The 135,730-nt window shown below is 55.3% G+C and overlaps 3 protein-coding genes and 1 long non-coding RNA gene across 5 annotated transcripts in view; 3 read left to right on the plus strand and 1 right to left on the minus strand.

Annotated features, from left to right (window-relative positions):
- Positions 1 to 9,192: 9,192 nt before the first annotated feature.
- Positions 9,193 to 14,890, minus strand: LOC128826703 (uncharacterized). Its single transcript, XR_008442872.1, has 3 exons — positions 13,576 to 14,890; positions 9,852 to 10,054; positions 9,193 to 9,533 (listed from the first exon to the last, which is right to left on the minus strand). It is a non-coding gene; the product is annotated as an uncharacterized LOC128826703 (long non-coding RNA).
- Positions 14,891 to 19,066: 4,176 nt separating this feature from the next.
- Positions 19,067 to 106,393, plus strand: LOC128826366 (deleted in malignant brain tumors 1 protein-like). The gene is given in 22 exon segments (XM_054009613.1): positions 19,067 to 19,857; positions 21,293 to 21,622; positions 26,508 to 26,837; positions 47,880 to 48,209; positions 52,034 to 52,045; positions 53,587 to 53,895; positions 57,991 to 58,320; positions 63,338 to 63,349; positions 66,774 to 67,082; positions 69,805 to 69,927; positions 70,092 to 70,197; positions 70,420 to 70,431; positions 71,072 to 71,142; positions 71,395 to 71,655; positions 100,503 to 100,811; positions 101,390 to 101,419; positions 102,924 to 103,295; positions 104,583 to 104,836; positions 105,194 to 105,242; positions 105,245 to 105,268; positions 105,505 to 105,830; positions 106,191 to 106,393. Coding segments are annotated over 22 exon segments (4,083 nt in total). The 5' UTR covers positions 19,067 to 19,682; the 3' UTR covers positions 106,200 to 106,393.
- Positions 106,394 to 112,264: 5,871 nt separating this feature from the next.
- CD5L (CD5 molecule like) lies at positions 112,265 to 120,052 on the plus strand. Of its 2 annotated transcripts, none has more exons than XM_054010121.1 (6): positions 112,265 to 112,369; positions 112,820 to 112,852; positions 114,054 to 114,431; positions 118,207 to 118,536; positions 118,874 to 119,199; positions 119,488 to 120,052. In XM_054010121.1, the coding sequence occupies exons 1-6, from the start codon at positions 112,336 to 112,338 to the stop codon at positions 119,494 to 119,496; spliced, it is 1,110 nt and encodes a 369-aa protein (XP_053866096.1). In that variant the 5' UTR covers positions 112,265 to 112,335; the 3' UTR covers positions 119,497 to 120,052. The 2 variants fall into 2 exon arrangements, with proteins under 2 accessions (XP_053866096.1, XP_053866097.1); XM_054010122.1 differs by having other exon boundaries at positions 114,126 to 114,431.
- Positions 120,053 to 134,864: 14,812 nt separating this feature from the next.
- The window catches only part of SBK3 (SH3 domain binding kinase family member 3), a 16,075-nt gene continuing 15,209 nt past the window's right edge, over positions 134,865 to 135,730 (plus strand). The window contains exon 1 of the mRNA XM_054010117.1: positions 134,865 to 135,112. The gene's annotated coding sequence lies outside the window, so the exon portion shown is untranslated. The remainder of the gene's footprint in view (positions 135,113 to 135,730) is intronic.

The raw sequence follows: 135,730 nt of genomic DNA on the forward strand, positions 1-135,730 counted from the left end.
GGGAGGCTTAGATAGGGAGTGGAGCCCTGGGGGGCAGTTAGGGGCAGGGGTCCCAGGAGGGGGCAGTCAGGGGACAAGGAACGGGGGAGGGTTGGGGGTTCTGGGGGGGCGGGAAGTGGGAGGGGCAGGGGCGGGGCTAGGGCGGGGCTCCTCCCGTCCTCTTTTTTGCTTGCTGAAATATGGTAACCCTATTAAAGATGCTGAGTCCTATTCCCTGCAATGACAGCCCGAGCTCTCATGTCCAGCCTCCCTCTGACAGCCCTCACGGATCCCCCTCTGGGAGCTCTCACCCAGCCCTGGGAGATCCCCAAGGGCTCCTCCCACATGGCCGAGGGAAGCAGCACGGCCACTCCTGTGGGCTGTAAACGGAAACTCCAGCTGGAATAATCCTTTTGTGCCACCATTGCACTCTGGGATCTTTACATGGGACAGAGGAGCTGCCGGAGCAGAGCAGAGCAGACCAGGGCCCATCCAGCCCAGGCTCCTCTCTGTTGCTGGGGCAGAACCAGCTGTGTCAGAGGAAGCTGCAGGAAGCCAAGCCAGAGGGAAGAACCTGACCCAGGGAGACTCTAGGGTTGCCAAGTGTCCAGTTTTCAACCAGAACGCACAGTCGAAAAGGGACCCTGGCGGCTCTGTTCAGCTCCCTGCCTGCCACGGTTCTGTGCAGCTCCCAGAAGCAGTGGCATGTCCCCGCTCCAGCTCCTACATGTAGGGGCAGCCAGGGGGCTCTGCATGCTGCCCCCGCCGCAGATGCCGACTCCACAGCTCCCATTGGCAAGGAACCATGGAAATTGGAGCTGCGGGGGTGGCACCTGCAGACAGAGCAGTGCACAGAGCTGCCTGGCTGTGCCTCCACGTAGGAGCTGGAGCGGGGACATGCCGCTGCTTCTGGGAGCTGCATGAGGTAAGTGCTGCCCAGAGCCTGCACCCTGACCCCCTGCGTGCTCCAACCCTCTGCCCCAGCCCAGAGCCCCCTCCTGCACTCTGAACCCCTCAGTCCCAGCCCCATCCCAGAGCCTGCACCCTCAGCCAGAGCCCTCACACCCCCCTGCACCCCAACCTCCTGCCCCAGCCCAGAGCCCCCTCCTGCACTCTGAACCCCTCAGGCCCAGCCCCATCCCAGAGCCTGCACCCTCAGCCAGAGCCCTCACACCCCCCTGCACCCCAACCTCCTGCCCCAGCCCAGAGCCCCCTCCTGCACTCTGAACCCCTCAGACCCAGCCCCACAACAGAGCCTGCACCCCCAGCCAGAGCCATGACCCCCCTGCGCACCCTAACCCCCAGCCTGGTGAAAATGAGCGAGTGAGTGAGGGTGGGGAGAGTGAGCGACAGAGGGAGGGGAGATGGATTGAGTGGGGGCGGGGCATCAGAGAAGGGACTGGGCAGGGGCGGGGCCTCAGAGGAGGGGAGGGCAGGGGGTGGGCCAACGGCGTTTGTTTTTGTGCGAGTAGAAAGTTGGTAACCGTAGGAGAGTCTCCTCCTGCCCCATCAGTAAGAGCTCAGCTCCTGCACTGGAGGGGCGGTATCGGAGCCCCCCAAACTCGGAGTTATTTTTAATGTTCACAGTTGTGACGCTGGGTGTTCTTGTTATTCAGACAAACACCCAGCCCCACTGTGAGCCCTCCCCAGCCCTGGCCCAGCGCTGCCTTGTGGCAATGAGTTCCCCAGGCCCATAGCATTGTGGGGAGGGATTTCCTGGGGTCAGCGTGGATTTTCCCTTCTTTGTCTCATGGCTTGTCCCCTGGTTCCTGCCCCGTGAGAAGCACCTGATCTCCCATTTCTGTCCCAGTCGATGCTGTGGGTCCCTCTGTCCCATCCCCCATATTCCTCCTCACTACAGTAACCAGCCCCAGATGTTCAGTCCCCCCACAGAGAAGCCCCTCCTCCAGCCCAGCTCTAACCATCCTCACCCCCTGGCTCTGACCCCTCAGCTCTGCTGGAGACTTTTGCAGATGAGAGCTCGGCACTGTGGGGAGAGGGGCGCACTGTTCACTGTCTCCAAGGGGCGCCCCACGGCTCTATCCAACGGCAGGGCAGGTTCTCACAGGGCCCCAGCCCGCCCTTGTGCACCCAGCGCTGTGCCAGTGACCCTGCTACTCACTGAGCCCTGGTTTCGCTGCCCGTGGGCCTGTCCCTGTGCTGTGACAGTTCGTGCAGACTCAGGGGATGAGGGTGAGGGGTTCACACGGCTCCCCACAGCCTCAGGGCACCTGACCATTTTCCAGTCTCCTGGCTCCCCGCCATTGTGCTGCCCATCCCCCAGCCGGCTCCCATCCCTGGACTCCCTTGGTAGCACTGTGTCGCCTGCACTGGTCTCCCCCTCCCCCACTCATTCTGCTTCCAGCAGGGGAATAAATGTGTGAAACACCCACCCCAGGACGGGCCCAGGCCAGTATCTCCCTGCTGCCAGGGGGAGAGTCACCTCCGGGGGCTCCTCTTTGGCCCTTTCCACACCAGGCCAGTAGCTGCGGTTGGAGGCTGGGCAGCTAAGACGTTAACTAGCCCGGCTGCAAACCCTCGTACAGGCCAAGCGGAGCCCTTTAAACGTGTGTGAGCTGGGCATGGCCAGGCCCGGGGGCAGCATACGCGGTGCAGGGTGAGTTGTCAGAGCTCTGCCTGCACCAGGCTTTGGAACGGGCTCGGTGTCAGAGCGAACACCTCTGAACAGTCGCACGCCCTGGCAGCCGCACACCTCAGCTACACAGACGGGCACCAGCTCCATTCAGATTGGGGGTAAAGCTCATATTAGGCCTTGTCCCCATGGGAACAGTTCTAGTCACCTTTGTCAGCTGTTCCATATGCAGGGGCAAGACCATATCAGCAGTGAGGACCTCGGTAGCCCAACCCAGCAGCCATCTCCATCAGCTCTTGGTTCAGTTTCGGCAGCTCTCTTGGGACAGGAGACCAGTGAATTACGAAGTGTGTTTACTAACGAAAGCTGCTAGGCAGACGGCGATCACATAGGTAACAAATGCTTCCCCATTCCACTGAGATCGCCAAGGAGGGGCTGTCGCGGAGTATCGGGGGACTCAGGGCCCTGCACCCCCGGCTTCCTGCGATTCACTGCGACTCTCAGCCAGCCAGTAAAGCAGAAGGTTTATTTGGATGACAGGAATGCAGTCCAAGACAGGTCTTGCAGGCACAGACAACAGGACCCCCTCAGTTAGGTCCATCTTGGGGTCCCAGGGCATCCCAGCCCAGCCCCCCTTAGGAGGTCAGAGCCATCTCTGCCTCTCAGCCATCTCTCCAGCCTGCTTCCCCCACTCTCGCTTCAGCGACCCCTCCCACAGCCTTTGTTCAGTTTCCCTGGCCAAGGTATCACCTGGCCTTCAACCTCTTCCTGGGTTCTCATGTTACACACTCAGGTATGCGCCCTCGGGCAGTCTACCATCCCGCAATGCAGACTATTCCAGCCACACTCCCCTGTCAGCATTCACAGACCACAGTGAGAACAGGCCCAGTTCTTCACATCTCTCCCCCTTTCGAGACCGAACTGAGCAGGGTCACTTTAGCCAGTGACCCGGGGAAGTTCGAACCTACCCCCGTTCCCATGGATGCCCCCGCATCCCTCCCATTCCTTGGTGAGAATTACACCAGGCCCCTTCAGTTGCACGCCCCCTCTTAGGTCGGGGGTGCTTGATGGCACTCGCAGTTCGCATGTGGGAAGGTTTATGCGGCCTGTGCCCTTTCCCCACCCCCATACCTCTGGGGCTCCAACTGGGCTGTGGTCTTCTCCCAGCGCTCCAGTTTGGAGGTCTGTGCTTTGGGCTCTCTTGGTTTAGAGCCGCCCTTTTAACCTTGGCCACCCTCCGGAAAGGCTCCTCTATGCTGGGCAAGGGTCCTAAAGCTGTTTTCCCCTTGTCCCAGGCCTTCCTCCCCCTCTGACAGGGGTCACAGGATCCGCAGTACTGTCGGACAGTAACAAAGACCCCAGGCCAGTAAAAGCTCCGTAGCAGCCTCTGCTGGGTACGCCAGGTTCCCTGGTGCCCTGAGAGGGGAATGTCATGGGCCCGGCCCAGCAGCTGGCGGCGATACTTCTGGGGTACCACCAGCTGCCTCCTGATCCCCCCTGACTCCATTTCCCCTGGGGGAGCTCATTCTCGGTACAGGAACCCCTTCTCCCACAGGAACCTTTTCCGGCCACCTCGTCCCATGGTCTGTACCGCATTGAGGTCGGCTAGGTCCCTTATCTTCCGCAAGGAGGGGTCTCTCTGTAACTCGGCCTGGAACTCAGCAGCTGGGACAGGGATGGCCACCTGCTCTTCCTCACCCACTGGGCCTGAAGCTGCAGCCTCCCTGAGCCGTGTCCCTGGGCGTTCCCTCCCCACCAGGTTAGGGTCCTGCGCCTCAGGCAAGGCACCCCCCCCAAGGCCAGGGCGCAGTGCCCCTCGCCGGCTCTGACTGCGGGTCACAACCAGTGCCTTTTGGGGGTTGCTTGGCCAGTTCTCCAGGTCCCCCCCCATCAATACCTCAGTGGGCAAATACGGGTGTACCCCCACATCCTTGGGGCCCTCCTTGGCCCCCCACTTCAGGTGTATCCTTGCCACGGGTACTTTGACTGGTGTTCCGCCCACCCCCGTCAGGGTCAGGTAGGTGTTGGGCACCACCTGATCTGGGGCCACCACCTCGGGCCGGGCCAGCGTCACCTCTGCGCCCGTATCCCAGTATCCATTGACCTTCCTCCCATCCACCTCCAGGGGAACAAGGTACTCTCTCCGGAGGGACAGCCCCGCGCCTACCATATAAACCAAAAACCCTGAGTCTGGAGCATCCAGCCCCCTAGAGGAGCTGGCCTGGAGCTCTCCTCCCTCCTTAGCAGGTGGTACTCTGCCAGCCCCCCTTCCCTGGGAATGTTGCCTTTCGCCGGGCTGGGTCTCTACCCAGTCAACCCTCTGTGGGTTCGGTCTGCTCAGTCTGTCCCTGAGCCTAGGGCACTGGGCCCGTATGTGGCCCTTTTGGCCACAGTGGTAGCAGCCCATGTCCCATGGGTCCCCCCGGGTGGGTCGGATGGTCCTGACGCCAGATGTTCCCCTCTGATGGGGTTTTTCTGTATTTTCCCACGGGGAGGTCCCATGGTGACTCTCTCTCTGCGTTGTGGTGGGACTGTTCCTTTGGGACTCCTCCCTTCTATCTCCTGACCGGCTCTTTACAAACTCATCGGCCAGCTGCCCGGCGTGTCGCGGGTTCTCTGGCTTTCTGTCCACCAACCACAGCCTCAGGTCGGATGGGCACCGCTCATACAGTTGCTCCAGTACCAGCAGTTTAATCAGGTCCTCCTTCGTCTGGGCCCCACCAGCCCACTTGCTGGCGTATCTTTCCATGCGGGCGGCTAGTTGCAGATATGAGATCTCAGGGGTTTTATCTTGACTCCGGAACCTTTCCCGGTACATTTCAGGAGTCAGCCCAAACTCACGTAGCAGGGCCTTTTTGAATAGTTCGTAGTCCCCTTTCTCTGCCTCTCCCAGTTGGCGGTACAATGCCACGGCTTTGGGGTCCAGTAAGGGGGTAAGGACCCGGAGTCTGTCCGCGGGATCAACCCGGTGCAGCTCGCAGGCCGTCTCAAAGGCCTCCAGGAAGTCATCCATGTCCTCCCCCTCCTTGCGTGGGGCCAGGATGCACTTATCAAAGCTCCGTGCAGTCCTGGGTCCCCCCTCACTCACCGCAGCCGGGGGTTCGCTGCCCTTCAATCTCGCCAGTTCCAGTTCATGCTGACGCTGTCTCTCATTCTCCTGTCTCTGTCTCTCATTCTCCTCCCGTTCACGCTGATGCTGTCTCTCTTTCTCCTCCCGTTCACGCTGATGCTGTCTCTCTTTCTCCTCCCGTTCATGCTGACGCTGTCTCTCTTCACGCTGACGCTGTCTCTCTTCATGCTGTCTCTGTTGTTCACGATCCTCCAGCTCTCTCAGTTTTAGCTCTTTCTCCCATTCCAGCCAATTCCGCTCCCCGGATGCCGAACGTCGCCGGGAGGATCCTCTGCTGGCTGGCGAGCTTCGCCGGGAGGGTCCCCTGCTGGCCGGGGGAGCCACGGCGCCTTCGGTATTTGCTGGGCTCCTCCCCACCCTTCCCCTAGGCATAGGAAGGAGGGGTCTCGGGAAGCCCTCAGCAGCCGGCTGACCCCTCCCAGCTGGGACAGACACTGGTGCCTGCGCTGCATTTGCCAGGCTGCTTCCCTGAGACACAGGGATCAGTTCATTCGCGCGATCTTCCGCCTCCAGCCGGGCAATGAGCTGTGCTTTGGTGAACCTCCCAATGCACAGCCCCCTCTGCTTGCACAGCTCCACCAGGTCGCTCTTAAGCCGCTTGGCATACATCTTCCTGCTGGCCACTCACCGGCCTGTGTGCTCACAGCTCCCCACAGTTCCCAGGGGGACCCCTAGTGTGCCAGCCCTTCTCGAGGTCACCACCTCTCTGCCAGGGTCGAGCTGCAGACTCCTCCGCCCCTGGGACCACTCGCTGCGATCCCCCCGGGGGACCCTGTTACTGCAAAAGTCCTTCTCGCTGGTCACACACTCCCAGGGGTAATAACTGTCTCTCTCTCACTCTTCAGCACGCCTGGTCCCCGTCAATCCCCCTTCGTTTTACTGCTCCCCAGTCACTTACTGCAGGAAGCGCCGTCCACGGGGTGCAGTAGATCCTGCCGCTGCCACCAGTTGTCGCGGAGTATCGGGGGACTCAGGGCCCTGCACCCCCGGCTTCCTGCGATTCACTGCGACTCTCAGCCAGCCAGTAAAGCAGAAGGTTTATTTGGATGACAGGAATGCAGTCCAAGACAGGTCTTGCAGGCACAGACAACAGGACCCCCTCAGTTAGGTCCATCTTGGGGTCCCAGGGCATCCCAGCCCAGCCCCCCTTGGGAGGTCAGAGCCATCTCTGCCTCTCAGCCATCTCTCCAGCCTGCTTCCCCCACTCTCGCTTCAGCGACCCCTCCCACAGCCTTTGTTCAGTTTCCCGGGCCAAGGTATCACCTGGCCTTCAACCTCTTCCTGGGTTCTCATGTTACACACTCAGGTATGCGCCCTCGGGCAGTCTACCATCCCGCAATGCAGACTATTCCAGCCACACTCCCCTGTCAGCATTCACAGACCACAGTGAGAACAGGCCCAGTTCTTCACAGGGGCATAGACCAAACATCCACCCCGAGCACCTTCAGGAGCTAGCCAGACACTGAACCGTAATCTGCAATCCTTTCAGGATTTGCCGAGATCACAACATGGGAATGTGGCCTGGGCATAAACTCATGTGTGAATGGACCTGCTCTAGGTACACAGGGGAGTCCCCATGGCATGAGGCCAGGTCAGTGATGCCCCTTCCCTGGGTAGACAAGGGCTGTGTCTACGCCACAAACCCAGTAGTGGCACAGCTCAGCTACACTGCTGTGGTGTTGTGATGCAGACACTACAGCAATGGAAGAGGCTTTGCTGTAGTTAATCCAGCCCTCCAAGCGGCGGTGGCCAGGCCAATGAGAGAATTCTTCGTTCCACCTTCTGGTGTCTACACCAGGGCTTAGATCGGCTTAATCATGTCTCCAGGGGTCTGAATTTTTCATCCCCCTGAGCGATGTAGTTGGGTTGACCGAAGCTTTAGGTGTAGATCAAGCCAAGCCTCATCCTCATTCAACTGGAGTAAGGGCGTTCACACAGCCCTCAGCATCGCTTTAACTGCATGGGCTGATCCTCGCACCTGCAGTCAAACCTGTGCACCTGTCCTGAGTCCACCAGGCCTCCGTGGATCAGTTCTGCTGACTCCCTGTGAACCAACTCCAGGAATAGCCCCTCTGCCCCATGTGTCCCAGAACCAGCTGTGCCAAGAGGGGTTTGTTTGTTCAACATGTTCCAGGAACACATATTTCACAATCCAATAATATCAATAAAGCCACAGCGCAGGGTTCACTTCTCCTCTGTGGGCTCAGTCGCACACACCCACTGGGTCACTGCAGGGGGCATGGCGGGAGGAGTCTCTGAAGTGAGAGGTCTGTCACACCCCCTGACCCCTTGGGTCCCTGCCCCCTTGGGTGCCTGCCCCATCTCCCCAGCCTCCCAGCCTGTGACCGTCACATCGAGCTCAGCCTGCCTCTCTCATAAGGACGACCGCCTGCCCTAACCCCTGGCCACGCTGCCCCACAAGGCGTGTGCTATGAACATGGGGTTTCCCGGGTGCCTCCTGCTCCCAGCTAGGCACCCCCTTGGCAGGAGCTCAGCTGCCTGCGCTGGAACCGGGAAGACAAAGATCCCCATCCTCCTGGTCTGGCTTTGGGGTGAGTGGCCTTTTCCCTTTGCTCTGGCTTTGAATAGCCCTGGGGGCACCCTGAGATTCTCCAGCCCCACCCATCAGACACGGCGTAGCTGTGTCCTCTGAGCCAGGACTCCTGGGGTCTATTCCTGGGAAGTGGAGTGGGGTCTTGTGGTTAGAGCGGGGGGCGGGGAGCCAGGACTTCTGGGGTCTATTGCTGCCTTGGGAAGGGGAGTGTAGTCTGGTAGTTAGAGTAGGCGGTGGTACCAGGATCTATTTAGCTGCACATACAATTTTACAATGCAATTAATTTAACTTTTGTTAAGTGTTAAAAGAGTAAAAAGAAACTGGCATGTCTCTGAATCCTGGAGGTGTTTCCCAGCTGCCCTCGGCTGGTCTGTTTAGGAACACGGGACACAGGGCTGGAAGGGCATGTTATAGAATCCCAGTCACACACTTATCAAGTTCCATCTTCACGTGAGTTAGCGCGTTCTCCCCTCACCCGTTAGGAGGCTGTTCCGGAACCTTCTTCTCATTTCCAGCCTAACGTGACTCCTGGACAGTTTATCCCCATTTCTTCTTGGGCCAACGTTGTCCTTTGGCTTCAGTAGCTCTTCTCCCTCCCCAGCGTTCCCCCGATGGATTCATACAGCGCAATCAGATCCCTGCTCAGCCTGTGCTGTGCCAGCTAAACCAGCCAAGCTCTTCCAGGCTCCTCTCATATGACCAGCCTCCATCCCCCAACCACCCTAGCAGCCCTTCTCTGCACCTGGTCCCATCTGAATCCATCTGCCTTGCACTCAGGTGACCAGAACTTCACATAGGATTCCCCAAATGACCTAACTCCTGTCCTGCTCTTACCATGTTTGTTCAGTGTTTGAGGCTCCATTTCTTAACTATTATTATTAACTATTACATATATTAAATATTATTAAATTATTAAATATTAATTATTATTTATTATGCAAACATAAGAATTCATGTTACGGCAGCACTGTATGCCGAGCTCAAGGCCCTGTGGTGCTGGGCTCTGCACTGGCAGGGTGACAGGCAGTCTCTGCCCCCAAGAGCTCAGGCTAAATGGAGGGGATAGAGAGGGGCAATAGGAACACAGAGAGGGGATGTGATAACAGCTGTTGGGAATGGAGCCCTGGTCTCATCTCTCCCAACCCAGTCCCCTCAGCACTGCCACTGTGCTTGGTGCCATACAACACACAACCAGAGACAGCCACTGGGGTCACAGTCAGCCATGAAATGTGCTGTCCACAGACACGGCCCTTCTCAGACTCAGGCACTGACAGAACCTGGAGAATAAAGACAAGTTAACAGTAAAATCTCAGCTCCCTCTCAGCACCCACCAGCATTTCCAGAGGGCCAGCAATCCACTTTGCAAGCCCCAATATAGAGACGATGGCTCTGTTGCTGGACAGTGAAAGAAGAGCTCATCACTGAGAAAGTTTGCAGATGACACAGTTGGGAGAGTGTAAATAATGAAGAGGACAGGTTGAGCAGGGCCGGCTCCAGCTTTTTTGCAACCCCAAGTGGCAAAAAAAAAAAAAAAGAAAAAAGAAAAACCTGATAGAGCTGCCGCTGAAAAGGACGAGACAGAGTGAAGGACTCACCACTGAATTGCCGCCGAAGACTGAAGCGGAGTTGAGGTGCCGCTGAAGTGCCGCCGAAGAGCCGAATTCCCGCTGCAGACTGGACATGGAAGCCCAATAATGCACGGAGTGCCCCCCCTTTCTATTGGCCGCCCCAGGCACCTGCTTCCTTCGCTGGTGCCTGGAGCTGGTCCTGAAGTTTAGAGATCTGGATGCTTGGTAAACTAGGTGCAATCAAACAATATGCATTTTAATACAACGACTTGCAAATGTATACATCTAGGGACCAAGAACATGGGCCATACTTACATGGTTAACTCTCTCCTGGGAAGTAGTATCTCTCCAACGAGAGACTGCTGAATTGGAATTAATTTGCAAATTGGACACCATTAAATTAGGTTTGAATAAAGACTGGGAGTGGATGGGCCATTACACAAAGTAAAACTATTTCTCCATGCTTATCTTTCCCCCCACCTACAGTTCCTTATATCTCCTTGTCAAGTGCTGGAAATGGGCCATTTTCATTACCACTACAAACAGTTATTTTTCTCTCCTGCTGACAATAGCTCACCTTAACTGATCACTCTCCTTATAATGTGTATGGTAACACCCATTGTTTCATGTTCCCTGTGTATATATATATCTTCCTTCTGTATTTTCCACTACATGCATCTAATGAAGTGAGCTGTAACCCACGAAAGCTTATGCTACAATAAATTTGTTAGCCTCTAAGGTGCCACAAGTATTCCTATTCTTTTTGCAGATACAGACTAACACGGCTACTACTCTGAAACCTGAAAAATTTTTGGGGGTCACGGTGGATCATCAGCTGAACACAAGCTCCCAGTGAGACACTGTGGCCAAAAGAGCTGCTGTGATTCTGCAATGCACAAACAGGGGAATCTCTAGTAGGAGCAGATAGTTTATTTTACTTCTGCATTTGGCACTGGTGTGATCAATGCTGGAATCCTGTGTCCAGTTCTGGTGTCCCCAGTTCAAGAAAGATGTTGATGAGTTGGAGAGGGCTCAGAGAAGAGCCATGAGAGTGAGTAAAGGACTAGAAAACCTACTTAATCTGTTTAGCTTAACAAAGAGAAGGTTAAGGGGTGACTTGGTCACAGTCTGTAAGTATCTACACGGGCCCGGGGAACAAGTATTTCATCATGGGCTCGTCAATCTAGCAGAGAAAGGAGAAACAGGATCCAATGGCTGGTGGATTCAAGGGTCATGGTGGAATCTGCATCATTTTTGACAACTTTTAACTCAAGATTGGATGTTTTTCTAAACACTCTAGGAGTTATTTCAGGGCAGGTCTCTGGCCTGTGCTATACAGGACTCAGACTAGATGATCACAGTGGTCCCTTTTGACCTAGGAATCTATGAATCTGTAAAACCCCCGAGTCAGACAAACTTTCTACCATCCTATCAGACTGTGCTGGGTGTGCAGGGCTGGGGCAGGTTTATGGAGCTCCTGGAATCTCACAAAGCTGCAGAAACACTTGGCATTCAAAGTTTCTACCTTGATCTGAGAGCAGCACTGCTTGGGTCCGGAGTCTGGTGAAGAATTCATTCTCTAGAATGAACATATTACATTGATTCATTGTGTACTTATTAGCCTCAGTGAAATCCAAACCGATTATCAGCTCACCCACAATCTTGGCTTCTTGCTTGAATTCCAGTGCTCCTATTTTCAAACCCAATTTCCCCCATTTTTGGAAGGATGCTCACTCCCCAGTCATGTCTACACTGCTCACAGAGCCAGCTGCGGGGGTGTGAATTGCAGAGTGCACCAAAGAGCTGCATTCGGACTGACCTGTGTGGACACTGCTGGCATGAACTGAAGGTTCCTAATTCGACTTAACGCCCAGTGAAAGAGGACTAGGGTAACTATGGTAACAACCCCCTTGTACACTGGGCAGGCAGGGCGAGTTCACATGTTGTAACTGCCCCCCATACACACACACACTGGGGAGGCGGGGGAGGTTACGCACTGTAACTATCCTGCCCCCCCATACACACTCACACTGGGGAGGTCAGGCACTGTAACTGTCCCCCCTGCCACACTGACACACACACACTCACAAATACACACACAGACACCCCAAGGAGAGTGCTAGTCCTGGCCAGACCTGGGGGGAGTAGGATGTGTCATGCTCCTGTCCCAGGTGTGGTCTGGTCACTAGAGGAGATTTTGGAATTAATTGATAAACTTAACATTAACAAGTCACTGGGACCAGATGGCATTCACCCAAGAGTTCTGAAAGGACTCAAATGTGAAATTGTGGAACTATTAACTATGGTTTGTAACCTGTCCTTTAAATCAGCTTCTGTACCCAATGACTGGAAGATAGCTAATATAATGCCAATATTTAAAAAGGGCTCTAGAGGTGATCCCGGCCATAATGTCAGTACCGGGCAAATTAGTTGAAACAATAGTAAAGAATGAAATTGTCAGACAATAGAACATAACTTGTTGGGCAAAAGTCAACATGGTTTCTGTAAAGGGAAATCACGTCTTACTAATCTATTAGAGTTCTTTGAATGGGGTCAACAAACATGTGGACAAGGGGGATCCATAGTGTACTTAGATTTCCAGAAAGCCTTTGACAAGGTCCCTCACCAAAGGCACTTACAGAAATTAAGTTGTCATGGGATAAGAGGGAAGAGCCTTTCATGGATTGAGAACTGGTTAAAAGACAGGAAACAAAGTGTAGGAATAAATGGTAAATTTTCAGAATGGAGAGGGGTAACTAGTGGTGTTCCCCAAGAGTCAGTCCTAGGACCAATCCTATTCAACTTATTCATAAATGATCTGGAGAAAGGGGTAAAGAGTGAGGTGACAAAGTTTGCAGATGATACTAAACTGCTCAAGATAGTTAAGACCAAAGCAGACTGTGAAGAACTTCAAAAAAATCTCACAAAACTAAGTGATTGGGCAACAAAATGGCAAATGAAATTTAATGTGGATAAATGTAAAGTAATGCACATTGGGAAAAATAACCCCAACTATACATACAATATGATGGGGGCTAATTTGGCTACAACTAATCAGGAAAGAGATCTTGGAATCATTGTGAATAGTTCTCTGAAGACGCTCACGCAGTGTGCAGCCGCAGTCAAAAAAGCAAACAGGATGTTAGGAATCATTTTAAAAGGGATAGAGAATAAGATGGAGAATGTCTTATTGCCCTTATATAAATCCATGGTATGCCCACATCTTGAATACTGCGTACAGATGTGTTCTCCTCATCTCAAGAAAGATATACTGGCATTAGAAAAAGTTCAGAGAAGGGCAACTAAAATGATTAGGGATTTGGAATGGGTCCCATATGAGGAGAGATTAAAGAGGCTAGGACTTTTCATCTTGGAAAAGAGGAGACTAAGGGGGGATATGATAGAGGTACATACAATCATGAGTGGTGTGGAGAAATTGAATAAGGAAAAGTTATTTACTTGTTCCCATAATATAAGAACAAGGGGGGACCAAATGAAATTAATGGGCAGCAGGTTTAAAACAAATAAAAGCAAGTTCTTCACATAGTGCACAGCCAACCAGTGGAACTCCTTGCCTGAGGAGGATGTGAAGGCTAGGACTATAACAGTGTTTAAAAGAGAACTAGATAAATTCATGGAGCTTAAAGTTCACTAATGGCTATTAGCCAGGATGGGTAAGGAATGGTATCCCTAGCCTCTGTTTGTCAGAGGGTGGAGATGGATGGCAGGAGAGAGATCACTTGATAATTACCTGTTAGGTTCATTCCCTCTGGGGCACCTGGCATTGGCCACTGTTGGTAAACAGGATACTGGGCTGGTTGGACCTTTGGTCTGACCCAGTATGGCTGTTCTTATGCTCATCCACCCCAGCTCTGTTCATCATTAGATCCTTTACTGCCCTGCCAGGTACGGCTGAGGTTCGGCTCTCTAAGGAATGTTAGACACAGAACCACCCAGTGGCTGAACAGAGCGTGACAGGTTAACATCCCAGTCCATCTCCCCCATTAAGTTCCATGTTCCTGACATTTGTTCACACTGTTATGCTGGCTGTGAAGTTTAGGATGGATCAGTCTGTCCAGTGTCTCTGAACCACCCTGGGCTCTTAACTGCAAAACGTCAATGTGTAGCAGCTTGCCCATCTGGCTGGCCGCTAGTTGCAATGACTGACTGGGGTTGTTCTGGAATCCTTGAGTCATCATCTTCTCGTTCAGCATCTGCCTTCTGTCGGATTTGCTCTGTGGATGGTTTCTGTTGAACTCCCCCCTGTCAGTCTCGGTCACTGTGATCTGGGCACTGAATTATTTTTCTCGATGACAGCTGGAGCCGTCCGTCCTTTTTGTTCATCCAATTTGAGGTGAACACTGTCACTGGGTTCCAGATCTGGCAGGTCTCAAACTGAGTGATGGTTCTTGTAAATGTGTCTGTTGTGAAGGGGCCGGCTGCCCTCACTGGCATTGGGTGGGTTGTTTGGCTGCCCTCTCCCCATGACAGGAGAGAGGGGAGGGGTCAAGGAGCAGTTGGGACCCTGGGACTGAGAGGGCCTCTAGCCAATCAGAGACCTCCGGACTAAGGCCAATGGATAGTAGCCAGTGCCCCAAGTCAGTCTGATTGACCAGGCAGCCACGCCAATAAGGGAGCCCAGCTCAGGTCCGGTCTGTGCTCTTGTTGGCTTTCCTGCAGCTTCACCAGATGCCTGAGCATGTCCGTTTGCTCCCCCATTAGCCTCAGCATTGCATCCTGCCTCTTCTCATCACGCTCACTTAATGCTTTCCTGAACTCTGCTACTGAATGCCTCCATGCATTCACCTGTGACCTATCAGTGCGGGAGAACTGCATGAGCTTGGAAAACATGTCATCACGAGCGTGTTTTTTTCACCTTCTAGTCTGCGATAACCTCAGGGACAGAGATGATAGGGGGAGCATAGAAACATTTTCACCTGCGGGGGGATAAAAAGGGAGAGTAAAATTTAAGATGATACATTTCTGAGAACAAAAGGGAGACTCTTTCACAGTGAATCAAACAATTCACAGCAGACAGCACATGTGCTTTAGGTACAAGGTCGCATTTTGCCTTTTATATTGAGCGCCTGCCAGTATGGTGACACATCACACACAGCTGGGCAACAGAATTTGGTTTCTAGGCAGCCATGGTAATCCAAAGGGTATGTGGGTTTGGCTTTTAATGCCTTCATAACATGTGGGAATATTTTCAAACTGCAGCGCCCTCCTTTCCCATAGCAAGCAATGCTGGTTGGGTTTGCCATTTAAAAGGAGGGGCTGTGGTTTGCGGGTGGCTGTGCAACACATCCCTCCCCCCACCCCTCCGCATGGCTATTTGGGATGATCCCTTCACCCCTCTCCCCACGGCATGGCTATTCTCAGGGATGATCCCTTTTAGCCAAGCACAAACAGCCCAGCATGAACAGGGTCTTTTTACTGTTCCTTTACAAAAAATCCCCTATTTCAGCTAGGTGACCATGAATGATATCACTCTCCTGAGGCTAACACAGAAAGATATAGACTGAATGTTGCTTGAATGCGAGTAGTATATGGCTCGATAGTATTCATCACCATGCATTTTTGACAGGTTTCCATGCCCCATTTAGGGCTTATGTCCCATCTTCCCACCCCATTTCCGTTGGCACCGACATTTGGCGCAGTCAGCCATTTTGAAAATTTTGTGTGTGTGTGTGTGTGTGTTTGAATAGGGCAAGTGTTGTGTGTGTTTGTGCTTGGATACATTTAGAGAAAAAGGTTGAAAGAATAGAGTGAGAGAGTTTAAAGATGAAAAAGAAAGTTTGGGAAAGGTTTAGAGAAAAAAAGGAAAGAAAGGTTATTTGGGGAGGTTGAGTAAGGAGAGAGGATTGCAACGTTTGAAAATATCACAGACAAGCTGGTTATTGGGTTAACAGGTAAAATCCTTTCACAGCAGCTACAACTGAAGAGAGATTTAACGCTAGCCACAGCTATTCAAATAGCAAACCAGTCTGAATTAGTCAAACAACAGAACAAAAAGCAGGAGCAACTTGAAAAACATGAAACTAGCTTAGGCTATGTCTACACTAGCACTTGCTGCAGTATAACTTATGTTGCTCAGGGATGGGAAAAAGTCACCCCAGAGCTATGTAAGTTACACCGACCTAAGCACCAGTGTGGACAGCACTATGTGGGTGGAAGACGCTCTCCCATGAACATAGCTACTGCCACTCACGGGGAGGGGGGAGAAAGGATGGGGAGGGAGGAGAGAAGGGAGTTGGCTCTTGTTTAAAATCTTGGGACTAGGATTGGTTCAGGAAAATGAATTCTATGATGCTGCTGTAGAACAAACGCTAATTGGGCTGATCCAAAGGTGGTGATAACAAGTCTGAGAGGGTCTGAAACTGGAAAGTTGCCTTGTTCTACCAAAAAGCTGGAAAGGTAAAAAGTCTCTCTCTCTCTGATTCAACCATGTGCTCTCTATCTTTGCTCTTTTCTTAACCTAGCCTGATAGTTAATAGTTTAAATGTGTTCTTCTTAGCCACCCTTTATAGTTTTTACCATGTGATAACTAAACAGGCTTTGCCTTAGCAAATTTACCTTTTAAACCTAGTTTTTAATGTTTTTAAATACTTTTGTCTTAACCTACACTGGTATTGAATAGTTTAAATATGTTTTTCTTAGCCTCCCTTTATAGTTCTTGGCCATGTGCTTACTAAACAGGCTCTGCCTTAGTACATTTTTCTTTGAAATCTAGTTTTTAATATTTTTAAAAGCTTTTTTTCTTGACCTAGCCTGATAGTTAATACACCTTTTACATTTATCTCAAAATTTTCTATTCTTTAATAGCATACCAAACTAGGCCTTTACCATCATCTCTCTTTTCTTTAATAACTTTCCTCTCTTCTTTCAAACTAGCCATTTAAAAACAAAAATCTCTTTCTATTCTTTAATAACCTGCCAAACTAGACCTTTACCATCCAATCTCCTTACTCAACCTCCCCAAATAACCTTTGTTTCCTTTTTTTCTATAAATCTTACCCAAACTTTCTTTTTTCATCTTTAAACTCTCTCATTCTATTCTTTCAACCTTTTCCTCTAAATGTATCCAAGCACAAACACACACAACACTTCCCCTATTTAAACCCACATAAAAAAAAAATTCAAAATGGCTGATGGCACCAAACTTTGGCGCCAACAGAAACGGGGAGGGAAGGTGGGACATAAGCCCTAAATGGGGTGTGGACACCTGTCAAAAATGCATGGTGATGAATACTATCGAGCCGTATACTACTAATGTGACCAAATCCCAGGACCATTTGCTGCCATAGTTTGTGCTGCAGCGATTCCAGACTACTTGCTACTAGCTTGGTGAAGCTAGTAATAAGGCAGTCCTCCCCAGAAACCTTCTGCAAAGGCTTTCAGAGTACCTCCAGAAGAGCTTCATGGAGATGTCCCTGGAGGATTCCCACTCCATCCCCAGACACATTAACAGACTTTTCCAGTAGCTGTACTGGCCACAAATGCATCCCAAGTTTTCAGGGAAAATCAAACATTGAACACTATTGCTTTTAACCCCTGTAATGTAGTTACAAATGTGCACTCACCAGAGGTGCCTTCTCTGCCTTCAGGGTTGGGGATCCCGCCTTGGGAAGGTATTGGCTCCAGGGGAATGAAAAGGTCCTGGCTGCCAGAGAGAACGGATTCACCACTTGCCTGCTGCACATTCTCCTCCTCCTCCTCCTCATTCACAAAATCCTCCTACGTGTTGCATGAGACTTCCTTCTTGCAGGTGTTCATGGACAGTGGTGGGGTAGTGGTAGGGTCCCCCCCTAGAATGCCATGCAGCTGATCATAGAAAAGGTATCTATGGGGCTCTGACCCAGAGTGACTGTTTGCCTCCTCTGTCTTTGGTAGGTTTGCCTGAGCTCCTTGACTTTCATGTGGCACTGCTGTGTGTCCCTGTTGTAGCTTCTGTCCATCATGCCCTGTGCGATTTTGGCATATATATTAGCATTTCTTCTTTATGATCAGAGTTTTGCCTGCATAGATTCTTCTCCCCATACAGCAATCAGATCCAATGTCTCCCGTTCTCTCCATGCTGGAGCTCGTTTGCGATTCTGGGGGGACTGCATGGTCACCTGTGCTGCTGAGCTCACCACTCTGACCAAACAGGAAATGAAATTCAAAAGTTCCCAGGCATTTCCTGTGTACCTGGCTAGTGCATCGGAGTTGAAAGTGCTGTTCACAGCGGTCACATTGGAACACTCTGGGATAGCTCCCGGAGGCCAATAATGTTGATTTGTGTGCTCACTGCCCCAAATTCGACCCAGCAAGGTCAATTTTAGTGCCACTCCCCTCGCTGGGGAGGTGTACAGAAGTCAATTTTAAAAACCCTTTAGGTCGATGGAACGGGGTTGTGTTTGTAGATGCAGTCATTATAAAATCGATCTAACGTGGCTAAATTCGACCCAATTCTGTAGTGTAGACCAGGGCTAAGACTACAGCTACACTGGAGAGTTTACAGTGGCGGAGCTTCAGCGATGCACTAGTGCTGCTGTAAGCTCTGTAATGTAACCAATGTGAGCTGACAGGAGAGCTCTCCAGTTGGCTTAACTACTCCAGCCCTGTGAACGTCAGTAGTTATGTTCATGGGAGAGCTTCGTCCGCCCACATAGTGCTGTCCACACCGGTGCTTAGGTCAGTGTAACTTACATCACTCAGGGGTGGCTTTTTCCAACCCCTGAGCAACATAACTTATACTGCAGCAAGGGCTAGTGTAGACGTTGCCTAAGCTAGTTTCATATTTTTCAAGTTGCTCCTGCCTTTTGTTCTGTTGTTTGACTAATTCAGACTGGTTTGCTATTTGAATACCTGTGGCTAGAGTTAAATCTCTCTTCAGTTGTAGCTGCTGTGAAAGGATTTTATCTGTTAACCCAATAACCAGCTTGTCTGTGATATTTTCAAACTTTGCATTCCCAAAATCACAGTTTTCAGCTTATATATGCGGAGCTCTTATAAAACATTCAAAACTTTCCCCTGGTTATTGAGTTCTCTGGTGAAAACAAGCTCTTCCATAAGCCACATTTCTCTGAGATATAAAGTATGCATCAAACATAGCCAGACCCCTTTCATAGTCACCTCTATGACTCTCTTCAGTAATATGAAAGGATTTAAAGATATGCTCTGCCAGCTTCCCATAGCCTACATTAAAGAAGATACCTGCGTCTCTCCAGTTTCTTTGTGCAGCTTGGCAGCAATGTGAAATCTTGTTTCCAGTGTGTCCATGGTGAAGTTTGTGAAAGCTGAAGTTCTCTGGGGCACTGCAGAGTGGCATGGTGACAAGATCCTGCAACCTTTGTAGCTTTGTTCCTTCTATTTCTGTTCTTAGTTTACTCCAGACACCATCGTGTTCTTCTGTACCAGACATGGACTGGTCACAGATCTTGCTTTTACACACCACGGTCCTTTAATGCTCTGCCAGAAATGGCTGAGGTTAGCTTTTAAAAAGGTATTTTACACACATCGCCACCGGTTGGCTGAGCGATATAATACAGTTTAGCACTCCATTACACAGCGTGTGGGGCTGTCACAAGCCAGGCCTGAGGAGAGCAGGGTGTGGGGGTCCTTCACAGATGCAGGCAGTGTGAAAGAGGTGGCTTGGTTTGGAAGGGCTGGTGCAGTGTCATTGGTTCTGACGTCACTCACCAGGTCTTGTCTTTTGCCGTCTTTAGGGCACTTCTGCACTGGAAACATTACAGTGGCCCAGTGGCAGCTCTGCAGCTACAGCACTTCTGTGTGGATGCGACCAACACTGACAGGAGGGGCAGGAGAGGCAATCCATCTCCTTGAGGGGCAGTAGAGAGGTCACTGAAGTACAACATGCAGCTGAATCTTTTCTTTCACTGCATCAAGAGATGGCAGGGGAGAGCTCACTCAGGCCACTGCTTACATCAGCCAGTGTTTGGAGATTCCCAAGGTGAACAGACATGGAGACAGAGACTTACCTCATTTCTTTGCTTTCTTTCAGCTTCCATGACAGGATTCCCCATGGCAGGTAAATACAAACATAGGGAGAGGGTGCCGAGTCTGTATGTATGTGTGGGGTGCATGCTGGAGTGTTCAGCTATCTCATAAATTGAGGGGAGGAAGGGCAGAGTTAAGGTTATTTAATCTAGTCGTTCAAGTGTAGCACTGCAGACATGGGTTCAAATCCTGCTTTCACCAGACTCACCCCATGGTCTCAGCCCATCACCCCCTCAGTTTCCCCACCAGTGAATTGTTAACAAGGCAGGCTGTTTGGCAGAGTGAGCAGAGCCCAGGGCATCCTGGATGTTGGGTACCTGAGGAAATGCCCCAGTCTTTCAGTGTCTCAAGGGCTTACCCTGGCCCTGTAAGGGTGATTGAAATTTGGGCTCTGACAGCTCCTGGCTGAACTGCGTCAGTCTGGGGTGAGCCCAGATTTACCCTGGGGTATGATCTGCCCCAACAGATACTTTTGCCTTTAGTTATTGTTAGAGCTGTTTCAGCTTAGCCCTAGCTGTGGCTGGTGAGTGGCCCCACCTCTGCAAAGAGCAAGTGGAGGTGCTGTGTACCTACACTGGGGCGCTGTGATGCTAGCTGGGGCCTGTGGGAGGTGGGGGTGGGGTACCAGGAGCTGGGCTGCCGAGGTGCCGTCACCACAGGAGGGTGCTCAGTTAAGCACGGCACCGGCCCTGTCTGTCTGGACGCTGTGGAATTTAGAGGAGCTGAGTCAGCCCCAGTCAGCCCCAGTGGAGGCTTTGGGGAGCAGAACTACAGCCCCGTGAGGCTGCTGCTGTTGTCTCCAGTAAGGCAGGGTCATCGGGACGCAGACGGGGAGGGAGCCCAGGCAGGGGCAAAGGGCAGTTCAGTCTCCTGACTAGTTTTGCCCTTTGCCCCTCGGCTGGGAGCCGCTCAGACTGAGGGCTGGCCTGGCCTGCACACACCTGTCCTGTCACGGAGGGGAATTAACCCCAGCAGCTCATTTCACATTTTGGGCATCAGAGAGCTGCAATGGCTGCGACTTCCACTCACTACCAGCTTGGACCCAGGGCCCCAGACGTGAAAGCCCAGTGCCTGTTCCCCCCACACCAGCCTCTGCCCTGGCCTGAGCTGGGACCAAACTGGCACTGCTGCCCTCTGGGGGAAAAGTCACAGGTCTCCATCCCCCAACGTACTGCATCAGCTCATCCTCCTCACACAGAGTGTACTGGAGCCGGCGTCCCCGGGGGGAAAAGACCCTGCGGCCCAATCTCCATCCCACAAGTCAGCCATTTCCTCATGCCTGGGGCTGGATCAGAGGTAGTGACCTCCAGAGATGAACCCCCCAGTGTCCTATTCTCAGCCCCCCTGAGCCCGCCAGTCTGCCACACTGGGACTGAAAGGGAGCCAGAGCAAACTATAGGGGGAAAGTCCCATATTCCTTTCCTCTAGCCCATCCCTGAGTGTTTATCCCCTTGGGGTATTTGCAGACTCAGACATCCCAGAACTAACTCAGCTCCGACTGGTGAACAGCCTGAATCGCTGCGCTGGGAGGGTCGAGGTGCTTCACAACCAGCAGTGGGGAACCGTGTGTGATGACGGCTGGGACTTAAAGGATGCCGGAGTCGTGTGCAGGCAGCTGGGCTGTGGGACGGCGTTATCAGCCCCACGAGGGGCTCGATTTGGGCGAGGATCTGACCGTATCTGGCTGGATGACGTTCACTGCACAGGGACAGAAGCTGCCCTCTCTGATTGCAAGACTCGGCCTTGGGGAGACAATGACTGTACCCACAAAGAAGATGCCGGTGTTGTGTGCTCAGGTAACTTGCATCCATCACGTCACTGTGGGTGGTGCAAGGATCGGGCTGGGAAGCTTTCAGCACGGAGCCAGCTCTCCTGTCTGAGTCTGCGCTGACCCCAGTGCCCCAGCATGGGGCTAAGGGCCTGTACTGCAGATAACGGGGTGTCAGTAGGGGGCACTCTCCATTTGCAGTTGTGCTGGCCCTAATATCCCAGTGGGAGGGATAACTCATTGGTTGAGCATTGGCCTGCTAAACTTAGGGTTGTGAGTTCAATCCTTGAGGGGCCCACTTAGGGATCTGGGGCAAAAATATCAGTACTTGGTCCTGCTAGTGAAGGCAGGGGGCTGGACTTGATGACCTTTTGGGGTCCCTTCCAGTTCTATGAGAGAGCTATATCTCCATATATTATATTACTATTATATTCGTGCGGTTCCATGGTCCCCAGCATGAGGAAGTCTTGTCCGTGCCCGCTGGGGGGCAGCTCCTCGACTCCCTCGGCCACAGGCCACACAAACCTTGACCTCGAGGCATTGGGTGGGGGGGTGACCTCTCTCCAGGTTGGCAATAGGCACAATTCACCCTTTAGCCCTCCGAGCATCCGTCTAGAGCACCCAGGCCCTGTCTCGCTGGGCATTCACAGTAGTCACAGATCTGCTGCTCCCAAAGGAACAGGTTCCCAAGGTGACCAGCTCCACCTCCCATCTCTGCCCCAATCAACACATAGCTCGAGATTCCTTCATAGTCACACCAAGGACAAGTGATTTCACAGAGTGTAGAGATTTGAAGGGTAACAAGGAGACTGGTTGGAAAGAAATGGTTCCATGGCCAATAAAATCATACCACGCTGACTAGAGCCTAGACTCATTGAACAAGACACTTTTCTGTCTGGTAGAGCAATGCTCACCCCACAGTCCTTCCAGGGTTTTACTCCAGGCTTGGCTGTGATCTCCTGTTCCTGAGACAAACGCTGTCAGCCGCCTCCTGGGTGAAAGGGAGCTCTTGTCCCTTCTCCTCTTTCTTTGTAGGCACAGACCATTGTCTCTTCCCAGAGGAGGTCTCTCTTCTGAGACTTGTGCTGAGGGTCCTTTGTCTTTGTAAATTCTCAGGCCCCCCACGGGGCCCAGACAGTGAATACAGCCTGTCTCCACAGCTGTGCTTTGTTCTATGTGCTGATTGGCTCAGCTGAAGGGATTGCCGTGGCGCAGGTGACAAGCTTCACTTCAGCACTTCTGGAGCCTCATATTCTACATTTTACATCTCTCTTCAGCTATGTCCCATCCAAACATCTTGCCCCGGTTAGGTCGACCAGCAGGATGCTGGCTCACAGAGTCTCAGTGCAGAAAAGAAACTTTTTATAAAAGGAGGGAAGGCCCTGGCATTAACTTTGGAAAACACCACAAACAGGATTTATAAATATAAAACCATGAGCAAAACACTCCCCCAGAGTACGTTGGGCAGTGTCTTTTGCCTCCGATTCTAGAGTCCAGCAATGAAAAGTTTCTTTAAGGTGCCCTTCTCTTCTCCCTCCACTGCACCCCACTCACAGTGGTTGTCCTTGGTTAGTGAAGACCCAGAGTTCAGCTCCCACCATGGGGATGGGGAGGAGAGCGCCTGGCTTGGTCTGCTGTCTGGGTGCTTGCTCTGGTGGCAGCTGCCCTGCCAGCCACTCACCATTCTGCTCACCCTCACCTTCTGCTGTCCCCGGCCACTCTACTGTGACCTCTGCAGGTCGCTCTTTTGAGGCTCCACCCAGTGATGAGCTGCCAAAATGTTAACAACCGGTTCCCTCCTCCTCACCCCATGAGGGGGTCGTGGTCTGCCCCCCGGGACTCCTGCCCCATCCAACCCACCGCGTTCCTTGATGCCCCCTGGACAGCTGCCCCATCCACCCCCCTTCCCTGTCCCCTGACTGACCCCCGCCGCCCCATCCAACCCCTCATCTCATTCCTGATAGCCCCCCGGGACCCCTGCCCCATCCAACCACCCCTTCTCTCTGTCCCCTGACTGCCCCTGGAATCCCTGCCCCTGACTGCCCCCCACTGCCCCATCCAACCTCTGCTCCTTCCTGACTGCCCCTCGGGACTCTTGGAAGCAGGTCGGCCAGGGCTGGGGCCAGGGCTGGGGCCATGCAGTGCCTCCCTGGAACCCTCCCCGCACCCCCCCATCCCAGCTCACCTGCGCGAAGCCGCCGCTTGCTTCATAGCCCTCCCAGGCTTCCCACGTGAACAGCTGATTTGTGGGAAGCAGGGGAGGGGGAGGAGAAGAGGGGTGGAGCGTTCAGGGGAGGAGGCATAAGTGAGCTGGGGCCGGGGGCGGGGCGGAGAGCTGCCGGAGCTTTACCAGTTGTTAAATTTAAAAGCCCTTTTAGAACCAGTTGTCCTGTGCGGTTCTAAAAGGGCTTCCAAATTTCACAACCGGTTCCTGCGAACCGGTGCGAACTGGCTCCAGCTCACCACTGGCTCCACCCAGCTCTCAGTGACTGCCACCTTTTACTTGGGAAACCTCAGTGCTGAAGCAGGCTGGGCAGAAACACTGTCTCACAGCAGGTGATTTCAGCTCTAGTGATCACTTAAACCAAAAAGACTCCTAATGGAGATTTAATTAACTCTATCTTTGAAGAGTGTTGAGGGGCAGATTAAACCATCCCTAGACCTCTTACAGAGAGCCCACACACCCATCTTCACTCCCTCTCACTCTTGATAGGGGTCTGGTGTCTGAGCCCCCTGGTTAGTGAGTTCAGTTCAGTTGTGGGTGACCCCCTCAGTCCGCGCAGGCTAAGCACAGTTCTGCTGCCCTTTACTCAGAGAATCAGGACAACAACATTTCACTACCCCTGCATTCAAGTACTACAGTGATCAGGGCCGGCTTTAGCAAGAGCGGGGCCCGATTCCTGGGGGCGGGGCTTGCAGCAAGCCCCGCCCCCAGGACCTGAGCCGCGCCGCGGGGGGAGGACGGGAGCCGTGCCGCGGGGGGGTGGGAACGGGGGGACCCGAGCCGTGCCGCGGGGGGGGGGCGGGGGGACCCGAGCCGCGCTGCGGGGGGGACGGGGACGGGGACACCCGAGCCGCGGGGGGGGACCCAAGCCCCGCCGCGCCGCGGGGGGGATGGGGACACCTGAGCCGCGCCGCGGGGGGGACGGGGGAGCCGAGCCGCGCCGCGGGGGGGATGGGGACGGGGGGACCCGAGCCGCACCGCGGGGGGGACGGGGGGACCCGAGCCGCGTGGTGGGGGCTGAGCGGGGGGGGGGATCCGAGCCGCGCCGCGGAAGCCGCACCGGGGGGGGGGGGGAGAGGGACCCGAGCTGCGCTGCGCCGCGGGGGGGACGGGGGGACCCGAGCCACGCCGCAGGGGCTGCGCAGGGGGGGAACCCGAGCCGCGCGGTGGGGGGAGAGCCAAGCCGGGCCAGAGCCGCTGGGGCCTGCGGGAACGGAACAGGCCGCGCCTCCCCGGAGCCCTTCTCCCGCCCCCAACGCCCCCACCCCAGCTTACCTCGTGCTGCTGGCCCGCCCCTGCTTCGTCTCAGATACAAGCAGGGGAGGGGGCGGGGCGTGCAGGGGAGGGGAGGAGGGGGAACTGAGCTGGGGGCGGGGCGGACATCTGCAGCGCGGGGCCCTCTTGGCAGCGGGGCCCAATTCAGCCGAATCGGCTGAATCGGCCTAAAGCCGGCCCTGACAGTGATTTGTAACCCAGAACCAGCCAACACAGCTCTGTCTGCTGGATACCTAGGCAGAGTGAGTGTGTTCATGTAAACACAGTCTGGTCCTGAAGCCTTTCCCCCATCCCCAGCTGATCACTAGGTGTCAGGGGAGAGCTCATTCCAACCTTGCTTACCTCTAGCTTGTTCAGCCATCTGACTGTGCGACCTCAAGGTCCAATCTTCTAACGGGGCTCTGCTCCACCACGTGTGACTGTCTGTATTGCTGCCCCACAGGCACACTGAGAAGATCAGGCTAAGCCACGTTTCTGCATTGCAGCAATTCCTCTGGCCTGTCAAATCAGGGGTTTGTTAAACCTAGCCCAGGATCTGTGTCCCAGATTGTAAATGGGCAGATACAAGTTAGGGCTTCTGAAAATCCATCAGCACGCCAGTCTCTCTATCCCAGAGTTGCTGCCCCTCTGTGAGGACACAGCTGTCAGCCCAGCTCTGCCATCATTCATCTGAGACTGGTACTGGGCTGGCAGCACTAGACACGAGTGCAGCAATGGCTGCCATAAAACGATGTTGCCAAGTCAGTCGTGGCAAGTCAGCAGGAACTGCAGGGGCAGGTGTTTGCTTCAGGAGGGGGCCGATCTGCTTGTAGGAAGTGTGCGTTGCCTCTGCCCTGGTCGGAACCATTGTCAGCCTGGTGCGCAGCAGGTTCCTGCCAGGCGTCCCTGCGCTCCAGGCAGTTCTAAGGGGGATGGACTCTGGGTGACGTTTTCAGGAGTGATGGAGCAACACATGTAAATTCGATGCTGATGTCAGGCTAAGGCAACCACTAATGACACGGGTGACTGTGTTCAGCTCCCAATCACCAAGATGTTTATCCCAGTGTCTGCCCCACAGCACTGCACAGTATCTCACTGGAGCGAATACCAGCGCCAGGAGTCAGGCTGTAAATCTGCTCCCCAGGAGGTTCCTGCCAGCAGTGCAGGGGATGATCTTTTTAAGTGCTCTAGTGGGAGCAGTAGGTCAGACTGCCGTCCAGTCTGCCTAATTAGGTGACAGCTGGCTGGGAGGGGAGTGGACAAACTTCAACATTGCCCAAATGATTAGCCTGGTCAGGGTGGGGAGCCCTTCCCAGGCAGTTCCTGTGTGCAGAGACCGGTCAGACCCATTGGCGGGAGGAACTATGTTCCCCAGAGACATGAGATCAGATGCACAGGAATCTCCCTGAGTGTTTATTCCCTTGGGTGTTTGCAGATTCTGGCATCTCAGAAGTGGCTCAGATCCGACTGGTGAATGGTTCGAGTCGCTGCGCTGGGAGAGTCGAGGTACTTCCCAACCAGCAGTGGGGAACCGTGTGTGATGACAACTGGGACTTACGGGATGCCGGAGTCGTATGCAGACAGCTGGGCTGTGGGACGGCGTTATCAGCCCCACGAGGGGCTCAATTTGGGCGAGGGTCAGACCATATCTGGCTGGATGAAGTTCACTGCGCAGGGACAGAAGTTGCCCTCTCCGATTGCAGGGCTGAGCCTTGGGGAGCCAGTAACTGTGATCACGGAGAAGATGCCGGTGTTGTGTGCTCAGGTAACTTATTTCCATCACATGACAGTGGGTGGTGCAGGGATCGAGCTGGGAAGCTTTCAGCACAGACCCAGCTCTCCTGTCTGAGTCAGCGCTGACCCCAGTGCCCCAGCATGGTGCTAAGGGCCTGTACTGCAGGTAGGGGTGTGTGCGTTTGGGGCACTCTCCGTTTGCAGTTGTTCTGGCCCTAATGCCCCAGTGCAGTGCCATGGGCCCCTAGCATGAGGAAGCCTTGTCTGTGCCCGCTGGGGCAGCTCCCCAACTCCCTTGGCCACAGGCTACACAAGCCGTGCCCTCTAGGCCTTGGGGAGGGGGGTGACCTCTCTCCAGGTTGGCAATGGCACACTTCACCCCTCGGCCCTCCGAGCGTTCCCCTGCAGCACCCAGTCCCTGTCCTGCTGGGCATTCACAGCAGTCACAGATCTGCTGCTCCCAAAGGAACAAGGTTCCAAGGTGACCAGCTTCACCTCCCATCTCTGCCCCGATCAACACACAGCTCTAGATCCCTTCATAGTCACACCAACGACAAGTGATATCACAGTGTGTAGAGATTTGAGGGGTACCAAGGAGAAGGGTTGGAAAGAAATGGTTCCATGGCCAATAAAATCATACCATGCTGACTAGAGCCTAGACTCATTGAACGAGATACTTTTCTCTCTGGTAGAGCAACACTCACCCCACAGTCCTTCCAGGGTTTTATTCCAGGCTTGGCTGTGATCTCCTGTTCCTGAGACAAACGCTGTCAGATGCCTCCTGGGTGAAAAGGAGCTCTTGTCCCCGCTCCTCTTTCTTTGTAGGTACAGACCACTGTCTCTTCCCAGAGGAGGTCTCTCTTCGGAGACTTGTGCCAAGGGTCCTTTGTCTTTGTAAATTCTCAGGTCCCCACTAGGCCCAGACAGTGAATACAGCCTGTCTCCACGGCTGTGCTTTGTTCTATGTGCTGATTGGCTCAGCCGAAGGGATTGCCATGGCGCAGGTGACAAGCCTTACTTCAACACTTGTAGATCCTCATATTTTATATTTTACATCTCTCTTCAACTATGTCCCATACAAACATCTTGCCCCCGTTAGGTTGACCAGCGGGCTGCTGGCACTTGGTAGACAGGGGCGGCTCCAGGCACCAGTGCAGGAAGCGCTTGTCTGGGGCACAAAGCCGTGGGGCGGCCTGCCGGTCGCTGTGAGGGTGGCAGTCAGTTTTCCTTCAACGGTATGCCTGCAAGAGGTCCGCCAGTCCCGTGGTTGCATTGGCAATTTGGTGGCAGGGACACGTGACCAGCAGACTGCCGCAGGCATGCCGCCAAAAGCCGCCTGACTGCCGTGCTTGAGGCAGCAAAAAACATAGAGTTGCCCCTGTTGGTAGAGACCTCACATACCACCTTTGGTGAGCTATTGTGCATATATCTGACCCAGGGGATCCCTGTATAACTCTAGGCATCCCTGTGCCCTCTGCCAGTTGGTGTCTACTTATCTCTGGGCCAGACTCCTCTGCGGCACATTGGGGACCTGGGTAACTGCAGCTTCCACTGGTTGGATTTGGTGTCAATGGAGCCTGCAGCCGCTCATTCAAACTAAAAATCCAGGGCCAGTTTCTCAAGAGTCTGGTTCCTAATCACTGTATTCTGGTGGATTTGCATTTCAGGGAATTAGTCCTGAAGTTGTAACTTCCCCAAGAGCTGGACACAGGAGACGCAATTCTTCCTCACCTGCTGCCCTACACAGCCAAAATATTTCCCTGTCCTGTTTCTCAGCTGTCCTACCCCAGAAGTGGCTGCATGTCCGTGCGGGGAGTCTTCTTCTCTTGTGTATGTCACAAGTCAATATCTATGTAATCCTTCTGCATGTGACATTGGAAGTGACCAGGGCCAGGTTCAATATCTCGGGGTTCCTTTCTAGCAATATAACACAGATCTGGCTTGAGCACCCACCCAGTGACCTGGGACAATTACACACCACCCCCCGTGTGCTTCTACGAGGAAAAGTTTCCTCTCTTGAAGCACAGAGTCTCAGTGCAGAAAATAAAATTTTTAATAAAAGGAGGGAAGCCCCCTGGCATTAACTTGGGAAAACACCATCAAACAGGTAAAACCATGAGCAAAACACCTCCCCCAGAGTATGTTGGGCAGTATCTTTTGCCTCAGGTTCTTGAGTCCAGCAACCAAAAGTTCCTTTACGGTACCCCTCTCTTCTCCCTCCACCGCACCCCACTCACAATGGTTGTCCTTGGTTAGTGAAGACCCAGAGTTCAGAGGTGCACCTTTGTGAGTTCAGCTCCCACCATGGGGGCGGGAGGAGAGCGCCTGGCACGCTCTGCTGTCTGGGTGCTTGCTCTGGTGGCAGCTGCCCTGCCAGTCACTCACCACTCTGCTCACCCTCACCTTCTGCTGCTCCCGGCCTCTCTACTGTGACCTCTGCAGGTCGCTCTCTTGAGGCTCCACCCAGCTCTCAGTGACTGTCAGCTCGTAGTGGGGAAACTTCAGTGCTGAAGCAGGCTGGGCAGAAACACTGTCTCACAGCAGGTGATTTCAGCTCTAGTGATCACTGAAACCAAAAAGACTCCTAATGGAACCTTAGTTAACTCTATCTTTGGAGAGTGGTGAGGGGCAGATTTAACCGTGCCTAAACCTCTTACACATAGCCCACACCCCTCAGCAGGAACACCCATCTCCACCCCCTCTCACTCTTGATAGGGGTCTGGTGTCTGAGCCCCCTGGTTAGTGAGTTCAGTTCAGTTGTGGGTGACCCCCTCAGTCAGGGCAGGCTAAGCACAATTCTGCTGCCCTTTACTCGGACAATCGGGACACGGGGAGGCCCTAGACTAGCTGCCAGCAACTGGTGCCCTTGGTGAACCATGTAATCGGCGCCCCCACCCCCAAGGGCAGATCTAGGCTGAGGTTTTTGGTAAACTGGGAAACATTTTGCCCCTTTTTTCCTTTTAATGTTTTTTAAGCATATTTTTAAACAGAGGCTTAATTATTCAGTTTGTCCGTCCGTCCATCTGTCCAACCAATGTTTCTGAGATCAGATAAAATAGAGACATGAAATTTTCAAAATAGATTTGTACACAACAGCTAGATGATATTTCAGTCTGATTTCAAATAAAAATGCATTAAAATGTTAATTATAATTTTTATTATTACAAATCCAAAATCATCCATTATGCTATCCTGCTTTAACTGCTATTACCACCACATCCAATAGAGAAGGAAATAAGTAAACTCTTCAATGAACTTTACCCTGTATTTACAAAACACTCCAAATAAAAAACACTCTGTGCTTGTAAAAGATGACTTTTCTTGCTTTAAGTTTTGAAAATTCAGTCACTAGTTCTTTTAGATCCACTTTTCCAGCTATTTCATGTTCTACTGACATTGTGGCAAGTCCAACAAGTCTCTCTTGAACCATTGTTGAACGCAGATACGTTTTTATCAATTTAACTGAGAAGCTAAGTTCCCCACTAGCTACGGAAACTGGCAAAGTGAAAAGAATGCGCAAAGCTATAAAAGTGTTTGGAAAACTGTCTGAGAGTTTATTTTCACAAACAAACTTCAGTACTGGACTGTTTCTTAAGTTGTCTTGACAAAGCCTGAAGCTCGCTACACAAATCTGTAGCATCAATGTCCTTTGAATTTTCATGAATCATAGAATATCAGGGTTGGAAGGTGTGACAAACTGGGACTGTTCTTGCTGGGGTGTGGGAATGCTGACAGGGGAGTGTGACTAGGATGGTCTGCATCGGAGGATGGGAGTCGGCCCAAGGGAACATACCTGAGCTTGTAACATGAGAACCCAGGAGTGGGTTGGAGGTCAGGTGACTCCGGGGCCCGGGAAACTGAACAAAGGCTGTGGGAGGGGTCGCTGAAAGAGGAGGGCTGGAGGCAGGCTGGAGAGATGGCTGGGAGGCAGAGATGGCTCTGACCCCCCCCCCAAGGGGGGTGGGCTGGCATGCCCTGGGACCCCAAGCTGGACCTAACTGAGGGGGGCCCTGTTGTCTGTGCCTGCAAGACCTGTCTTGGACTGTATTCCTGTCATCCAAATAAACCTTCTGCTTTACTGGCTGGCTGAGAGTCATGGTGAATCGCAGGAAGCCGGGGGTGCAGGGCCCTGAGTCCCCCAATACTCCGTGACAACTGGTGGCAGCGGTGGGATCTACTGCACCCCGTGGACGGCGCTTCCTGCAGTAAGTGACTGGGGAGCAGTAAAACGAAGGGGGATTGACGGGGACCAGGCCGGCTGAAGAGTGGGAGAGAGACGGTTATTACCCCTGGGAGTGTGTGACCAGCGAGAAGGACTTTTGCAGTAACAGGGTCCCCCGGGGGGATCGCAGCGAGTGGTCCCAGGGGCGGAGGAGTCTGCAGCTCGACCCTGGCAGAGAGGCGGTGACCTCGAGAAGGGCTGGCACACTAGGGGTCCCCCTGGGAACTGTGGGGAGCTGTGAGCACACAGGCCGGTGAGTGGCCAGCAGGAAGATGTATGCCAAGCGGCTTAAGAGCGACCTGGTGGAGCTGTGCAAGCAGAGGGGGCTGTGCATTGGGAGGCTCACCAAAGAACAGCTCATTGCCCGGCTGGAGGCGGAAGATCGCGCGAATGAACTGATCCCTGTGTCTCAGGGAAGCAGCCTGGCAAATGCAGCGCAGGCACCAGTGTCTGTCCCAGCTGGGAGTGGTCAGCCGGCTGCTGAGGGCTTCCCGAGACCCCTCCTTCCTATGCCTAGGGGAAGGGTGGGGAGGAGCCCAGCAAATACCGAAGGCGCCGTGACCCCCCCGGCCAGCAGGGGATCCCCCCGGCGAAGCCCGCCAGCCAGCAGAGGATCCTCCCGGCGACGTTCGGCATCCGTGGAGCGGAATTGGCTGGAATGGAAGAAAGAGCTAAAACTGAGAGAGCTGGAGGATCGTGAACGACAGAGACAGCATGAACGGGAGGAGAATGAGAGACAGAGACAGCATGAAGAGAGACAGAGACAGGAGAATGAGAGACAGCGTCAGCATGACCTGGAACTGGCGAGATTGAAGGGCAGCGAACCCCCGGCTGCGGTGAGTGAGGGGGGACCCGGGACTGCACGGAGCTTTGATAAGTGCATCATGGCCCCATACAAGGAGGGGGAGGACATGGATGACTTCCTGGAGGCCTTTGAGACGGCCTGCGAGCTGCACCGGGTTGATCCCGCGGACAGACTCCGGGTCCTTACCCCCTTACTGGACCCCAAAGCCGTGGCATTGTACCGCCAACTGGGAGAGGCAGAGAAAGGGGACTACGAACTATTCAAAAAGGCCCTGCTACGTGAGTTTGGGCTGACTCCTGAGATGTACCGGGAAAGGTTCCGGAGTCAAGATAAAACCCCTGAGATCTCATATCTGCAACTAGCCGTCCGCATGGAAAGATACGCCAGCAAGTGGGCTGGTGCGGCACAGACGAAGGAGGACCTGATTAAACTGCTGGTACTGGAGCAACTGTATGAGCGGTGCCCATCCGACCTGAGGCTGTGGTTGGTGGACAGAAAGCCAGAGAACCCGCGACACGCCGGGCAGCTGGCCGATGAGTTTGTAAAGAGCCGGTCAGGGGGTGGCAGGGAGGAGCCCCAAAGGAACAGGCCCGCCGCGATGCAGAAAGAGAGTCACCCTGGGACCTCCCAAAGGGGGAATATGGGGAATCCCCTCCCACGGGGAATGCCCAGCGTCAGGGACAACCGACCGGCTCGAGGGGACCCACAGGACATGAGCTGCTATTACTGCGGCCGAAGAGGCCACGTTCGGGCCCAGTGCCCCAAGCTCAAGGACAGACTGAGCAGACCGAACCCGCATAGGGTTAACTTGGTAGAGGCCCAGACGGACGAGGGGCAGGCTTCTCACGCAAGAGGGGCTGGCAGCTTATCAACTGCTCAAGAGAGAGAAGGGCCCCAGGCCAGCTCCTCTAGGGGGCTGGATGCCCCAGACTCAGGGTTTTTGGTTTATACGGTGGGCGCGGGGCTGTCCCTCCGGAGAGAGTACCTTGTTCCCCTGGAGGTGGATGGGAGGAAGGTCAATGGATACTGGGATACGGGCGCAGAGGTGACGCTGGCCCGGCCCGAGGTGGTGGCCCCAGATCAGGTGGTGCCCAACTCCTACCTGACCCTGACGGGGGTGGGCGGAACACCAGTCAAAGTGCCCGTGGCAAGGGTACACCTGAAGTGGGGGGCCAAGGAGGGCCCCAAGGATGTGGGGGTACACCCGTATTTGCCCACTGAGGTATTGATGGGGGGGGACCTGGAGAACTGGCCAAGCAACCCCCAAAAGGCACTGGTTGTGACCCGCAGTCAGAGCCGGCGAGGGGCCCTGCGCCCTGGCCTTGGGGGGGGTGCCTTGCCTGAGGCGCAGGACCCTAACCTGGTGGGGAGGGAACGCCCAGGGACATGGCTCAGGGAAGCTGCAGCTTCAGACCCAGCGGGCGAGAAAGAGCAGGTGGCCATCCCTGTCCCAGCTGCTGAGTTCCAGGCCGAGTTGCAGAGAGATCCCTCCTTGCGGAAGATAAGGGACCTGGCCGACCTCAATGCGGTACAGACCATGGGACGAGGTGGCCGGAAAAGGTTCCTGTGGGAGAAGGGGTTCCTGTACCGAGAATGGGCTCCCCCAGGGAAAATGGAGTCAGGGGGGATCAGGAGGCAGCTGGTGGTACCCCAGAAGTATCGCCGCCAGCTGCTGTGCCGGGCCCATGACATTCCCCTCTCAGGGCACCAGGGAACCTGGCGTACCCAGCAGAGGCTGCTACGGAGCTTTTACTGGCCTGGGGTCTTTGTTACTGTCCGACAGTACTGCGGATCCTGTGACCCCTGTCAGAGGGGGAGGAAGGCCTGGGACAAGGGGAAAACAGCTTTAGGACCCTTGCCCAGCAATAAGGATCCTTTCCAGAGCGTGGCCAAGGTTAAAAGGGCGGCTCTAAACCAAGAGAGCCCAAAGCACAGACCTCCAGACTGGAGCGCTGGGAGAAGACCCCAGCCCAGTTGGAACCCCAGAGGTATGGGGGTGGGGAAAGGGCACAGGCCGCATAAACCTTCCCACATGCGAACTGCGAGTGCCATCAAGCACCCCGACCTAAGGGGGGGCGTGAAACTGAAGGGGCCTGGTGTAATTCCCACCAAGGAACTGGAGGGATGCGGGGGCATCCATGGGAACGGGGGTAGGTTCGAACTTCCCCAGGTCACTGGCTAAAGTGACCCCGCTCAGTTCGGTCTCGAAGGGGGGAGAGATGTGACGAACTGGGACTGTTCTTGCTGGGGTGTGGGAATGCTGACAGGGGAGTGTGACTAGGATGGTCTGCATCGGAGGATGGGAGTCGGCCCGAGGGAACATACTTGAGCTTGTAACATGAGAACCCAGGAGTGGGTTGGAGGTCAGGTGACTCCGGGGCCCGGGAAACTGAACAAAGGCTGTGGGAGGGGTCGCTGAAAGAGGAGGGCTGGAGGCAGGCTGGAGAGATGGCTGGGAGGCAGAGATGGCTCTGACCCCCCCCCCAAGGGGGGTGGGCTGGCATGCCCTGGGACCCCAAGCTGGACCTAACTGAGGGGGGCCCTGTTGTCTGTGCCTGCAAGACCTGTCTTGGACTGTATTCCTGTCATCCAAATAAACCTTCTGCTTTACTGGCTGGCTGAGAGTCATGGTGAATCGCAGGAAGCCGGGGGTGCAGGGCCCTGAGTCCCCCAATACTCCGTGACAGAAGGGACCTCAGGAGGTCATCTAGTCCAACCCCCTGCTCAAAGGAGGACTAATCCCCAGACAGATTTTTGCCCCAGATCCCTAAATGGCCTCCTCAAGGATTGAACTCACAATCCTGGGTTTAATAAGCCACTGCTCAAACCACTGAGCTATCCCTTTCCCCGATGTCAAGGCTGACTCCAGTTTTATACAAAATTCTCTTACCTGTTTTGCTGTTTTCTTTTGAAAGCTGTGGATATCTTCTAGAAAGCCAAATACTGACTCTAGCTACTGCATCTGTTGACATCTTTCATCAACCAAGTGAATAGCAGTATCAAGGACTGCAAAGTAGAAAGTCACTTTGAACCTTTGTTTTGGGTTCTGAATGGGTGCATCTCGTCCTTCATATGAAAACTGCTGTTTCTTTTGCCAAATACGAACTGGCTCTGATTCAAATTCTGTTTGAGAGAATTTACCAGTGTTCTTTCGAACCCTTCATCACTTCTGAATTCCTTCAGAATATTTTTAGTTTGCTGCAGTTTTTGAATAGCAGAATGTATGTTCAAGTTCTTTTTCCTGAAGCTGCTTACTAGTGAGGTTAATCTCGAAAAGGATAGCATACCACAAAATGAGTGAAGTCACAAATTTGAACTTGGAAAGGCCATTTGCAAGAGCTTCTGCATCTGAAGCCAGATGTTCCAGTAAAGGTTCTATCATCAGAAATTTCAATTAGAGCATCATAAATGTTTCCAAGTTCATAGCAAAGCGGCTTCAAAGCATCGATGCGACTCTCCCATCTTGTCTGACAAAGTGGTTTCACAGTTAGAGAATTCACATGGTGAGTCAGAATCTCCCAATGGCGTGTTGAGCCTGAGAAAAACACAAACACTTTGCACCAGGTCAAAGAAACTGCTTGCCTCCAAACAGCATCTAGCAGCATCATTGACAACCAAATTCAGAGAATGCGCACTGCAAGGAATGAAAAAGGCTCTAGGATTGATTTCCACATTCTCCTTTGCACATCATTGTCTTTATCCTTCATATTACTCCCATTATCATAGCCTTGGCCACATAAGTTTTCAACAAATGACATTTTTTCAAGCTCTTGTAGAATAGTTTCAGTCATAAATGCTCCAGTCGTCTCCTTCACTGGTACAAAACCGCAAAAAAATTCCTTTATGAGCACTTCAACATTATCTTCATCTGCAGATTCTTCCATATCCACAAAACGAATGATCATCGTCATTTGTTCAACCTGACTCACATCTGGTGTACAGTCCAGTATTATTGAAAAGTATTTTGCAGAATGAGCAGCTTCTCCATCTTTATTTGGATTAAAGAGAAGATATTTCAGGAAGGATCCCTGCTGTTTTGCTTGGTCCTTTTCCTTCTCAGTCTTTCATTTACAATACTCAGCTCCTGAGGGTTTTCTTTTTCCTCTTTCGGCCATGGGGCATTTGAATATTGTTATGTACTGTGCTCCTGACTGCAAGCATTATAGCGTTAAGGATGGCTGACACACCCACCATCATGGTTGGCGATTTAAACCACATTGCAGTCATCCCAGTACGTCTTTTCACTGCTTAAATGTTCAATGATTAGTAACATACACTCACTTACCTATCAAAATGGAAACAAAACGACCATTTTCAATGTTATAACCCTACACTGGTTGTTTAGAAAGTAATCCCCTTCCTCACAGTTACCCGCTTGGAGTGTGATGTCATCACTTTTGTAGTCTATTAAGCATTCACTCTGTTACTTTTCTTTTATGGACCGTATTTATTACATGAGAACCAGTTATAACGAAGAAAAGTTCATAATTATACAGCCCGATAATAAGGCTTAAAGGTTTAAAAATGCGTAAAGATACTCACATTTTGGATTTATAACGTTGAAAGACGTTATTCTTTATTCTTGGGCACCAATAAACACAATTTTCCACAGTATTCGCTCAATTCTTAACCATCTACCTGCGACATGTGTTAAAATGACAATTTGACATATATCAACTCGCGATATCTCTGCTCTACAAAAATTTCGGGCTATGCGACCTTGATGTATATTGGAGTTAGGTGTCACTAGCATTGCCTCTCTTGCCGCTGGTGGATGTGTTTCATTGTGGCTGAGTTATTGCTTATCAAAATTGCGGAGGGGGTCATCTTGACCCTAAGTCGCAAATTGAAAAAAAAAATTGCTAAAATATTATTTATTTTTGCAGTAAATAATAGATTTGACATATTAAATTCTCAGAAATGTAGGGAAATGAATTATAGACTCATAGACTCTAAGGTCAGAAGGGATCATTGTGATCATCTAGTCTGACCTCCTGCACAATGCAGGCCACAGAATCTCACCCACCCACTCCTGTAACAAACCCCTAACCTAGGGTGACCAGATGGGACAGTCCCAATTTTAGGGGACTTGTCCCACGTCCCGACCTTACATTGGACGTCTGGTCACCCTATATGAGGGGGACCTCGGCAAGCCAGCACCGCTGGCGCCACTCACCTTCCCTCCCTGGGCCCTGGGGCAGCGCGCAGCTGAGCTCCTGGTGCGGCGGAGTCAGCCCACGGGGCCACCCCCCGGCCGGCAGGAGCCTGCAGAGCGCAGCCCTGCCCCTGCCCCGGGCACACAGAGAGGCAGCGAGGAGGTCTCGCTCTGCTGTGTGCTGCGGTGGGGCGGGGCCTGCAGACTCTGGCATCAGGCAGCGGTCGCCGGGCAGAGAGCCCCCCCCCCCGTCTCCCTTCCCTCGACCCGACCCTAGGAAAGGGCCAGAGGGACTGGGAGGGACCTGCCTGCTGGCTGCTTCCTGGGAGCCGCTCCAGGTAAGCACTGCTGGGCTCACCTGGCCCCCTGGCAGGTCCCTCTGGGGGAGGGCTCCCCTCAGATCCACTGCCCTGAGCCCCCATCCTGACCCTGTTCCCTCTGCCACCCCCGCAGTGTCCTCCCTGTGCCCCCCACCCTCAATCCACTGCCCTCAGCCCCCACCCCAATCCTGTTCCCTCTGCCTCCCCCACAGTGTCCCTCTGTGCCCCTGTGACGAACTGGGCCTGTTCTCACTGTGGTCTGTGAATGCTGACAGGGGAGTGTGGCTCGGATAGTCTGCATTGGGGGATGGGAGTTTCCCCAGGCGCATACCTGAGTGTGTAACATGAGAACCCAGGAAGGGGTTGGAGGCCAGGTGACTCCTTAGCCCGGGAAACTGGACAAAGGCGGTGAGAGGGGTCGCTGAAGGAGAGTGGGGGGAAGCAGGCTGGAGAGATGGCTGGGAGGCAGAGATGGCTCTGACCTCCCAAGGGGGGCTGGGCTGGGATGCCTGGGGACCCCAAGATGGACCTAACTGAGGGGGTCCCTGTTGTCTGTGCCTGCAAGACCTGTCTTGGACTGTATTCCTGTCATCCAAATAAACCTTCTGCTTTACTGGCTGGCTGAGAGTCGCAGTGAATTGCAGGAAGCCGGGGGTGCAGGGCCCTGAGTCCCCCAATACTCCGCGACAACTGGTGGCAGCGACGGGATCTACTGCACCCCGTGGACGGCGCTTCCTGCAGTAAGTGACTGGGGAGCAGTAAAACGAAGGGGGATTGACGGGGACCAGGCGTGCTGAAGAGTGAGAGAGAGACGGTTATTACCCATGGGAGTGTGTGACCAGCGAGAAGGACTTTTGCAGTAACAGGGTCCCCCGGGGGGATCGCAGCGAGTGGTCCCAGGGGCGGAGGAGTCTGCAGCTCGACCCTGGCAGAGAGGTGGTGACCTCGAGAAGGGCTGGCACACTAGGGGGCCCCCTGGGAACTGTGGGGAGCTGTGAGCACACAGGCCGGTGAGTGGCCAGCAGGAAGATGTATGCCAAGCGGCTTAAGAGCGACCTGGTGGAGCTGTGCAAGCAGAGGGGGCTGTGCATTGGGAGGCTCACCAAAGAACAGCTCATTGCCCGGCTGGAGGCGGAAGATCGCGCGAATGAACTGATCCCTGTGTCTCAGGGAAGCAGCCTGGCAAATGCAGCGCAGGCACCAGTGTCTGTCCCAGCTGGGAGTGGTCAGCCGGCTGCTGAGGGCTTCCCGAGACCCCTCCTTCCTATGCCTAGGGGAAGAGTGGGGAGGAGCCCAGCAAATACCGAAGGCGCCGTGGCCCCCCCGGCCAGCAGGGGACCCTCCCGGCGAAGCTCGCCGGCCAGCAGAGGATCCTCCTCCCGGCGACGTTCGGCATCCGTGGAGCGGAATTGGCTGGAATGGGAGAAAGAGCTAAAACTGAGAGAGCTGGAGGATCGTGAACAACAGAGACAGCGTGAAGAGAGACAGCATCAGCATGAACGGGAGGAGAATGAGAGACAGAGACAGGAGAATGAGAGACAGCGTCAGCATGACCTGGAACTGGCGAGACTGAGGGGCAGCGAACCCCCGGCTGCGGTGAGTGAGGGGGGACCCAGGACTGCACGGAGCTTTGATAAGTGCATCCTGGCCCCACGCAAGGAGGGGGAGGACATGGATGACTTCCTGGAGACCTTTGAGACGGCCTGCGAGCTGCACCGGGTTGATCCCGCGGACAGACTCCGGGTCCTTACCCCCTTACTGGACCCCAAAGCCGTGGCATTGTACCGCCAACTGGGAGAGGCAGAGAAAGGGGACTATGAACTATTCAAAAAGGCCCTGCTACGTGAGTTTGGACTGACTCCTGAGATGTACCGGGAAAGGTTCCGGAGTCAAGATAAAACCCCTGAGATCTCATATCTGCAACTAGCCGTCCGCATGGAAAGATACGCCAGCAAGTGGGCTGGTGGGGCCCAGACGAAGGAGGACCTGATTAAACTGCTGGTAGTGGAGCAACTGTATGAGCGGTGCCCATCCGACCTGAGGCTGTGGTTGGTGGACAGAAAGCCAGAGAACCCGCGACATGCAGGGCAGCTGGCTGATGAGTTTGTAAAGAGCCGGTCAGGGGGTGGCAGGGAGGAGCCCCAAAGGAACAGGCCCGCCGCGATGCAGAGAGAGAGTCACCCTGGGACCTCCCAAAGGGGGAATATGGGGAATCCCCTCCCACGGGGAATGCCCAGCATCAGGGACAACCGACCGGCTCGAGGGGACCCACGGGACATGAGCTGCTATTACTGCGGCCGAAGAGGCCACGTTCGGGCCCAGTGCCCCAAGCTCAAGGACAGACTGAGCAGACCGAACCCACACCGGGTTAACTTGGTAGAGGCCCAGACGGACGAGGGGCAGGCTTCTCACGCAAGAGGGGCTGGCAGCTTATCAACTGCTCAAGAGAGAGAAGGGCCCCAGGCCAGCTTCTCTGGGGGGCCAGATGCTCCGGATTCAAAGTTCTCCGTTTACAGGGTTGGCGCGGGGCTGTCCCTGCGGAGCGAGTGCCTTGTTCCCCTGGAGGTGGATGGGAAGAAAGTTTATGGATACTGGGACACGGGCGCAGAGGTGACACTGGCCCGGCCCGAGGTGGTGGCCCCAGATCGGGTGGTGCCCAACACCTTCCTGACCCTGACCGGGGTGGGTGGGACCCCATTCAAGGTTCCCGTAGCGAGGGTACACCTGAAATGGGGGGCCAAGGAGGGCCCCAAGGACGTGGGAGTGCACCACCATTTGCCCACTGAGGTGTTGATGGGGGGGGACCTAGAGGACTGGCCAAGCAGCCCCCAGACCGCCTTAGTTGTGATCCGCAGTCAGAGCCGGCGAGGGGCACTGCGCCCTGGCCTTGGGGGGGGTGCCTTGCCTGAGGCGCAGGACCCTAACCTGGTGGGGAGGGAACGCCCAGGGACATGGCTCAGGGAGGCTGCAGCTTCGGACCCAGCGGGCGAGAAAGAGCAGGTGGCCATCCCTGTCCCAGCTGCTGAGTTCCAGGCCGAGTTACAGAGAGATCCCTCCTTGCGGAAGATAAGGGACCTGGCCGACCTCAATGCGGTACAGACCATGGGACAAGGTGGCTGGAAAAGGTTCCTGTGGGAGAAGGGGTTCCTGTACCGAGAATGGGCTCCCCCAGGGAAAATGGAGTCAGGGGGGATCAGGAGGCAGCTGGTGGTACCCCAGAAGTATCGCCGCCAGCTGCTGTGCCGGGCCCATGACATTCCCCTCTCAGGGCACCAGGGAACCTGGCGTACCCAGCAGAGGCTGCTACGGAGCTTTTACTGGCCTGGGGTCTTTGTTACTGTCCGACAGTACTGCGGATCCTGTGACCCCTGTCAGAGGGGGAGGAAGGCCTGGGACAAGGGGAAAACAGCCTTAGGACCCTTGCCCAGCATAGAGGAGCCTTTCCGGAGGGTGGCCAAGGTTAAAAGGGCGGCTCTAAACCAAGAGAGCCCAAAGCACAGACCTCCAGACTGGAGCGCTGGGAGAAGACCACAGCCCAGTTGGAGCCCCAGAGGTATGGGGGTGGGAAAAGGGCACAGGCCGCATAAACCTTCCCACATGCGAACTGCGAGTGCCATCAAGCACCCCCAACCTAAGGGGGGGCGTGAAACTGGAGGGGCCTGGTGTAATTCTCACCAAGGAATGGGAGGGATGCGGGGGCATCCATGGGAACGGGGGTAGGTTCGATCTTCCCCGGGTCACTGGCTAAAGTGACCCTGCTCAGTTCGGTCTCGAAGGGGGGAGATGTGACGAACTGGGCCTGTTCTCACTGTGGTCTGTGAATGCTGACAGGGGAGTGTGGCTCGGATAGTCTGCATTGGGGGATGGGAGTTTCCCCAGGCGCATACCTGAGTGTGTAACATGAGAACCCAGGAAGGGGTTGAAGCCCAGGTGACTCCTTAGCCCAGGAAACTGGACAAAGGCGGTGGGAGGGGTCGCTGAAGGAGAGTGGGGGGAAGCAGGCTGGAGAGATGGCTGGGAGGCAGAGATGGCTCTGACCTCCCAAGGGGGGCTGGGCTGGGATGCCCGGGGACCCCAAGATGGACCTAACTGAGGGGGTCCCTGTTGTCTGTGCCTGCAAGACCTGTCTTGGACTGTATTCCTGTCATCCAAATAAACCTTCTGCTTTACTGGCTGGCTGAGAGTCGCAGTGAATCGCAGGAAGCCGGGGGTGCAGGGCCCTGAGTCCCCCAATACTCCGCGACAGCCCCCCACCCTCAATCCACTGCCCTCAGCCCCCACCTCGACCCTGTTCCCTCTGCCTCCCCCGCAGTGTCCCCTGTGCCCTCCACCCTCAATCCACTGCCCTCAGCCCCCACCCTGACCCTGTTCCAACAGCCTCCCCCGCAGTCCCCCCTATACCTCCTACCCTCAATCCACTGCCCTCAATCCCTGCCCCTGTTCCAACAGCCTCCCCCACAGTGTCCCCCCTGTGCCCCGACCCTCAATCCACTGCCCTCAGTCCCTGCCCCTGTTCCCTCTGCCTCCCCCACAGTGTCCCCCCTGTGCCCCGACCCTCAATCCACTGCCCTCAGTCCCTGCCCCTGTTCCCTCTGCCTCCCCCACAGTCCCTCCTCTCCCGCCATCATCTCACCCTGCATGGATGTGGAAATCTGTCCCGGATTCCAGGCTGTCATTAGCCCCTGGGGCAAAAGATCAGCAGAGGTTTCCAAAGGGAAGTTTGCAGCCTTTGCTCAGACCCAAACATTTTCACTTAAATAAATAAATAAATAAATACCCAAACCCATCCTGACACCCATCTGCTCTGTCCAGATTTGCTGATATCCCTGTTAAGGCCAAAGTTGTTTAAAAAATTAAAAATCCTTGACACCATTGTGTTGCTTCCCCCTGTGTTGCTCATTAACCTGATGGACCTGCCGATAATGACTAAAGATGAATGCCCTGGGAGCAATGTGTCAGGCAGACAGTTTGTGAAGTAGGAATGTGAACGCTGAAGCCCTCACAAAATGCAGAGGCTTTTCTTAACCTGAGAACTGAAAAAGAGCCAGATCCCCTGCATGGGTTTGAAAGTGACAAGAGCCTAGCGACTGACCAGAGCAGCATCAGGTTTGAAGTGACGAGGAGGGTCTGTGTCATGAAGTCTGCATTTCCACTGAGGACTCTTCCATTGCCAGGGTAGTGCTGGCGCAGGTCTGCCGCCCGGCACAGCAATGCTGAGAGGTGCCAGTGTAGACCTGACCCACTGCCCTCAGTCCCCACCCTGATCCTGTTCCCTCAGCCTCCCCCACAGTCCCCCCTGTACCTCCCACCCGAACCCACTGCCCTCAGTCCCTGCCCCACCCCAAATCTCTTCTTCAGCCTCTCCCATCATCCCACCCCATCGCTCCCCCTGCTGTCCCACCCCCTCAACTTCCTCCCATTCCAGTCCTGCTCCCCTCTGTCTCATCCCCTCCAGACCCTGTCCCTCTCCCAAATCCCCCGACCCTCCCCAGCCCAGCCCCATTGTCTCCCCTGCCCCGCCCCACTCTACACAGCTCTCTACCCTGTCCCATTCATGCTCCCCTCAGCCCCTACCCTGCTCCCTCCATCCCAGTCCTGTCCCATCCCCCTCAGCCCCCCTGACTCCCCCAGTCCCAGTCCTGTCTCCCCTCAGTTCCTCCACCCTGCTTCCCCTGGTCCATCCCCACACACCCACCGACTTCCTCGACCTCCCTCCCCCCAATCCCACTGCCTGGACTCACCCCCATCCCACTCAGGACATGCAGGAAAAAGAAGCAATGGGCTTAAATTGTAGCAAGGGAGATTTAGCTTAGACATTAGGAAAAACTTCCTAACTGTAAAGGTAGTTAAGCACTGGACAAATTACCTAGAGGGTTATGGAATAGCAGTCATTGGAGTTTTTTAAGAGGTTAGACAAACACCTGTCAAGGATGGTCTAGTGTTCTTATTACTCACTCCTGCCTCAGTGCAGGGGTTTGACTAGATGACCTGTTGATGTCCCTTCCAGTCCTACATTTCTGAGATTCACACTGAATTGCCTTGTGCCACTGTTTAGTAGTAGTGGCACACAGTTCTCTGACATGCCGGTTTATAAAATTGTAGTTAATATACAGTTTAGAGCATAGCAGTTTTAAAGCTCTGCATGTTCAGACCAACTGAGCTGAAAATTGTGATCTATAGTATTCAAAACTATTAAGATGTGGGCTGAAATAAATAAAATCAGCATGAATTGCTCAACAATATCAATGGAATCAGCATTGCGCTGCTATATATGGTAAAACATTAAAGTGAAATCTTGCAAGTATTACATAGCACGCCGCCTTACCCAAGTGGTAACTAAGCATAATATCTTCCTGTTTCAAAGTTCTTAACTTGTATCCCAGAGCTCCTAAAAGTTGTTTTTTTTTCAAACACTGAATACTGCTAAGTTATGAGTTTTAACAGTTTTTTTTCCTTTTAAACCACAGCACTGAATGTTATTCTAAAATTGTTTTCCAAATATTCTTAAACTCCCAGTTTATCCCCCGCTGATGTTCATTGTGAAAAGTATTGCAGGTCTAATAATAATATTTGGCACTTTTGTAATTCACTGTCCAACATGTGTTTTGTGCCCTCCTCTGGTGGATTTTTAGAGGATAACTGTATAGCTACCAGCTAAGGGAGTTATATCTTGAACTCAAGTAGTAGAAGCTCATGCTTCTACGTCTGCATGGCTCGGGTTCAGTCTTTGGTGACTAGCTATGATGGAGGTTGCTACACTTATAATCCCTTTAATCAGAGGTTCTGAATATGCTTTGTTGTAGGCAGAGCTAGCCTATAGTTAAGCAACCGAAAATTTAGAATGGGAAGTGTTGAAATGTTGGGAAGCCGTATAATTTTGCCAGTCTGGAACAAACATCCCATCTGAGGGATGGGGGTGGGGAGAGAGGAGAGTGAGACAGGACCAGGAAACTGGGACAAGGAATCCAGAGTGGTAGTGGGGGGCAGTTGAAATCAGATGAGGAGCTGGGGCAGGTTAGACAGCAATAGGATAGACATAGACTGGAGGGGACGGGGAAGAAGGGTCTTTGACTACTAGAGACCACTCCATTCAGGAGCCTGGAATAGACCCAGGATTCCTGAGTTTCACAGTTCCTCTTCTGTCAGCAGATATCTGTGAAACCCAGTGGCAAAAAAAGTGTCTCATCCCCCTATAGAGCTGATCTATCACATATAGGATGACAACCTACTGCCTCTGCCATCACTTACTCCATTAGCTCAAGTGGCAGAAGTCTGTGCAGTGGATCTAAAGGTTCATCGGCAGGGTTGGAGCCATGCGAGTTTCACGATGATTCCACAGGCCAGAATTTCTGGGGCAGTTCAGTTTTGATTTTTACAAAAAAACCTGGGGAAATGCATACAGAAATAGGGCGACCAGATGCCTAAATATCGGAATCTCAAGCAGGAGTAGAGAGGTTATTTTATCTCTGTATTTGGCACTGGTGCAACCACTGCTGGAATCCTGTGTCCAGTTCTGGTGTGCACAATTTAAGAAGGATATTGATAAATTGGAGAGTGTTCAGAGAAGAGTCACAAGACTGATTAAAGGATTATAAAACATGCCTTATAGTGATCGACTCAAGGACCTCAATCTATTTAGCTTAACAAAAAGAAGGTTAAGAAGTGACTTGGTTATAGACTGTAAGTATCTACATGGGGAACAAATAGTTAATAATGGGCACTTCAGTCTAGCAGAGAAAAGTAGAGCATGAGCCAAGGGTTGGAAGTTGCAGCTAGACAAATTCAGACTGGGTATAAGGCATACCTTTTCAATGGTGAGAGTAATTAACGATTAACAATATACTAAGGGTCATGGTGTTTTTCTAAAAGCTTTTTCTAAAAGCTATCCTCTAGGAATTATTTTGGGAAAGTTCTATGTCTGTGCTATACAGGCGGTGAGACCAGGTGATCACCGGATCCCTTCTGGCTTTATAATCTCAGAACTAGGTACATCAATTCAGATGCAAAATTCTCATTGAATTCAATAGGTGTCCTTGCCCTGTGGCTTGTGGTGTGGGCTGCAGCAGGGGGCCATACAACCCCACTTGCAACTTCCTAGGGCCCCCTCTCACGGCTCTGTGCACCTGTGTCTGTCATTGTCGTCCTCTCCCCTTCCCCCGCCCTGCTCGCCCAATGTGTCCTGATATTTCACTCTTGTGATCTGGTCTCCCTACCCTAACCTATGCCTGAGTTATTGAAGTCCTCAAATCGTGGTTTAAAGACCTCAAGGTGCAGAGAATCCTCCAGCAAGTGACCCATGCCCCACGCTGCAGAGGAAGGCGAAAAACTTCCAGGGTCTCTGCCAATCTGCCCTGGAGGAAAATTCCTTCCCGACCCCAAATATGGCGATCAGCTAAACCCTGAGCATGTAGGCAAGACTCACCAGCCAGCACCCAGGAAAGAATTCTCTGTAGTAACTCAGATCCCACCGCATCTAACATCCCATCACAGACCATTGGGCATATTTACCTGCTAATAATCAAAGATCAGTTAATTGCCCAAATTAGGCTATCCCATCATACCATCCCCTCCATAAACTTATCAAGCTTAGTCTTGAAGCCAGATATGTCTTTTGCCTCCACTATTCCCCTTGGAAGGCTGTTCCAGAACTTCACTCCTCTGATGGTTAGAAACCTTCATCTAATTTCAAGTCTAAGCTTCCTAATGTCCAGTTTATATCCATTTGTTCTTGTGTCCACATTGGTATTAAGCTTAAATAATTCCTCTCCCTCCCTGGTATTTATCCCTCTGGTATATTTATAGAGAGCAATCATATCTCCCCTCAGCCTTCTTTTGGTTAGGCTAAACAAGCTAAGCTCTTTGAGTCTCCTTTCATAAGACAGGTTTTCCATTCCTCGGATCATCCTAGTAGCCCTTCTCTGTACCTGTTCCAGCATGAATTTATCCTAATTAAACATGGGAGACCAGAACTGCACACAATATTCCAGATGAGGTCTCACCAGTGCCTTGTATAACGGTACTAACACCTCCTTATCTTTACTGGAAATACCTCGCCTGATGCATCCCAAGACCGCATTCGCTTTTTTAATGGCCATATCATATTGGCGGCTCATAGTCATCAAGGGAATTGAAATAACGACATCTTTGTTATTATATTTGTATTTTTTCCCATCTTTTTCATTTTTTCTTCATTTCATTTTTTTTTAATTTTGCTTTTTTCCCCTCGAATCTGGCTCCCCATTTAACTTGGCACCCTAGGAGACCACCTAGTTCGCTTATATGTACGGGCTGCCCCTTTCAGGACAACAACATTTCACTACCCGTGCATTCAAGTACTACAATGATTTGTAACCCAGCACCACCCAACACACCTGTCTGCTGGATACCTAGGCAGAGTGGGTGTGTTGTTGTAAATAAAGTCTGGTCCTGAAGCCTTTCACCCTCCGCAGCCCATCACTAGCTGCCAGGGGAGAGCTCATTCCCACCTTGATCACCTCTAGCTTGTTCATTCATCTGACTGTGCATCCTCAAGATCCAGTCTTCTAACGGGGCTCCCCTCCCCCACGTGTGACTGTCTGTATTGCTGCCCCACAGGCACACTGAGAAGATCAGGCTAAGTCACGTTTCTGCATTGCAGCAATTCCTCTGGCCAGTCCAGTCAGGGGTTCGTTAAACCTAGCCCAGGATCTGCGTCCCAGGTTGTCAATGGGCAGATACAAGTTAGGGCTTCTGAAAATCCATCAGCACGCCAGTCTCTCTATCCCAGAGTTGCCGCCCCTCTGTTAGGACACAGCTGTCAGCCCAGCTCTGTCATCATTCATCTGAGACTGGTTCTGGGCTGGCAGCACTAGACACGAGTGCAGCAATGGCTGCCATAAAACGATGTTGCCAAGTCAGTCGTGGCAAGTCAGCAGGAACTGCAGGGGCAGGTGTTTGCTTCAGGAGGGGGCCGATCTGCTTGTAGGAAGTGTGCATTGCCTCTGCACTGGTCGGAGCCATTGTCAGCCTGGTGCGCAGCAGGTTCCTGCCAGGCGTCCCTGCGCTCCAGGCAGTTCTAAGGGGGATGGACTCTGGGTGAGGTTTTCAGGGAGCTATGGAGCCAACACATGTAAATTCGATGCTGATGTCAGGCTAAGGCAACTGCTAATGACACAGGTGACTGTGTTCAGCTCCCAGTCACCAAGATGTTTATCCCAGTGTCTGCCCCGCAGCACTGCACAGTGTCGCACTGGAGCAAATACCAGTGTCAGGAGTGAGGGTGTAAATCTGCTCCCCAGGAGGTTCCTGCCAGCAGTGCGGGGGGTGATCTTTCTAAGTGTTCTAGTGGGAGCAGTAGGTCAGACTGCCGTCCAGTCTGCCTAACTAGGTGACAGCATTCTCCGGGGGGAGTGGACAAACTTCAACATTGCCCACGTGATTAGCCTGGTCAGCGGTGGGGAGCCCTCGACAGGCAGTGGCTGTGTGCAGAGACCGGTCAGATCCATCGGCGGGAGGCGCTATGTTCCCCAGCGACACGAGAGATCAGATGCACAGGAACCTCCCTGAGTGTTTATTCCCTTGGGTGTTTGCAGACGCTGGCATCTCAGAAGTGGCTCAGATCCGACTGGTGAACAGCAGGAGTCGCTGCGCTGGGAGGGTCGAGGTGCTTCACAACCAGCAGTGGGGAACCGTGTGTGATGACAACTGGGACTTACAGGATGCCGGAGTCGTATGCAGGCAGCTGGGCTGTGGGACGGCGTTATCAGCCCCAGGAGGGGCTCGATTTGGGCAAGGATCTGATCGTATCTGGCTGGATGAAGTCAACTGCACAGGGACAGAAGCTGCCCTTTCCGATTGCAGAGCTCGGCCTTGGGGAGAGAGTAACTGTAACCATAGAGAAGATGCCGGTGTTGTGTGCTCAGGTAACTTGCATCCATCACGTCCCTGTGTTTGGTGCAGGGATTGGGCTGGGAAGCTTTCAGCACAGACCCAGCTCTCCTGTTTGAGTCACCGCTGAGAGACAGACACCCCCAGCCTGCACTGCCCCCCCCACCTCCAGTGCAGAGCTCTGTGTGATCCACTCTGAGATCATGCCCGTCTGGCTCGCACCGAGCTCCGGGCTGCAGGCATCAGTCTGAGCCCAGCCCCCAGTAAAAAGGAAGGAGCTGGATCTGCGGCATCTGCTTGTCTGTCTGTTCTGGGGAGGACTGGGCAGTGGCCTGTAACCCCCATAGCCCCAGCACGGGGTGCTCCGCAATGCAGGGCCCCCGGGGTCCGTGCTCTGTGTAACTGACCGGCCCCCTCGGCCTGGCTGCCCAGTTTGCCTGTCTGCCCATTGTGGATCCACAGGGTCTGGTCTAGGTCACCAGTCTCCTGGGAGTGACCCCTGTAATGTGCTGGGCTCCGTGCCCCATCCCCAAGGGCAGGGCCATGCCCTCAGCACCAGCAGCCCCGTCTCTCCCCGCGGCTAACTGCAGTGAGCCCAGCCCAACCTGCGGGAGGCTTGTACTGGGCCCCTCCAGGGCACCTGGCCGAGGGAGCCTTCCTAGCCCCAACAGCAGCCTTGGCATAGAGAGCAGGGCTAATAGTCACCTGGCTGTAGCATCCCGCAGCCCGGGGCTGGCACGGAGAGGCAGGGTTAAGCCATTGTCCAGGCTTGAGCTCTGGTGTCCTTTCCAATCCCAGGTGAGCCCGGACCCTCTCCCCAAAGGCAGCTCTTAGCCACCGCCTACCCCACTCAGCCCTTTGGCGCCAGGCAGGGCCGTGCTGAGTTCACAGCAGGCCAGGGAGACACAAGTGTCCCGTGATCAGTGCTGGGGCTTCCCTTGGCTCTCTGGACCCTCTGCTGATTTGGGTCGGTTTCAGTTCTTTAGCGACCCAGTCACGCCACCCAGCCAGCGAGGGGCCTCGCTTCTGCTGGGCTCCAAGAGCAGCGTTAACCCCTGTGCCCCCGCTGGGTAGTGATACAAACCACAGCGAGAACCTGAGGCACACACAGGAGTCGTAAAAATAATACAGAAAATTCCCACTTCATCATCCCCTTCCCCCAGGGCCGGGTGAGGCTTTGGGTGATGGGCTGCAATATGAAGGGTGAACTGCTGCCCTGGCTCCTCCCACCCAATCCCCTGGGCTCTGTCCCCAACCCCCTGGGCTCTGCACCCCACCCCATCTCCTGGGCTCTGCACCCCACCCGCTGGGTACTGCACCCCATCCCCTGGAGTCTGTGTCCCATCCCCCACCAACCCCTGCGCTTTTGCCCCTCATCTCCTGAGCTCTGCACCCCCCCACCAACCTCTGTCCTCTTCTCCCCAGCCCCTGGGCTCTTTCCCTGATCCCCTGGGCACTGCACCCCCCCTCCCCCCATCCCTACCCCCACCCCAGGCTCTGCCCAGGGACAAAGACATGCAGAAGCCCCACTGGGGCATAGCTCCCAGGGCTAAATGAACTGGAGCCCCGCCCTGCAGCTGGGTGGGGCAGCACCTGTCATGGGCGGGAGGGGAGCTCCCTGCCCCTGCTGCCCTTCCCAGGGGAAGAGCTCACCCTGCTGGGTGGGAGATGCCTAGGTTCTGCATGGCCTGGTTTGGAAGCAGAGGGCCCCTCTCAGGGTGTGTGCTGGGGCTGCAAGGGCCGAGCAGGGGGTGGCTCTGCACCACATGGCAGACACCCTAACGGCCTGACCATGCCAGCAACCTGGCAACAGGGGCTCCAGCATCTCTGCCCTGGGCTGGGCAGCTCTACGCCGGGGAGATCGGTTCATGGCGCGTCCTCCGTGACAGAGCTTGGGAAGCAGTTGGCGACCCCAGCAGGTCACCACCTGCTCAAAACCTCGTTACTCCTGGGCATTAACACCAGCTCCCCTGAGCGCAAAGGCCCCGGGAACCGCAGTCAGGAGGGGGCTGGTGAGCCAGGCAGGGCACCTGGGAACTGTGAGCAGGAGGGGGCTGGCGAGCCAGGCAGGGCACCTGGGAAGCGCGGGCAGGAGGGGGCTGGTGAGCCAGGCAGGGCACCTGGGAAGCGCGGGCAGGAGGGGGCTGGTGAGCCAGGCAGGGCGCCTGGGAGCTGCATGAGGAGAGATCCACACACCAGAAGATGCAGCGCGGGCTGGCCCAGCCAGACACTCACTGACCCAAGGCAGCAGGGGAAGGCCAGGAGAGAGACACAACACAGCAGGCAGGGACAGGACCTGTGATGAGGGAGGGGGGTGTCAGCAGGAACCCAACTCACCTCCTACGTGGGGGCTGGTGGAGCTGGTGCTGTTGGTGGGTCCCTCGCCCAGGCCTGCTTTGTCAGGACGTCTCTCTCAAGCTAAGGACAACGACAGGCCAAGTGTGTCCCAGTGGGTCTCGGGGTCCCAGGAGCTGGGGGACAGCCAGGTTGGGGGAGCGACCTCCTTCTGATCAACTCATCTCCCACCTGTATCCCTCCCCCAAAGTTGTCTTCTAAGATACCTGCAAGCGGGTGGTGGGTGGAAGTGACCAGCCCCTCGGCAGAGGGCCCCTATTGGGTCAGGCTCCCCCCTCCCTCAACTGCCAATTGTGGGGAGCCCCATTCAGACCCAAAGCGCCAGCTCCGCCAGAGAAGGAAGTGGAGCCGGCTGCAAAGACTCCGGGCAGTCAGAAGGGGAAGCAGTCAGAAAGTTGGGCCAGCGCCATGGGACTCAGGACAGTCACAGAGTGGGGAGGTGCCTTGAGGTCCCGGCTCCCAGTCCCCTGCTCTAGCCAGCGGTTCCCACTTACTCCCCTGCTAATGCCAGAGCTAGAACCAAGGAGTCCTAGCTCCCAACCTCCCCCCCGACGACCTTCCTCCTCTAATCACCAGACGCCACTCACCTGCCAGAACCAGGGAGAGATCCCAGGCGTCCCAGCTCCCACCCCCCCTGCTCTAACCACAAGACCCCACTCCCCTCCCAGAGCCGGGCCAGCACTGCCTGTACAGGGAGAGTGCCCCGCACTGAGCTCCTGCCCTGCTCCCTGCAGCACTGGCCATCCATTGCCACATCAGCGGGTTCATTTGCAGGCAACACTATTGACCGCAGTGTCACTCCCCTGCCCTCCTCCCCCAGCCCTGGACATGCACTGAGCCCAGTGCCATGGTGCCAGGAAACGATCTTGTGACCAGTCCAAGGGCCGGCCCCTCACTCCGGTTCCTCCCATGCTGGCCTGGCAGTCCTGCGCCAGCCCTTAAAAGGGGCTTCCTGGGCAGGGTGGGGTGAGAGGAGCTTTTGGCACCGGATCGCGGCAGGACAGAGCTGCTCGCCCGGGGGAGCCATGGATCTGCGGCTGTGCCTCTTGCTCTGATTAATTGAGGGCCCCTCTGGGTGTGGAAGGCCGGGGGAGGTGCTGGCTCGGCAGCCCCTGCATCCCGGGTGTATCTCTGGTGGGGGTACAACGAGCTCGCCTGTTCTCCCCCCACCAGGGGATGTGGCTGAGCCCTGCCCTGCCGAGTCCCCGCACAGGGAGAGGGCCTCAGTCTGTGTGCTGGTGGGGCCAGGCAGTGCCCTCATGGGGCTGGTCTGTGCACCAGGGAGAGGAGCAGGGCAGAGCAGCCGATGGGCAGCCGGCCTGGGCCTCCTGCGGCTCCCCCGTTCCCCTGGGTCCCAGCACATGTCACTGCTGTGTCTGGCTCTAACTGTTCTGGACTCCGCCCTGACCGGCCCCACTTTCCTGCAGGTGCCTTGGGACCGGGAAGCTTTGGGGTGCACGGGCCCCTATCCGCTCCTGACAGTTTCCCCCTTCTCTCTCCCCAGGTACCTCCTCAGGTATGTATTTCTGGTGCCCAGGGTGTTGCCCTTTGCCAGAGCCCAGGCCAGAATCCCAACCCCCCTGGCATCACGGCTGGGGCCTGAGGAGAGGTGACCACGGCTGCCCTTGAGAGAGTCAGCTGCCAAAGCACAGGTCCCAGTGTGCAACGGTGTTAAGGCAGGTTAGGTCGCAGAGTGCTACAGAAGCGAAGAGACTGACCGCGCGCAGATCCCAGCATGCAATGGGAGTGAGGTGACTGCCTGACTGCAGATCCCATAATGCAATGGGAGCAAGGCACTAAGAGCTGCTGCTATGTGAGCTGTAACTCATTGCAATAGAGCATGTTCCCCTGGGAACATGACATCACCTTTCCTCCCCGCAGATCTAGTTTCTTCCTGTGCTGTCATCTCACTCAACATTGGCATCTGCCAGCCACATTGTGTTAGATCAAGGAAAGCAGAAACCCCAGCTATTTATCACCATCCCCCACCACACCCCTTACTTCTGCTGCAACTCTTAGCAAAAAAACTTACCTCCCTTGTGTGCACACTCAATCTAGCCCCTATCCTCCAGGTCAGGGTGGCCCCTCTCTCCATGGGGTACCTGCTTGTTGTCACACTGATCCGGGCTCCCATTGCATCCCTGCCCTCACACAGCGCGCAGACCATGTGCTGTGAGCCTGGCGCATGAAGACTGTCCAGGCCGGGCAGCACAGGGCACACGATGGCCCTCCCAGTATGTATGCAAATGAGGTAGGAAGGAAGCTGCGCAGTCTAACCAGCCACCTGGGGGCAGAGTGCCCTGTATGCAAATGAGTGGGGGCAGGTAGGGACACGCCCGCCTTGCTCAAGGGAGCCAGGGTTTCTCCGCTCCAGCTGCCAGTCCTGGCCCCACAGCAGGGCACTACCCTGTCTCCCCAGGAGCCGTGTGCTCTGCAGGCAGGTGGGGGATCTCGAGGGGACACTACCCATCTTTCCCTAGTGATCACGTGGCCAACGGGAAGCTCTGGGTGTTTAATCCACATGATGCTGAGTGGAAATGGAGCAAGGGACCATGGGGAGGAGAACGAGCTTATGGATAAGGGACAGGATGGGGAGCCAGGAGTCCGGATCCACCCTTGTCTTGGTCCCGATGTCCTATGGTTATAGCAGGGAAAGGGGACCAGGACCAGGAGCAGGGGGAGAGGGCCAGGTTCTGTCCCTGTCTCTGGCCAGGGAGTGGGGAGGGGGGGCAGGTTCTATTCCTTGCTCTGCACAAGGCTCACTGTGTGACGTGGGCTAAGTCACTTCCTGTTTCCGTGCCTCAGTTTCCCCTCGATAAAGCAGGGGCACTGATGCTGCGCCATTTCCTGGGCTCAGTGACCTGTCTGTGCAGCATGTGGTGGGAGGGAGGTGCAGGAGAAGGGCCCAGGGTTAGAGTCGTGGGAAAGCCCATTCTGCCCTGTTCTGCACTCGCTGGCAATGCCTCGCGCTGAGCTGGGCCTGCAGTCCCTGCACCCCCTGGGGTCTCCCCGCGCAGCCCCGGACAGACGTCTCAGCAGCTGTGTTTGCTTTGCCAGACGTGAGGCTGGTAGGTGGCCCCCACCGCTGCGCCGGGCGGGTGGAGGTGCGTCTGGACGGGCGCTGGGGCACCGTGTGTGACGACGGCTGGGGCCTGAGCGACGTGGCCGTGGTGTGCAGGCAGCTGGACTGTGGGACGGCCATGGAAGCGCTGAGTGGTAAAGTGTTCGGCCCGGGCAACGAGTCAGACCCTGTCCTGATGATGGACGTGCAGTGCCAGGGGACAGAGGCGGCGCTGGGGAGTTGCCCATACACGGATCCAGAAGACCTCTGCCAGCATGATGAGGACGCAGGGGCCCGTTGCCAAGGTGAGCTGTCCTGGAAAGCCCTGGTCCTAAGGGAGGGATGGGAGGATGTCTGGGGTCCCAGGGTGGGGTGCTCAGTTCTGACTGAGCGGCCTTGCTGGGTGAGCACTGCACAGTCTGCCTGGAGAGCGGGGAGGGGACCTGACAGGTCTGGAGGGTGGGACAAGCAGGGCCTGGGCATTGCTCTCTGGTGGGGGTACAGTGAGCTCGCCTGTTTCCCCCCTCGACAGGGAATGTGGCTGAGCCCTGCCCTGCTGAGTCCCCCCACAGGGAGAGGCAGGGCCTGCGCAACCCATTAGGTGACCTAGGCAGTTGCCTAGGGCGCTGCAATTTGGGGGGCGGCGACCGCGGTGGTATTTCGGCGGCGGGACCTTCTGCCGCCTCTGTGGGGGGCGGGATTTTGGGGCGGGACCTTCTGCCGCCAAGGGCGGCAGAAAAGCTGGCGGCGCTCCTGGGGAGAGGGCCTCAGTCTGTGTGCTAGTGGGGCCAGGCAGTGCCCTCAGGGGGCTGGTCTGTGCACCTGGGAGAAGAGCAGGGCAGAGCAGCTGATGGGCAGCTGGCCTGGGCCTCGTGGGGCTCCCCCGTTCCCCTAGGTCCCAGCATGTGTCTGCTGTGTCTGGCTCTAACTGCTCTAGACTCTGCCCCACCTGGCCCCATTTTCCTGCCAGGTGCCTTGGGACTGGGAGGCTTTGGGTGCACGGGCCTCCCTCTGCTCCTGACAATTTCCCCCTTGTCTCTCCCAGATGCCTCCTCAGGTATGTATTTCTGGCCCCCAGGGTGTTGCCCTTTGCCAGAGCCCAGGCCAGAATCCCAACCCCCCTGGCATCACAGCTGGGGCCTGAGCAGAGGTGACCACAGCCACCCTGTGGAGAGTCAGCTGCCAAAGCACAGGTCCCAGAGTGCAATGGTATTAAGGCACCTGTTTGAAGTTAGGTTTCAGCATGCAATAGGAGAGTGGAGGTTGGCCGAGCGCAGATCTCAGCATGCAACGGGAGCAAGGGGGCTGCCTGAGGGCAGTGATGACGTGATGACATGGCTGAGCAGAGAATTTTCTTTTATTTCCCTCCTCAGAGAAGGGAAAGTCATGAACTTGTTCAGGTCCATGTTCCACAAGTATCCTGTCTGAGTCAGCACTGACCCCAGTGCCCCAGCATGGTGCTAAGGGCCTGTACTGTAGGTAGGGGGGTGTCAGTAGGGGGCGCTCTCCCTTTGCAGTTGTTCTGGCCCTAATGCCCCAGTGCGGAGCCATGGGCCCCTAGCATGAGGAAGCCTTGTCTGTGCCCGCTGGGGGGAAGCTCCCTGACTCCCTCGGCCACAGGCCACATAAACTGTATCCTCTAGGCCTTGGGGAGGGGAGTGACCTCTCTCCAGGTTAGCAATAGGCACAATTCAACCTTCGGCCCTCCGAGCGTCCCCCTCCAGCACCCAGTCCCTGTCCCGCTGGCATTCACAGCAGTCACATATCTGCTGCTTCCAAAGGAACAGGGTCCCAAGGTGACCAGCTCCACCTCCCATCTCTGCCCCGAACAACCACACAGCTCTAGTGCCCTTCATAGTCACAGCAAGGACAAGCGATTTCACAGAGTGTAGAGATTCGAGGGGTAGCAAGGAGAAGGGTTGGAAAAAAATGGTTCCATGGCCAATAAAATCATACCACGCTGACTAGAGCCTAGACTCATTGAACAAGACACTTTTCTGTCTGGTAGAGCAACGCTCACCCCACAGTCCTTCCAGGGTTTTACTCCAGGCTTGGCTGTGATCTCCTGTTCCTGAGACAAACGCTGTCAGTCGCCTCCTGGGTGAAAGGGAACTCTTGTCCCCTCTCCTCTTTCTTTGTAGGTACAGACCATTGTCTCTTCCCAGAGGAGGTCTCTCTTCGGAGACTTGTGCTGAGGGTCCTTTGTCTTTGTAAATTCTCAGGCCCCCACTGGGCCCAGACAACGAATATAGCCTGTTTCCACGGCTGTGCTTTGTTCTATGTGCTGATTGGCTCAGCCGAAGGGATTGCCATGGCGCAGGTGACAAGCTTCACTTCAACACTTCTGGAGAGTCATATTCTACATTTACATCTCTCTTCAGCTATGTCCCATCCAAACATCTTGCCCCCATTAGAGTGACCAGTGGGCTGCTGTCTCTTGGTAGAGACCTCACACACCACCTCTAGTGAGCTATTGTGCATATATCTCACCCAGGAGATCCCCGTATAACTCAAGGTATCCCTGTGCCAGTTGGCATCTACTTATCTCTGGGCCAGACTTCTCTGTGGCACAATGAGGACCTGGGTAACTGCAGCTTCCACTGGTTGGATTTGCTGTCAACGGAGCCTGCAGCCGCTCACTCAAACTAAAAATCCAGGGACAATTTCTCGAGTCCGGTTCCCAATCACTGTGTTCCAGCGGATTTGCATTTCAGGGAATTAGTCCTGAACCTGTAACTTCCCCAAGAGCTGGACACAGTAGACACAATTCTTCCTTACTTCCTGTCCTACACAGCCTACATCTTTCCCTGTCCTGTTTCTCAGCTGCCCTGTCCTACCCCAGAAGTGGCTGCATGTCAGCGGGGGGAGTCTTTTTCTCTTGTGTATGTCACAAGTCGATATCTATGTAACTCTTCTGCCAGTGGCATCGAAAGCAGCCAGGGCCAGGTTCCTTTCCAGCAATATAACACAGATCTGGCTTGAGCATCCACCCAGTAACCTGGGACAATTACACACCACCCCCTGGGTGCTGCTACGAGGCAAAGTTTCCCCTCTTGCAAGCACAGAGTCTCAGTGCAGAAAAGAAACTTTTTAATAAAAGGAAAAACAATGAGGAGTCCTTGTGGCACCTTAGAGACTAACAAATTTATTTGGGCATAAGCTTTTGTGGGCTAAAACCCACTTCATCAGATGCATGGAGTGAAAAATACAGTAGGTAGTATATATATTACAGCACATGAAATGATAGGAGATGCCTTTCTAAATGGGGGGTTAGTGGTAACGAGGTCAATTCAATGAAGGTGGAAGTGGCCAATTATCAACAGTTGACAAGAAGGGATGAATATTAACAGAGGGAAAATTACTTTTTGTAGTGACCCAGACACTCCCAGTCTTTATTCAGGCCTAAATCGATGGTGTCCAGTTTGCAAATTAATTCCAGTTCTGCAGTTTCTCGTTCCGGTCTGTTTTTGAAGTTTTTTTGTTGAAGAATGGCCACTTTTAAGTCTGTTATTGAGTGACCAGAGAGATTGAAGTGCTCTCCTACTGGTTTTTTTTCCTTCTGAAAATCCATCAGCACGCCAGTCTCTCTATCCCAGAGTTGCTGCCCCTCTGTGAGGACACAGCTGTCAGCCCAGCTCTGCCATCATTCATCTGAGACTGGTACTGGGCTGGGAGCACTAGACACGAGTGCAGCAATGGCTGCCACAAAACGATGTTACCAAGTCAGTCGTGGCAAGTCAGGAGGAACCGCAGGGGCAGGTGTTTGCTTCAGGAGGGGGCCGATCTGCTTGTAGGGAGTGTGCATTGCCTCTGCCCTGGTCGGAACCATTGTCAGCCTGGTGCGCAGCAGGTTCCTGCCAGGCGTCCCTGCGCTCCAGGCAGTTCTAAGGGGGATGGACTCTGGGTGACGTTTTCAGGGAGCTATGGAGCCAACACATGTAAATTCGATGCTGATGTCAGGCTAAGGCAACCACCAATGCACCGGTGACTGTCCTCAGCTCCCAGTCACCAAGATGCTAATGCCAGTGTCTGCCCCACAGCACTGCACAGTGTCACACTGGAGCGAATACCAGCGCCAGGAGTGAGGGTGTAAATCTGCTCCCCAGGAGGTTCCTGCCAGCAGTGCGGGGGGTGATCTTTCTAAGTGCTCTAGTGGGAGCAGTAGGTCAGACTGCCGTCCAGTCTGCCTAACTAGGTGACAGCTGGCTCCGGCGGAAGTGGACAAACTTCAACGTTACCCAAGTGATTAGCCTGGTCAGTGGTGAGGAGCCCTCGATAGGCAGTGGCTGTGTGCAGAGACCGGTCAGATCCATCGGCGGGAGGCGCTACATTCCCCAGCAACACGAGAGATCAGATGCACAGGAACCTCCCTGAATGTTTATTCCCTTGGTTGTTTGCAGACGCTGGCATCTCAGAAGTGGCTCAGCTCCAACTGGTGAATGGTTCGAGTCGCTGCGCTGGGAGGGTCGAGGTTCTTCACAACCAGCAGTGGGGAACCGTGTGTGATGACAGCTGGGACATACAGGATGCCGGAGTCGTGTGCAGGCAGCTGGGCTGTGGGACGGCGTTATCAGCCCCAGGAGGGGCTCGATTTGGGCCAGGATCTGACCGTATCTGGCTGGATGACGTCAACTGCACAGGGACAGAAGTTGCCCTCTCCGATTGCAGGGCTCGGCCTTGGGGAGTGAATAACTGCACCCATGGAGAAGATGCCGGTGTTGTGTGCTCAGGTAACTTGCATCCATCACGTCACTGTGGGTGGTGCAGGGATCGGGCTGGGAAGCTTTCAGCACAGACCCAGCTCTCCTGTCTGAGTCAGCGCTGAGAGACAGACACCCCCAGCCTGCACTGCCCCCCCCCACCTCCAGTGCAGAGCTCTGTGGGATCCACCCCAAGATCATGCCCGACTGCCCCCACATTGGCACCATGCTCTGGGCTGCAGGCATCAGTCTGAGCCCAGCCCCCAGTAAAGAGGAAGGAGCTGGTTCGGCAGTATCTGCTTGTCTGTCTGTTCTGGGGAGCCTGTTTGCACTGGGCAGCGACCTGTAACCCCCATAGCCCCAGCACAGGGTGCTCCGCAGTGCAGGGCCCCCGGGGTCTGTGCTCTGTGTAACTGGCTGGCTCCCGCCACCTGCCCCACTCAGCCCTTTGGCGCCAGGCAGGGCCGTGCTGAGTTCACAGCAGGCCAGGGAGACACGAGTGTCCCGTGATCAGCGCTGGGGCTTCCCTTGGCTCTCTGGACCCTCTGCTGATTTGGGTCGGTTTCAGTTCCTTAGCGACCCAGTCATGCCACCCTGCCAGCGAGGGGCCTTGCTTCTGCTGGGCTCCAAGAGCAGCGTTAACCCCTGTGCCCCAGCGGGGTAGTGATACAAACCACAGAGGGAACCTGAGGCACACACAGGAGTCGTAAAAATAACACAGAAAATTCCCACTTCATCATCCCCTTCCCCCGGGGCCGGGTGAGGCATTGGGTGATGGGCTGCAATATGAAGGGTGAACCCCTGCCCTGGCTCCTCTCACCCCATCCCCTGGGCTCTGTGCCCCACCCCCTGGGTACTGCACCCCACCCCACCCCATCCCCTGGGCACTGCACCTCACCTCATTCCCTGGGCTCTGTGCCCCAGCCCCCACCAACCCCTGCAGTTTTGCCCCCCATCTCCTGAGTTCTGCACCCCCCAATCTCTGGGCTCTTCCCCCCACCCCCTGGGCACTACCCCCCGATCCCCTGTGCACTGCACCCCATCCCCTGAGCTCCACACACACACTCACCAACCCCTGGGCTCTTCCCCCGATCACCTGCACACTGTACCCCACACTCCCCATCCCAGGCTCTGGCCAGGGACAAAGACATGCAGAAGCGCCAGTGGGATGGAGCCCCCAGGACTAAATGAACTGGAGCCCCGCCCTGCAGCTGGGTGGGGCAGCACCTGTCACGTGGGGGAGGGGAGCTCCCTGCCCCTGCTGCCCTTCCCAGGGGAAGAGCTCACCCTGCTGGGTGGGAGATGCCTAGGTTCTGCATGGCCTGGTTTGGAAGCAGAGGGCCCCTCCCAGGGTGTGTGCTGGGGCTGCAAGGGCCGAGCAGGGGGTGGCTCTGCACCACATGGCAGACACCCCAACGGCCTGACCATGCCAGCAACCCGGCCAGCAGGGGCTCCAGCATCTCTGCCCTGGGCTGGGCAGCTCTACGCTGGGGAGATCGGTTCATGGCGCGTCCTCCATGACAGAGCTTGGGAAGCAGCCGGCGACCCCAGCAGGTCACCACCTGCTCAAAACCTCGTTACTCCTGGGCATTAACACCAGCTCCCTTGAGTGCAAAGGCCATGGGAACCGCAGTCAGGAAGGAGCTGGCGAGCCAGGCAGGGCACCTGGGAACCGTGGGCAGGAGGGGGCTGGCGAGCCAGGCAGGGCACCTGGGAACCGCGGGCAGGAGGGGGCTGGCAAGGGAGGGGGGTGGCAGCAGGAACCCGACTCACCTCCTGCGTGGGGGCCGGTGGAGCTGGTGCTGTTGGTGGGTCCCTCGCCCAGGCCTGGTCTGTCAGGACGTCTCTCTCAAGCTCAGGCCAACGACAGGCCAAGTGTGTCCTGTCACGGAGTATTGGGGGACTCAGGGCCCTGCACCCCCGACTTCCTGCGATTCACCATGACTCTCAGCCAGCCAGTAAAGCAGAAGGTTTATTTGGATGACAGGAATACAGTCCAAGACAGGTCTTGCAGGCACAGACAACAGGGCCCCCCCCTCAGTTAGGTCCAGCTTGGGGTCCCAGGGCATGCCAGCCCACCCCCCTTTGGGGGGTCAGAGCCATCTCTGCCTCCCAGCCATCTCTCCAGCCTCCTTCCAGCCCTCTGCCTTCAGCCACCCCTCCCACAGCCTTTTTCAGTTTCCCGGCTAAGGAGTCGCCTCGCCTTCAACCCCTTCCTGGGTTCTCATGTTACACACTCAGGTATGCGCCCTCGGGCAGATCCCATCCTGCAATGCAGACTATCCCAGCACACTCCCCTGTCAGCATTCACAGACCACAGTGAGAACAGTCCCAGTTCGTCACATCTCCCAATGGGTTTCGGGGTCCCAGGAGCTGGGGGACAGCCAGGCTGGGGGAGCGACCTCCTTCTGATCAACCCATCTCCCACCAGGATCCCTCCCCCAAAGTTGTCTTCTAAGGTGCCTACAAGCAGGCGGTGGGTGGAAGTGCCCAGCCCCTCGGCAGAGGGCCCCTATTGGGTCAGGCTCCCCCCTCCCTTAGCTGCCACGTGGAGGGAGCCCCCCTCGGACCCAAAGCGCCAGCTCCGCCAGAGAAGGAAGTGGAGCCGGCTGCAGAGATTCCGGGCAGCAGAAGGGGAAGCAGTCAGAAAGTTGGGCCAGCGCCATGGGACTCAGGACAGTCATGGAGTGGGGAGGTGCCTTGAGGTCATCCCTGCTCCCAGCCCCCTGCTCTAGCCAGCGGTTCCCACTTACTCCCCTGCTAGAGCCAGAGCTAGAACCCAGCAGTCCCAGCTCCCAGCACCCCTGTTCTAACCACTACACTCCTCTCCCCTCCCAGAGTCGGGGCCAGCACTGGGGCCAGCACTGCCTGTACAGGGAGAGTGCCCCCCACTGAGCTCCTGCCCTGCTCCCTGCAGCACTGGCCATCCATTGCCACATCAGTGGGTTCATTTGCAGGCAACACTATTGACCGCAGTGTAACTCCCCTGCCCTCCTCCCCCAGCCCTGGGACATGTGCTGCCCAGTGCCGTGGTGCCGGGAAACGATCTTGTGACCGGTCAATGGGCCGGCCCCTCACTCCAGTTCCTCCCATGCTGACCTGGCAGTCCTAGGCCAGCCTTTAAAAGGGACTTCCTGGGCTGGGTGGGGTGAGAGCAGCGTTTGGCACCGGATCGCGGCAGGACGGAGCTGCTCGCCCGGGGGAGCCATGGATCTGCGGCTGTGCCTCTTGCTCTGATTAGTTGAGGGCCTCTCTGGTTGTGGCGGGTACCCACCCCCATCGGGGGGAGGTGCTGGCTCGGCAGCTCCTGCATCATGGATGTATCTCTGGTGGGGGTACAACGAGCTCGCCTGTTCTCCCCCCACCAGGGGATGTGGCTGAGCCCTGCCCTGCCGAGTCCCCGCACAGGGAGAGGGCCTCAGTCTGTGTGCTGGTGGGGCCAGGCAGTGCCCTCATGGGGCTGGTCTAAGCACCAAGGTGAGGAGCAGGGCAGAGCAGCAGATGGGCAGACGTCCTGGGCCTCCTGGGACTCCCCCATTCCCCTGGGTCCCAGCACGTGTCACTGCTGTGTTTGGCTCTAACTGCTCTGGACTCTGCCCCGCCCGGCGCCACTTTCCTGCAGGTGCCTTGGGGCTGGGAGGCTTTGGGGTGCATGAGCCCCTCTTTCTTCCTGACAGTTTTCCCCTTGTCTCTCCCCGGATGCCTCCTCAGGTATGTATGTCTGGCACCCAGGGGGCTGCCCTTTGCCAGAGCCCAGGCCAGGATCCCAACCCCCCTGGCATCACGGCTGGGGTCTGAGCAGAGGTGACCACGGACGCCCTTTGGAGAGTTAGCTGCCAAAGCACAGGTCCCAGAGTGCAACGGTGTTAAGGCAGGTTAGGTCATAGAATGCAACAGGATCGAGGAGACTGACCAAGCACAGATCCCAGGGGAGTGAGGTGGCAGCCTGAGTGCAGATCCCATCATGCAACAGGAGTAAGGCGGCTACCTGGGTCCAAGCACACAACAGGAGCAAGGCACTAGGAGCTGCCCCTGTGTGAGCTGTTACTCATTGCAATGGAGCATGTTCCCCTGGGAATGTGGCATCACCACCTCCCCCCCCAGCTCTGGTTTCTCCCTGTGCTGCTGTCTTATTCAACACTGGGATCTGCCAGCTACATTGTGTTAGATCAAGGAAAATAAAAATCCCAGCTATTTAGCCCCTGCCCCCGCCCCCCTTACTTCCCCTACAACTCAAAGAAAAAGAAGAAGCAGAAAACACCAACTTAGCTTCCTTGTGTGTTCACACTCAATCTAGCCCCCTGTCCTCCAGGTCAGGGTGGCCCCTCTCTCTATGGGGTACCTGCTTGTTGTCACCCTGACCCGGGCCCCCATTGCATCCCTGCCCTCACACAGCGCGCAGACCATGTGCTGTGAGCCTGGCGCATGAAGACTGTCCAGGCCGGGCAGCACAGGGCACACGATGGCCCTTCAGTGTGTATGCAAATGAGGTAGGAAGGGAGCTGCGCACTCTAACCAGCCACCTGGGGGCAGAGTGCCCTGTATGCAAATGAGTGGGGGCAGGTAGGGACACGCCCGCCTTGCTCAAGGGAGCCAGGGTCTCTCCCCTCCAGCTGCCAGTCCTGGCCCCACAGCACGGGCACTATCCTGTCTCCCCAGGAGCTGTGTGCTCTGCAGGCGGGCGGGCGATCTCGAGGGGACACTACCCATCTTTCCCTAGTGACCACGTGGCCAACGGGAAACTCTGGCTGTTTAATCCACATGCTGCTGAGTGGAAATGGGAGCATGGGGTAATGGGGAGGAGAACGAACTTCTGGATAAGGGACAGGATGGGGAGCCAGGAATCCGGATCCACCCTTGTCTTGGTCCCGATGTCTGATGGTTATAGCAGGGAAAGGGGGGCAGGAGCAGGGGGAGGAGGGGGCTAGGTTCTGTCCCTGTCTCTAGCCAGGGAGTGATGTGGGGTGGCAGGTTCATAGAATCATAGAATATCAGGGTTGGAAGGGACCTCAAGAGGTCATCTAGTCCAACCCCCTGCTCAAAGCAGGACCAATTCCCAGCTAAATCATCCCAGCCAGGGCTTTGTCAAGCCGGGCCTTAAAAACCTCCAAGGAAGGAGACTCCACCACCTCCCTAGGTAATGCATTCCAGTGTTTCACCACCCTCCTAGTGAAATAGTTTTTCCTGATATCCAACCTGGACCTCCCCCACTGCAACTTGAGACCATTGCTCCTTGTTCTGTCATCTGCCACCACTGAGAACAGCCGAGCTCCATCCTCTTTGGAACCCCCCTTCAGGTAGTTGAAGGCTGCTATCAAATCCCCCCTCATTCTTCTCTTCTGGAGACTAAACAATCCCAGTTCCCTCAGCCTCTCCTCATAAGTCATGTGCTCCAGACCCCTAATCATTTTTGTTGCCCTCCGCTGGACTCTTTCCAATTTTTCCACATCCTTCTTGTAGTGTGGGGCCCAAAACTGGACACAGTATTCCAGATGAGGCCTCACCAATGTCGAATAAAGGGGAACGATCACGTTCCTCGATCTGCTGGCAATGCCCCTACTTATACAGCCCAAAATGCCGTTAGCCTTCTTGGCAACAAGAGCACACTGTTGACTCATATCCAGCTTCTCGTCCACTGTGACCCCTAGGTCCTTTTCTGCAGAACTGCTACCTAGCCATTCGGTCCCTAGTCTGTAGCAGTGCATGGGATTCTTCCGTCCTAAGTGCAGGACTCTGCACTTGTCCTTGTTGAACCTCATCAGGTTTTTTTCGGCCCAATCCTCTAATTTGTCTAGGTCCCTCTGTATCTGATCCCTACCCTCTAGTGTATCTACCACGCCTCCTAGTTTAGTGTCATCTGCAAACTTGCTGAGAGTGCAGTCCACACCATCCTCCAGATCATTAATAAAGATATTAAACAAAACCGGCCCCAGGACCGACCCTTGGGGCACTCCGCTTGAAACCGGCTGCCAACTAGACATGGAGCCATTGATCACTACCCGTTGAGCCCGAAGCTTTCTATCCACCTTACAAAAACAACAAAGAGTCTGGTGGCACCTTAAAGACTAACAGATTTATTTGGGCATAAGCTTTCGTGAGTAAAAACCTCACTTCTTCGGATGCATAGAGTGAAAGCTACAGATGCAGGCATTATATACAGACACATGGAGAGCAGGGAGTTACTTCACAAGTGGCGAACCAGTGTTGACAAGGCCAATTCAATCAGGGTGGATGTAGTCCACTCCCAATAATAGATGAGGAGGTGTCAATTCCAGGAGAGGAAAAGCTGCTTCTGTAGTGAGCCAGCCACTCCCAATCCCTATTCAAGCCCAGATTAATGGTGTTGAATTTGCAAATGAATTTTAGTTCTGCTATTTCTCTTTGAAGTCTGTTTCTGAAGTTTTTTTGTTCAATGACAGTGACTTTTAAATCTGTGATAGAATGACCAGGGAGATTGAAGTGTTCACTTACTGGCTTGTGTATGTTACCATTCCTGATGTCCGATTTGTGTCCATTTATTCTTTTGCGGAGGGACTGTCCGGTTTGGCCAATGTACATGGCAGAGGGGCATTGCTGGCACATGATGGCATATATGACATTAGTGGATGTGCAGGTGAATGAGCCACTGATGGTGTGGCTGATGTGGTTGGGTCCTCTGATGCTGTTGCCAGAGTAGATATGGGGACAGAGTAGGCAACGAGGTTTGCTACAGGGATAGGTTCCTGGGTTGGTGTATCCACCTTACAGTCCATTCATCCAGCCCATACTTCTTTAACTTGGCGGCAAGAATACTGTGGGAGACCGTATCAAAAGCTTTGCTAAAGTCAAGGAATAACACATCCACTGCTTTCCCCTCATCCACAGAGCCAGTTATCTCATCATAGAAGGCAATTAGGTTAGTCAGGCACGACTTCCCCTTCGTGAATCCATGCTGACTGTTCCTGATCACTTTCCTCTCCTCTAAGTGTTTCATAATTGATTCCTTGAGGACCTGCTCCATGATTTTTCCAGGGACTGAGGTGAAGCTGACTGGCCTGTAGTTCCCCAGATCCTCCTTCTTCCCTTTTTTAAAGATGGGCACTACATTAGCCTTTTTCCAGTCATCTGGGACCTCCCCCGATCGCCATGAGTTTTCAAAAATAATGGCTAATGGCTCTGCAATCTCACCCGCCAACTCCTTTAGCACCCTCGGATGCAGCGCATCCGGCCCCATGGACTTGTGCACGTCCAGTTTTTCTAAATAGTCCCGAACCACTTCTTTCTCCACAGAGGGCTGGTCACCTTCTCCCCATATTGTGCTGCCCAGTGCAGCAATGTGGGAGCTGACCTTGTTCGTGAAGACAGAGGCAAAAAAATCCTTGAGTACATTAGCTTTTTCCACATCCTCGGTCACTAGGTTGCCTCCCTCATTCAGTAAGGGGCCCACACTTTCCTTGATTTTCTTCTTGTTGCTAACATACCTGAAGAAACCCTTCTTGTTACTCTTAACATCTCTTGCTAACTGCAACTCCAAGTGTGATTTGGCCTTCCTGATTTCACTCCTGCACGCCTGAGCAATATTTTTATACTCCTCCCTGGTCATTTGTCCAATCTTCCACTTCTTGTGAGCTTCTTTTTTGTGTTTAAGATCCGCAAGGATTTCACTGTTTAGCCAAGCTGGTTGCCTGCCATATTTACTATTCTTTCTACACATCAGGATGGTTTGTTCCTGCAACCTCAATAAGGATTCTTTAAAATACAGCCAGCTCTCCTGGACCCCTTTGCCCTTCATGTTATTCTCCCAGGGGATCCTGCCCATCAGTTCCCTGAGGGAGTCAAAGTCTGCTTTTCTGAAGTCCAGGGTCCGTATTCTGCTGCTTTCCTTTCTTCCTTGTGTCAGGATCCTGAACTCGACCATCTCATGGTCACTGCCTCCCAGGTTCCCATCCACTTTTGCTTCCCCTACTAGTTCTTCCCTGTTTGTGAGTAGCAGGTCAAGAAAAGCTTTGCCCCTAGTTGGTTCCTCCAGCACTTGCACCAGGAAATTGTCCCCTACACTTTCCAAAAATTTCCTGGATTGCCTGTGCACCGCTGTATTGCTCTCCCAGCAGATATCAGGGTGATTAAAGTCTCCCATAAGAACCAGGGCCTGCGATCTAGCAACTTCTGCTAGTTGCCAGAAAAAAGGTTCTACTCCCTGCTCTGCACAAGGCTCACTGTGTGACGTGGGCTAAGTCACTTCCTGTCTCTGTGCCTTAGTTTCCCCTCTGTAAAGCAGGGGTGCTGATGCTGCGCCATTTCCTGGGGCTCAGTGACCTGTCTGTGCAGCATGTGGCGGGAGGGAGGTGCGGGAGAAGGGCCCAGGGTTAGAGTCGTGGGAAAGCCCATTCTGTCCTGTTCTGCACTCGCTGGCAATGCCTCGCGCTGAGCTGGGCCTGCAGCCCCTGGGGTCTCCCCGCGCAGCCCCGGAACAGGCTTCTCAGCAGCTGTGTTTGCTTTGCCAGACGTGAGGCTGGTAGGTGGCCCCCACCGCTGCGCCGGGCGGGTGGAGGTGCGTCTGGACAGGCGCTGGGGCACCGTGTGTGACGACGGCTGGGACCTGAACGACGTGGCTGTGGTCTGCAGGCAGCTGGGCTGTGGGCCGGCCATGGAAGCGCTGACTAGTAAAGTGTTCGGCCCGGGCAACGAGTCAGACCCTGTCCTGATGATGGACGTGCAGTGCCAGGGGACAGAGGCGGCGCTGGGGAGTTGCCCGTACATGGATCCAGGGGACCTCTGCCAGCATGATGAGGATGCAGGGGCCCGTTGCCAAGGTGAGCCGGCCTGGGGAGCCCTGGCCCTAAGGGAGGGATGGGAGGATGCCTGGGGTCCCAGGGTGGGGTGCTCAGTTCTGACTGAGCGGCCTTGCTGGGTGAGCACTGCACAGTCTGCCCAGGGAGCAGGGAGGGGACCTGACATGTCTGGAGGGCGGGACAAGCAGGGCCTGGGCTCTGCTCCCTGTCATGTCCCCTTGCTCCCTGGTAGGGGTACAATGAGCTTGCCTGTGTTAGGCTCAAGAAAATGGAGTATAGAACAGGTTGTTTGGCCAGCTTAGCCAAAGTGAGGCTAATAGTAGTTGCTGGGCCATTCCTGTCTCTCTGTGAAACATGAAGACATGCTTGCTTGGGCTTCAAAGAATGAGATAAGAGGTGGGGGCTGCATTCTTGTACCAGAAATGCTAGGAACAGTTTGTTTGGACATATGGAGACTTGCAGTCTCCACTCCCTGTTTCTGTTCTTCATCTGTACTCAACTCCCTCCTTTCTCCTAGTTTCTGGTGCATGACAACAAAGCTCATAAGAAGTTGCTGAGGCATCACGAATTGTTTGTAGTGTCAAAGAAGATAGATATGCATGAATATTAGAAGCTTTCAAACTAATAAAGGGGGGTTGGGTTGTTTTAACTATGACGCGACAGTAGGGTTACCATATTTCAGCAAGCAAAAAAGAGGACGGGAGGAGCCCTGCCCTAGCCCCGCCCCTGCCCCTCCCACTTCCCGCCCCCCCAGAACCCCCAACCCTCCCCCCGTTCCTTGTCCCCTGACTGCCCCCTCCTGGGACCCCTGCCCCTAACTGCCCCCCAGGATTCCACTCCCTATCTAAGCCTCCCTGCCTCTTGTCCCCTGACTGCCCCAACCCTTATCCACACCCCCACCCCCAGACAGACCCCTGGGACTCCCACGCCCCATCCAACCACTCCCCACCCCCTGACAGCCCCCCCCAGAACTCCCAACCCATCTAAACCCCTCTGCTCCCTGTCCCCTGACTGCTCCGATCCCTCTCCCCACTCCTGCCCCCTGACAGCTCCCCCCCAGAACTCCCAGCCTCCCACCCCCCGCTCCTTGTCCCCTGACTGCCCCCTCCTGAGACCCCCCCCAACTGCCCCCCAGGACCCTACCCCCTACCTGTACCCTGACTGCCCAAAACTTTCTCCACTCCCCCCCAAAAGCCCCCCCCGTTTCTTGACTGCCCCCTCCAGAACCTCCCTGGCCCCCTTACCCTGCTGCTCAGAACAGGGTGTTGGGCTCTGTGCGAGCGGAGCCGGACACGTGGCTGCGCTCCCCAGCACAACAAAACCCGGTCCCTGGCCCTGCACAGTGCTGCTGGACCGGGCTGCAGGGGAGAGCTGCCGGCTCAGAATGCAGGGCGGATCCGGCTCCTCTACAGCTGCTCTAGAGTCCAGCCCGGGACTTTCCTGCAGCCCTCCCAGCCGCTCGCTCTGCTCTGCCAGGGGAGGGGGGAAATCCCGGACATTTTGAGTGCTTTACAAATTCCCCCCGGACGCTATTTTTAGCACAAAAAGGAGGACATGTCCGGGTAAATCCGGACGAATGGTAACCCTACGCGACAGAACTGTCTATATAACCTTACTAGTTATTGTAATCAGGGCTGGTTCTCAGTGGAGACGGGCCACTCTCTATTGTTGTGTGCACTCTTCAATAAAGAGCTTGTGTTTGGACCTTGCTGGTGTTGCCTGTCTCTCTGTGGTCAGACAACGAACCGTGCCATCTGGGTTCGAGTCCCCGACACCTGTTTCCCCGGCCCGGTGCCACTTTCCTGCAGGTGCCTTGGGACCGGGAAGCTTTGGGGTGCACAGGACCCTCTGCTCCTGACAGTTTCCCCCTTGTCTCTCCCCAGGTGCCTCCTCAGGTATGTATTTCTGGTGCCCAGGGGGCTGCCCTTTGCCAGAGCCTGGGCCAGGATCCCAACCCCCCTGGCATCACAGCTGGGGCCTGAGCAGAGGTGACCACGGCCGCCCTTTGGAGAATCAGCTGCCCAAGCACAGGTCCCAGAGTGCAACGGTGTTAAGGCACCTGCCTGAAGTTAGGTTCCAGCATGCAATAGGAGTGAGGAGGTTGGCCGAGCTCAGATCCCAGCATGCAACGGGAGCAAGGTGGCTGCCTGAGTGCAGGTCCCAGCATGCAATGAGATCAAGGGGGCTGCCTGAGGGCAGTGACGACATGCCCGACGTGGCCAACGGGAAGCTCTGGGTGTTTAATGCACATGCTGCTGAGTGGAAATGGGAGCATGGGGTAATGGGGAGGAGAACGAGCTTATGGATAAGGGACAGGATGGGGCCAGGAGTCCGGATCCACCCTTGTCTTCGTCCTGATGTCCGATGATTATAGCAGGGGGAGGGGGCCAGGTTCTGTCCCTGTCTCTGGCCAGGGAGTGGGGTGGGGAGGGGGAGCAGGTTCTATTCCCTGCTCTGCAAAAGGCACACTATATGACCTGGGGTAAGTCACTTCCTGTCTCGGTGCCTCAGTTTCCCCTCTGTAAAGCAGGAGCACTGCTGCTACATTATTTCCTGGGCTCAGTGACCTGTCTGTCTATCATGTGGCAGGAGGGAGGTGCGGGAGAAGGACCCAGGGTTAGTGTCGTGAGAAAGCCCATTCTGCCCTGTTCTGCACTCGCTAGAAATGCCTCGCGCTGAGCTGGGCCTTCAGTCCCTGCAGCCCCTGGGGTCTCCCCGCGCAGCCCCGGAACAGGTGTCCCAGCAGCTGTGTTTGCTTTGCCAGAGGTGAGGCTGGTAGGTGGCCCCCACCGCTGTGCTGGGTGGGTGGAGGTGCGTCTGGACGGGCGCTGGGGCACCGTGTGTGACGCAGGGGCCCATTGCCAAGGTGAGCCAGGCTGGGGAGCCCTGGCTCTAAGAGAGGGACGGGAGGATGTCTGGGGTCCCAGGGTGGGGTGCTCAGTTCTTACTAAGCGGCCTTGCTGTTCCCTCTCTTGTCCCCTTGCTCCCTGGTGGGGGTACAATGAGCTCGCCTGTTTCCCCCCTCAACAGGGGATGTGGCTGAGCCCTGCCCTGCCGAGTCGCCCTACAGGGAGAGGCCTCAGTCTGTGCTGGTGGGGCTGGGCAGTGCCCTCATGGGGCTGCTCTGTGCACCAGGGTGAGGAGTAGGGCAGAGCAGCCGATGGGCAGCCGGCCTGGGCTTCCTGGGGCTCCCCCATTCCCCTGGGTCCCAGCACGTGTCACTGCTGTGTTTGGCTCTAACTGCTCTGGACTCTGCTCCACCCGGCGCCACTTTCCTGCAGGTGCCTTGGGACCGGGAGGCTTTGGGGTGCACGGGCCCCTCTCTGCTCCTGACAGCTTCCCCCTTGTCTCTCCCCAGGTGCCTCCTCAGGTATGTATCTCTGGCCCCAAGAGTACTGCCCTTTGCCAGAGCCCAGGCCAGGATTCCAACCCGATCACAGCTGGGGCCTGAGCAGAGGTGACCACGGCCACCCTTTGGAAAGTCACCTGCCCAAGCACAGGTCCCAGAGTGCAACGGTATTAAGGCACCTGCTTGAAGTTAGGTTGCAGCATGCAATAGGAGAGTGGAGGTTGGCCGAGAGCAGATCCCAGCATGTACCGGGAGCAAGGGGGCTGCTTGAGGTGACGACATGGCCAACGGGAAGCTCTGGGTGTTCAATGCACATGTTGCTGAGTGGAAGTGGGAGCAAGTGGTAATGGGGAAGAGAACGAGCTTAAGGACAAGGGACAGAATGGGGAGCCAGGCGTCCGGATACACCCTGGTATTGGTCCCAATGTCCTATGGGTTCAAGCACACAATGGGAGCAAACGGGAGCATGGCAGTAGGAGCTGCCCTATGTGAGCTGTGACTCATTGCAATGGAGCAAGTTCCCCTGGGAAAATGGCACCACCTTTTTCTCCCAGCAGCTCTGGTTTCTCCTTGTGCTGCAGTCTCACTCAGCGCTGAGATCAGCCGAAACCCCAGCTATTGGTCCCCTGCCAACACCCCTTTCTTCCCCTGCAATTCTCAGCAAGAAGCTGCCAAGTCTGCCAACCCATGGTGTCTTCACACTTAATCTAGCCCCCCGAGTTATGTGCCAAGGTGAGAAAGCAGCGCTGGCACCAGGCCCTCACCCCCTGCCAGAGGCCCAGGTCAGGCAGCGTGTGCCGTGGCCCCAGCTGAGCCTGGCAACAGCTGCCCCTCCTGGTTGGGCACACAGGGCACAGACAGCACAGCACTGGCACCCATGCCATGTGGGAGTCAGTGCCGGGTAAGCCCCCTCCACCAGCCAGGCCGTTCCTTTCCAGCATGCACTGGGGCACCGACCCAGCTGACCCCCCCACTTCCTCACAGAGCCCTTCACACTGCGGCTGGCGGATGGCCCAGGCAAGTGCTCCGGGTGGCTGGAGGTCCGGTATGATGGGCTGTGGGGCACCGTGTGTGACGACGATTGGTCGGTGTCCAACGCCCAAGTGGTCTGCCGGGAGCTGGGCTGTGGCTTAGCCAAACCACTGGCCCCAAAGCTGCAGGACCGGCCCCGCTTTGGCCAGGGTATGGGGAAAATCTGGCTGGACGACATCCACTGCAAAGGCGCTGAGGAGACCTTGCAGAACTGTACCCACCGCTTCTGGAGCTACCACAACTGCACCCACCGGGAGGACATCAGCGTGCCCACACCCAGGGAGAGGAATTATTTAAGCCCAGTGCCAATGTGGACACAAGAACAAATGGATATAAACTGGCCATCAGGAAGTTTAGACTTGAAATTAGATGAAGGTTTCTAACCATCAGAGGAGTGAAGTTCTGGAACAGCCTTCCAAGGGGAGCAGTGGGGGCAAAAGACATATCTGGCTTCAAGACTAAGCTAAGACTAAACTGGACAAAGTCTCGGGGAGGAGCTGGGGGGAGGCTAAGGGAGACTGCAGGAGGGGGTTTTCAGTTTGGAGCTGGCTGGGGAAATAGAGGGAACCCCCAGGACTGGGGTCTAAGCTTCCTGCCCCCAAGAAGAACGTGATTGAGGGGTCCTGGTTGTACCTACAAGCTCTGTTTGGGACAGTGTTCCTGTTGTCCAATAAACTTTCAGTTTTACTGGCTGGCTGAGAGTCACGGTGAATTGCAGGAAGTGGGGGTATGGGGCCCTGACTTCCCCACACTCTGTGACAACTGGTGGCAGTGGTGGGATCTACTGCACTGTGTAGACGGCGCTTCGTGCAGTAAGTGATTGGGGAAAAATAAAACGAAGGGGGATTGGCAGGGACCGGGTGTGCTGAAGATTCAGAGAGGAGCAGTCTCAGGGGCTGAGGAGTTTGCGGCTCGACCCTGGGAGAGAGGTGGTGACCTGGAGAAGGGCTGGCACACAAGGGGTTACCCCAGGAAACCGTGGGGAGCTGTGAGTCTACAGGCCGGCGAGTGGCCAGCAGGAAGATGTATAGTAAGGACCTTAAGAGCAACCTGGTCGAGCTGTGCAAGCAGAGGGGCCTGCACATTGGGAGGCTCACCAAAGAACAGTTGATCACCCAGCTGGAGGAGGTAGATCGCTTGGAGGAGCCAGTCCTTGTCTCTGAGGGAAGCTGCCTGGCTGATGTTAGGCGATGGACCCCAGTGTCTGTCCTGGCTGGGAGGGGTCAGATGGCTGTCGAGGGCGCTCCAAGACCCCTCCTTCCTATGCCTAGGGGAGGGGCTGGAAGGAGCCCAGCGAATACCAAGGGCACTGTGACCCCTCTGGCCAGCAGGGGATCCTCCCAGCGGAGCTCCCCATCCCTGCAGCTGAGGCAGCTGGAATAGGAGAGGGAGCTAAAACTGAAAGAGTTGGAGCTGAGGCAGCAGGAACTGCAGGAAGAGTGAGAAGAACGGGAAAAACAGCATCAGCATGAACTGGAGCTGGCGAGGCTGAGGCCCCCCTGCTGTGGTTTGTGAGGGGGGGCCCAGGACTGCATGGAGCTTTGACAAGTGCATCCTGGCCCAGCGTAAGGAAAGGGAAGACATAGATGAATTCCTGATTGCCTTTGAGAAGGCCTGCAAGCTGCACAGGGTTATTCATAGATTCATAGATTCTAGGACTGGAAGGGACCTCGAGAGGTCATCGAGTCCAGTCCCCTGCCCACATGGCAGGACCAAATACTGTCTAGACCATCCCCAATAGACATTTATCTAACCTACTCTTAAATAGCTCCAGAGATGGAGATTCCACAGCCTCCCTCGGCAATTTATTCCAGTGTTTAACCACCCTGACAGTTAGGAACTTTTTCCTAATGTCCAACCTAGACCTCCCTTGCTGCAGTTTAAGCCCATTGCTTCTTGTTCTATCCTTAGAGTCTAAGGTGAACAAGTTTTCTCCCTCCTCCTTATGACACCCTTTTAGATACCTGAAAACTGCTATCATGTCCCCTCTCAGTCTTCTCTTTTCCAAACTAAACAAACCCAATTCTTTCAGTCTTCCTTCATAGGTCATGTTCTCAAGACCTTTAATCATTCTTGTTGCTCTTCTCTGGACCCTCTCCAATTTCTCCACATCTTTCTTGAAATGAGATGCCCAGAACTGGACACAATACTCCAGCTGAGGCCTAACCAGAGCAAAGTAGAATGGAAGAATGACTTCTCGTGTCTTGCTCACAACACATGTGTTAATGCATCCCAGAATCACATTTGCTTTTTTTACAACAGTATCACACTGCTGACTCATATTTAGCTTGTGGTCCACTATAACCCCTAGATCCCTTTCTGCCGTACTCCTTCCTACACAGTCTCTTCCCATTCTCTATGTGTGAAACTGGTTTTTCCTTCCTAAGTGGAGCACTTTGCATTTGTCTTTATTAAACTTCATCCTGTTTACCTCAGACCATTTCTCCAATTTGTCCAGATCATTTTGAATTATGACCCTGTCCTCCAAAGCAGTTGCAATCCCTCCCAGTTTGGTATCATCCGCAAACTTAATAAGCGTACTTTCTATGCCAATATCTAAGTCGTTAATGAAGATATTGAACAGAGCTGGTCCCAAAACAGACCCCTGTGGAACCCCACTCGTTATGCCTTTCCAGCAGGATTGGGAATCATTAATAACAACTCTCTGAGTACGGTTATCCAGCCAGTTATGCACCCACCTTATAGTAGCCCCATCTAAATTGTATTTGCCTAGTTTATCGATAAGAATATCATGCGAGAGCATGTCAAATGCCTTACTAAAGTCTAGGTATACCACATCCACAGCTTCTCCCTTATCCACAAGACTCGTTATCCTATCGAAGAAAGCTATCAGATTGGTTTGACATGATTTGTTCTTCACAAATCCATGCTGGCTATTCCCTATCACCTTACCACCTTTCAAGTGTTTGTAGATGATTTCCTTAGTTACTTGTTCCATTATCTTCCCTGGCACAGAAGTTAAACTAACTGGTCTGTAGTTTCCTGGGTTGTTTTTATTTCCCTTTTTATAGATGGGCACTATATTTGCCCTCTTCCAGTCTTCTGGAATCTCTCCCGTCTCCCATGATTTTCCAAAGATAATAGCTAGCGGCTCAGATACCTCCTCTATTAGCTCCTTGAATATTCTAGGATGCATTTCATCAGGCCCTGGTGACTTGCAGGCATTTAACTTTTCTAAGTGATTTTTAACTTGTTCTTTTTTTATTTTTTCTGCTAAACCTACCCCCTTCCCATTAGCATTCACTATGTTAGGCATTCCTTCAGACTTCTCGGTGAAGACCGAAACAAAGAAGTCATTAAGCATCTCTGCCATTTCCAAGTTTCCTGTTACTGTTTCTCCCTCTTCACTGAGCAGTGGGCCTACCCTGTCTTTGGTCTTCCTCTTGTTTCTAATGGATTGATAAAAAGTCTTCTTGTTTCCCTTTATTCCCATAGCTAGTTTGAGCTCATTTTGTGCCTTTGCCTTTCTAATCTTGCCCCTGTATTCCTGTATTGTTTGCCTATATTCATCCTTTGTAATTCATCCTAGTTTCCATTTTTTATATGACTCCTTTTTATTTTTTAGATCCTGCAAGATCTCGTGGTTAAGCCAAGGCTGTCTTTTGCCACATTTTCTATCTTTCCTAACCAGCGGAATAGCTTGCTTTTGGGCCCTTAATAGTGTCCCTTTGAAAAACTGCCAACTCTCCTCAGTTGTTTTTCCCCTCAGTCTTGATTCCCATGGGACCTCACCTATCAGCTCTCTGATCTTACCAAAATCTGCTTTCCTGAAATCCATTGTCTCTATTTTGTTGTTCTCCTTTCTACCCTTCCTTAGAATTGCAAACTCTATGATTTCATGATCACTTTCACCCAAGCTGCCTTCTACTTTCAAATTCTCAACGAGTTCCTTCCTATTTGTTAAAATCAAGTCTAGAACAGCTTCCCCCCAGTAGCTTTTTCAGCCTTCTGAAATAAAAAGTTGTCTGCAATGCAGTCCAAGAATTTGTTGGATAGTCTGTGCCCTGCTGTGTTGTTTTCCCAACATATATCCGGATAGTTGAAGTCCCCCATCACCACCAAATCTTGGGCCTTGGATGATTTTGTTAGTTGTTTAAAAAAAGCCTCATCCACCTCTTCCACCTGGTTAGGTGGCCTGTAGTAGACTCCTAACATGACATCTCCCTTGTTTTTTACCCCTTTTAGCCTAACCCAGAGACTCTCAACACTTCCATCTCCTATGTCCATCTCCACTTCAGTCCAAGTGTGTACATTTTTAATATATAAGGCAACACCTCCTCCCTTTTCCCCATCTATCCTTCCTGAGCAAGCTGTACCCATCCACACCAACATTCCAATCATGTGTATTATCCCACCAAGTTTCAGTGATGCCAACAATGTCATAGTTGTGTTTATTTATTAGCACTTCCAGTTCTTCCTGCTTATTACCCATACTTCTCACATTTGTATATAGACATCTAAGATACTGGTTTGATCTTGTCTCCCAGTTTTGTCCTGACCTTCCTTTCTCTCTGCCAATATAGCCCACACTCCCTCTTGTTTCCGATCCATCTCCCAGGTCTCCATGTTCCCCACTTATCTGTGGGCTTTGCTCACCTGTCCCCATTGAACCTAGTTGACCCTGCAGACAGGCTCCGGTTTCTCACCCCCTTACTGGACCCCAAAGCCATAGTGATGTACAGCCGAATGGAAGGGGCAGAGAGAGGGGACTACGAACTATTCAAAAAAGCCCTGCTACACGAGTTTGGGCTGACTCCCGAGATGTACCAGGAAAAGTTCTAGAGTCAGCGTAAAACCCCTGAGGTCACATATCTACAACTGGCCATCTGAATGCAGGGATATGCCCACAAGTGGGCAGATGGGGCCCAGACGAAGGAGGACCTGCTTGACCTAATTGTTCTGGAGCAACTGTGTGATCAGTGCCCATCCGACCTGAGGCTATGGTTGGAGGACAAAAAGCCAGAGAACCCGCGACACGCAGGGCAACTGGCTGACAAGTTTGTGAAGAGCCAGTCAAGAGGTCGCAGGGGGGAGTCCCAAAGGAACAAGCCCACCATGATGCAGAGAGAGAGTCACCATGGGACCTCCCAAAGGGGGAATATGGAGAACCCCCTCCCGAGGGGAGCATCCGGCATCAGGACCAACTGACCCGTTCGAGGGGATCAATGGGACATGAGCTGCTATTACTGTGTCCAGAGAGGCCACATATGGACCCAGTGCCCCAAGCTCAAGGACAGACTGAGCAGACCGAACCCACACAGGGTTAACTGGGTAGGGACCCAGCCGGACAAGCGGCAGGCTTCCCAGCTGCTCAGGAGGGAGAAGTCTCCCAGACCAGCTCGTCTGGATGGCTGGATGCTCCCGACTCAAGGTTCTCCATTTATAGGGTGGGCGTGGGGCTGTCCCTGCGAAGCGAGTGCCTTGTTCCCCTGGAGGTGGATGGGAGGAAGGTCAATGGATACTGGGATATGGGCACGGAGGTGATGCTGGCCCAGCCCGAGGTGGTGGCTCCAGATCGGATGGTGCCCAACACCTACCTGACCCTGACAGGGGTGGGCAGGACCCCATTCAAGGTGCCTGTGGTGAGGCTACATCTGAAATGGGTGGCCAAGGAGGGCCCCAAGGATGTGGGGGTGCACCACCATTTGCCCACTGAGGTCTTGATGTGGGGGGAACTAGAGGACTGGCCAAGCAACCCCCAGAACACCCTGGTCGTGATCCATAGCCAGAGCTGGCGAGGGGCACTGCGCCCTAACCTTGGGGAGGGTTCCTTACCAGAGGCACAGGACCCTACCCCGGTGGGGAGGGAGTGCCCAGGGACAAGGCTCAGGGAGGCTGCGGCTTCAGACCCAGCCGGCAAGAGAGAGCAGGTCCCCATCCCATCCCCAGCCCCTGAGTTCCAGGCCGAGTTGCAGAAAGATCCCTCCTTGCAGAAGCTAAGGGACCTGGCTGGCCTCAGTGTGGCACAGACCATGGGGAGAGGTTGGCAGGAGAGGTTCCTGTGGGAGAAGGGATTCCTGTACCAAGAATGGGCTCCCCCAGGGGACATGGAGTCATGGCAGATCCAGAGGCAGCTAGTGGTCCCCCAGAAGTATCGCCGCAAACTACTGTACCTGGCCCATGACATCCCTCTCGCAGGGCACCAGGGTGTCTGGTGCACCAGGCAGAGGCTTCTACAGAACTTTTACTGGCCTGGGGTCTTTACTACTGTCCAACAGTATTGCAGATCCTGTGACCCCTGTCATAGGGTGGGGAAGGCCCGGGACAAGAGGAAAGCAGCTTTGAGACCCTTGCCCATCATAGAGGAGTCTTTCCAGAAGGTGGCAATGGACATAGTGGGACCTCTTAGCAAGATGACCCGGTTGGGGAAGAAATACATTCTGGTGATGGTAGATTTCATCACCCGCTACCCCGAGGCAGTGCCCTTAGCTTCCATTGAAGTGGACACCGTGGCAGATGCGCTGCTGACCATTTTCAGCTGAGTGGGGTGTGATGTTATTGACAGAATCTGTAACTGTATAGATCATTGTTGCAACCACTGTTATATATTTGCAGCAAATATTGTACAAAGCTTGTCCAGTAAGGTGTCTATGAAAAGGTTAAGGTTTGTTGATTATGATATCTGTATGCATGCATCATTTTCATAGTTAAAGTTATGAATATTGGCTATGTACTTATATCTCATGGAATCATAGAAGTGTAGGACTAGAAGGGACCTTGAAAGGTCATGGAGTCAAGTCCCCTGCCTTCACAGCAGGACCAAGTACCATCCCTGACAAATTTTTGCCCCAGATCCCTAAATGACCCCCCTCAAGTATTGAACTCACAATCCTGGGTTTAAGCAGGCCAATGCTCAAACCACTAACTATCCCTCCCCCCAACATGTTTTGAGTCTGAAATGGCCTTAGTAAAGCATTTGGTCATCTTCTTGAGACAGGAATGTGCAAATTAAGTGCCCAATCAAGAAACACTTAACTGACAATGGATCTTGGAAAACTCCAATCCACATAAGAAGTCTTCCTGGGAAATGCAAGGTAGCATGTGGGCCATGGCTGCCACCTGTAAAGAACTGAGTCATGCATGGTCATGTGACTTGCCCATGTGACTCCAAACTCTGTTTTGCTGTAATTTTCCACAGTAAGGACAAAGAGGTGTCCTTACACCTGGAAGAGACTATAAACGGCAGCTGCCTCATCTCTATCTTGTCTTCAATCCTGCTTTATACCTCTGGAGGGACTTTGCTACAAACTGAAGCTTTGGACAAAGGACTGAATGACCCATCCCAGCTATGGATGTATTCATAGATTCATAGATTCATAGATTCATAGATTCTAGGACTGGAAGGGACCTCGAGAGGTCATCGAGTCCAGTCCCCTGCCCGCATGGCAGGACCAAATACTGCCTAGACCATCCCTAGTAGACATTTATCTAACCTACCCTTAAATATCTCCAGAGACGGAGATTCCACAACCTCCCTAGGCAATTTGTTCCAGTGTTTAACCACCCTGACAGTTAGGAACTTTTTCCTAATGTCCAATCTAGACCTCCCTTGCTGCAGTTTAAACCCATTGTTTCTGGTTCTATCCTTAGAGGCTAAGGTGAACAAGTTCTCTCCCTCCTCCTTATGACACCCTTTTATATACCTGAAAACTGCTATCATGTCCCCTCTCAGTCTTCTCTTTTCCAAACTAAACAAACCCAATTCTTTCAGCCTTCCTTCATAGGTCATGTTCTCAAGACCTTTAATCATTCTTGTTGCTCTTCTTTGGACCCTTTCCAGTTTCTCCACATCTTTTTTAAAATGCGGCGCCCAGAACTGGACACAATACTCCAGCTGAGGCCTAACCAGAGCAGAGTAGAGCGGAAGAATGACTTCTCGTGTCTTGCTCACAACACACCTGTTAATGCATCCCAGAATCATGTTTGCTTTTTTTGCAACAGCATCACACTGTTGACTCATATTTAGCTTGTGGTCCACTATAACCCCTAGATCCCTTTCTGCCGTACTCCTTCCTAGACAGTCTTTTCCCATTCTGTATGTGTGAAATTGATTTTTCCTTCCTAAGTGGAGCACTTTGCATTTGTCTTTGTTAAACTTCATCCTGTTTAACTCAGACCATTTCTCCAATATTCCGGAGACTTGATTTGAACCTGCAGTTTATTCCATCACTGCTACAAGCCTGAACCAAGAACTTTGCTATCACTGTATGTAAATGATTCCATTTAACCAGTTCCAGCTCTCATCAATATCTTTTTCCTTTTATGAATAAACTTTTAGATTCTAAAGGATTGGCAACAGCATGATTTGTGGGTAAGATCTGATTTGTATATTGACTTGGGTCTTGGGCTTGGTCCTTTAGGATCGAGAGAACCTTTTTTCTTTTATTGGGGTATTGGTTTTCATAACCATTCGTCCCCATAATGAGTAAAAAGAAGAACAGGAGTACTTGTGGCACCTTAGAGACTAACAAATTTATTAGAGCATAAGCTTTCGTGGACTACAGCCCACTTCTTCGGATGCATAGTGGGCTGTAGTCCACGAAAGCTTATGCTCTAATAAATTTGTTAGTTTCTAAGGTGCCACAAGTACTCCTGTTCTTCTTTTTGCGGATACAGACTAACACGGCTGTTACTCTGAAACCCATAATGAGTGGCACTGGTGGTGATACTGGGAAACTGGAATGTCTAAGGGAATTATTTGTGTGACTTACGGTTAGCCGGTGGGATAAAACCAAAGTCTTCTCTGTTTGGCTGGTTTGGTTTGCCTTAGAGGTGGAAAAACCCCATCCTTGGGCTGTAACTGCCCTGCTCTGAGCAATTTGTCTTGAATTGACACTCTCAGAAGTCTCCTGCCAGAACCAGCATCATTACATGGGGTTCCCTAAGGAAGTCTTGACAGACCAAGAATCCAACTTCATGTCAGCCCTGCTCTGGTGCTTGCGGGAGAAATGTGGGGACTGGCACATCTGGGCCTCAGCATCTGCCCTCTGGGGCTCTGAGTTCCTGGCCCTGCCTTTTGGCCTCATGGGGGCACCTGCTACCTTCCAGCACCTGGTGGATCAGCTACTGAGGGTGATGGAGAGTTTTGCCATGGCATACATTGATGACATCTGTGTCTTTAGCCAGACCTGGGAGGACCATCTGTCCCAGGTTAAACAAGTGCTGGACCGACTCCAGGAGGCTGGGCTGACCATAAAAGCTGAGAAGTGCAAGGTGGGGATGGCCGAAGTATCTTACCTCAGCCACCGGGTGGGGAGCGGCTGCCTAAAGCCAGAACCAGCCAAGGGGGAGGCGATCAGAGACTGGCCCACTCCCCAAACCAAAAAGCAGATCCAAGTCTTTATTGGGATGGTGGGGTATTATCAAAGATTTGTGCCCCACTTCATCTCTATAGCTGCCCCCATCACTGAGCTATGCAAGAAGGGGAAGCCAGACAAGGTGGTCTGGATCAAGCAGTGCCAGAGGGCTCTCTGCGCTGAAGGAGGCTCTGGTCAGAGTCCCAGTTCTGGTAAACCCAGACATTGATAAGCCCTTTATGGTGTTGACTGATGCCTCAGACATGGGGCTGGGGGCAGTGTTAATGCAGGTTGATGAAAAGGGGGAGAGACATCCCATCGTGTACTTGAGCAAGAAGTTGTTACCTCACGAGCAAAACTACGCAGCTATCAAGAAGGAATGCCTGGCTATGGTATGGGCCCTAAGAAACGACAGCCATGTCTATTTGGGCGACACTTCACTGTGTACACTGACCACCCCTCTCCCCCGACCTGGCTACACCAGATGAAAGGAGCCAATGCCAAGCTCCTGAGGTGGAGCCTGTTCCTGCAGGATTATGATATGGATGTGATCCATGTGAAGGGGATTGCCAACGTGATAGCTGATGCGTTGTCCCGGAGACGGGGGCCTGAACTTCCCCAGGTCACTGGTTACAGTGACCCAGCTCATTTTAGTCTCGAAGAGGGAAGAGATGTGATGGAGAAGGAAGTATTACCCTGGTAATGTTGCATGGCAATCATAGAATACTAGGGCTGGAAGAGACCTCAGGAGGTCGTCTAGTCCAACCCCCTGCTCAAAGCAGGACCAACACCAACTAAATCATCCCAGCCAGGGCTTTGTCAAGCTGGGCCTGTGACGAAGTGGGGGGTTTTCTTGGTTTTTCCTTGTTTTTCCAATGGTTTGCATCCAGAGGGGGTGGGACTGTTTCCCTGGGTGTTACTGGTTTAACGAGTTGATGGGAGGGGGTGTGACATTGCACTCTATATGATTTTATGAACGTATGCTGATGTTGAGTCTGAACTTTTGATGAGCTTAAACTTAACCCAGACTTGATGTCTCTGTCTGAACTTTTAATCAAAGCTCTGACCTGCGAACTACTCATGACATCCCCCTCCCCTTAAGTAGTCATCTCCCCTTTTCTCTTTCTGAATTTACATTTTAACCTGTTTTATCCTGTAGAATCTTGATTGATTATACATGACCATTATGATCTGTTAATCACTTTGTTTACTTCTGTGTATAAATATTGATGCTCACCCCTAATAAACTTGCCACACTTACTCTGAAGCTTTTCAAGCTAAGGATAGTGTGAGCCCGTTGATCAACGAATTGGTGTCTGGTCTCTGACAGATTGTGAGCCCCATACCAACTCCGCACGAACTCGGGTGCTGGAGAGGTGAGTGAGGACTTGCTTTTTACCTAACAATTTGGGGGCTCGTCCGGGATTTCCTTCTGGTGCGGTGCCTCTGTCCAGTGGTCAGACCACTCATATACGAATTGGCAGGCGCCACGGGAGATTTCTCCCAGCCAATTCAATATTGAGGGGTCGTGTACTGGACAGCAGGGTAAACGCCAGTTGGAGGGCTCCTGTCAGACACCATGGGTCAAGGGACTAACGTGCCTCTTGAGAGTCCGTTGGGGATTGTAAATAAGTTATGGAACGAAGGGAAACTCCCAGTACAGACAGGAATGTCTAGGAGGAAGTTGTACACACTGTGTGTAAGGAATTGGACTGGGAATACCGCGGTATTGGCCGACCCGGAGATGAGGTGGCCTTCGTATGGCTCTTTCGAACAGGCTGCCTTAAGAGGAGTAAGGAGCCAGATCGAAAAAGACCATCCGGGACAGTTATGTTACTGGTTTTGTTGGGACACAGCAGCAGAGCTGTGGAAATCTTTAAAAATTATGGCAGTCAGGTATTCTCCCGAGAGTGAACCCCCTCCATGTTATTTCGATGAAGGGTGTAAACCACGGCGTGTTTTGACTCGTCAGTTGGTCCCCACTGCACCTGCCCCTATTCCTCCGCAGGGGGACTCTCTCCAGGGCGCAGAGGGGAATGTGCAGGACTCCAGATCGGAATCTCTGCAGAGGGATAAGGGGGAAATGGAAGGGCACACCTCGGGAGGAGTAATTACTAGGCAAAAGATCAAGCAGATGCAGCAGGTTGCATACCCCTCCCCTGGGGACGCCCAGAGGGTCCGGTCGCATCCGCAGATACTTACACCAGGGACGAATACACCCCTGCACCACCAGCTCAGCCCGTTCCCCAGGCCTGGATCAACTACGGGCAACAGCAGCAGCTGCAGCAAACTCAGCCTCCTCAATGACGGTACCCCGGGGGCGAAGGCAAACAATGTGATGGTCTTATTTCCTTAATGTCTTTAGCCGGCTCCTTCCTCACTTTCTCCCCTCCCAGCAAAGAGCCTCGTCTAACCCTTTCAGTCCAGGGACTGCCTGTCTCCTTCCTCAATGATACTGGAGCTACTTTCTCTCTTTTAAATCATGCCCCCTCTCCCTGGCTATTCTCTGAGGTTAAAACTGCAACTGGGGTGGAGGGCAACCCACAGTCTCTGGGACTCACTTTGCCTCTAAATGTTATTTATGCTGATAAATGTTTTTCTCACCATTTTCTTTTTTCCCCAGCTTGTCTGATCCCTTTGATGGGCCGGGATTTACTCTGTAAGCTTGAGGCTACTTTAACCTGCACTCCTGAAGGGGTAGGATTATTGATGACAGTGTTAGGAGATTCGGCCCCAACTCAGGGTAATTGGGAACCCCCCCCCCCTCTCTCCCCTGACCTCACTGACTTGCCTTTAACCCTCTGGGGAATTTCTGACACTGATGTTGGCCTGCTCCTTTCGGCAGAGCCAGTAAGGATTCAAGTGAAGCCCTCCTTAACCCCCCCCGTCAGTCCCTCAATACCCCCTGTCGCTGGAAGCCCGGGAGGGCATCCGCCCCATTATCGAGGGATTCATTGCACAAAAGCTAGTCCGCCCTCAGCGCACTCCCTGTAACACCCCTATACTGCCTGTCAAAAAGCCTCCTAAAAAGGACGGAGACCCTATTCGTTGGCGCTTTGTACAGGATCTACGGGTTGTTAATCAGTATGTGGTCCCTCTTCATGCAGTAGTTCCTGATCCAGCTACTATCATCAGCCAAATCCCCTGGGATGCTAAGTGGTTCACTGTTATTGACTTAAAATCAGCCTTTTTCAGCATTCCTGTGCACCCAGACTCTCAGTATCTCTTTGGTTTCACCTGGGAGGGACAAAGTTATGTCTGGCAATGACTTCCTCAAGGCTACAGAGACAGCCCCACGATTTTCAGCCAATGCCTCCGCCACGACTTGGAAGGCTTCACCAGTCCGCAGGGATCCACGTTAGTCCTATACGTAGATGACATCCTATTAGGTAACCGCGAAGAAGCTGCCCTCCGCATCGATGGTAAGGCACTTTTATTATACCTACACACCAGAGGCCACAAGATAGACCCTAACAAGATTCAGTGGGTCTCACAGAAGGTCCGATATCTGGGCTTCCTGTTAACCCCAGAGGGGAGACAAAGGGACCCAGTCCACATAAAGACTATCCAAAACTGCCCTCTGCCAAACACCAAGAAACAACTTCAAGGTTTCTTAGAATTAATTGGCTTCTGTCACCCCTGGTTGCCGTCCTGCGGGGAGTTAAGCAAACCGCTCCACCGACTCACTGCTAACCTTGCTCCTGACCCTTTGCAGTGGTCCCCGGACACAATCCAAGCCTTTCAGTTACTCAAGGACAGTGTGGCCTCCTCCATGTCTCTCCGCCCCCCCCAATTACAGCAACCCTTTCACCTTTTTGTCCACGAGAGGGGCGGAATTGCTAGTGGCGTCCTTACCCAGCTGAGCGGGCCCCACCATTTCCCGCTTGCTTTTTACTCTCAGCAGATCGACCCTGTCGCTCAGGGAACCCCATCCTGCACCCGGACTCTGGCAGCAGCTGCCCTGCTGATCACAAAGGCAAAGAGCCTGACCCTGGGTCATTTTACCACGATTTGGACCTCTCATGCCTTGTCAGCCCTTCTGCGTAGGGGCACAACCCAAGTCTTTTCGGCCCATCGTCAGCAACAGCTAGAGGCCGAACTCTTAAAAGACACTAACCTAATTTTTGAAAGGTGTGGGCCCCTTAATCCAGCTACCTTGCTTCCTGACCTGCCAGTCCTCCAGGATCAGCACGACTGTTTGGAAGTAGTTTATAGCATCTTACAAATAAGGGACCTGGCTTATGCCGGATGGCTGAGCCTGCCTCCCTCGCTCCACATACCCCGTGGCAGTTCACTGGCACCATGATAAGGGGGGTCACTACGGCACGCACGCCCTTGTGGACACCATCGCTCGCTTTTGGTATGCTCCAGGCATTCAACCCTACTGCCTGTCAATAGTGAAAGCATGCAGCACATGTCAGCGTAATGGACCTGCTCCGCCTCTTAACAAAATTAAGGGTGGAAGACCTCCGCCTGCTGCTCCATTTCAACATCTTCAAATTGACTTTGCAGATATGCCAAAGGCTTTTGGGGAAAAGCACCTCCTTGTTTTGGTTTGCCCTCTGACTTCCTGGGTCGAAGCTTTTCCTACTGCTAATTGTACTGCTGCCACAGTGGCGAAGATTCTCCTTAGAGACATTGTACCCCGTTTTGGCATCCCTCTCGTGCTTGACTCAGATCGCGGACCTCACTTTACTGGTCATGTCCTTGGCCGTTTAGAACAAGGACTGGGCATTTCACACTCCTTTCATACACCCTACCACTCTCAGTCTAGCGGGAAAGTTGAGCGTATGAATAGGGAGCTTAAGTTTACATTGGCTAAATACTGTCAGGAAACAGGATTAAAGTGGCCTCAGGTACTTCCCTTGGTCCTGTTTCACCTTCGTACTCGCCCAACCCGTGTATTGGGATTATCCCCCTTTGAACTGCTCTATGGACACCCCTCTTTCAAAGGCGGGGCGCTACCACGTGCTGATGTTTCACTATTGGGAGGGGATCATATGACCGCGTGCCAGTTTCTCTCCCTACAGGCTCGCCTCCGTACCCTTTGGAAAGCCTCGCAGTTTTCCCAGACCGTGCCGCTGGAAGAACAGATCCACCCGTTCCAACCACGGGACTTCGTCTGGGCCAAAAAGTTCGTTCGTGGCGACACCCTCCAGCCGAGGTTTACTGGACCCCACCAGGTTCTTTTAACAACCCAGACTGCAGTGTTCCTGGAAGGACGCAAATCCTGGATCCACCACTCCCACGTCAAGCCAGCCGTAGTGGACCACAGTGACGGACCAGCAGCTCTTGCCACCACTGAGGACACTGCCTCCGACCAGTGGACCAGCTTACCTCTTTCAGACATCAGACTTAAATTGACTCGGCAAAAATGAGAGGACCTTTTATTCTGACAACTGTATGTTTTTTATTATGCCTTTTTAGTTTATTTTCTACTTATGAAGATAATGCTTTTATTAGATATTCCCATGAGGTTAAAACTCGTATTTTAGGAAATAGAAGTAATTGCTGGGTATGTACTCAATTTCCAGTAAATGCAGAACAGGGACTACTAGAATCTTTAACCAATGAAACTGCGACCCTATTTGAGAATCAGGCCGGGGAAATGTCCCAGCTGCGCCAGTTAGCTTTGCAAAACCACATGGCTTTAGACATAATGTTAGCAGCCCAGGGAGGAACTTGTGCCCTCATAAATGAAGAATGCTGTGTTTTTGTAAATGACACCTACTCTGACACTTTTCAATGTACCAAACATCTAAGGGAAATGGCTAAGAACTACTCCTCTGGCCAGCCACCTTATAATTGGTGGGGAGCCTTATGAAATTGGCTGCCTGGATTTGGGTGGGTTAAAAAAAACTCTTGGTGGGTATTGTTGGGGCCATAGTAATCCTTATAATACTGTGTTGCTGTATTCAGTGTGTCCCCTCCCTCATAGACTCATGTGGGTCAGTTTATTCTTTTCCTACTTCAGCCAAGGGCCTTACTCTCTTCGAGTTGGCCCAGGCTGAAATTGCCAAGCGGCCCTTGGCTCCTTAAAATGGGGTGTAGCTTTTGGTAAATAGTTATCCCAAAGCTACAAATGGAGGAATGTTGAGTCTGAACTTTTGATGAGCTTAAACTTAACCCAGACTTGATGTCTCTGTCTGAACTTTTAATCAAAGCTCTGACCTGCGAACTACTCATGACATCCCCCTCCCCTTAAGTAGTCATCTCCCCTTTTCTCTTTCTGAATTTACATTTTAACCTGTTTTATCCTGTAGAATCTTGATTGATTATACATGACCATTATGATCTGTTAATCACTTTGTTTACTTCTGTGTATAAATATTGATGCTCACCCCTAATAAACTTGCCACACTTACTCTGAAGCTTTTCAAGCTAAGGATAGTGTGAGCCCGTTGATCAACGAATTGGTGTCTGGTCTCTGACAGATTGTGAGCCCCATACCAACTCCGCACGAACTCGGGTGCTGGAGAGGTGAGTGAGGACTTGCTTTTTACCTAACACTGATGAGTGTGAATAGAATGTAACTAAAATATGCTTCATGCAAAAGGTCTCTTGTAAGGTATCATTACAAAGCTTATAATATACGGAGTGTGTTCATCCTATTTCTATAAATGTATCACTCTTGTATCTGAAACTACAAATATGAAATATAACCCTGAGGGCCTAGTGTAATTATGCAAAGTGTGGGCCATTAATGGTGGTTTGGAATCTTGATGGCTCCCATTAACCAGGACAATTGACTGTGGATGACTCTGTTTGCCTCCCTGTGAGTCAGGCTGGGAGGAATGAAGGTTTGGGTGACATGTGATCATGTCACCTGAACTGGAATCCATCTTTAACCTGGTGCTTTTCCATTGAGAAGGAGGGGTGGGAACCCAGGGGGACAAAGGATTCCTGCCTTATGCAAAAGATATATAAGTGGGTGGAACAGAACAAAGGGGGCGGCCATCATGAGAAATCCCCTAGCTACCACGTGAGTTGGAACAAGGGCTGTACCAGGGGAAAGGACTGGGCTCAGACTAGGAAGGTGTCCAGTCTATGAAAGAAACTTATTGAAACATCTCTGAGGGTGAGATTTTATCTGTATTCAGTACTAGATTAGACTTGCATGTTTTATTTTATTTTGCTTGGTAATTCACTTTGTTCTGTCTGTTACTACTTGGAACCACTTAAATCCTACTTTCTGTATTTAGTAAAATCACTTTTTACTTATTAATTAACCCAGAGTATGTATTAATACTGGGAAGGGGGGGGAACAGCTGTGCATATCTCTCTATCAGCGTTATAGAGGGTGAACAATTTATGAGTTTACCCTGTATAAGCTTCTTAAGTTGCTTTCAGTTAGGTCTGCAGCTTTGCGGCACATGGTTCAGACCCTGGGTCTGTGTTGGAGCAGACTGGTGTGTCTGGCTCAACAAGACAGGATGCTGGAGTCCCAAGCTGGCAAGGAAAGCAGGGGAAAAAGTAGTCTTGGCACATCAGTTGGCAGTTCCCAAGGGGGCTTCTGTGATCCAACCCGTCACAGAGGGAGTTTGTTGTTACAGAGGAGTGGCGACAGAACTTCGGACCAATGGCCTGGAGAATGGATACCCCAGTGACTGGTGACCGGGAGGCCCAGCTCAGGACTTACAGCCAGTTTTGGCCAGTGGGAGGACAATGGGCTGTGAAGAGAGGAGAGGAGGCCCAGGCAACCCTGTTTACCTGGTGTCATAACTATAAAGGGAAGGGTAACAGCTGTCCTGTGTACAGTACTATAAAATCCCTCCTGGCCAGAGACTCCAAAATCCTTTTCCCTGTAAAGGGTTAAGAAGCTCAGGTAACCTGGCTGGCATCTGACCTAAAGGACCAATAAGGGGACAAGATACTTTCAAATCTTGGGGGGGGGAAGGCTTTTGTTTGTGTTCTTTGTTTGGGAGTGTGTTCGTTCTCGGGACTGAGAGGGACCAGACATCAATCCAGGTTCTCCACATCTTTCTAAACAAGTCTCTCCTATTTCAAACTTGTAAGTAAATAGCCAGGCAAGGCGTGTTAGTTTTCCTTTGTTTTCTCAACTTGTAAATGTACCTTTTACTAGAGTGTTTATCTTTGTTTGCTGTACTTTGAACCTAAGACTAGAGGGGAGTCCTCTGAGCTCTTTAAGTTTGATTACCCTGTAAGGTTAATTTCCATACTGATTTTACAGAGATGATTTTTACCTTTTTCTTTAATTAAAAGCCTTCTTTTTAAGAACCTGATTGATTTTTCCTTGTTTAAGATCCAAGGGGTTTGGATCTTGATTCACCAGGAGTTGGTGGGAGGAAGGAGGGGAATGGTTAATTTCTCCTTGTTTTAGATCCAAGGGGGTTGGATCTGTATTCACCAGGAGTTGGTGGGAGGAAGGAGGGGGGGATGGTTAATTTCTCCTTGTTTTAAGATCCAAGGGGTTTGGATCTGTATTCACCAGGGAATTGGTGAAGGTCTCTCAAGGCTACCCAGGGAAGGAAATTAGCCTTGGGATGGTGGCAGCGGAACCAGAGCTAAGCTGGTAGTTAAGCTTAGAAGTTTTCATGCAGGCTCCTACATTTGTACCCTAAAGTTCAAAGTGGGGATACAGCCTTGACACCTGGATAGAACACAATGGACAGAGGCGGGGTTTGGGGCTGGTGATATCAGATGCCCAGCTGGGAAGCAGGGGGGCTCGGGACTGGAGAGAGAGAGCAGGCAGAGCCCATCTGGATGCAGGGGAGGCTTGGATTTGCTGTGCTGTGGGAGGCCAGGCCTGGGGGCCCTGAGAGTTACCTATGCTGTATTCAGACACTCAATAAACCCTCCTGTTTTACACTGGCTGAGAGTCACTCGAGTCTAGAGAATGGGGTTGCAATATTCCGTCTGGGAGTGGAGGCCCGGGGGGTCCAGAGCGAGTGGACCCCCTGAGGGGGCCCATGGCGAGACACAGGTATGCTAAGGCTCAGAGAGGTGCAGTTCCAGGAGGTGGAGGGGCTTAACCCCCAAGAGAGAGTGGACCCCCAAGAAGGGCTGTAACACTGAAGGGGGTTCCCCCCTAGGTACCACACAGGGCCAAGAATGGGCACGACCTGTGAGTCCATCCTTAGAGGTTTTTAAGGCCCCATCAAAGAGATTCCACCACCTCCCTAGGTAACCCATTCCAGTGCTTCACCACTCTCCTAGTGAAATAGTGTTTCTTAATATCCTACCTAGTCCTCTCCTGCCCATGGCTCCCAGATGCCCTGCCTGGCTCGCCAGCTCCCTCCTGCTGGCAGTTCTTGGGGCCTTTGCGCTCAGGGGAGCTGGTGTTAATGCCCAGGAGTAATGAGGTTTTGAGCAGGTGGTGACCTGCTGGGTTCACCGGCTGCTTCCCAGGCTCTGTCACGGAGGATGCGCCATGAACCGATCTCCCCGGCGTAGAGCTGCCCAGCCCAGGGCAGAGATGCTGGAGCCCCTGTTGCCAGGTTGCTGGCATGGTCAGGCCGTTAGGGTGTCTGCCATGTGGTGCAGAGCCACCCCCTGCTCGGCCCTTGCAGCCCCAGCACACACCCTGAGAGGGGCCCTCTGCTTCCAAACCAGGCCATGCAGAACCTAGGCATCTCCCACCCAGCAGGGTGAGCTCTTCCCCTGGGAAGGGCAGCAGGGGCAGGGAGCTCCCCTCCCCCACGTGAGAGGTGCTGCCCCACCCAGCTGCAGGGCGGGGGTCCTGTTCATTTAGCCCTGGGGGCTGCATCCCGCTGGAGCTTCTGCATGTCTTTGTCCCTGGCCAGAGCCCAGGGGTGGGGGCTGCAGTGCCCAGAGGATGGGGGTGGGGGAAGAGCCCAGGGGTTGGTGGAGTTGTGTGGAGAGCCCAGAGGATGGGGCACAGAGCCCAGGGGGTGGGGCACAGAGCCCAGGGGGTGGGGCACAGAGCCCAGGAGATGGGGTGGGAGGAGCCAGGGCAGCAATTCACCCTTCATATTGCAGCCCATCACCCAAAGCCTCACGCGGCCCCGGGGAAAGGGAGGTGATAAAGTGGGAATTTTCTGTGTTATTTTTACGACTCCTGTGTGTGCCTCAGGTTCTCGCTGTGGTTTGTATCACTACCCAGCGGGGACACAGGGGTTAATGCTGCTCTTGGAGCCGAGCAGAAGCGAGGCCCCTCGCTGGCTGGATGGTGTGACTGGGTCGCTAAAGAACTGAAACCGACCCAAATCAGCAGAGGGTCCAGAGAGCCAAGGGAAGCCCCAGCGCTGATCACGGGACACTCATGTCTCCCTGGCCTGCTGTGAACTCAGCAGGGCCGTGCCTGGCGCCAAAGGGCTGAGTGGGGCAGGTGGCGGCTAAGAGCTTCCTTTGGCGAGAGGCTCCGGGCTCACCTGGGATTGGAAAGGACACGGAGAGCTCAAGCCTGGACAATGGCTTAGCCCTGCCTCTCCGTGCCAGCCCTGGGCTGTGGGATGCTGCAGCCTGCTGAGATAAAGGAAGAAGGAGACACGCGTCAGGACCCTAACTGGGCCCCGGGTGATCGCTACTTCCCACTGCCCAACACAGATGTAATGAGGCTGAGTAGTGCCTGTATAAGAGAAATTAAAACTACACCTCTACCTCGATATAACGCAGTCCCTGGGAGCCAAAAGATCTTACCGCGTTATAGGTGAAACTGTGTTATATTGAACTTGCTTTGATCCACTGGAGTGTGCAGCCCCGCCCCCCGGAACGTTGCTTTACCGCGTTATATCCGAATTCGTGTTATATTGGATTGGGGTCGAGGTGTACTAATTATTCCTTTAAAAAGGTTTTTAATGACTTTTGGCTATAAAAGCAACACAGACAAAATAAGAAAAGCAAGACTAAAGACCAACACTGAATAAGGATTAATATAAATGGCAAGTTATACTGAAGACAAGCAAGTACATGTAAAGTTATTATTCATCAACTACTTACTACTATTCTTAACACTATAGTATTGATACAGACCTGAGATCAATTCAGCTTGAGCAACCAGACGTCTTTACTCCATAAACTTATACCGCATTCATCTGAAAATACGTCCCCCTTCAGTCGGCTGTTTTCCACACTGGCCAGGACAGACAACGGAGAAGTGCACGTCCCTTCGGTTCGGGGGGGTGGGTCAGGTTTCCCTTATGACCGAAACACACACACAGTCCCGTGCCTTCGTACTTTTTATCTGATCTGTCGGCCGTGTTTTAAAACAGACCAACCAATTAGGCGGGGACGACTCCAGGCACCAGCGCATCAAGCGCGTGCCTGGGGTGGCAAGCTGCAGGGGGCAGACCGCCGGTCATTGTGAGGGCAGCAGTCAGGCAGCCTTCGGCGGCATGTCTGCGGGAGGTCCGCCGGTCCCGCGGCTTTGGTGGCAATTCAGCGGTGGATACGCCAAAGGTGCGGGACTGGCGGACCTCCCCCAGGCATGCCGCTGAATCCGCGTTACCAGCGGACCTCCCGCAGGCATGCTGCTGAATCTGCGTTACCAGCGGACCTCCCGCAGGCATGCCGCTGAATCCGCGTTACCAGCGGACCTCCCGCAGGCATGCTGCTGAATCCGCGTTACCAGCGGACCTCCCGCAGGCATGCTGCTGAATCTGCCTTACCAGCGGACCTCCCCCAGGCATGCCGCTGAATCTGCCTTACCAGCGGACCTCCCACAGGCGTGCTGCTGAAGTCTGCCTGACCGCCATGCTTGGGGCAGCAAAATACATAGATCCGCTCCCGCAATTAAGGTAGGCCAAATTCTTAGTATGGTTAACGTTGTCGCTTTGACCGTATAATTTATGCTTACTTATTTCCTTGTAGCCGACTGTTTTTAAATATAGTTAATGTGGGTTAGACAAGCTGTGCCCGGTGGCACAAATTATCTTACTTCATAGGAGTTAGCATATTGTGTTATCTGGTTGCAGCGCGTTTTGACCGCAAGTCTTAGTTTACTTCTGCAAAGCTTTTCACCTCTGCAAAGTGGAAGTTTGAGGCCAAACATTGCCAATACCTTTGTTCATTTTAGGCTTGGCAATACTTTTGTTCACAGACTAATCACACAGCCAGGTGACTATTAGCCCTGCTCTCTATGCCAAGGCTGCTGGTGTGGCTGGGAAGGCTCCCTCGGCCAGGTGCCCTGGAGGGGCCCAGTACAAGCCTCCCGCAGGTTGGGCTGGGCTCATGCAGGAAGCCGTGGGGAGAGACGGGGTTGCTGGTGCCGAGGGCACGGCCCTGCCCCTGGGGACGGGTGTGGGGGGCGTCTGCTCCCAGCACATTACAGGGGTCACTCCCAGGAGACTGGTGACCTAGATCAGACCCTGTGGCTCCACAATGGGCAGACGGGCAAACCGGGCAGCCAGGCCGAGGGGGCTGGCCAGTTACACATAGCACAGACCCCGGGGGCCCTGCATTGTGGAGCTCCCCGTGCTGGGGCTATGGGGGTTACAGGCCACTGCCCAGTGCGAACAGGCTCCCCAGAACAGACAGACAAGCAGATGCCGCAGATCCAGCTCCTTCCTGTTTACTGGGGGCTGGGCTCAGACTGACACCTGCAGCCTGGAGCTCAGTGCCAACGAGAGGGCAGACGGGCATGATCTCGGGGTGGATCCCACAGAGCTCTGCACTGGAGGTGGGGGGGAGAGTGCAGGCTGGGCGCGTCTGTCTCTCAGAACGGGGGCAGTGCAGGCAGCGGGGTTCCATCTTTCAGCAAGCCGGCAGTGCAGGCTGGCGGGGGTCTGTCTCTCAGCAGGGGGGCAGTACAGACAGCTGGGGTCTGTCTTTCACTCTTTCAGCTGGGGACAGTGCAGGGTGGGGGTGAGTTCAGGCTGGGGGACATCTGTCTCTCAGCAAAGGTGCAGTGTAGGCCGAGGGTCTGGGGGTCTGCCTGTCAGTGAGGGTGAGGGGGACAGTGCATGCAGGGGGGGGTCTGTCTCTTAGCAGGGGGGGTAGTCAGGCCAGGGGGGTCTGTCTGTCAGCGCAGGGGGGCAGTGCAGGATGGAAGGGTTGTCTTTCAGTGGGGGTTAGTTCAGGCCAGGGTGGTGGTCTGTCTCTCAGCAGGGGAGGCGGGTAGTGCTTGCTGGCGGGGGGGTCTGTCTCTCAGTGGGGGGGGGGGCAGTGCAGGCCGGGGGGTCTCTCTGAGTAGGGGGGGTGACAAAATAGGGAGTTAGGAGTATTAACCCAGTACTATTGCATAGGAGTGTTACTACTTTACTGTCTTCTGCTAGCACTGGGCATATCACACTGGGCAGCCAGCACGTAAAGGATGGCGGCTGCCCTTCCTAACCTGAACCCAGAAGGGGTGGGGCCAGGTGACACCTTCTGCTCGGGAAACTGAACAAAGGCTGGAGGAGGAGCCGGGGTGCATGTGGGCTGGGTGAGGCTGCTGGAGGGAGTTTCTGTTTGGAGCTGGCTGGAGAGTCTTGGTCTGGTCTCCCCACCCCCAAAAATGGACCTGACTGAGGGGTCCTGTTTTCTGTACCTACAAGCTCTGTTTTAGACTGTGTTACTGTCGTCTAATAAACCTTCTGGTTTACTGGCTGGCTGCGAGTCACAGTGAATTGCAGGAAGTGGGGGGTGCAGGGCCCTGACTCCCCCACACTCTGTGACAACTGGTTGCAGTGGTGGGATCTACTGCATCACATGGATGGCACTTCCTGCAGTAAGTGACTGGGGAGCAGTAAAATGAAGGAGGATTAAAAGCAATCTTTCTGGCTTTTTTGGCTGCAAAATCAGTAATAACGTCATCGTATGTCTTGTTCAATTGCAAGAATAGCAAGACCAAGTGTTCCTGACTCATTGTAAAATGGAGATAGTTTTTAACGAGCTTTAGTTTTGAGAAACTCCGTTCTCCTGATGCTACTGTTACAGGAATTGTCAGAAGAATACAAGTTGCAATGTATACATAAGGATATATGTCAACAAGTTTGCTGGTACAACATCCATCTCCAATTTTGCATGTGGCAACATTGATGACAATGTACTCAATTCTTCATACAGCTCAAGTTCATTTAAATCAAAACTATCACTGTGTTTCAGGAGGCTCTCTCGGTTCTTGCACTTTGTCATTTGCTGCTCTTGTTTTCCTATTTCGTTGAATTTAGTTATGTCATACAAAAATCCAAACTGTTCATGGTGCGCTCGTAAGGTATTAATCCTTTCATCAATGGCAGATATTGCTTTATCCATCACAACATTAAAAAATTTTCTGGATTGGCCATTGGCTCATCTGCTCCTTCATCTTCCGCTTGCCGTTTTTCCTTGAAACTCATGTCACGTTCGGACATGGAAATTTTGGTTCTACACCGAGTGCCTGTGCAAGCTCTCTCGCTGTAACCTGTACTTCTTTGAATCCGTTTTCTCTGTATTTCACTAAAAAGTCTCGTGTGTTGTTTCGTAAGGGAAGTGTTGAATCAAGCTGCATTATTTTGCTTACACTTGAGATTTTAACAAGAATGTCATACCAGATTACCACAGACGTTAGAAACTTGACGCTGGATATTTTAGAGGCCAATGACTGTGTTTCACTTTTAGCTTTTGGAACTCTGGCTTCTTCCGAAAGAGCAACCAGTGCTTCGTAAACTTCCTCAGATTGATATCGCAATGTTTTTGCACTTTCTATTCTGTTTTCCCAGCGTGTCTCAAATAGAGGCTTAAGGGTAATACCATTGACATGTGCTTTGAATATTTGCCATCATTGAGTGGAAGCTGAAAAGAACACGTAAATGCATTGCAGCAACCCAAAAAAAGAAATAGCTTCTACAGACGACATGGCCATATCACACAAAATCAAATTAAGGCTGTGGCATGCACACGGAACAAAAAAGGCTGGTGGATTTTCTGCCAGCAATCTAGCTTGCACGCCAGAAATGCATCCTCTCATATTGGCACCATTATCATAGCCTTGTCCTCTAATGTTCATTACGGACAATCCCATTCGTTTTAGTTCATTAAGGAGAGCTTGAGGGGCTTCCCTTTGCCAGAGCCCAGGCCAGGATCCCAACCCCCCTGGCATCACAGCTGGGGCCTGAGCAGAGGTGACCACGGCCGCCCTTTGGAGAATCAGCCGGCCCTGTCTTTCCGGGCACTGTGGAATATAGAGGGGCCGAGTCAGCCCCAGTGGAGTCTTTGGGGAGCAGAACTACAGCCCCACGAGGCTGCTGCTGTTGGCTCATGGTCAGGCAGGGTCATCGGGGTGCAGACGGGGAGGGAGCCCAGGCAGGGGCAAAAGGCATGTCACGGAGTATTGGGGGACTCAGGGCCCTGCACCCCTGGCTTCCTGCGATTCACCATGACTCTCAGCCAGCCAGTAAAGCAGAAGGTTTATTTGGATGACAGGAATACAGTCCAAGACAGGTCTTGCAGGCACAGACAACAGGGCCCCCCTCAATTAGGTCCAGCTTGGGGTCCCAGGGCATCCCAGCCCCCCGCTTTGGGAGGTCAGAGCCATCTCTGCCTCCCAGCCATCTCTCCAGCCCGCTTCCAGCACTCTGCCTTCAGCGACCCCTCCCACAGCCTTTGTTCAGTTTCCCGGGCCAAGGTGTCACCTGGCCTCCAACCCCTTCCTGGGTTCTCATGTTACACGGTCAGGTATTCTCCTTCGGGCAGTCTCCCATCCCCCAATGCAGACTATCCTAGCCACACTCCCCTGTCAGCATTCACAGACCACAGTAAGAACAGGCCCAGTTCGTCACATCTCTCCCCCTTTCGAGACCGAACTGAGCGGGGTCACTTCAGCCAGTGACCTGGGGAAGTTCGAACCTACCCCCATTCCCATGGATGCCCCCGCATCCCTCCCATTCCTTGGTGAGAATTACACCAGGCCCCTCCAGTTTCACGCCCCCCCTTAGGTCGGGGGTGCTTGATGGCACTCGCAGTTCGCATGTGGGAAGGTTTATGCGGCCTGTGCCCTTTTCCCACCCCCATACCCCTGGGGTTCCAACTGGGCTGTGGTCTTCTCCCAGCGCTCCAGTCTGGAGGTCTGTGCTCTGGGCTCTCTTGGTTTAGAGCCGCCCTTTTAACCTTGGCCACCCTCCGGAAAGGATCCTTTATGCTGGGCAAGGGTCCTAAAGCTGTTTTCCCCTTGTCCCAGGCCTTCCTCCCCCTCTGACAGGGGTCACAGGATCCGCAGTACTGTCGGACAGTAACAAAGACCCCAGGCCAGTAAAAGCTCCGTAGCAGCCTCTGCTGGGTACGCCAGGTTCCCTGGTGCCCTGAGAGGGGGGTGTCATGGGCCCGGCACAGCAGCTGGCGGCGATACTTCTGGGGTACCACCAGCTGCCTCCTGAGCCCCCCGACTCCATTTTCCCTGGGGGAGCCCATTCTCGGTACAGGAACCCCTTCTCCCACAGGAACCTTTTCCGGCCACCTCGTCCCATGGTCTGTACCGCATCGAGGTCGGCCAGGTCCCTTATCTTCCGCAAGGAGGGATCTCTCTGTAACTCGGCCTGGAACTCAGCAGCTGGGACAGGGATGGCCACCTGCTCTTTCTCGCCCGCTGGGTCTGAAGCTGCAGCCTCCCTGAGCCGTGTCCCTGGGCGTTCCAACCCCACCAGGTTAGGGTCCTGCGCCTCAGGCAAGGCACCCCCCCCAAGGCCAGGGCGCAGTGCCCCTCGCCGGCTCTGACTGCGGGTCACAACCAGTGCCCTTTGGGGGTTGCTTGGCCAGTTCTCCAGGTCCCCCCCATCAATACCTCAGTGGGCAAATACGGGTGTACCCCCACATCCTTGGGGCCCTCCTTGGCCCCCCACTTCAGGTGTACCCTTGCCACGGGCACTTTGACTGGTGTTCCGCCCACCCCCGTCAGCGTCAGGTAGGTGTTGGGCACCACCTGATCTGGGGCCACCACCTCGGGCCGGGCCAGCGTCACCTCTGCGCCCGTATCCCAGTATCCATTGACCTTCCTCCCATCCACCTCCAGGGGAACAAGGTACTCTCTCCGGAGGGACAGCCCCGCGCCGACCGTATAAACCAAAAACCCTGAGTCTGGAGCATCCAGCCCCCTAGAGGAGCTGGCCTGGAGCTCTCCTCCCTCCTTAGCAGGTGGTACTCTGCCAGCCCCCCTTCCCTGGGAATGCTGCCTCTCGCCGGGCTGGGTCTCTACCCAGTCAACCCTCTGTGGGTTCGGTCTGCTCAGTCTGTACCTGAGCCTGGGGCACTGGGCCCGTATGTGGCCTTTTTGGCCACAGTGGTAGCAGCCCATGTCCCATGGGTCCCCTTGATTGGGTCGGATGGTCCTGATGCCGGATGTTCCCCTTTGGTGGGGTTTTTCTGTATTTTCCCACGGGGAGGTCCCATGGTGACTCTCTCTCTGCGTGGTGGTGGGACTGTTCCTCTGGGACTCCTCCCTGTTATCTCCTGACCGGCTCTTTACAAACTCATCGGCCAGCCGGCCTGCATGTTGCAGGTTCTCTGGCTTTCTGTCCACCAACCACAGCCTCAGGTCGGATGGGCACCGCTCATACAGTTGCTCCAGTACCAGCAGTTTGACCAGGTCCTCCTTCGTCTGGGCCCCATCAGCCCACTTGCTGGCGTATCCTTCCATGCGGACGGCTAGTTGCAGATATGAGATCTCAGGGGTTTTATCTTGACTCCGGAACCTTTCCCGGTACATCTCAGGAGTCAGCCCAAACTCACGTAGCAGGGCCTTTTTGAATAGTTCGTAGTCCCCTTTCTCTGCCTCTTCCAGTTGGCGGTACAATGCCACGGCTTTGGGGTCCAGTAAGGGGGTAAGGACCCGGAGTCTGTCCGCGGGATCAACCCGGTGCAGCTCGCAGGCCGTCTCAAAGGCCTCCAGGAAGTCATCCATGTCCTCCCCCTCCTTGCGTGGGGCCAGGATGCACTTATCAAAGCTCCGTGCAGTCCTGGGTCCCCCCTCACTCACCGCAGCCGGGGGTTCGCTGCCCTTCAATCTCGCCAGTTCCAGTTCATGCTGACGCTGTCTCTCATTCTCCTCCCGTTCATGCTGATGCTGTCTCTCTTCATGCTGTCTCTGTTGTTCACGATCCTCCAGCTCTCTCAGTTTTAGCTCTTTCTCCCATTCCAGCCAATTCTGCTCCACGAATGCCGAACGTCGCCGGGAGGATCCTCTGCTGGCCGGCAAGCTTCGCCGGGAGGATCCCCTGCTGGCCGGGGGGGTCACGGCGCCCTCGGTATTTGCTGGGCTCCTCCCCACCCTTCCCCTAGGCATAGGAAGGAGGGGTCTTGGGAAGCCCTCAGCAGCCGGCTGACCACTCCCAGCTGGGACAGACACTGGTGCCTGCGCTGCATTTGCCAGGCTGCTTCCCTGAGACACAGGGATCAGTTCATTCGCGCGATCTTCCGCCTCCAGCCGGGCAATGAGCTGTTCTTTGGTGAGCCTCCCACTGCGCAGCCCCCTCTGCTTGCACAGCTCCACCAGGTCGCTCTTAAGCCGCTTGGCATACATCTTCCTGCTGGCCACTCACCGGCCTGTGTGCTCACAGCTCCCCACAGTTCCCAGGGAGACCCCTAGTGTGCCAGCCCTTCTCGAGGTCACCACCTCTCTGCCAGGGTCGAGCTGCAGACTCCTCCGCCCCTGGGACCACTCGCTGCGATCCCCCCGGGGGACCCTGTTACCGCAAAAGTCCTTCTCGCTGGTCACACACTCCCAGGGGTAATAACCGTCTCTCTCTCACTCTTCAGCACGCCTGGTCCCCGTCAATCCCCCTTTGTTTTACTGCTCCCCAGTCACTTACTGCAGGAAGCGCCGTCCACGGGGTGCAGTAGATCCCGCCTCTGCCACCAGTTGTCACGGAGTATTGGGGAACTCAGGGCCCTGCACCCCCGGCTTCCTGCGATTCACCATGACTCTCAGCCAGCCAGTAAAGCAGAAGGTTTATTTGGATGACAGGAATACAGTCCAAGACAGGTCTTGCAGGCACAGACAACAGGCCCCCCCTCAGTTAGGTCAAGCTTGGGGTCCCAGGGCATCCCAGCCCCCCGCTTTGGGAGGTCAGAGCCATCTCTGCCTCCCAGCCATCTCTCCAGCCCGCTTCCAACACTGCCTTCAGCGACCCCTCCCACAGCCTTTGTTCAGTTTCCCGGGCCAAGGTGTCACCTGGCCTCCAACCCCTTCCTGGGTTCTCATGTTACATGCTCAGGTATTCTCCTTCGGGCAGTCTCCCATCCCCCAATGCAGACTATCCTAGCCACACTCCCCTGTCAGCATTCACAGACCACAGTAAGAACAGTCCCAGTTCATCACAGTAAGCCCCTGCATCCCAGGTTAAATGCACATACTGCTGAGTGGAAATGGGAGCGAGGGGTAATGGGGAGGAGAACGAGCTTATGGATAAGGGACAGGATGGGGAGCCAGGAGTCCGGATACACGCTTGTCTTGGTCCCGATGTCTGATGGTTAGAGCAGGGAAAGGGGGCCAGGAGCAGGGGGAGGGGGCCAGGTTCTGTCCCTGTCTCTGGCTAGGGAGTGGGGAGGGGGGGCAGGTTCTATTCCCTGCTCTGCACAAGGCTCACTGTGTGACGTGGGCTAAGTCACTTCCTGTTTCCGTGCCTCAGTTTCCCCTCGGTAAAGCAGGGGCACTGATGCGGCGCCATTTCCGGGGCTCAGTGACCTGTCTGTGCAGCATGTGGCGGGAGGGAGGTGCGGGAGAAGGACCCAGGGTTAGAGTCGTGGAAAAGCCCATTCTGCCCTGTTCTGCACTCGCTGGCAATGCCTCGCGCTGAGCTGGGCCTGCAGCCCCTGGGATCTCCCCGCCCAGCCCCCGAACAGGCGTCTCAGCAGCTGGGTTTGCTTTGCCAGACGTGAGGCTGGTAGGTGGCCCCCACCGCTGCGCCGGGCGGGTGGAGGTGCTTCTGGACGGGCGCTGGGGCACCGTGTGTGACGACGGCTGGGACCTGGGCGACGTGGCCGTCGTCTGCAGGCAGCTGGGCTGCGGGAAGGCCATGGAAGCGCTGAGTCGTAAAGTGTTCGGCCCGGGCAACAAGTCAGACCCTGTCCTGATGATGGACGTGCAGTGCCAGGGGACAGAGGCGGCGCTGGGGAGCTGCCCGTACATGGATCCAGGGGACTTCTGCCAGCATGATGAGGACGCAGGGGCCCGTTGCAAAGGTGAGCCGGCCTGGGGAGCCCTGGCCCTAAGGGAGCGATGGGAGGATGTCTGGGGTCCCAGGGTGGGGTCCTCAGTTCTGACTGAGCGGCCTTGCTGGGTGAGCACTGCACAGTCTGCCTGGGGAGCGGGGAGGGGACCTGACAGGTCTGGAGGGTGGGACAAGCAGGGCCTGGGCTCTGCTCCCTGTCATGTCCCCTTGCTCCCTGGTGGGGGTACAATGAACTCGCCTGTTTCCCCCCTCAACAGGGGATGTGGCTGAGCCCTGCCCTGCCGAGTCCCCCCACAGGGAGAGGGCCTCAGTCTGTGTGCTGGTGGGGCCAGGCAGTGCCCTGAGGGGGCTGGTCTGTGTACCAGGGAGAGGAGAAAGGAAGAGCAACCAATGGGCAGAAGTCCTGGGCCTCCTGCAGCTCCCCCATTCCCCTGGGTCCCAGCACGTGTCACTGCTGTGTCTGGCTCTAACAGTTCTGGACTTTGCCCTGCCTGGCGCCACTTTCCTGCAGGTGCCTTGGGACCGGGAAGCTTTGGGGTGCACGGGACCCTCTCTGCTCCTCACAGTTTCCCCCTTGTCTCTCTCCAGCTGCCGACGTGGGAGTCTCCTCCTCCTCAGGTATGTATGTCTGGCCCCCAGGGGGCCTCCCTTTGCCAGAGCCCAGGCCAGGATCCCAACCCCCTTGGCATGATGGCTGGGGCCTGAGCAGAGGTGACCACGGCCACCCTTTGGAGAGTCAGCTGCCCGAGCACAGGTCCCAGAGTGCAACGGTGTTAAGGCAGGTTAGGTCACAGAATGCAACAGGAGCGAGGAGACTGACCGAGCGCAGATCCCAGCATACAATGGAAGTGAGGTGGCTGCCTGAGTGCAGATCCCAGCATGCAATGGGAACAAGGCAGCTGCCTGGGTGCAAGCACAAACAGGAGCAAGGCACTAGGAGCTGCCCCTCTGTGAGCTGTGACTCATTGCAATGGAGCATGTTCCCCTGGGAACGTGGCATCACCTTTTTCTCCCTCCAGCTCTGGTTTCACCCTGTGCTATAGTTTCACTCAACACTGGGATCTGCCAGCCATATTGTGTTAGATCGAAGGGAGCAGAAACCCCAGCTATTTTCCACTTCTCCCACCACATCCCTTACTTCCCCTACAACTCTTAGCAAAAAACTGCCAGTCCTTTGTGTGTTCACACTCAATCTAGCCCCTGTCCTCCAGGTCAGGGTGGCCCCTCTCTCCATGGGGTACCCCCTTGTTATCACACTGACCCAGGCCCCCATTGCATCCCTGCCCTCACACAGCACGTGGACCATGTGCTGTGAACATGGCACATGAAGACTGGGCAGCACAGGGCACACGATGGCCCTCCCAATGTGTATGCAAATGAGATAGGAAGTCTAACCAGCCCACCTGGGGGCAGAGTGCCCTGCATGCAAATGAGAGGGGGCAGGTAGGGGCACGCCTGCCTTGCTCAAGGGAGCCAGGGTCTCTCCCCTCCAGCTGCCAGTCCTGGCCCCACAGCAGGGCACTACCCTGTCCCCAGGAGCTGTGTGCTCTGCATGCAGGCGGGGGATCTCGAGGGGAGACCATGCATCTTTCCCTAGTGACCACGTGGCCAACGGGAAGCTCTGGGTGCTTTAATCCACATACTGCTGAGTGGATATGGGAGTGAGGGGTAATGGGGAGGAGAACGAGCTTATGGATAAGGGACAGGATGGGGAGCCAGGAATCCGGATCCACCCTTGTCTTGGTCCCGATGTCTGATGGTTATAGCAGGGAAAGGGGACCAGGAGCAGGGGGAGGGCGCCAGGTTCTGTCCCTGTCTCTGGCCTGGGAAGGGAGAGGAGGGTAGGGGAGATGGGGCGGGTTCTATTCCCTGCTCTGCACAAGGCTCATTGTTTAACCTGGGGTAAGTCACTTCCTGTCTCTGTGTCTCAGTTTCCCCTCGGTAAAGCAGGGGCACTGATGCTGCGCCATTTCCTGGGGCTCAGTGACCTGTCTGTGCAGCATGTGGCAGGAGGGAGGTGCGGGAGAAGGGCCCAGGGTTAGAGTCGTGGGAAAGCCCATTCTGCCCTGTTCTGCACTCGCTGGCAATGCCTCGCGCTGAGCTGGGCCTTCTGTCCTTGCAGCCACTGGGACCCCCCCGCGCAGCCCCGGAACAGGCCTCCCAGCAGCTGGGTTTGCTTTGCCAGACGTGAGGCTGGTAGGTGGCCCCCACCGCTGTGCCGGGCGGGTGGAGGTGCGTCTGGACGGGCGCTGGGGCACCGTGTGTGACGACGGCTGGGACCTGAACGACGTGGCCGTGGTGTGCAGGCAGTTGGGCTGTGGGACGGCCATGGAAGCGCTGAGTGGTAAAGTGTTCGGCCCGGGCCCCAAGTCGGAGCCTGTCCTGATGATGGACGTGCAGTGCCAGGGGACAGAGGCGGCGCTGGGGAGCTGCCAGTACATGGATCCAGGGGACCTCTGCCAGCATGATGAGGATGCAGGGGCCCGTTGCCAAGGTGAGCCGGCCTGGGGAGCCCTGGCCTTAAGGGATGGATGGGAGGATGTCTGGGGTCCCAGAGTGGGGTGCTCTGTTCTGACTGAGCGGCCTTGCTGGGTGAGCACTGCACAGTCTGCCCGGGGAGCGGGGAGGGGACCTGACAGGTCTGGAGGGTGGGACAAGCAGGGCCTGGGCTCTGCTCCCTGTCATGTCCCCTTGCTCCCTGGTGGGGGTACAATGAACTCGCCTGTTTCCCCTACCACCAGGGGATGTGGCTGAGCCCTGCCCAGCCAAGTCCCCCCACAGGGAGAGGGCCTCAGTCTGTGCTGGTGGGGCCAGGCAGTGCCCTCAGGGGATTGGTCTGTGTACCAGGGAGAGGAGAAGGGAAGAGCAGCGGATGGGCAGCCGGCCTGGGCCTCCTGCGGCTCCCCCATTCCGCTGGGTCCCAGCACATGTCACTGCTGCGTCTGGCTCTAACTGCTCTGGACTCTGCCCCGCCCGGTGCCACTTTCCTGCAGGTGCCTTGGAACCAGGAGGCTTTGGGGTGCACGGGACCCTCTCTGCTCCTGACAGTTTCCTTGTCTCTCCCCAGGTGCCTCCTCAGGTATGTATTTCTGGTGCCCAGGAGGCTGCCCTTTGCCAGAGCCCAGGCCAGGATCCCAACCCCCCTGGCATCACAGCTGGGGCCTGAGCAGAGGTGACCACGGCCGCCCTTTGGAGAATCAGCTGCCCAAGCACAGGTCCCAGAGTGCAACGGTGTTAAGGAACCTGCCTGAAGTTAGGTCCCAGCATGCAATAGGAGCGAAGAGGCTGGCCAAGCACAGATCCCAGAATGCAACGGGAGCAAGGTGGCTGCCTGAGTGCAGGTCCCAGCATGCAGTGAGAGCAAGGGAGCTGCCTGAGGGCAGTGATGATGTGACGACATGGCCAGCGGAAGCTCTGGGTGTTTAATGCATGTGCTGCTGAGTGGAAATGGGAGCGAGGGGTAATGGGGAGGAGAACGAGCTTATGGATAAGGGACAGGATGGGGAGCCAGGAGTCCGGATCCACCCTTGTCTTTGTCCCAATGTCCTATGGTTAGAGCAGGGAAAGGGGGCCGGGGGTGGGGGCCAGGTTCTGTCCCTGTCTCTGGCCAGGGTGTGGGGGGCGGGCAGGTTCTATTCCCTATGCTGCACAAGGCTCACTGTTTCACCTGGGGTAGGTAACTTCCTGTCTCTGTGCCTCAGTTTCCCTTCAGTAAAGCGGGGGCACTGATGCTGAGCCATTCCTGGGGTCTCCCCGCACAGCCCCGGAGCACGCGTCTCAGCAGCTGCATTTGCTTTGCCAGACGTGAGGCTGGTAGGTGGCCCCCACCGCTGTGCCGGGCAGGTGGAGGTGCGTCTGGACGGGCGCTGGGGCACCGTGTGTGACGACGGCTGGGACATCAGCGACGTGGCCGTGGTGTGCAGGCAGTTGGGCTGTGGGCCGGCCATGGAAGCGCTGAGGGGTAAAGGGTTCCGCCCGGGCGTCAAGTCAGACCCTGTCCTGATGAGGAACGTTCAGTGCCAGGGGACAGAGGCCGCGCTGGGGAGCTGCCCGAACACGGATCCAGGGGACCTCTGCCAGCATGATAAGGACGCTGGAGCCCGTTGCAAAGGTGAGCCGGCCTGGAGTGCCCTAGCCCTAAGGGAGGGATGGGAGGATGCCTGGGGTCCCAGGGTGCGGTGCTCAGTTCTCCACTGAGCGGCCTTGCTGGGTGAGCACTGCACAGTCTGCCCAGGGAGCAGGGCGGGGACCTGACAGGCCCGGAGGGTGGGACAAGCAGGGTCTGGGCTCTGTTCCCTGTCACACACCAAAGGGCAGGGTTATGAAGGGAAAATGCCCTCATGCGGCAGGGTCAGCATCCACACTCACCATCCGCTACTGAAACATCCTCAGCTTACTCGCTGCCGAGTCCAAGCCTGGGAGGGGCGGCCCTGCCCCCACCACGGGACACCGGAGTCATGTGCCAAGGTGAGAAAGCAGCGCTGGCACCAGGCCCTCACCCCCTGCCAGAGGCCCAGGTCAGGCAGCGTGTGCCGTGGCAACAGCTGCCCCTCCTGGTTGGGCACACAGGGCACAGACAGCACAGCACTGGCGCCCCTGCCACGTGGGGGTCAGTGCCTGGCAAGTCCCCTCCACCAGCCAGGCCGTGCCTTTCCAGCATGTACTGGGGCACCGACCCAGCTGAACCCCCCACTTCCTCGCAGAGCCCTTCGCACTGCGGCTGGCGGATGGCCCAGGCAAGTGCTCCGGGCGGCTAGAGGTGCGGTATGATGGGCTGTGGGGCACCGTGTGTGACAACGACTGGTCGGACACCAACGCCCAAGTGGTCTGCCGGGAGCTGCGCTGTGGCCAAGCCAAGCCACTGGCCCCAAAGCTGCAGGATTGGCCCCGCTTTCGCCAGGGTACGGGGAAAATCTGGCTGGACAACATCCGCTGCAAAGGCACCGAGGAGACCCTGCAGAACTGTGCCCACCACTTCTGGGGCTACCACAACTGCACCCACCAGAAGGACATCAGCGTGATCTGCCAGGTGCATTGTCACACCCAGGGAGAGGGAGATACATGGAGCCCCACAACTTCTGGGTTCTATCCCAGCTCTGGGAGGGGAGTGGGGTCCAGGTGGCTAGCAGAGGGGCTGGGAACTAGGACTTCTGGATTCTATCCCATCTCTGGGAGGGGAGTGGGGTCCAGGTGGCTAGCAGAGGGGCTGGGAGCCAGGACTCCTGGGTCCAGGCAGGCTGTGGCTGTAGGCACTTGCTGTGTCACTGAAGGGGTGAGGCTGGGGCTGGCAGAAGGACACAGTTGGGTGAGGTGCCTGGTGCTCCCTGTATCCCTCGCCCAAGGCCATGAGCAGTGCTCCCTAACCACCTGTGCTCTCTTATTCCCACAGGACAACTGAGCCGGCCACAGCTCCTCCACCGCCTCCCATTGATTCCCCCCGTCCCCGAGCTTTCAGTGCATCCCCCATGCCCCCAGGCCCTTCCTCTCTGCTGCCAGGCTCCCCGGCTCTGTCCGCCCAGCCCGTGGATGGCTGTCAGCTGTGCAGGGGCATGGCTTGGTGAGTGCCCAGGGGGATTCCCATTTCAGGGATGAACGCAGGCGCCCAGGGCATTCCCCTCCCACTGGGCGCCACACGCTGTGGGCTGCAACACAAAGCTGGCACGGACTGGGGCTCACGTCTCACTAGCAGTGGGGCAGCTCGCCCTGGCAGGCCCCACTCGGAGCATGGGTCAAAGCACGGGTCTCCTGGCCGTTGCACCAACTGCAGCCAAGGGAGCCGTCCCTGATAAACCCCGCCATTGCCAGGGTGGAGCTGCACCCCCCCTTCGGGGGCCAGGACACATGACTGTCTCTCCCAGATGGGGTCCGTGCTGCATGGACATGCAGGAGCTGGGAGGGGGAGAGCCCCGTGTGCCACACACCATCCCAAGCTGAGCAAATGCGAATAAAGAGCTGAATCTGCTGGATGACCGACTGCCCCGTGTCTGCCTGTGTCTGCCAAGCGCTCAGCGCTGCACAGGTGAGCCCAGGCCTCACCCAGCACCCAGCACAGGCCTCACCCCAGCTGGTTCACAGCTTGATGCTCTGGGAGCAGCCCAGTTCCCGAGAGCTGTGGGCAGAGGGGTCCGGAGTGGCCAAGCACAGCAATGCCCATGGAAGGAAGGTGCTGCCTCCAGAACTGGCCCAGAGACAGCGAGCTCCTGCAGGCTTTGGGAGTCCCGGCTTCGGCCAGTAGGTGGCAACAGTCTGCATGACAGCACACACGCCCCACTCCTCACAGTCAGTCCCTCCCAGGGCTGGGGATAGAACCCAGGAGTCCTGGCTCCCAGCCCCCTGCTCTCAGCAGCTGTCCCTGTTCCCTCACGACTGGCTGGTTTCCCTGCCGGCACTGGGCCAGTGTAACTTCTCCCAGCATCTCTGGGCTGTGACCATGTTGTCCTGGACAGTAGCGGATTTACTATGGAGCCACTGGCTCCATGGAGTCAGGCCCACACTCCAGGGGTGACCCGACCAGGCCCACTCTTCTCTGCCCCCCACTCTCTCCTGCGGGGGGCAGAAGCTTGGTGCTCGTGGCACTGAGGCTCCTGCTGCAGTAGGGCAGCCAAGCTCCCCCTCCCCTGCCTCTTCTCACAGCTTGCTCCCTTCCCGCCCTCCCCCTCCCTGCCCCACCCCACTCCCTGGTCTCTGCACCCCACCCCATCCCCTGGGCTCTGTGCCCCACCCCATCCCCTGGGCTCTGCACACACTCCCACTGATCCCCTGGGTTCTGCACCCCACCCCATCCCCTGGGCTCTGCACACACTCCCACTGATCCCCTGGGTTCTGCACCCCACCCCATCCCCTGGGCTCTGCACACACTCCCACTGATCCCCTGGGCTCTGCATCCCACCCCATCCCCAGGGCTCTGCGCCCCACCCCATCCCCTGGGCTCTGCACACACTCCCACTGATCCCCTGGGCTCTGCACCCCATCCCATCCCCTGGGCTCTATGCCCCATAGGCACAGACTTCCCCTCTTTCTCCTGGGTGCTCGACCCCCTCCCTCTGCCCCCAGCCCCGCCCCACTCCACTCCACCCCGTCCATAAGGCCCCGCCTCTTCACACCCCTGTCCTGCCCCCATTCCAACACTGTCCCCGCCCCAACTCCTCCCCCTCCCTGCCCCATTCTAACTCCTTCCCCAAATCCCCGCCCTGGCCCCACCTCTTCCCCACCTCCTCCCCTGAGCACCCCCTCCTCCCGGAGCATGCTAATGCCGCCAGCTGTTTGGCAGCATCCCGTTGGGAAGCGCTGGGAGGTAAGCTGAGGAGCGGGGATGCAGCACGCTCCGGGGAGGAGGTGGGGCGGGGGGTGAGGGGAGCTTGGCTGCCAGTGGGTGTAGAGCACCCACTAATTTTTCCACTTGGGTGCTCCAGCCCGGAGCACCCACGGAGTCGGTGCCTATGTTGTGCCCCATCCCCTGGGCTCTGCGCCCCACCTCATCCCCTGGGCTCTGTGCCCCACCCCCACCAACCCCTGTACTTTTGCCTCCCATCCCATGAGTTCTGCAACCCACCTGCCCCACCGACCCCTGGGCTCTTCCACCAATCCTCTGGGCTCTGCACCACATCCCCTGAGCACTGCACCCCCCTCCCACCTCCACCCCAGGCTCTGCCCAGGGACAAAGACATGCAGAAGCCCCACTGGGGCATAGCTCCCAAGGCTAAATGAACTGGAGCCCCGCCCTGCAGCTGGGTGGGGCAGCACCTGTCATGCGGGGGAGGGGAGCTCCCTGCCCCTGCTGCCCTTCCCAGGGGAAGAGCTCACCCTGCTGGGTGGGAGATGCCTAGGTTCTGCATGGCCTGGTTTGGAAGCAGAGGGCCCCTCTCAGGGCGTGTGCTGGGGCTGCAAGGGCCGAGCAGGGGGTGGCTCTGCACCACATGGCAGACACCCTAACCATGCCAGCAACCCGGCCAGCAGGGGCTCCAGCATCTCTGCCCTGGGCTGGGCAGCTCTACGCCGGGGAGATCGGTTCATGGCGCGTCCTCCGTGACAGAGCTTGGGAAGCAGCCGACGACCCCAGCAGGTCACCACCTGCTCAAAACCTCGTTACTCCTGGGCATTAACACCAGCTCCCCTGAGCGCAAAGGCCCCGGGAACAGTGGGCAGGAGGGGGCTGGCGAGCCAGGCAGGGCACCTGGGAAGTGCAGGCAGGAGGGGGCTGGCGAGCCAGGCAGGGCACCTGGGAACCGCAGGCAGGAGGGGGCTGGTGACCCAGGCAGGCTGCCTGGGAGTTGCATGAGGAGAAATCCACACACCAGAAGATGCAGCGCGGGCTGGCCCAGCCAGACACTCACTGACCCAAGGCAGCAGGGGAAGGCCAGGAGAGAGACACAACACAGCAGGCAGGGACAGGACCCATGACAAGGGAATGGGGGTGTCAGCAGGATCCCAACTCACCTCCCGTGTCGGGGCTGGTGGAGCTGGTGCTGTTGGTGGGTCCCTCGCCCAGGCCTGGTCTGTCAGGACGTCTCTCTCAAGCTCAGAACAACAACAGGCCAAGTGTGTCCAAGTGGGTCTCGGGGTCCCAGGAGCTGGGGGACAGCCAGGCTGGGGCAGCGACCTCCTTCTGATCAGCCCATCTCCTACCTGGATCCCTCCCCCAAAGTTGTCTTCTAAGGTGCCTGCAAGTGGATGATGGGTGGAAGTGCCCAGCCCCTTGGTTCTCTGCTCACCGACGAGGCCCAGGTGCTGCCCCTCTCCCCCATCTCCCATTTTTGGTTGTTGGTTCTGGTCCCAGACTGCCCTGGTGTCATGGAGTCACCGGGCGATGCTCTGGAACTACTCCCTACAAAGCCAGTCAGGACTCTGGGGGAACCTCCTCTCTCTGAGCAGACTGTTGCCAGGTGTGACGATGCTGCCGGGGTACCCAGCTGAGCTCAATCAGGGTGAACTGCAAACAGAATGAGGCAGATAAACCCCAAACACTGGTGGATATTCCAATACTTAGATTTACCAAACCAGCACAAAACAGCTTCTGTAGTACCTCACTGGTTACTCAGAAGTCCAAACAACGCAGTTCTCTTAAAGTGCCCGGCCTCAGGCCTCCATCCAGACACACCTGTCAGATATGATGATGATGACTGAAAATCTTATCTCATCATATAAAAGAAAAGGTTCTTCCAACCCCAAAGGATCAGCCACACACCCAGGTCCGATTATAACTTAGATCCTACCCAAAATACACGCTTATAGCCAATCCTTCTTAACTAAGCCAAAATTTATTAAAAAAGAAAAGAGAAGGAGTTGGTTAAAAGATCACTATACAGACAGACTTGAATTCAATTCTTGAGGTTCAGATACACAGTAGAGATGAGCTTGTAGTTGCCAACAGTCCTTTTGGAAATAGTCCATAGGTTATAGTCCAATGTCCATATTCAGGGTGACTCCAGTGACTGGGGATCTCAATCCTTATGGCTCAATCCTTTCCCCCTCTTGAAACCCAAAGCAGATCTGAGATGAAGTAGGATCATGTCCCAGGGTTTTTATACATTTCCAGCTGCCTTTTGGCCTGAGCAAACAATAGGCTTAACTTTCCTTCTCCTAAACATCATGGTAATTAGCACAGGATAATTTATCCATTAAACAGTTCAGATACAGGTTAGCACAACCTTCAAAGAGACATAGAGACAATAATACTATTTCCCTCAAGTGTCTCCCTAAATACTGATACTCCTTTTTTTAATCTTTGAATCAAAGCTATAGCAATAGACAAGACTTGTTTGTTTACATCACAAGACCTGAGCAAACATCTACCCTTATATCTCTAACAATGCAGACTTGCATTTCAAAGCTCTCTTTATTTACATACCTTCCTAATCAGTTTCTAAAGTTCGCCCATGGGTCAGGTCAGTCTGTGAGGTAATTAACTCTTTCTGGCCCTGTCACCTTTCAATGAGATATTAAATTACACTCATAATGTCACACCAGGGCAAGAAGCTTACCCAGCTTCGACCTTCCTGGGTCTGACCTCGGAGCATTCAGCATCCCCTTCCGCACCGTGCGCTTCCCGCAGCGAGTCCGCACAGGCGGGGCTCCTGGGGAAGCCAGAGAGCCCTGCACCCCAACTCCGCAGTCAGACGTGACTCTCAGCCAGCCGGTAAAACAGAAGGTTTATGAGTCGACAGGAACACAGCGTAGAATGGAACTTGTTAGCACAGAAATCAGTGACTTTCAGCCAAGTCCATCTTGGAGGGAAGGGAGCCCAGAGCCAGGGCTCTGGCCCTCCTTCTGTGCCCCAAGCCAGCCGAGACTGACTCGCTTCCAGCTGCCTGGCCCCTGCCCTGCCCGTTGCTCCTCCTCCGGCCTTTGTCTGTCACCTGGTCACATCCCCCTCCTGGATCTCAGGTTACGAAGGGGCGGCCGTAGCATCCATGCAATCCTCACACCTCGTTCACCAGGCATGAGCACAACATCGGCCTTGAGTTACAGCTGGAGACCAGATTGTCTGAACTCAGCCAGCGGCCGGCTCCCTTGGGACCCTTCCCCAGCAGCGGTGTGTGACCTTTCACACGCTTTCCTCCACTTTCCCAGAGCTAAGCCAACAACTGGGGCAGGCCTCCTAGGCCCCTCTTATTACAGGGAGCTGCAGGGAGTGGGGCAGGCGGCCAGCAGGGGGCACCTTCCTCTCACTCCAATGCCCCAGAGCAGCGCTAGGGGGGCTGTGCTGCAGGGAGGGGAGAGGAGCGACTAGTAGAGGATGGTCTCCCTTCACAGTCAGAGCTCCAAGCCGATTGCCCCCTTTATGCTTTCCTCTCTCTGGGGGGGGGGGGGGGCCTGTCCCCTGCCCACCTCAGTGCTGGTGTCCATGCTGCCCCCAAGATCTCTCTGCTGGGAGGGGAGGCAGTCAGGCATAGGGTCCCTATTGGGTCAGGCTCCCTCCTCCCTCAGCTGCCATGTGTGGGGAGCCCCCCTTGGACCCAAAGCACCAGCTCCGCCAGAGAAGGAAGTGGAGCCGGCTGCAGAGATTCCGGGCAGTCAGAAGGGGAAGCAGTCAGAAAGTTGGGCCAGCGCCATGGGACTCAGGACAGTCACAGAATGGGGAGGTGCCTTGAGGTCATCCCTGCTCCCAGCCCCCTGCTCTAACCACCAAACCCCACTCCCCTTCCCTTCCATCCCCTCCCAGAGCCGGGGCCAGCACTGGGGCCAGCACTGCCTGTACAGGGAGAGTGCCCCGCACTGAGGTCCTGCCCTGCTCCCTGCAGCACTGGCCATCCATTGCCACATCAGCGGGTTCATTTGCAGGCAACACTATTGACCGCAGGGTCACTCCCCTGCCCTCCTCCCCCAGCCCTGGGACACGTGCTGAGCCCGGTGCCATGATGCCGGGAAACGATCTTGTGACCGGTCCATGGGCCGGCCCCTCACTCCGGTTCGCTCCCATGCTGACCTGGCAGTCCTGTGCCAACCCTTAAAAGGGGCTGCCCAGGCTGGATGGGGTGAGAGCAGCGCTTGGCACCAGATCGCGGCAGGACGGAGCTGCTCGCCCCAGGGAAGCCATGGATCTGCGGCTGTGCCTCTTGTTCTGCTTCGGTGAGGGCCCCGCTAGGTGTGGCAGGTACCGCCCCCCCATCGGGGGGAGGTGCCGGCTCGGCATCCCCTGCATCCCAGGTGTATCCCTGGTGGGGGTACAACGAGCTCGCCTGTTCTCCCCGCACCAGGGGATGTGGCTGAGCCCTGCCCTGCCGAGTCCCCCCACAGGGAGAGGGCCTCAGTCTGTGTGCTGGTGGGGCCAGGCAGTGCCCTCATGGGGCTGGTCTGTGCACCAGGGAGAGGAGCAGGGCAGAGCAGCCGATGGGCAGCTGGCCTGGGCCTCCCCCATTCCCCGGGGTCCCAGCTTGTGTCACTGCCATGTCTGGATCTAACTGCTCTGGATTCTCCCCCGCCCGGCGCCACTTTCCTGCAGGCGCTGTGGGGCTGGGAAGCTTTGGGGTGCACGGGCCCCTCTCTGCTCCTGACAGTTTCTCCCTTGTCTCTCCCCAGCTGCCAATGTGGGAGTTTCCTCCTCCTCCTCAGGTATGTATGTCTGGCCCCCAGGGGGCTGCCCTTTGCCAGAGCCCAGGCCAGAATCCCAACCCCCCTGCATCACGGCTGGGGCCTGAGCAGAGGTGACCACGGCCGCCCTTTGAAGAGTCAGCTGCCAAAGCACAGATCCCAGAGTGCAACGGTGTTAAGGCAGGTTAGGTCACAGAATGCAACAGGAGCGAGGAGGCTGGCCGAGCGCAGATCCCAGCATGCAATGGGAGCAAACTGGAGCATGCCACTAGGAGCTGCTCCTATGTGAGCTGTGACTCATTGCAATGGAGCACGTTCCCCTAAGAAAATAGCATCACCTTTTTCTCCCACCAGCTCTGGTTTCTCCTTGTGCTGCAGTTTCACTCAGAACTGGGATCTGCCAACCACATTGCATTAGATCAAAGGGAGCAAAACCCCAGCTATTGGTCCCCTGCCAACACCCCTTCCTTCCCCTATAATTCTCAGCAAGAAGCTGTTAACTCTGCTGGCCCCTAACCAGCCCACCTGGGGGCAGAGTGCCCATATGCAAATGAGGGGGGCAGGTAGGGACACGCCCACCTTGCTCAAGGGAGCTAGGGTCTCTCCCCTCCAGCTGCCAGTCCTGGCCCCACAGCAGAGGCACTACCCTGTCCCCAGGAGCTGTGTGCTCTGCTGGCAGGCGGGCGATCTCGAGGGGAGACCACCCATCTTTCCCTAGTGACCACGTGGCCAACGGGAAGCTCTGGGTGCTTTAATCCACATGATGCTGAGTGGAAATGGGAGCAAGGGGTAATGGGGAGGAGAACGAGCTTATGGATAAGGGACAGGATGGGGAGCCAGGAATCCGGATCCACCCTTGTCTTGGTCCCGATGTCCTATGGTTAGAGCAGGGACAGGGGGGCAGGAGCAGGGGGAGGGGGCCAGGTTCTGTCCCTGTCTCTGGCCAGGGAGTGGAGTGGAGGGGCACAGGTTCTATTCCCTGCTCTGCACAAGGCTCAATGTGTGACCTGGGGTAAGTCACTTCCTGTCTCTGTGCCTCAGTTTCCCTTCTGTAAAGCAGGGGCACTGATGCTGCACCATTTCCTGGGCTCAGTGACCTGCCTGTGCAGCATGTGGCAGGAGGGAGGTGCGGGAGAAGAGCCCAGGGTTAGAGTCGTGGAAAAGCCCATTCTGCCCTGTTCTGCACTCGCTGGCAATGCCTCGCGCTGAGCTGGGCCTTCAGTCCCTGCAGCCCCTGGGATCCCCCCGCGCAGCCCCGGAACAGGCCTCCCAGCAGCTGGGTTTGCTTTGCCAGACGTGAGGCTGGTAGATGGCCCCCACCGCTGCGCCGGGCGGGTGGAGGTGCGTCTGGACGGGCGCTGGGGCACCGTGTGTGACGACGGCTGGGGCCTGAGCGACGTGGCCGTGGTGTGCAGGCAGCTGGGCTGCGGGAAGGCCATAGAAGCGCTGAGTAAAGTGTTCGGCCCGGGCAACGAGTCAGACCCTGTCCTGATGATGGACGTGCAGTGCCAGGGGACAGAGGCGGCGCTGGGGAGCTGCCCGTACATGGATCCAGGGAACATCTGCCAGCATGATGAGGATGCGGGAGCCCGTTGCCAAGGTGAGCCGGCCTGGGGAGCCCTGGCCCTAAGGGAGGGATGGGAGGATGCCTGGGGTCCCAGGGTGGGGTCCTCAGTTCTGACTGAGCGGCTGTAACGATGCGGTTCTGGCGGGACCCAACTGAGAGTGCCAATTCAGGACAAATTGCTTAGAGCAGGGCAGTTACAGCCCAAGGCTGGGTTTTTTCCACCTCTAAGGCAAACCAAACCAGCCAGACAAAGAGGACTTTGGTCTCACCCCACTGGCTAACCACGAGTCACACAAGCAATTCCCCTAGATACTCCAGTTCCCCAGTATCACCACCAGTGCCACTCATTATGGGGACAAATGGTTATGAAAACCAATGCCCCAGTAAAAGAAAAAAGGTTCTCTTGATCCCAAAGGACCAAGCCCCAGACCCAGGTCAATATACAAATCAGATCTTACCCACAAATCACGCTGTTGCCAATCCTTTAAATCTAAAAACTAAAGGTTTATTCATAAAAGGAAGAAGATATAGATGAGAGCTAGAATTGGTTAAATGGAATCAATTACATACAGTAATGGCAAAGTTCGTGGTTCAGGCTTGTAGCAGTAATGGAATAAACTGCAGGTTCGAATCAAGTCTCTGGAACATCCCAGCTGGGATGGGTCATCCAGTCCTTTGTTCAGAGCTTCTGTTTGTAGCAAAGTTCCTCCAGAGGTAGGAAGCAGGACTGAAGACAAGATGGAGATGAGGCATCAGCCTTTTATAATCTTTTCCAGGTGTAAGAACACCTCTTTGTTCTTACTGTGGAAAATTTCAGCAAAATGGAGTCTGGAGTCACATGGGCACGTTCCTGCGTACTTTGCTGAGTTACAAGGTGTATCTGCCTTCTCTCAATGGGTCAATTGTATGGCTGATGGTCCTTAACGGGCCATCAAGCAGGCTAGGCAGAACTAACACCAGTTTGCCTGGGATGTCACCCAGCAGCATAGCATAAGTTTGAAATACACAGTATAGAGCCAATATTCATAACTTCGACTACAAAAATGACACATGCATACAGACAGCATAATCATAACCAGCAACCCATAACCTGGTCTTAGACACCTTATATGACCCCCTTTACATAAGATTTGGTGCCACTACAGGACCTTGGTTGTAACCATGTTCTATATGGTCCCAGTTCAAATCAATAACGTGACAGCAGCCTTGCTGGGTGAGCACTGCACAGTCTGCCCGGGGAGCAGGGCGGGGACCTGACAGACCCGGAGGGTGGGACAAGCAGGGCCTGGGCTCTGTGCCCTGTCATGTGCCATGGGGCAAAGTTATGAAGGGAAAACGCCCTCATGCAGCAGGGTCAGCATCCACACGCGTCATCCGCTACTGATACATCCCCAGCAGGGCTGGGAGCCAGGACTCCTGGGTTCCATCCCCACCTCTGGACGGGAGTGGGCTCTAGTGGGTTGGGGGGCTGGGAGTCAGGTCTCCTGGGTTTATTCCTGGCTTTGGGAGGCTGTTACCTATAAACTCTAAGGCACCCACCTTTGCCCAGTTTCTAGAGTTCAAGACATAACCTGGTTGATTTAGGCACCTCGACCTTTTCCCAGTTCCTAGGACTCTGGGGGAAAGACACCTTCCCTTACCCAATTCCTAGGGCTCAGGGCGAAATCTTGTGTGGGTTTGTGGGGCCTTCCAGGGAAAGAGCCTTACACAGTAATACCCTTAACCTCTATTTATTAACAGTTACCAACACAGAACACACAGGCTAAGCATACAATGCTCATGACTTCCAATAAAGCAGATGAAATTTTCCTGCTGGCCAGTCGGGATCTGGTTATCTGGGGACTCGAGCTTCTGCACGGTGTGATTGGCAGGGTGTGGAGGTCTGGTAGCTTTGGTCTTTGGTCTGTGTCCTGGAGTTGATTCCAAAGAACTTCCTTTCGGACCCCAGTTTATATAATATCAAAGGGGCAGGGCCGGCTCCAGGCACCAGCGCAGCAAGCAGTGCTTGGGGCAGCCAACAGAAAGGGGCAGCACGTCCGGCTCTTCAGCAGCAATTCGGCGGTGGGTCCCTCAGTCCCTCTCGGAGTGAAGGACCTGCCGCTGAATTGCAGCCAAAGAATGAAGCGGCGGCGGTAGAGCTGCTGCCAAAGTGCCGCCGATCGCGGCTTTTTTCTTTCTTTTTTTTTTTCCCCGCTGCTTGCAGAGGGGTAGCCGTGTTAGTCTGTATCCACAAAAACGAGGAGTCTGGTGGCACCTTAAAGACTAACAGATTTATTTGGGCATAAGCTTTCATGGGTAAAAAAACCTCACTTCTTCAGAGGCATGGTGTCAAGGTTCCTTCACCATTCTGAACTCTGGGGTACAGATGTGGGGACCCACATGAAAGAGCCCCTAAGATTATTTTTACCAGCTTAGGTTAAAAACTTTCCCAAGGCACAAGTTTCACCTTGTCCTTGAACAGTATGCTGCCACCACCAAGTGGTTTAGACAAAGAATCAGGGAAAGGACTTGAAGTCCTATTCCCCCAAAATATTCCCCCAAGCCCTACACCCCCTTTCCTGGGGAAGGCTTGAGAATAATATCCTCACCAATTGGTACAGGTGAACACAGACCCAAACCCTTGGATCTTAAGAACAATGAAAAATCAACCAAGTTCTTAAAAGAAGAATTTATTTAAAGATAAAAGAATCACCTCTGTAAAATCAGGATGGAAGATACCTTTACAGGGTAACAAAAGGTTCAAAACACAGAGGATTTCCCCTCTAGGCAAAACTTTAAAGTTACAGAAAAAAAAACAGGAATAAACCTTCATCTTAGCACAGGGAACATTCACAAGCTAAAACAAAAGATACTCTAACGTATTTCCTTGCTATTACTTACTATTTCTGTAATATTAGATGTATCATTTCAGTGGGAGCTGGATTACTTGCTTGGTCTCTCCCTTTGTCTCCAGAGAGAAAACCCACACAGCACAAAACAAAGCTTTCCCCTCCCCTTCCCCCCAGATTTGAAAGTATCTTCTTTTCCCCATTGGTTCTTCTGGTCAGGTGCCAACCAGGTTATCTGAGCTTCTTAACCCTTTACAGGTAAGGAGGGATTTTATGCTACCCGTAGCTGTATGTTTATGACACATGGAGATACATGCAAGTGTATATAGAGAAACTTGAGTCCTGTCTAGCTATACCTTAACCCATCATATTAAACGAAAGTACTACAAAACAGTATTTTTCACAACCCTAGTCCATTATGAAACAATTCTTTAACCAATCATCCCCCACCACCATAGTTGATTGAAATCTTGTAAAATTAATTATGCAACCGACAGAACTAATCAACGAACCAGACAGAGACCAGTCAGATAAACAAGAGAGAAGTGGGGACCATAAAGGCAAAGCTATAAAGAAGTAGAGATTTCACACCCACAAGTGTTGATAAGTGGTACCTTGCCAGACCGAATGCATCAAACAACGTTTTCTTTAAACCTCTTAAGATCTGTTTCTTTATGTGGTGAGGGTGGGCACTATTAGGACAAGAGCCTTCTTAACAGCCCGCTGCTACGTTGTTTTAATGTAACTTAGATGGAATGTGAAGATGGAACTTTCTGCTTCTTGGCTCACGACTGCTCCTCCTGCTCGCCTAATATGGCTGCAGAAAAAAGGCCTGAGACTTTACAAGAGGAGTGGAGTCTAGTGGTTAGAGCAGCGGGCTGGGAGCTAGGACTCCTGGGTCTTTCCCAGCTCCGTAAGTTGCTTTCTGCAGCCCCTGATCTCTCCCTGATCCTCATTCACATCTCTTCCCCCATCTCTAGCTGCACAGCTCCCAGAGCCACCTGTCCGGTTGGTGGGCAACGCCACACGCTGCAGTGGGCAGGTGGAGATTTTCCATGACGGCCGCTGGGGTGCTGTGTGTGGGTTGGGCTGGGACCTGACTGATGCCAAGGTGCTGTGCCGGGAGCTAGGCTGTGGGAGCCCGCGGTACGTCACCCACCACTGCAGCAAGTTCAGTCGGAGCTCAGCACCTGTCCTGCTGGGCCAGCTGAAGTGCACCGGGCAGGAGGCCTCGCTGACCCACTGCCAAGCCCAAGCCTGGGAGGGGCGGCACTGCCCCCACCACCGGGACACTGGAGTCATGTGCCAAGGTGAGAAAGCAGCGCTGGCATCAGGCCCTCATCCCCTGCCAGAGGCCCAGGACAGGCAGGGCTGGCTGCTTTGCCCTCTGAGTGCCAAGCTGGTCCCCTTGCAGCAGGCACATTTCCAGCCTCCTTGCCCATGGGGCAGCGTGTGCCGGGGCCCCAGCTGAGCCTGGCAACAGCTGCCCTTCCTGGTTGGGCACACAGGGCACAGACAGAACAGCACTGGCGCCCCTGCCATGTGGGGGTCAGTGCCTGGCAAGCCCCCTCCACCAGCCAGGCCATACCTTCCCAGCATGCACTGAGGCACCGACCCAGTTGATCCACACACACTCCTTCCTCACAGAGCCCTTCGCACTGCGGCTGGTGAACGGCCCAAGCAAGTGCTCCGGGCGGCTGGAGGTGCGGTATGATGGGCTGTGGGGCACCGTGTGTGATGACAACTGGTCGGAGACCAACGCCCAAGTGGTCTGCCGGGAGCTGGGCTGTGGCCCAGCCGAGCCACTAGCCCCAAAGCTGCAGGATTGGCCCCGCTTTGGCCAGGGTACGGGGAAAATCTGGCTGGATGACATCCGCTGCAAAGGCACCGAGGAGACCCTGCAGAACTGTGCCCACCGCTTATGGAGTTACCATGACTGCACCCACCAGGAGGACATCAGCGTGGTCTGCCAGGTGCATGCCCACACCCAGGGAGAGGGAGATACAGGGAACCCCACAACTTCTGGGTTCTATCCCAGCTCTGGGAGGGGAGTGGGGTCCAGGGGACTAGCAGGGGGGCTGGGAGCCAGGACTCCTGGGTCCAGGCAGGCAGTGGCTGTAGGCACTGGCCGTGTCACTGAAGGGGTGAGGCTGGGGCTGGCAGAAGCACGCAATTGGGTGAGGTGCCTGGCACTCCCTGCAGCCCTCGCCCGAGGCCATGGGCAGTGCTCCCTAACCGCCTGTGCTCTCTTATTCCCACAGGACAACTGAGTCGGCCACAGCTCCTCCACAGCTTCCCATTGATTCCCCCCGTCCCCGAGCTTTCAGTGCATCCCCCATGCCGCCAGGCCCTTCCTCTCTGCTGCCAGGCTCCCCGGCTCTGTCCGCCCAGCCTGGGGATGGCTGTCAGCTGTGCAGGGGCATGGCTTGGTGAGTGCCCAGGGGGATTCCCATTTCAGGGATGAACGCAGGCGCCCAGGGCATTCCCCTCCCACTGTGAGCCATTCTCTGTGGGCTGCAGCACAAAGTTGGCATGGACTGGGGCTCACGTCTCACTAGCAGTGGGGCAACTCGCCCTGGCAGGCGCCACTCGGAGCACGGGTCTCCTGGCCATTACTCCAACTGCGGCCAAGGGAGCCGTCCCTGATAAACCCCGCCATTGCCAGGGTGGAGCTGCACCCCCCCTTCGGGGGCCAGGACACACGACTGTCTCTCCCGGATGGGGTCCGTGCTGCATGGAGAGGCAGGAGCTGGGAGGGGGAGAGTCCCGTGTGCCACACGCCATCCCAAGCTGAGCAGATGCGAATAAAGAGCTGAATCCGCTGGATGACCAACTGCCCCGTGTCTGCCTGCGTCAGCCAAGCGCTCAGTGCTGCACAGGTGAGCCCAGGCCTCACCCAGCACCCAGCACAGGCCTCACCCCAGCTGGTTCACAGCTTGATGCTCTGGGAGCAGCCCAGTTCCCGAGAGCTGTGGGCAGAGGGGTCCGGAGTGGCCAAACACAGCAATGCCCTAAGGAAGGAAGGTGCTGCCTCCAGAACTGGCCCAGAGACAGCGAGCTCCTGCAGGCTTTGGGAGTCCCGGCTTCGGCCAGTAGATGACAACAATCTGCATGACAGCACACACACCCCACTCCTCACAGTCAGTCCCTCCCAGGGCTGGGGATAGAACCCAGGAGTCCTGGCTCCCAGCCCCCTGCTCTCAGCAGCTGTCCCTGTTCCCTCACGACTGGCTGGTGTCCCTGCCGACACCGGGCCAGTGTAACCTCTCCCAGCATCTCTGGGCTGTGACCGTGTGTCTTGGAGTTGGGGGCTGGAGGGGCATCCTCTTTGTGTTCTGGCACAGCTGGGGCAGCTCCTCCTCCCGAGGGGTCCCCATTCATGCAGACCCCCCCTGTGCACAGCTCCCCTGCCCAACCTGAGGGGGTGGTTGGGGCCCTACAGTCAGGGAAGGGGGGACCATGTATCTGGGAGCCCTTTCCTCCCCTTCATGGCACCCTCTGCAGCTCCCGACCTCCACAGGTCGGGGGAGGGACGCTGGGGAGGGAGCTGACCCTGAGCCCTGGGTAGGGGAGCTGGGGAAGGACAGGACCCTGTGTCCGGGGAGGGAACTGACCCTGAGCCCCAAGGAGGGGAGAGGGGCTGGGGTGGGAGCTGACCGTGTGCCCTGAGGAGGGGGGTGCTGGGGAGAGAGCGGTGTCACGGAGTGTAGGGGAGTCAGGGCCCTGCACCCCCGACTTCCTGGATTCACTGTGACTCTCAGCCAGCCAGTAAAACAGAAGGTTTATTAGGCGACAGGAACACAGTTCAAAACAGAGCTTGTAGGTACAGAGAACAGGACCCCTCAGTCAGGTCCCTATTGGGGGACAGGGAGCCCACACCCCGACGCTGGGCCTCCCTCTGTTTCCCCAGCCAGCTCCAAACTGAAAACCCCTCCAGCCCCTCCTCGGGCCTTTGTCTCTTTCCCGGGCCAGGAGGCCACCTGATCTCTTTGTTCTCCAACACCTTTAGTTGGCACCTTGCGGAGGAGGGGCCCAGGCCATTAGTTGCCAAGAGACAAGGTGTCAGCCATTCTCTGGGCAGACCCCTGCACACCACTGCCCCTCTAGGGCTCTGCAACAATCACATGCCCTTATCCCACCACTTAGATCCTTAAGAAATGCATAGGGGAAACTGAGGCACCCACACAGTATTGAGAGAAAATATTAAGAACATTCCCACTTTGTCACAAGCGGCCCCTGTGCCCCGAGGAGAGGAGGGGAGGGGCGCTCGGAAGGGAGCTGACCCTGTGTCCCGAGGTGGGGAAGGGTGCTGTGGAATGGCAGCTAAAGGTGCCATTGGGGCGATATTACTGTGCTCTGGGTCCTGGGGTGCACGGGCTCTGTGCTGTGAGTCCCAGATGTGTAGGGGGGGTGTCTATGCTGTGGGTGCGTGGGGCTGTTTATCTCCTTGCCGTGGGTTCTACGATGGGTTTGGGGGTTCTCGATGCCATGGGTCTGGGGAGGTGAGAGGTCTGTGCTGTGGGTCATGCTGGCAGGGAATTGTGCATGGCAGGCACTCGGGACATGACTGGAGTTAGGGGACAGTGCACCTCAAGCAGCCATGGGGGGGGGGAGCACGTGCCTGAGAGCTGAGCCCAGGTGCAGAGTGTGACTCGGCCTGGAGCAGCATCCTCCCTGGCACCCACACTCTGTCCAACTAGCAGTGACCCCCTTCGGCTGCAGGGACCCTTCCCCCGGCTGCAGGGACACATCAGAACGGCCATACTGGGTCAGCCCAATGGTCCATCTAGCCCCCTGTCTTCCCACAGTGACCAATGCCAGGCGCTTGAGAGAGACTGAACAGAACAGGGCAATTTATCGAGTGATCCATCCCCTGTTGTCTGGCAGTCAGAGGTTTAGGGACCCCCAGAGCATGGGGTTGCATCCCAAACCATCTTGGCCAATAGCCATTGATAGCCCAGTCCTCCAGGAACTGATCTAGTTCTTTTATGAACCCAATTCTACGTCTGGCCTTGACAACATCTCCGGCAAAGAGTTCCACGGGTTGACTGAGTGGTGTGTGAAGAAATAGTTCCTTCTGCTTGTTTTATACCTGCTGCCTATTCGTTTCATGGGGTGACCCCTTGGCTCTTGTGTTATGTGAAGGTAAATAACAATTCCTTACTCCCTTTCTCCACCCCAGTCATGATTTTATCGGACCTGTACCGTATCTCTCCCCTTACTCAGCTCTTTCCCAAGCTGAACAGTCCCAGTCTTTTTAGCCTCTCCCCCTAATCATTTTTGTTGCCCTTCTCTGGACCTTTTCCGATATATCTTTTTTGAGAGGGTGTGACGAAGTGGGACTGTTCTTAGTGTTTCCTCTGAATACTGTGTGGGTGCCTCAGTTCCCCCTATGCATTTCTTAAGTCTCCAGTGAGCATAAATGGCCGGGGCCCTTCCTCCCTGCAAGGGAATAGTTAAAGGTGAACAAAGAGATCAGGTGACCTCCTGGCCCGGGAAAGAGACAAAGGCCAGAGAAGAGGGGCTGGAGGGGGTTTCAGTTTGGAGCTGGCTGGGGACGGGAAGTCAGGGCAGACGGGGTTGTCTGGCTCGCTGGGCCCCAGAATGGACCCAGATGAGGGGCCCCGTTCGCTGTACCTACAAGCACTGTTTTAGACCGTGTTCCTGTCATCTAATAAACCTCTGTTTTACTGGCTGGCTGAGAGTCACGTCTGACTGCGAAGTGGGGGTGCAGGACCCTGTGGCTTCCCCAGGACCCCGCCTGGGCGGACTCGCTGTGGGAAGCATACGGAGGGGCATATGCTGAATGCTCCAAAGGTCAGACCCAGGAAGGTGAGGCCGTGTGAGCTTCTTGCCCTGAAGACAGTCTGCTCCAAGGGAGAGGAGGCTCCCCAGAGTCCTGACTGGCTTTGTGGGGAGCAGTTCCAGAGTATCGCCCGGGGACTCCGTGACAGATGGGGTGACGAGAACTGCACACCGTGTACAAGATCTGGGCGTACCATGGATTTACACAGAGGCAATATGATATTTTCTCTTTTATTATCTAGTCCTTGCCTAATGGTTCATAACATTCGGTTCGCTTTTTTCACTGTGCTGCACATTGTTTTCAGAGAACTATCTACGATGACTCTGAGATTCCCCCCACTCGGCTGCAGGGACCCATCGCCCCCAGCTACGAGGACACCTGCACCCAGAACAGAACATAAGAACGCCCACACTGGGCATCTCACCCACTATCCTGTCTTCAGAGTGGCCAATGCCAGGTGCCCCAGACACTCCGCCTTCAGCTGCAGGGACCCCCCCTACCCCCCACCCCATACTGAAAGGACACCAGTGCAGCTGCAGGGACCCCCTCTCCACACTGCAGGGACCCCCTCGCCCTTCTGGCTGCAGAACCCATGCTGCAGGGCCCAACACGCCCACCCCCACGCTGCTCAAGTCCTGTCACATCCTGATCTCTGACCCCATTATGAAAGCTGGTTAGCAGCTAATCCCACCCCTCCCCCGCAGCCCCCGGAGCTGCCACCTGTCGCTGGCTCTGGCCCCTGGCCCGTGACTGTCCCCAGGGGTCGCGGCGCTGTAGGGGGAGGAACCAGGCAGAACAGCTCTTGGTGGGGCTGGGGCCCCAACCAGCCTGGCTTAGACTAGGTTGGTGCAGAGCTCCCCCCTCCCCCCCCCCCCGCCCCCGCCAGTGTTGGGTTCACAGCCCTGTTCAGTGGCCCTCTGCCTCCATAGTAACAGAACCAACCAGCGTTTTTGGGGTTTGTTGGGTCACAAAAAATATCAATAAATTTGGGCTTGTTCTGAACTGGGGTAAAACCAAGCTCTGGACAATCGCCCCCTGCCTGCCCCACCCCCTCCTCCACCACGCGGCAGCCAGCTCCAGCCAACCCCCCTGTGCAATAAGCAGGGGGGGCTCTCCCCGGCAGTCCGTGCTGGCCCCAATGCCCAGGGCAGTGCTAGGGGGCGCTGTGCTGCAGGGAGCGGGGAGAGGGGCTCAGTAGGGGGCGCTCTCCCCAGCAGTCCGTGCTGGCCCCAATGCCCAGGGCGGCGCTAGGGGGCCGGTGCTGCAGGGAGCGGGGAAGGGGGCTCAGTAGGGGGCGCTCTCCCCAGCAGTCCATGCTGGCCCCAATGCCCAGGGCAGTGCTAGGGGGCCGGTGCTGCAGGGAGAGGGGCAGGGGGCTCAGTAGGGGGCGCTCTCCCCAGCAGTCCGTGCTGGCCCCAATGCCCAGGGCAGCGCTAGGGGGCCGGTGCTGCAGGGATCGGGGCAGGGGCTCGGCTGGGGGCGCTGGATGGGTCTGTTGTATAAAGTGAGATGTCTCAAGCCCTGGCTTCGGTGCCCAAGTCGCTGGCCCAGGCCCCTATGACAATGTGCAGTCGGGTTTGTTAGCCCGTGGCACGCAGCACAGGGAGTCCTTAGGGCAGCGCAGAGAGAGGATTCTGAGCCCATTCTGGTCAGCCCCGAGCCCAGCCGAGCTGTAGGGAACGCCATAGGCACTAGGGGATGCTCCACCCCTGCTCTGGCCCCAGGCCCCACGCCTCCCCCAAGGTCCCTCCCCCACTCCACCCTCCTCCCCAAGGCCCTGCCCTCACTCAACCTCTTTCCGCTCCTTCCCTGCCCCCTCCCTGAGGCCCCCGCCCACTCACTCCACCCTCCCCCGAACTCCTACCCCAGCCACCAAACAGCCAATTGGGGGCGCCGCCAAACAGCTGTGGCTGGTGGGTGCTAAGGACCCACTATCTTTTTCCATGGGTGCTCCAGCCCCAGAGCATCCAGAGTTGACACCTATGGGGAACGCCTTTTCTGCACTTAAATCGCTGTCCGTGAAGACACTGCCTGTGCTGACAGGCGGAGTTCTCCCCTCAGTGTCGTCAATCCACCTCCCCGAGAGGAGAATTTTCCTGTCGGCCCAGCGCTGGCTACACGGGGGTTCGGTCGGGTTACCTGTGTCGCTGAGAGGGGTGGAGTTGCCACACCCCTGAGAGACGTAGTTGTACTGAACGAATTTCCTAGCGTAGATCAGGCCTAAGTCACTTCCCAGGGGGCAGAGCTCCAAGGATCTTCCAGAAGCTAACTCTTATCCCCCCACTTCCCCGTCCTTTGTTCTCCAGCTCCGGTCTGTGCCCAGCTTTCCTGCTGAGAGCGTTGAGCCAGGAGTCACTGGAGCTGGCATTGTCTCTCTGGCCCTGGGCTCATCTGGGTCAATTTCAACCCGTTCCCTAACGAGTCTCTTCGTTCCACCTAACGAGACTCTTTGTTCCACCCGGACAGGGAGAGGACACACACACACACACACAGACCCCTTCCCCCACCTGAGTAGCCATGCCTTGTCACACATATGGGAAACTGAGGCACACATAGGACGCATAAAACATTATAGACAATTCCCACTTTGCCACACCCCCGCCAACTCCTGTGCCAGTCCCCTTTGTATCCTGCCCCCTCCACCAGCCCCCCTGTGCCAGCCCGCCTCCCCCCCAAATTTGATTGGGGTCTGGTGGGTTAGAGCAGGGAGGCTGGGAGCCTGTACCAGCCCCCTGGGGTCACTGCCGCCCCAGGCGCTCCTCGTGACCCCATGAAAGGTTCACCCAGGAGCAGCAGCTGCACGACCCTGGTGTGCTGATGCCCGAGCCAAACCCCTCACACAGCCCGGCCACTCGGGACCTATTTCCAGCTCCACGCGGCTATTTATACCCCACCATCCCTGGCCACTGCACTCTCTCCAACATCTCCTGGCAAGCTCAGCAGCAAATGCCGCCACCTCCTCCCCAGGGGACAGACACCTACGTTCTCCCGCCCTACCCAGGGCTGAGAAGGAAAGAACTGGTTATATACGGGCAGTAGGACTCCTGGGTTCCATCCTAGCTCTGCGGGGGAGTGAGGGCTGGAGAGTTAGAGCAGGGGGGGCGGGTGGTGGGTAATTCCGGTGAGTCTCTCCCGCTCTGTCATCCTGGCGGGGCTGGTAACTTTCCCACCCTCCATCCCCAACCATCAATCTCCTCTCAGGGAGTAAACACATCAGCTGGCTATGCAAACAAGGGCAGCCGCACGGAAGTCTTTGCTGGGACGCAACTGCCTGACCTTTCCTCTTCAGCCACCAGCCAAGCCCAGGTGCTGCTAATGTGCTGTCACATATTAATTCCTCTCCACTGAGCCCCTGAGCAGCTGGCAGGGGTGGCGATGGATCAGATGGGAACGGGACAAGGAGCCCCAGGCTGGATGGACACAGGCCCATCCTAGGGATGCACAGAATTCAGGCCTTTCTGGGGGTGTGGGGTGGGCCCTGTCTGTACTGCAGGTGAAACCCTCTTTCCCCCCAAACCCCCACTGTAAACCCCACTTCCTTTCCAGAGCCAGGGATAGAACCCAGGAGTCCTGGCTCCCAGCCCCCTCCTCTAACCACTAGACCCCACTCCCCTTCCAGAGCCAGGGATAGACCCCAGGAGTCCTGGCTCCCAGCCCCCCTGCTCTAACCACCAGACCCCACTCCCCTTCCAGAGCCAGGGATAGACCCCAGGAGTCCTGGCTCCCAGCCCCCCTGCTCTAACCACTAGACCCCACTCCCCTTCCAGAGCCAGGGATAGACCCCAGGAGTCCAGGCTCCCAGGTTATCCGGCTATCTCTAGAAGACCACTGCAGCGTAGGGTCTGAGCCCCTTCTCCTCTAACAACGAGACACCGGAGTTCAATACAATCATACTCTGTTGGCAGGACACACTACCCTTGTGCTGCCAAGAGCACTGCCAGGATAGACGCCTCCCGAAATAGACCCCCGGAGCATTCCACGCACAGAGGCTCAGCTGTGAGCTGTAGCAGGGGCCTGTGGGGCACCAGGCAGCCCGGGGCTGCGGGTCGGGATTGAGAGGCACCGGCGAGGCTCTGGGAGCGTGGGGGCGGTTTGCTCTGCACAGTGCTAGCTCTGGCTGGCAGCGTCACTTGGTCAGTTTTTGCCCCTCATCTTTGATATGATCCTTTCCCCACGCCCAGCCCCAGGAGATGTCCTGCAGGTAAGGGGGACATGGGGATTGCCCAGCTCTGCCGGGAGCCTGGGTCCCCCCATGTGCCAGGTGGGGGAGGGGCTGTGCGTGGCTCCCAGGTCCTTTGCCAGGAAACAGTTTCAGGGTCAGCGACTGTTCCCAAGCAGATTAACCCTTTCAGCAGCCCCTCCTTCTGAGGGGAGCCCGCAGGGCCTCTGGGGCCTGGCTCTGCAGCTATAGGGTTGCCAACCCTTCAGGATTGTCCTGGAGTCTCCAGGAATTAAAGGTTAATCCAGAGGCACCGACTTTCTGGTTTCCTCCCCCTCCCGCCGAGTTCATCACCAGCGGCACCCATGGAGTCGGCGCCTATGGGTTAATCTTTCATTAAAGATTATGTCCTGTGATCAAACCCCCAGGAATACGTCCAACCAAAACTGGCAACCCTACAAGGCGAGGGGGTGGATTCTGGCCCTGCTCTGGGGTCCGGTCCACATGGCACTCGGCTCTGTTGATCAACCCTTGCCCAGGTTTGTTAGCTGACCCGAGGGCTCAAATGTGCAGGGAGAGACAGAAGGACACGTCCATGGGACCATGGGCGGCGGGTACAATAGGCCTGGGAAGGCCAAGTCTTCCCTGGCGTAGCCGCCTCCCGAGGGACACCTGGGCTGTGGTGGCCCCGCGCCTTCTCCGAGGTCCCCCCATCCACCGGCTGCTGCCGCCTGCCTACCTGCACTCCACATCCCCTCCTGCCCCCAGGTCCCCGCCACTCTCCGTGTCGCTTTTTCTCGGGGTCGGGGGAGTGAGGAGGGACACTGCGAGCAAGCAGCGAGCACGGGGTCTGGTGGGGAAGTGAGGCAGCTCGGCCGGGCACTGGGGCCGCCGGCTTGGAAGGCAGGGGGTGGGGGGGTGAATAGAGTTGCCAACTTTCTAATCGCACAAAATCGAACACCTTAGCCCCGTTCCTTCCTCGAGGTCATGCCCCCTTCCCCACCCCTTCCCACAGGCCCTGCCCCCCGCTCACTACATTCCCCCTTCCTCCGTGGCTCGCTCTCCCCCACGCTCACTCACTTTCACTGGGTTCGGGTGCGGGAAGGGGTGAGGGCTCTAACTTGGGATGCAGGCTCTAGGGTGGGGCCAGAAATGAGGGGCTTGCGGTGCAGGAGGGGGCTCCAGGCTGGGCGGTGAGGTAGAGGGGTTCAGAGTGCGGGAGGGGGGATCAGGGCTGGGGCAGGGGGTTGGGGTGCGGGCTTACCTCGGGCGGCTCCGGTCAGCAGCGCAGCTGGGGGGCAAATGTAAGCGGGGGAATGGTCCCGCTATTGTGGGGAACTTTCCTGGCTTCTGCACTACCCCGGTGAAGAGGGCTAGCGAAAGGATCCGAGTCCTCGCTCCCACTTCCTTTACCCAGAGGCCTCCCTGCCCTTGAGGACTCCCCTTCCACTCTCCTGTCTGGCAGAGTCCTCATAAACCCCGACAAGGCTGGGCCCAGGATTCCTGGGGGGCTCGACCCCCAACCCTGCGGTGGTCACCCAGGACAGGGGCTAGGGTGTCCCCACTCCGGGGTACTCTCTCTGCACTGGGCACCTCCCTGACCCACTGATCATTTCATACAATTTAAAGCAAATACAAGTTGTTTAATTAACAATTAATTTTAAAAAAAGAATAAGGAAAAATGGGAAAGGTTAAAGGAAAACACATCACCCCGCTCTGTGGCACGGGGACGTCACAACCAGTGTCTCTGGAACGTCAGGGCAGTTCAGTCTGTTCCTTGTAGGTCCCAGGCCTGCTTCTCAGGCCCTGTCTGTGCTGCAGGGACGCTGTGGGTTGGACACTTGCTCTGGTGGTGGCCACACGCTCTCAGGCTCTAGGTGGCAGGACCCTTCTTCCCAGCGTCGCCCCCGCCCGGTCGGGGTTATGATCCCCCTGCAAGTCTGGCCTGCAAGGCCTCTTGGCTGAGGCGTCTCCCTGTGCTGGGCCCACTGCCCAGGGTCCCCCTCACTCTCCCCAGCTGCTCACCACACTCGGACTGCACACGGCTCCGGACTGCCCCAGCCCCAGCCCCGGACTGCTCCAGCCTCAGCTCCAGCTCCGGACTGCTCCAGCCCCAGCTCCAGCTCCACTCTGCCTCAGCACGGCTGCTGCTGCTGCTCTGCCTTCAGCTCCCTGGGCTGCTTCTCTGGCCTCTCTGGCTCTGGTTGCTACAGCTCTGCCCCCAGCACAGGTCTGCTCTGCAGGCTGCTTCTGTGACTCTGCTCCCAGCTCTGACCTGCTTCCTGGCTGCTTGTCTGGCCCCTCTGGCTCTGATTGCTACAGCTCTGTTCCCAGGGCAGCGCTGCTCTCTCTGGGCTGTGCTCTGGCTTTGGGGCTGCAGCTCTGCTTCCAGCAGTTTAGCTCGGGCCCCTGCTCTCTCCTTAGCTCGGCCCCACTCTGTCTGACTCAGGCCATTCCAGTTCACACGGAGGACGGGACCCACCCTGGCCTCCTGACTCCCTGATTAGCTGCCCACCCTGTCAATCAGGCTGATCTGGAGCATTGGCCTCTCCCCATTGTTCCTGGAGACTGTCAGTCTCAGGGTCCTGATTTGCCATCGACCCTTCCCCTTTTAGTGCTGGGAGCTACCCAACCAAATCACCCCCACTGAATGTTAGTAAGGGGGCAACAGTCCCCTTACACAAAGGCAGGCTGCCTGCCTGTCCTGTTCCTGGCTAATGGGAGTGCAGAGCCAATGCTCGGGACAGGGACAGTGCATGGAGTCCCGTGGCCCCCCCAGCCTAGGAGCCAGACCTGCTAGCCGCTTCCAGTGCACAGTGCAGTGCCAGCCAGGACAGGTAGAGACTAGCCTGCCTTAGCTCCGCAGCATCACCAACCAGACCTTTAATGGCGCGGTCGGTGGTGCTGACCAGAGCCGCCAGGGTCCCTTTTTGACCAGGTGTTCTGGTCAAAAACCAGACACCTGGTCACCCTAGGGCCAGAGTCTGCTGGCTCTGCCCGGCACTCAGGCGGGGGGCGGCTCGGCCTGGTGCTCAGGCGGGGGGCGGGGAGGAATGGCTCAGCTCAGCGCTCTGGAGGGAGCGGCTCCGCCAGGCCTGGGGCTGGGGGGGCTGGCCCGGGGGGGGCTGGGGTGGGTGATCCGAGGAGTCTCTGGTCATGGGGGGGGCTCTGGGCTCCTTCAATTATGGGGGGCAGGGCACAGGGATATGTCCATGAGATAGACAGACAGGGGTGAGGGCAGAGCGGGTCAGGGACATGTGAACATGGGACAGACAGACAGACAGGCGGTGCTGGGGACAGAGCAGGGCATGGGGATGTGTCCATGGGAAAGAGAGACAGACGGGCTGGGGACAGAATGGGACTGGAGGATGTCTCCATGCCACAAATAGAGAGACAGGGCTGGGGACAGAGCAGGGCAGTGGGATGTGTCTATAGGACAGACAGACAGACGGACAGAGCAGGGCAGTGGGATATGTCAATGGGAGAGAGGGAGAGACAGAGAGGTCTGAGGACAGGGCGATGTGTCCATGGGATAGACGGAGAGACAGGTCTGGGGACAGAGAGGGACAGGGGGATGTATCCATAGGACAGACAGTCAGAGTGGGCTGGGAACAAAATTGGGTAGGGGAATGTGTCCATGGCAGAGCTAGAGAGACAGGTTGGCACAGAGCAGGGCAGAGGGTTGTGTCCATGGGACAGACAGACAGACAGACAGGGGTGGGGACAGAGCAGGACAGGACGATGTGTCCATGGGACAGACAGACAGACAGACAGGGAAGGGGACAGAGTGAAGCAGTGGCAATGTGTATATGGGACAGTCAGAGAGATAAGACTGAGGACAGCCTGGGGCAGGGGGTTGTGTCCATGGGGAAATAGACAGACAGGGCTGGGGACGGAGCACGGCAGAGGGATGTGTCCATGAGGCAGACAGACAGACAGGGTTGGGGACAGAACAGGGCGGCAGGATGTGTTCATGGTACAGAAAGACCAGCAGGGCTGGGGACGTCATGGGGCATATCATGAATACTGCGTGCAGATGTGATCGCCCTGTCTCAAAAAAGATATATTAGAACTGGAAAAGGTTCAGAAAAGGGCAACAAAAATGATTAGGGGTATAGAACAGCTTCCATATGAGGACAGATTAATAAGACTGGGCCTTTGGAGCTCGGAAAAGAGACCGCTAAGGGGGGATATGATTGAGGTCTATAAAATCGTGACTGATATAGAGAAAGAGGATAAGGAAGTGTTGTTTACTACTTCTCATAACACAAGAACTAGGGGTCACCAAATGAAATTAATAGGCAGCAGGTTTAAAACAAATAAAAGGAAGTATTTCTTCACACAACACACAGTCAACGTGTGGAACTCCTTGCCAGAGGATGTTGTGAAGGCCAAGACCATAACAGGGTTCAAAAAAGAACTAGATAAATTCATGGAGGATAGGTCCATCAATGGCTATTAGCCAGGATGAGCAGGAATGGTGTCCCTAGCCTCCGTTTCCCAGAAGCTGGGAATGAGCAGCAGGTGATGGATCACTTGATGATTACCTGTTCTGTTCATTCCCTCTGGGGCACTTGGCACTGGCCACTCTTGAAAGACAGGATACTGGGTGGTGGACCATTGGTCTGACCCAGTAGGGCCATTCTTATGTTCTTATGTTCTCTCCACACACTATGTCTCTCACACACATAGCCCCTTCCACAAACCACACCCCTCACACACGTAGCCCCCTCCACAAACTATACCCCTCACACACATACCTCCCTCCAATATTATACCCCCTATATCTCTCTCCACACACTGCACCCCCACACATGTAGCTCCCTTCACACATTATACCCCCCACTTACCTCCTTCCATACACTATATCCCCACACACGTACCTTCCTCCACACACTGTACCCCCCACACTCGTACCTCCTTTCACACATTATACCCCACACACTCGTACCTCCTTCCACACACTGTACCCCTCAGACATGTACCTCCCTCTATACACTATACCCCACAAACACATACCTCCCTCCACACATACCCCCCACACACGTACCTCCCTCCACACACTATACCCCCCACACTCGTACTTCCCTCCATACACTATACCGCTCCCACTCGTACCTCCCACCATGCACTGTATCCCTCACACACGTACCTCCCTCCATACACTATATCCCCCACATACCTCCCACCACACACTGTACCCCTCACACACGTACCTCCCTCTATATACTGTACCCCTCACACACGTACCTCCTTCCATACACTATAACCCTCACACATGTACCTCTCTCCACAAACTGTACCCTCACACACGTACCGCCCTACATATACTGTACCCCCCATACTCATACCTCCTTCCACACACTGTACCTCTCAGACATGTACCTCCCTCTATACACTCTACCCCCCACACCCGTACCTCCTTCCACACACTATACCCCTCACACACGTACCTCCCTCCACACACTGTACCCCTCAGACATGTATCTCCCACCACACACTATATCCCCCACATGACTACCCCCACAATCGTACCTCCCTCCACACACTATGCCCCTCACATGCGTAACTTCCTCCACACATTATAGCCCCCACTTACCTTCCTTCACACACTGTACCCTCACACATGTACCTCCCTCCTCACAGTATGCCCCTCACACATATACCTCCGTCCACTACACCCTCATACATGTACCGCCATCCACACACTGTACCCCTGACACACGTACCTCCCTCCTCACAGTATGCCCCTCACACATATACCTCCGTCCACTACACCCTCACACATGTACCGCCATCCACACACTGTACCCCTCACACACGTAGCTCCTGTCATATACCGTACCTCTCACATACCTCCCTCCCTCCACTCTCTATAACCCCCCACACGTACACCCCTCCACACACTGTACCCGCCACACGTACCCCCCTCTACACACTACACCCCTCACACATGTACCTCCCCCGACATAGTTACCCCCATGCACACATACGCACACCACCCCCACCACAGACATACCCCCCACATACACCGCCGAAGACCCGTTCACCCCACACACTACATCACCCCACATACACACTTGTGCACATACATCGCCCATGCACATACATCCCCACCTATATACCCCCATATGCACACACCCCACACATATACACACATATATACACACCCCACACATGCACCTGCCCCAAACATATACACCCCCACACCAATACAACCCACATATAGCCTGACCCCCACATATACACAGAAGCCCCCTACATATACACCCCTACACACATACACACACCAGCCCCCACTCATATACACCCCCATACACATATATATACATATACCCCCATCCTACACATTCATATACACCCTCACACACACACAGTCCCCCACACACATAGAGCCCCAAACACACACATGCCACCCCGCAGAGCTACCACAAACAAACGCCCACACAGGGCACAAGCCAGCACCCACACACATACCACAAACACCTCCCTGCCCACCCACACAGATGGATGAGCTCCAGCTGTCTGCCTGCCATGGCTCTGCCCGGCGTGCTGTGGACAGCTGGTGCAGGGCTGTGTGGCTGAGCCCCTGTTCTGCGCAGCTCTCCCCTGCCTGTCACAGTTCCTGGGTGCTCTGGCACTCACAGCCCCCCAGGCTGGCTTTCTTTGGGGGGTAGTTGATACTGAAGCACGTCTACCCAGCTCTGGGGGGTGGTCTGTGCCAGGCCAGAACAGAAGTGCCTCCGGCCAGGGCAGCCCCAAGTGGGAACAGGCGTTCAGCTCCCCCCACAGGTGTCATTCTGTCTGTGCGCCATGATTTCATTCACTTCGCTCCCTCTCTCAGCAACTTCACTTCCATGGACTCCCTGCCATGGGATTCAGCATAGACCCAGCAAAGCCAGTCTGCCCGTGCACCTGTCTTTCTGTCCCCAGACGCATCACCCTCTAACTATGGCCACACTGAGCACATCTATCTAATCTAGCTATCTATCCTCATACACCCCCTCTATCTCTCCTCATACACCCCCTTTATCTATCTATCTACCTATCTATCTATCCCCATACACCTTATCTATCTATCTATCTATCTATCCCCATATACCCCTCTATCTATCCTCATACACCCCATCTATCTATCTACCTATCCTCATACACCCCCTCTATCTATCTATCTCTCTATCTATCCCCATATACCCCCTCAATCTATCCTCATACACCCCATCTATCTATATAACTATCTCTCCTCATACACCCCCTCTATCTATCTATCTATCTATCTAGCTAGCTACCTATCTATCTATCTATCCCCATACACCCCCTCTATCTATCTATCTATCTATCTATCTATCTATCTATCTATCTATCTATCTATCTATCTATCTATCTGTTTACAGCACAGAGCTCTATGCTGTCTGTCTGTCCCCAGCACAGTGCTCTCTGCTCTCTCTCTGGTTGCCCTCGCCCTGTAGCTGGGGGGAGCTGAGGGGCGTTGCTGAGGGCTGTGGGGAAGGGGCTGGGGCCGGATCCCTGCACAGGGCAGCAATGCTGGGTTCATTGTTGTCAGCGGGCTGTTCAGCACCAGCCTCCCTGCCTATGTTTGGAAGTCGGCATGAATTGTGTTTGAGTCAATGACACATGTTCTCCGCGAGCGGGAGAGATTATCCCAGCGCAGGACAGCCCCGGGGACAGAGAGCGCGGGCCAGAGCAGGGAAAGTCTGAGTCACAGCTCCAGCTCCTGGGGACTGCACGGTTGGCCGGTGGCTCGCGGCTTGGCCCTGTGCAGGGAGAGACGCGGAGACACAGCAGCACAGAGTCCCTGCATACGGAGCTCACCGACATGGTCCCTGGGTGCATGCCAGCAACAGGATCCCAGCACGGCACCTCCTGAGAGACACCAGCCAGGCCCAGTGTGGACACTAGGGTGAGCGAAAGGCCTTCAAACACCATCATCCATCCATCATCTAATCTATCTATCTATCCCTCTATCTATCTCTTTATCTATCCATCCCCACACCCCCTCTATCTATCCCCATACCCCCTCTATCTATCTATCTATCTATCTATCTATCTATCTATCTATCTATCTATCTATCTATCCCCATACACCCCATCTATCTATCTATCTATCTATCTATCTATCTATCCCCATCAGGGCCGGATCTAGGTTTTTTGCCGCCCCAAGCAAAAATTTTTTTGCCTGCCCCTCACCCCAGCCCTGGGCTCTCCCCCCCACCCACACCCCCTGCCACCCCAGCCCTGGGGTCTCCCCCCCACCCACACTCCCTGCCGCCCCAAGCCTGGGCTCTCCACCCCACCCGCACCCCCTGCCGCCCCAACTCTGGGCTTCCCCCCACCAGCGCTGACTCTGCCCGCTCCCCCCTCGCCTCCAGCCGGTCCAGCACTGGCAGGGTCGGGGTAAGCAGCGGGACTCCTGGGCCGCACCTCAGCCCAGGGTCCCTCAAGCCGGGGCTCCCGCCTCCAGGACCGGCCAGGACCGGGGAGGACAGAGCCGGGGGACCGCCCCGGCAGGGGGCTGAGG

The sequence above is a fragment of the Malaclemys terrapin genome, chromosome 20, assembly GCF_027887155.1.
Source record: "Malaclemys terrapin pileata isolate rMalTer1 chromosome 20, rMalTer1.hap1, whole genome shotgun sequence".
Taxonomy (NCBI): Eukaryota; Metazoa; Chordata; order Testudines; family Emydidae; genus Malaclemys; species Malaclemys terrapin.

Bases quoted from the DNA above. Each gene is read 5' to 3' on its own strand.
- CD5L (XM_054010121.1), top strand. From the start codon at position 112,336: ATGGATCTGCGGCTGTGCCTCTTGTTCTGCTTCG. The intron at 112,370-112,819 runs GTGAGGGCCCCG...GTCTCTCCCCAG, and splicing joins GTGCCTCTTGTTCTGCTTCG to CTGCCAATGTGGGAGTTTCC. The intron at 118,537-118,873 runs GTGAGAAAGCAG...CCTTCCTCACAG, and splicing joins CACTGGAGTCATGTGCCAAG to AGCCCTTCGCACTGCGGCTG.